Below are 144,179 nucleotides of genomic sequence, written 5' to 3'. Positions count from 1 at the left end.
AATTTAATGATACTAACTTATGGTCATGTTTTTACATACATAAGATATGTTTAATTGATGTTAGAATGAAATGAATAAGGTAATGGAATTGACGACATAAATTCATTTGTATGTTTGTTATATCATTGGTTTTATCAGGAATTGAATGAAATTTTTTTAAAAGACTTCTTTGACCTGGTTATTTTATAATTTATAACATAATTATAGGGTTCTGATGGAATTTGGATTCCGTTAAGATGAAAAGAAGAAAAAAATATAAAATCATTTATGTGGAATTATTTTAGTTTTGAAGGAATAAGATTTGTAAAATAATAAGTCATTTTATTACAATTTTACTAACCAAACACATTATTTCCATTCCAATTGAATATACAATTTTGCATTCCTGCTTTCATTTCTATAGTATTTTTTCAACAACCAAAATTTATTAGATACAAAAAGAGCTTTCAGCAAAGTGCTGAATGATTACAAGCAAATTAAAACAAAAAACTTTGACTAATAATTTAATTAGACCGCAAAAGGTTCAATTTCTTATAACGTTTAAGACAGATAACGATTGTGTAGACCACTAACAAAATCCTCTTTGTAAAATACCACAATAAAATTATATAATAAATTAATTATATATAAAAAAATATATTTATTTGTGATGATGTAGAATAAACAAAGAGAATTGTAAGGAAAAGAGGTGTACGTGATCCATAATAGATGGGGAAAACGGTGACGTCAAAGATGGTGACCAAGTGGTAGACCACTTTTTTCAGGCTTACCACATGTTTGCTTTCTTTCTTTATCTCATCATCATACAATACAATTCTTTAACTTTATTATCCTTTTTTTATGTACTAAAAAATCTAGCATGTAAATTTTTTATTTATTATTTGGGTACTTTATTATCCATCAAAAATAATAAATTATTCGAGTTTACGTACTCTAGTTTTTGTTGTTATTAAAGTTGGTTATTATTTATATTGGTCACACACTCACACCAACAACCCTTATTTAATAAAATAAATAAGTAAATTAGCTTTGCGACTTAATATGATGTTTGCAAACGTAAATATATAAAATATAAATAGTACATAGATAAATAAAAAATAGATAACTATCAATTTATTCAATTTGTCAAGAACTGCCTTTGTAGGCCCTTGAAGAAGATGATGGCTTTCGATGATTATCCAGCCGTCATTTAAAATATATTTTTCGTGTGAATATATATACTTTGTATATGTAACGAGATGCTATAAGTTGAAATTAGAGTGAATTATTTTGTATGTAACAAAGCATTGGATTTAGGTCGACGGTGAAAGAAATCTTGGTGAAGTTGAATTCTGTTTTATCAATTTTACAGTGTTTGGAATTGCATTTATATTAATTATATCATTATTACATTTGTTTAAAATAGGTAATTATAATTATAAAATTCATTATGTGTGTTTATCCAAACACATGTAAAATCTAATTTTTGAAACGAAATTCGAATTTCTATACATTTTATATTATGATATCAACCATTTTATAGTACTCTTTAAACTGAACGTACTTCTCGCCATGAATTTCATAAAAATAATAAATTACATAAACCATTTCTTGATGCATCTTTTATAACTCCGATGTACCTTTTTTCTTATAAGCGTAATATATAATTCGACAATATTACCAAACTCGTAAGCCGTAAAAAGTTACCTTTTCTTTGTACACCATTAAAATCACATCAAATAAGTTTAATAAGTGAAATAATATGTTATAGGGTTTTATGCAACAAACATAATATTATCATCTTTTCATATCAATACATTTAAATATAACTTGTATGCATATACAACTTATTTTCGATATAAAATTCGTGCATCATAGGTTAAAGAAAAGTGCATCATTTATGATTACCATTTCTTATGAAAGACAAGGATGGGATCAATTGGGTAACACCCTAAACCCAAAATCCCTAAACTCCTAAAACCCCTAAACCCTAAAACCCTAAACCTTAAACCGTAAACCAAAGTAATCTTTTATTATTACAAAGTGAATCTTGGGCTAACACTCTAGTCGGTCATTCATTGGCAAACGTCCTACTTTCCTTTTTGTGCAATTTCATGCTAATCGTCTGTGGAAAAAGTTTGGTTTAGAGGATGTAATTTTGAATGACCACGGATTTTTTTTGTTTAAGTTTAAGTCTGATCAGGGTCAGTTGCACGTCTTTGAGAATGGGTCATGGTTGTTTAATGATATCCCTATTATGCTTAGGAATTGGCAGCCTGAAATCTGGTTTGACAAACCAGTTCTCAATAAAGTTGCCCTTTGGGTTAATATTTATGATTTGCCAGCTATTATGTGGGATTATGATATTCTCAGCCACTTGGTTAGTTCTACTAGTCTTCCTATTGTTGATATATATACAGCTAAGATGTGTGAAAATAAGAAAGGTTGAGTAGTATTTACTAGAGTTTTGGTTGAGTTCTCTTCTGAGAAAAAGTTTCATTTGTTTGCTGACGCTGAGATTTTAGATTCTGTTAAACGGTTCAGGCTTGAGTATAATTGGTTACCTCCTAGGTGCTCACATTGCAAGATATATGGACACAAACTAGATGATTGTAGTGTGAGACCAAGGACACAGAAAGAGATGGATGCCCATATGGCATCTGCAACTCTAGCATCACAGGTTGGTCCATTAGGGACTAAGGATGGCCCATCAGGGGCCAAACAAGTTGACCCAGTAGAGGCCCAGGATCAAGATGGGTTTCAGAAGCCCAAGAGACGTAAGAGGAGACCCAAAAAGGCCACACCATTTACTATCCCTAAGCCTAAGGTCATGTATGTTCCTAAAAAGACACAAGATTCAAAGGGTATGGCTCTAGCAGCAACTACTTCTACTACAACCACTACAGATTCATCAGCTCCAGTCAGATTCCCTACTACTCCAGCTTGAGTCCCTCAGAGACCACTCCAGATTCACACAGCTACTACTACAGTTCCAGGCACACATATATATACAGGTACACGGGCCATCACAAATCATGATTCTATTCTTGCTCTCCCTACACCTTGTTGAGAATAGGAACCATTATGATGCACTTTAAAGAGGTAGGGAGTGAAACCCCTAACCTAATTTATAAGCCCTAAGTCGAGAGATGCTTGAAAGAAGGATGTCGAGAACTCACCTCCAGGAGAGAAGATCGAGAGTAAACAAAGAAAGCTATTTCAGTTGAGACCTGAAGGTGGGATCAACCGAGATCTCTCTTAAGTCGATACACTGTATATATACAAATATATATGTCGAGGGGTGTTGAGGAAAAAAAGAACATTCGAGAACTAAAAATATTTATGTATGTCGAGGGCTTCAACCATAGATCGAACTATATACATATATATGTGTGTCGAGAGATACCTAGGGAAGAAAGAGAAACAAGAGTGATCCTGGTGGGAGCTCACTTCAGGAAGAGAGAGAGACGAGAGTGAAGATGAGAAAAGTAAACCAAAAACTTAAAGAAGGGAGTAGATCGAGAGCTAGAGGGTGGGGTCCAGCCGAGAGCTCACTCGAGGAAAGAGAAACTAGAGTGAAAGATAAAGAGGATGTTTCCTTAACTCACTCCCGGAGTATATGTCGAGATATATATGTGTTTTACATTTGGCCTTGACCTAATTGAGTCCCGGGAATGGATCCATAAGAAGCGAATGGGTTCTAAGGCCCATCTACCTCACCCTCAACGAAAGCATGCTCGGGAAAGTGGGCTGAAGTATATAAGAAATCATACAAAAACAAATATGAAAGTAAATTGAATGATTGTTCACCAATACATATATATATGTATGTTCAATTTCACACACACACACACACACACACATACATATATATATTATATTTGTACTATGACATGAGTTGGTCGATATCACCTCCTGGCAAGGGCCAAGAAACATGTCATTTACAAGTCTATATATACAAGAATATATTCATGACCTCTGGAAGGTTCTATTACTCGTACTGACGTTTCGGATTCAAGAGCAAGGCTCATATCTGACTTGAAGAGGGAGTTCATAGCTCAGTTTGTCCAACAGAAGAAGTATCAGAGAAGTCACTTGGAAGCTCACTTGATTAGACAAAAAGAAAGCGAGTCACTGAGAGATTTCATCTCAAGGTATACTAAATAGTGTCAGAAAATACCGAGTCTCCCTGAAAGTCGACAAGTCTCAGGTTTTACTTTGGCATTACTCCCTGGTGATCTCCAAGACGATCTAAGCAAGATAATCCCATTGACATTCGGAGAAGCTAATGATAGGCCATTTGATTTCATTCGCTCCAGGGAAACTGCTCTCCTTGTGAAAGGAGCAATTAGGAAGGATAGGCCTGGAGGAGGTCTTGGGACGTCAAGAGGCTTGGGTGGTGGAAGGTATGATGTTAGAAGAAATGATAAAAGGTTTGATCATAGAGACGTCAAAAGGAGAGAAGAAAAGAGAGATGATAGGAGGGGTGATCGAAGGGAAAGGAGGAAACCTGATAAAATCTCCAAGAGAAATTCTTAAGACAGAAAGAATTGGTGAAACTTTTAAACATCCACGTCCCATGATACATAGGACTGGAAAGAAAGATATGTCTAAATATTGTGAATTCCATGAAGATCATGGTCATGAAACAAATGCGTGTAGGGAACTCCAAATAGAAATAAAGAGAGCTCTAGATGAAGGAAAGTTAGAACACTTGGTCCCTGGGGAAAAGCAAGGAAAAAGAGTTGTTCAAGCTAAGAAAACCTACACTTGGCAAAAGAAGGATGGGAGATATGACAGACCACCACCCCCTGATGGTCATGTATACATGATAAGAGGAAAACATAAGCACGAGAAAAGATAGGCAGAAGTTCTTGAACCATGGAGGATGGTTTCAATCTCCTTTGCACCGGTAAAAGTTGTTTCTTCTGATCCAGTGGTGATACAAGCCATCAAATTTTGAAGTCGAGAAAGTATACTTAGACAATGGAAGCTCATCAGATATAATGTATGACCATTGTTTCCAAAAGCTTCCCCAAAGAGTCAGAGATCTCAAGCGTCCATCAATGACACAACTTGTTACTTTGATGGGAGAATCCAATCGACCAGTGGGGGAGATCACTATGGAGGTCATGATAGGAGAATACCCCTTCCATAGAATTGAACTTATTGATTTCATGATAATAAGGGCCTCATCCGCGTATAATGTTATATTGGGCAGACCCTCAATGCAAAAATTTGGAGATTTTACCTCAACCATTCAAGGAATGGTAAAGTTTCCAACTCCCTCAGGTGTAGCCACCATTCGAGGACGTATGACTTGGCCAGAAAAATGTAAACAAGTGGAAAAAACTTTGCCAAAGAAGAAAGAGAAAATGCTAGAAGGCCAAAGGCAAGACGGCCCAAAAGAGAAAGTGATAATTAACAAAAAGTTTCCTGACCAACCCGTGATCATTGGGTCACAGCTCCCAAGAAAAACTAAAGAAGAACTGATAAACTTATTGAAAAGCAATTTAGATATTTTTTCTTAGCAAACATTTGACATGACCGGAGTCCCAAGAGAATTCGCGGAGCATGCATTAAATGTCAATCTCATTGAAGAGAGAAGAGGAGTCTCTCACATCAAATTGGCTGAAAATAAGCAAAAATGGCTAAGTATTATAACAAAAGAGTCCACCCTATTTTCAAGGTGGGGGACTATGTTTGGAGGGAAAATGAAGCAAGTAGGGTGGAAGACTTGGGAAAGCTTGGACCCAACAGGGAAGGACCATACTTGGTTAAGGAAGCAAATGGAGATGACTCGTATGTTTTGGCTGAACTTGATGGTTATCCCGTGCCTAAAACATGGAACGGAATGAATTTGAAAAAGTGTTATGCTTAATCAAAGTAACTTGATTATGGTGGATCTATATATATATCCCATTTATCTTTATCTGATCAATAAATCATACTTGTATTTATTTTTCAATGAAAAGAATATTTCATTTGTATCCATGAGATTATCAATGAAATTTTTCTTTATGGTCTGATCTATGTATCTCATAAATATCATATTTATTTTTACTACAAGTGAAAATATTTTACTTCTTTCATTAGTCACATTACGTATAACAAGTGATCTTCCTTAAAGAAGTTTAAAATTATTCAAAATTTTTGCAATTTGCACTCACAAGTTGAGAACAAAGTCTCGAACATGGAGTCGAGCATGAGAAAAGAAAAATGCTAGCTAAAAGTTTCCCATAGTCCCAAGGTATATCCTTGGATGAATTATCTTGTAAGATATAAAAGCCAACAACAAATAATAGGCTGAATACTTAGATAATTTTTTCGTCTTTTTATCTATTTGAGAAAAGGCAAGCATTTCCTATTGGGAAGTGATACTCGAGTAATAAATAAATAAGGTTAACCTAAAGAATTTCCATTCATACCAGGTTATGAAAAGCAAATCATGAAAATATGCATAAATAAGCAACCAAACACATCATCATTTGTCAACATACATTCCGCAAATATATAAGTCGATGAACTACACCAAAAGATAAAATATAAAGTCATAAAGGCACAAGCCTTACAAAGATCAAGTGACAAAATACATAAAGAAACTAATGAGGTACATCCTGAGGCGGTGAGGATGCTGAAGAAGTCAATGTTGGGACAAAGTTTGACAAAAATTTTGGAAAACCAGGTTTTTAAATGATGGGTGTTACATTATGTATATTTATTTATAAAACAAAACTAGATTTTAGACCCGTGTGCAATACTGGACACAGGGTTTACGATATAATCAATATTAGATCTTAATACATTTAAGTCATAAAAGCTTATAATTTTGAAGATATACGGTTCTAACTGTTATATTTTGTAACTTGTAGTACAATAATCATAGGTTCGTCACTATTATCATTAACCGTGACATATTGATGGAATTGTTTGTTGTAGTCATTTCGCAAAGCACATGCTATAATAATTTCTTTATTATAGAATCTTTTCAAATCAGTTGTACTCATAATGTGATATTATTACGAAAGATAATTAAAAACTAATATCTAAACCCTTGTGATTTTGTACTTGACATTCAAGTATATGTATTTGATTATGATGTGGGCCCATAACACACATATGTTTATTCTCAATCACCTCTCATATGAATTATGATAGTTAGAAAACTATTAGGATTGTTTTTATATTCTTTGATAACAATTAGGATTCTTGATTTGAATGACAACTGTAACTTTATACATTAATACACAAAACTAATATATAAAAAAAGAGAAAGTTATGTACCTTTTTTTTATTGAGATAGAATGAATCCTGAATGAAGTTCATATTGATTTGGATTTAGTATTCAAGTAACCTTCTGTTGTAAAACGTGTTTTGTTCTGTAATCGTACCATGTTTTGTGATTCATATTGTGTTTAGGATAACTATGTTGTATATCGTCATCTGTTATTATGTTTGAGATATGTATTTAGAGTTCAAATTGTGTTTATATTAAATATAAACTAAATATTAATATTTATAATTTATAAAAATCTAATTTAATATTTGTTAATAAGTCATCAGGTTTTGAAATAATTTTTTTAAGACAATATTTCATATGTTGAAATTTTTTTAATTAATTAAATGATTGTAATTTAAAAAATTCTCTCAAGTTAATGGCTAAAAATAAATATAAACCAAGTATTCAGGCTAAAAAATATAAATTATTAATGGAAAATAAAAAAATGTAAATTAATGAGACTTTTTCTATAAATTAATATGAATACTAATATAATAATACATTTGGATATAAAGTTAATGGATTCACTTGCTACTTGGGGAATAAGTGGTGATTATCTCTTTCAAGATGGTGATAGAAGTTCATCTGTTATAGCTATTATTTTTCTTTCCTATATATTTTCTAGTATAGGTTAGCTTAGACAACTCGATTGTATTTGGTTTTTGCCTAGTTTTTTTTGTTTACTTATATAGGGCATGTCTTATATATGAACTAGTATGAATGTATGATACTCGGTCATACTACTTGTTATGTAATGTTTTTGGGTATGGAATACAAAGTCGTCGGGATTTCAATTCCCCTTTACCCGAATAATAGATTTGGATAATAATTATTAGGTTTTTTAATTTGTAATTAATCTAAATGATGACATAAGTGAGAATCAATTCGATGAAATTGAACGATTTGATTGGTTAATAAGTCATTAGTTCAACTGTCTTATGGTATATATTAAAATAAGATATTAATGCAGTTAAATAACTATTTTACATAAAAAAAAAAAAGTTAATACAATGTAAATAGACTATTATAATTGAAAACTTAAACTTTATATTAACAAAACTTTAATAACTAGTTAACCGAAAATAAAACCGAAAGTAATGGTTCAAAATTTGTAAGTAACCGAACTGAACCAAAACCCGAAAAACAGTTCGAAATTTTAGCTAACCGAACCGAATCATTTATAGTCCTACCCATCAACATTCTACAACTGATTGAAGTATTAATATGATCATGCATATTACCTTTTCGAGTTTCTTCAAATACAGATCCATCTTCAAAAATAGCCAATTTGTCAACGAATTTGAAGCATAGATGCCCGCGAGCTTATCCCAAACACCTTGCGGTGTATTCTCTTTCAAAACGCTATGCTTAATCTTGGGAGCACGTGCCAACCTAATTATACTCGAAGCCTTCTTTTGCATTGTTTTCCAAACAATATCATTTGTTTTTTTCTTTTGTAAAACTTCATCAATACCTTGTTGTACCAACACATCTTCAATAGTCATCTCCCATACCGTGATATCCATCTTCCCATCGACTATCGGGATCGAAAAATTTGAACCATCACTATTCATCTTTACTCAACAAACAGCTCAAGAACAATAAAAACCAACAAAAAAATTGTTTTGATATTAACTGATAAAAAAAAAAATTTGGCAGAAACTTCGAAAATTATATCTCAAGCCTAAATCAAAAAACCCGACGGTGAACCTGCTGCTCTAATATCACAATGATGGTTAACAAAAAGGCACAATGCTCTTTTCCCACAGCTTCACAGAAAACCCAACAGATTTCTGCAGCCAATTTCGAAATTTAATATCACGACGCCACCACGACTACACGCCACCACCTCGTGCGAGCATTCGTCTAGTTCTAAGTCAATCTCTGCATTTTCATTCTGTTGGTTATCCACAATCCACATTGTATATATAACTATACATACTTGAATAAAAATAATGATTGATTTGATTTAGAGTAATGTCTACACATATGTCGTCCCTAATACAAGTTCTGTTCCTACCAATGCCGTCAAAAACCCTCAAAAACTCTGAAAGTGTTTTTTCCGTTTTAAAAATTATATATCAGTAATAGAAAAAACTGTATGCAAGTCAAAACTTCATTGAATTCTTTGATATGTGACAAAATCTATAGAACAAGGTGTAAACTATCATAGGTCCTTCATGTTGTCTAGAATGAAGTCAATATCCGGGGTAATAATGGCACGCTTCTTGAGTTCTCCAACATTGCAACAATGTTTATCTTCAGTATTGATGGCAACAACATCCTGTGCAAAAGTACAGTCTAGACCTCCAGAAACCTGCATCCAATTTAATTATTCATATTTGGGGAATAAATTGTGACAAACATCAAATATTGTGTAAGACTACGTGTTCATTACTCACATTGTAGAGATGATCACCTAATTTTAGCTTTACGGCACCGCTCTTATACACTAACATTTTACCCATAAAGCCTACAGGAAGTTCATTCAAATTGGAACCTTTTAAGGAGGATCCAGTATTATTCAATGGCTTGGAGCTCGAAGCACCCTCTACATGCATAGATTGCTTTGGCAGAGGCAACGTTGGTGGTAGCTGAATGAAAATCATTCTCTTTTCCAATTCTTCCTCCTGACAATGGACATCATCTTAGACATGTTAGCTTCATTGCAAGTTATATTTAATGCATCAATCATGATAAGACTTCTTTTGTTTATTAAATAGATCATTTGTGATCAATTACACAGATATATAGACACACTTGCACCCTCAAATGTTAGTATCCCTGTATTAAGAAACAATATTATCCCTATACTCTATCCTTGCAAGTTGCAACATAACGTTATAGGTATCAACCTCAGAATCTAAAGTAACGAACCATTAAACCAAGTTCTTCAGCGGGCTTCACCGAGGACTCATCATAAGCGTTAGCTTCCGGATCCTCCTTAAATTCTTGTTCATCAAGAAGCTCTACAAGTATTATAAGAATGACAATGAATTACAACTTAAATAGATGAGCAGAACTACTCAGTTTTGAGCATTAAACTTTATTAAATGCGGCACCGACATTTATTATATACCTGGATTTCCAGAGTATGGTGTTCTTAAGGGTAAAGTAACAGGATAGTACTTGTAATAATCCTGAAATATAGTAATGCACAGAGATAAAATGAAGAAAACAATTTTAAAATGCATAATAGTAATGCAAATCAGAAAGATGGGCTGCAATTCACCTACCCATGGCTCCTTGTATTCCTTTGCTCCAATGCTCGGGGCCGCAACATTAGTACCTGGATCAAAACATGTTCAACAAAAGAACTTAAAAATTGTGCCATCCATATACTAGGTTAAGCGTTAAGGTGCTATATAGAAAGAATAAATACTTACCTCCAGACTTGGGACCAAAATTAAATGATGAAACTCGTGTCTTTAAGGCTGTAAAAATGGTACATAAAGAGACTTAATTAGAACTCTAAAAGTCTAATCGTATGTAAAGAAACTTTTTTTTGTCAGAATGCAAAAGCTTCTATTTAACAAGTGAAGCCCAATACAACAATGCACTAACAATATCAAGACTTTAATTATATTGCGAAGTTTAGAAAATCAAAGATACTGTCTTTCTTTCTTAAATAATATTATTTCGTGATATGTACATAACTGTAGAAGATTCCTAGTGGTGATATTATAAGTCGTAAGAACTAAAAGAGGAGCTGACTTATCCCTTGGATTAATAAAGTGGTGGAATTTCTCATGTTCACAGTTTCAACAAGTATAGGCCATACTGGAACGAAGGTTACCCCATCGACCCATAGAAATACAAATGATAGAATCAAAGAGATGTCTTGTTAGAGTGCAGAAAAGTATAAGCTTAAATGAGCTGAACACAGAAATCAAGAGGCGGCTGGAGGAGAATAAAAGCGGGAAAGGAAATTACGCTTAGTTTCAGATTTAAACTTGGGCCTGTTAGAAGCTTCCTGAAATAGAACAAAAAACACAGATCTTATTATTCTTGCAGAAGTGAACTAAGGTATGGATATAAGCAATTTCAGGTATTTGAAGCAGAGCATAAGAGCGAAACAATATACAGAGCTATAAAAGAAGGAGCATGAGCTATACAGTAAAGCGCCTCATCAATTCTTGCGCCTTGACATTATCAGCTTCAGTCTCCTCAACCTTCTCACTATGCACAAAAACAACCAACTTGATCACACAACACTTGTGCATATACAATATATATATATATATATATATATATACATATCTTGGCAAATTAATCAATGAATAAATAAAATGAATATACACATGAAAAATAAAATTCAAAATAATGTATATACTTAATTCGAAAAATAAGGTAAACACAGTTATGGAATAAATGCAAGTTTTTAGGGGTTCGACAATATTACTACTTTATCCTTTTTTTGTTTAATTGAATGATAGACTTATAATTATTCTCACAGTTTGTTAAACTAAAACATTTGTACATTAACACGACTCTATCTCAATATTCTCAGTATCTATACTACGGAGTACGTCCCCTATAACCTCTTCAAGTGACAATTTTACCCTTCAACTTCATTCACTCCATTAAACATCTCCACCAAATATACATATCTTAATCTTAATATATATACTATAAAACAACTGACATAACCTCAAATAACCAATCACAACTCTCAATTTCTCTAACTTAATTATGGGATATTTACTTGTTTGGTCAAATTGAGACCAAAGGGTCATGCTTTGGACATTGTTTACAAAAAAGACCAATTTGGTCAATAAAGCCGTGGTGTACAGATTTTAATTATCCAATTAACACAAGATACCTGGCCACTCTCTCTCTCCTCTTCTTCCTCTACACGATACCATCTATATGAAACTTCCCATTTAACAACGAAGGTTAGGTTTCTGGTTCTAGTAGTTTACAGCTATATGTTTGTTTTAGCGGGAGGTTAAATTTTGTTGTTTTTTATTTATTCTGGTAATTTTGACATATGGATGAGAGCTAAATTTCACATATAGATAGGTTCTAGCAGGACTTTATATTTGGTTGTTTTGCATATACTCTCCCAATCGGCTAAAGTTGTTTGGTGTTTTGATTACCTTTTTATGATGGCAAATAAGCTTTTAGATCACAACTAACTAGAAACTTTTGGTTGGATAAATGACCATGACTAAGACGATATTTGTGTTGATATAATGGTTAAATGAATATTCATAAAGAAAGGTTCCAACTTTCATGACACCAAAGATCCATATAGTTACACTATTTGACGGACACCATTTGATGACAGATTTTGTTTTGGGGTCACAGCTAACTGCCCTCAAAAAACTTTACCCAGCTCCATTTTATATGGTTCTATTCTATCAGTGAATATTTCCCATGTACTTGATTGAACCTCCAAAATATTATGATGAAATCAGAGATGATTCATTCTGGGGTTTTGTTTGATAGGAAAAGAATGAGAAAAGGGGGAAAAATAGGAAAGAGGTTGGGAGGAAGAAAGAAAGGAAAGAGGATGATTCATTATGGGCCATGTGTCAATATTTCATTGGAGTATCGGAACTTGTGTGATTCTTCACTATGCATCACGGGATTTTTGACCAAATTGGTCATTTTTTTAAAAATAGTCCAAAGCAAGACCACCTTATTCCAATTTGACTATCCACGTAAATTTCCTTTTAATTATATTAGCATATGTCATTAATTAAAATTACACTTTTTGTTTTTTAACATCAATTTACAATTTCACACCTTTTTCTTAAAATAATTAAACTAGCAAATGCCATTAAATATAATTTACAGCTTTTTTGTTTCTCATCATCAATTTCCAATTTTATTATATACAAAATTTAATAAGAATACCACATTTACAAAATTTACAACTTTCAATCACAGGTTACCACTATTTTGATGACTCAAATATGCATGATGTAGCTTTAACAACCTTTCATATATTGTTCTACAATATACGTTATTATTTCAACTGCTGACAGTTACCGAATTGACATACCACTAAGAGAGATAGAAGACTTAGATGCACTCATGCACCAGATAATATATAACATTTAATGTATTTATAACTTCACTCATTATTTTTCAGTATCATTTATTGATTCTTAAAGAAATGTATATAAGTTGATATGTTGGACAAGACTTTCTATGGGTTTTCTTTGCATACAGAATAAAACAGTGACTACGAAAAGTTTCTTTAATTGTAATATTAAGAAAACTGTTACAACAAGAAACCTTGACATAATATTAATAGACGAACAGGTAAAACGTGTTCGTCAATGTTTTATATTTAAAAATACTGGTAAATTCTTAGATAGATTTTTTCGATTACATATATTTAATTTTATCTTAAATATGCCATAAACAATCCGTGTATTTAATACGAGTTTAAATCTAATAAATATATAATACTGTTAATGAAATAATTTACAACATGGATGCCTCAACCTTGAAAATAAATATACTACCTCATTTTACATCAATTACTTTTACATTAATAAACACATTGTCGACACCACCACCATTCGTCAACGTTGCCACCGCCACACTGTCCTCATGACCCACCGCAGCCGCCACACCGCCACTACCTATCATTGCCACCACCCCACCGCCACCGTTACCATCATCGTCGTTGTGCGGACATGCTCTAGTATATACTAAAACAACTAGAGAAACTTCTTTTCCTACCTCTATAACCTCCATAACTACATTCCCTATTTGGCTATTTTTGACATCTACCAATAAACTAAAACAGGATTAAGGTGTGTTTTAATCGACACTTGGCTCATTCTTTGAACAACACGTGTCCTTATATATTCCTAATTTGTAGTTACCTTATAATTATCAAATACTACTACTTAATAATTAATATATTATACATTATTATTGTCTAAATATTTAAAATATTAATAATAATAATAATAATAATAATAGAATACATATATTATTATTTAAATCGATTATTAATTAAACTTTTACTCTTAATTGACCTACAAATAAGGTAATATACTCATTTTTAATATTATAATAACATGTTTTTTTAACGGTTATAACATGATTCGCTTTATAACTAATTCAAGTTTTATTTTCAGGTTTTAAAAGAACAAATATGCAGTATAAGACTTTGGAGTTTGGCAAAAGATTTCTACTCAGCTTTGATATCAGTTATTTTATTCAACTAAAATAAAATAAAAAAATACTTGGGTGTTACCACCCGGCATCAGTCGGCAAACTCGGTTCACCGAGTCCCACTCCCCCCCTCTTAGGCTTTCTAAATTTTTTCGGGCAGAAGTAATGTTAGATGTATCGCAAATATCTACATGATATGTATCTCACTTTCAAGTTATAATTTTCAAAACTAAATGCATGCGATGAAACATATTTAAATTTCATTTGCACTATTAAGAATACAGTACTATATATATATAGTCAATCAGTACATCGTACGGGTAATAGCACTAGTTAATATGTTATACATTATACTCTATATATGATTTTTATATATCTAATATATATCTTTAACTTGATTAACATTGTAAAATGTTTTATAACTTGTCACAACAACACCACATATAGAAACGAAAGCTATATATATAGAGAGAGAGAGATATACTGACGGTTTGGGCAAAACTAGCTTTTGGTCCCTGCGAGGAGGGGCTTTCGGCATAAACTTCATCTGAAAATAAACCAATAGATGATGATCATACAGACACACATACATTCCAAAATAAGAATGTTGTAATAATAATAAATAATAATAGTTATATATAACCTTTCTCGGGGGTTTAGGATCCGGAGCACCGTTGATAGACTTCTCATCCATCACCATTTATTTGCATTCAGTCGATATATTTCTGCTAATATATTTATTTATTTATTATATTAATCAATAGAAATAAAAACAATTATTATAATAAATAAAAAACAATCAACTCTGGTCGAGAGAAAGAGATATTATGCACCGGGATCTGTAGGATTGCCAAACCTTTGCTAGATTTTAATGTTTCAAGCCAAAACCGTTGAAGATGAAAACAGAGGGGAATAAAGGAGGCGTGTTTTTGTTTGGGATGGGGTTAGGGCACCTGTTTAATATTTGTTTCCTATTTTTACAATTTTGGTCCTTTTACTTTGATTAGTGATTATTATTTCTCTTTTTTTTTTTCTTTTTTTTTTTTTTTTAACATTCGACATTTTATTAGAAAAGAATCTAGACCAAAGAGTAGAAAAAGGCAGAGAACCAGAAAAAAAAAAAAACCAACGGGCTAAAACCTGAAACTACACCATTGTGACCACTCTATATTCAGGGATTTCATTTTACTTTTTTTTTTTTTTTTTTTGAAATTTAAATCTCATTTACAACATTTCTACTCCGCAATAACGGAGTAGAACACATACATAACACTGGGATTAGATTACATTAAAACCATTTCAATCCTCACAAGTAATAGACCCTCTCTTTAATCTACTTTTATACCACAAAAAGCCTATCGTCTTAATATCAAAAAGAACCTTATTACTACAAAACTTCACCTCGTCAAAAAAAATTTCATTCCTCGCTTTTCATAAGCACCAACAAGAGACAAAAACAATATTCTTGAATATAGTTCTTGCATTTTTTCCCAAGCCAACATTCTTGTAACTCTCGATCATGTCACGAACAGAAGAAAAAATAAGAGTGTCAATTTTGCACCAATGGGCAATCTTGCTCCAAACCTGAAGCGCTAGACAACCAAAGAAAGCTACTGGACTTTCCTTTACTTATTACTCGTATTATTCAACCTCATTTGTTTAATGTACGTTAGCAAAATGCAAAAGGTGGAGAGATGCTTTTGAAACGAACTTATATGATACAGGTTTTATAATTGATTATTATGATTACACTATTAACTAGTATTATTTCATTAAAAAATAATTTCTTTGTTGTTTTTTTGTATTTAAATTATGTATAGTTAATTTTGTCTAATTATTTTGTTAATAAGTTATATAGATTTATAAAAATTATTACTTTTGTATGCTAAATTTGTTACGTTTTCTTTTGTTTATGTTTATAGTCATATATATAGTTTCATGATTTGTTCATTTATCTCAATCCAATTTTTTTCCGATCCAATTCAAAAAATCCTGACTCCCCTACTCACCAATCAGATTCCGAGTTCCGAGTTTCCCAACCTCACTTTAATTACCTTTTCCTTCTAGCCACTGAAATACCGATCGTCGGCGACCTCAATGACGCAACGGTAGGGAATAGTGCAGGTGGCGGCTTACATTGAGGGAGTGGGGAGGAAGGAAATACTTATAATGTAACTCCCCAACCAAGCCCATTCATCGGCGGATCAACCCCTTTAATATCTTTATTTAAAATATTATATAACACAAATCAAAATATTTAAGGTCAAGTTTTATAAAGTAAGACTTGAAAGTTCAAAATATGACACATTTAATGGGACGGTGGAGTAATAAAAATTTCATTAATGATTAGATTACACTATTAATCATTTATCTTCTATATTACCTTTACATCAATTATTTATACGACTCGACGCCGCTTTCACTACCAACAATCGCCCCACCACCATACCGTCGCCACCATGATTACCGTCACATTGCGCGGGTACCGTGCTAGTACCAATTTATCGTTATAGCCGGTAATAACTTGCAAAAAATGATATTACATGTTATCTAACTTTATGTATTACTTCTCCTGATAGAGTAACTATGACAATATTTGATATCGACCTATAAAGCTTTATATATTATGCAAATGCTAATGCATATATAATATACTAGTGCTTAGGTTTGTCCATTGGACAGGTAGTCTCAAGATATATATATATATAATAATAATAATTGTGAAACAAAACGTGTATGACCAATATCACAACTTAATGAATACGAAAGTTAAAGAAGAAACATATGAAAATTAACTCCATATAAATATTGATTTCATTTTACCCTTTTTTTTTCAACTTTAGTTAAATAAAAAGAGAAACAAAAAGTGTATGACCAATATCACAACTTAATCAATACGAAAGCTAAAGAAGAAACATATGAAAATTAACTCTATATAAATATTGATTCTAGTTTACCCTTTTTATTTTCAACTTTATTTAAATAAAAAGAGAAACAAAAAGTATATGACCAATATCACAACTTAATTAATACGAAATATAAAGAAGAAACATATGAAAATTAACTCTATATAAAGATGATGATGATGATGATGATAATAAAGATTTTTTTATAAGATTTTTTTTTATTATAGGTAGGTCAATTTTTTATTAAAAAAATAAAGAATTAATAAGGAGTGAGTTCTAAATTAATTGAGTATGTAATTGCATGTTATCATCTAGTTGATCTCCATCACAAGTTAAAGGTACTTTTAATTATTTTGATTGATTTAATTAGTGTTCTTAGAATTCAAATTGATTTGGGATTTTTCATCAAAGTAGGTTATTTTGATATATTTAAAATTAGGGTTCTTGATGTTAATGAAATTTGGGGGCTTTTTATATAAAATGAGATATTTTGATTTAATACAAGTTAGGGTTCATGGAAGTTAATCAAATTGAGGATTTTAGTGGTATGATCATATTGTTGTCAAGTTGCTTGAGTATTTTTGAGGGTCAAGTTGTTGATAACATAGTAAAGATATCAAAGTGATGATTTTGGTTAATAATTTGAAATGACATTGTTAATATAATCATAAGTAATATATAACTAGAATGAAAATTTTAAAGTGGATTAAGTCAACAAGAAAATAAGATTGGGGATGAGAATTAGGATGCTAATGATGTTAGTGACATATGGCATGATGGCCTAGTGTTTGAGGTAATTTATGGTTAGTTGACTCTATGCATATTGTGATTATTTCTAGGTTGAAAAAGCGATGATATGAGTTCATGTAGTCATCTTCGATTCGGTAGTTCAACATTGAGGTGAGTACTTTTATATATGATTAAATATGTGCTGGGTCAATTACATAATGGTGGTGAAATCTATATGTTTTAATTTAGTTAATGTGTTGAAGACCATACGTGATATGACATATTGTAGTAAGATGATATGGAATATGACATATTGTTCAAAGACCATATTGGATATGGCAATGCGACTTGATGGTGGATGACATGATTATAGTGGATTACTTGTTTGCATAGATATATCATATATGTATTTCGAAATTGTGTAAGTGGTAGGGTTTGTGATCCTTGGTATGATGATTGATATATAATAGAGATGTGTAAGACCATATGGGACATGACAATATGAATTGATTATTGAATGACACGTTTTATTTAGATGATTGATTTCATAGTTTCACTTACTACGTGTTGATAGGAAAGTGTATATAAATGAGATGTCATTGTGGTAATATAGGTTATCTCATCCTTATGAGTTGTTTCAATATGTGTATAATTATATGTAAACGTACTCACTAAGCGTAAGCTTATTCTTTAGTTGTTTACCTTTTTTATAGGTGGTTTTGAAATGTGGAACAAAGAGAAGGTATTTGAGTAATTGAAGTGAAATGTTGTTTGAGAGCATATGTTAGCTTTTAGCGGAAAAATGGTAATGGGGTTAGAACCCATAGTGGTCTCCTTTGAACTCTTGGCTCTTGGTATAAGTTGTGTCCTTTTGATGAACTTGTTAGTCAAGCATTTGAGTCATGGAGTCTTGAACTCTTGGCTCTTGGTATAAGTTGGGTAAAGGCAGGTAAACGACCCGTTTCGTTGTAAATTGTACACTTGATCAAATGAAAGCTTTTGGAATGTTGAATCATGTATCTTTAACTCATTTTCAAGTTTAGCAAATTGGTTTAAGGTTTGGAAATGATGGATAAAGTTTGCAAGTGTATGAAATGTCGAAATTGGTGTTTTTGCTATCAGGTATAAATATGCGGCGCATTTTTGGAAGTCTGGAATCTGGAAGCCTACTAAGAAAAAAATGTGGCGCATCTTTTGAAAAAAAAATCATATTTTTCGTAAAATGAGTTTGGATCGTTTCAACAAGTTCATAAAAAGCTACTTTGAAGGTTTCTTCAAAAAGAGTCTTCTACAACATTCATTTTTATATCATTTCACATGTGAATGAACAAAAAAAAACATGTAAACAAAAATATAATTTAAGAATTCTCATGACTCTTACCAAAAAAATTAGTTCTCAAAGTAAGGAAACTCTATTACATGCGAAGAATATATTAAAAGTTTTAAAGTAGGTATGCCATGTTCTTATTTGACCACTAACTCGGTTAGAGATTGTATTTACTTTTGGGCATGTGGGGTTACGAGTTAAAAGAGTTTGCAATCGTGCTCTTATTGACACTTATAAATCCACTCCGGTAATCATTGGGAAAGTGCTTGCTATTCATTATATTTTTGGGTCACTTTCCAACTCAGTCAAAAAGGACCTAACACATACTTCATTTTATTGCTTAATTTCTCTCCTATTTGGCCTAAGTTTAGGATGATTGTTTTAGTTGGAATGATTAGCCATAATTTGATTTTGGATGTGATTTTAGGTTTTGATCATTCGAGTGTAAAGCAACGACGATCTAGGATTCAAAACCACTTAGGTCCTATTTTAATTAGGCAACATTGTTAACAGATAAAAAGTTTCATATCCGGTAACTAGTCGGGTTGGGTCTTCACAAAACCCTGAAGATATACTTTTAAAATCCCAAGTTCTTGTTGTGGTTCACGACAAAACAATTAGTGAATAGTTGTTGATATAAATAAGGAAAATGATTTATCCTTCAAAAAAGTTAGCTTAAAAATACTCCTAATAACTTTAGAGGGTGGCATGTGGATACCATTAATTTTCTTTCATAATCTCACCCCTTAATTTTCCACATATCACAATCTTACTAATTAAAAGGATTTTTAGGCTAATAATTTAAGAGGATTGATCATTACCAATAAATAATCTATTCATTATTTATAAATGAAACAATTAATTAACGAAGAAGCAATCAGTTACAAAATAAATGGACGGGTACTTTTCACATGTGACATCCAGGACAGATGGATTACAACGAAGCCTCTTCAAAAATGTATCGACGCGGGTTCAATCCTTGGATTGGGCGCTAAATTCGCCAATGGATGTGCTAAACCGGTATATTCGCCAATGGATGTGCTAAACCGGCATGATACAGCTTGCAAGGATAGGGTCGTGTTACCAATGTGGACATGTGGTACACGGGACTAATGTAATCCCGGCCATTTACCTTTGAACTACCCTACTTTTTTATCACTGTACAAAATAAAGTTGTATTGTATATCATCATGGGCAGTTTTCGGTTTAGTTTTTGAATTAAATATGTTTAATGGACCAATGTCTATTAAATTAATCCATAGATATAACATGGGTCTAGATTTAAATGTAACATATAGGTCCAAAATCTTTAGCAACACGCGCAAGACTATATTTTTTTTTAAAAAAGATGGTGTCATGGACTTGTGTTTGGCCCATGTTAGATACCCCCTCCCCCTGGTGTAAGGATAGCCAACAAACGGGAAGAAACCAACACGATATGATATATTGTTAAAGGAAAAAAAAAAAAAAGAAGAAAATCTGATGATATTTGTTATCGCAAAGTGCGTGATACAGTTGAGTTGAGCCTACATCCAAATTGATGTCAAATTCACAAACAGGGAACCATTTGCTGATGTTTTTGTAATCATAATTTACACACACATCAAGCTAAATGTAACTTCTAAGGTATAAAAAATTAAAACTTCCATGATGTGTTAAGAATTTGATCCTTACACATACTGTAGTTGTTATCAAAAGAATGGTGTCCTTTTTACTTATAATATAGGAAGTAGTGATAAAGTTACTTAAAGCTAATAAACACTTTGATGATTATCTTAGATGATTCAATAACAAGAACACAATAAAACGAATAGCCATATGATAGATATTTGATAATAAGTTTAATACAAGAAAAATAGAAAATAGTTTTGTTATGAACAAACCCTAAATGCCAGAAGACGATTATCGATTACATCAAGAGAGAATGTTATGACACAACGGTCAGAAATCAGAAAATAACGACAGAGAATGTTGGTCAATCCCTAGAATGAATTGTTGTATATAAAGAGAACAACAAAGCTGCTTCAGTCCCTCTTCTTTCTTTCTTTTATGCTTACAATCCCTCTCTTCTATATCTTTAACATTTGTCATCTTAGGTCCCTGGAGTTCCAATGAGCAGCTAAGAAGGTCAAGTCCAAACAATTGATTCTGCATATCAATTTAAACCAAAATAAGAACATTTAACAATTAAGTTGATAAATTAACAGATAGTTCTATGTTAAGGAGGTTCACTTTGAATCCTAATGGAGAACTACAGTGTTAGGCGAACAACGTTGGATTGCAATAAGGACTAATGGGTTTCTGTAGTACTCCAATGTGATATTACCAGACCTTCAATGTTCTTGGTATATATCACAAGCTAGTCTCAAAGAATGTGAAGCAAAATATATGCTTGAAGAATTTGTATTCGCGTCGCTTATGCAAATGCAGACAACAGAGGTGAAGGAAGTGGATGTTTAATTTCATGTAAACGATCTTATGGACGTCAGAGTGTATTCCAATAACAGTCACGATCAGGATATTTTTTATAGCAGTGGCGGAGCCACTCTTGACATAGAATGGGCCACGGCCCATCCAAGAATACAGACAACACTAATATATCATACGTACTTCGCTTTGTACTATCAATTAATTTGGCCCATCCTATTTAAACATTTTCAAAAATCTAAGCAGCTCATATAATTGTGTATATTCGTACTATTTGTTAACAACTAGTGGATTTAGGCCCCGCGTTGCGGGGCTCAGTTTTTGTATTGATATGATTTTGTTATGTTAATATGTTTGCGTTGAGCCTACAATAGTCTAATTAATAAACATTTTGCCATGGACATAAAAAAAATAGATGTATTTTAAGAGCAATATCACAAACGCGTTGAAAAATTTAGATTATCGAATACATATATGTAAGAAAACCGAAAACGAAAAAAAAAAAATTGAATGAAAAATATTAATATTTATGTTGAAAAGGTGATACCACAACCGCTTTCGCAATATCGAGCACATACATTTAGTTTTTTTATGTGCAATAAAACCAAAAATCAAAAAAATAAAAAATAAAATGTTGAAAAAAAGTTTCCAATAAAAAAATAGATAACTACTCCATATTTAAGAACAGTTGAAAAGTTACATCATCCAATACATATATGCAAAAACCATGAAAAACCGAAAAGAAAAAACTCAAACGAAATCCGAAATGACAAAATTCAAAAAGTTACATCATCGAATACATATACGCGGTATAAAATGAACTAATAGAACTCATTAGTTATCCATTAGCAAACACTCCACATGTGAAAATAAAAATGCAATGGAAGAAAAAGCTTGACATGTGGTTCTTTGTTATTGGGCCACTTGGCAAAATTTTAGTGGCCACTATTCATAACGATGGCTATTAATTATATTGTATAATGGTCAAAATGTTGACCTCATCCATTTCCTAAAAAAAAAAGGTAAAAAATCCATACAACTTTCATTTTATGAATTTAACTCGTCCACTAAATATACTAATTAATATAATTAATAAAAATTTTATTATTATCCCAAATATATTGTATAGTTTTTGCCATAAAAAATTCACTATTTTATTGTATTTTTAATTTAGAGTTGTTTTGTAGTATTTCAATTTTGTATAGTTCTTAAAAAATGTATTATATGAATATAAATGTAACACCCCGAGCTAGGCTCGAAATACTACTGAAAAGATATAGCGTATGCATGGGATTATCGTAGAACATGAACTATATGAAATAGAGGGGATTCGATGAATCCAACAACAACAAACAAGTACATAATGCATAATGCAAAATACGGGCGAATGAATCCTAGATCCATGTAAGTCCAAGCCCCAAACTCTAGCACAAACATCAATCAACCGACAAATCTTGGATTCTCTTGAAATACCTGAAAAGTGTACTAAACAAAGTCAACACTAGGTTGGTGAGTTCGTAGGAGCAAATGACAAGGATCTAAATCCAAATCCATTCGCATTATGAACAAAGATAATGAACAAGGAACACACTTACAATAAGTCCTTAAAAAGCACAATTATTCAATTTGTGTTGGCTCGTAGCGCAACCTAGACCAACACGTATCCCTTTGCACAAATTTTACCAAAGCTAGAACACATGTAATGCACGAGAACACAAAATATGGACATCAACAAGTATCCATTAAGTTCTAAAATGTCAAACAAGTTCATCAATGTTCCTAAATTGTTCTCATGTCATTCAATTCTCATTAAGTACATAAAGTACCCGTTTATTGCACTTGCACACATTGCACCTCAATTGTCCACCCTATTGTCTCAAGTACATCCTGTCCATCAAACACAACCCAACACCATACACATACATTTCATACGACTTTACATTTAAGGAATCTTAGATGTTTGTATACAGGGTCACCCGCAGCCTTCCCACCACATCTGCAACTCATTAAATGTATCATCGTCTTCCATGTATGTACAACTATCCTAATCATAAATAAAACAATCATACTCAAACAATCCATAATCAATCAATGTCCATCAATGACCCTCACATATGTACTCACATAATGAACTACGCAAGGTATTTAGAATACACATAGTAAACAAGAACAAGTAATAATGATATCTATAAGTATCTAACAAGTTCTATAATGCCAAACATGTCTATCAATGTCCCTCAATTGAACTCAATTGCACGTAATGTACCTCATTGTACTCAATTGCACGTAATGTACCTCATTGTACTCAATTTCACGTAATGTACCTCATTGTACTCAATTGCACGTAATGTACTTCATTGTACTCAATTGCACGTAATGTACCTCAATGTACTCAATTGCATGTAATGTACCTCATTGTCCTCAATTGCACGTAATGTACCTCATTGTACTCAATTGCACGTAATGTACCTCATTGTACTCAATTGCACGTAATGTACCTCATTGTACACAATTGCACCATGACCATCAATGTCCACCCAGAAACAAACACCATGTGTATATACTTCATACGATACTACTTTTGAAAGGCCTTTGATGCTTATATATAGGGTCACCCGCAGCCTTCCCACCACATCTCCAACCTTTCGAAGGTAATACCGTCTTCCATATATACACAACTAACCTAATAATCAACCATAACAACCACGTATTTACACGCCAACGAATCCATCAATCAAACAATGTCATCACTCAAGACACTCAAACATATGCACAATCAAGTCATGTCATCATCAAGGAAATCAAATGTATGCACAATTGAACTATGTCATCAATCAAGGCAACACATAATTGCACAAACAAACAAGTTAACACACAAAGGTTGTACACTTTTCAGCCTGAATCTCAAACGAGTAGGGAGCTACGAACTCACCTTGGCTTCCAAGCAAAACGAAAAGTTTATATCAAGTTATAATTGTCCAAAATTCGCCACGCGTCCACAACCTATCAATATATAACATATCGTCATCAAAGACAACTCAAAACCTAGAACAAGACACTTTGACCCAACCTTTTTAGAAATGTACAAGGTTTCAGACCAAAAGGACTATACCATGAGAAAGTAGACTCTTTTGTGATTCCAACGATAGGTCATATGTCTCGATTGGACTTACGGATCAAAAGTTATGTACGTTTGAAAACTGACGCGCAAAGCAGGCAAAAACTCGCGGCGAGACCTCGCGACACGAGGTGTTGGCACGAGAACACTTCTGATTGAGGGACACCAAAACTCGCGGCACGAGTCTGGTTCCTAGCGGCGCGACTGGGTGAAATTTTGCAGCCAAACACGAACCAAAACTCTCCAAAACCTCATTTTTGACCCAAGGATCGATCTAGGAAGGTTCAAGACATGTTTTGAAGCACAAACCAACATAATTTGACATAAACAAACATAACCCATCTCATAAACTCGAATCATAACATCAAATTCATGCCCAAATCATTTGACCCATTTCTAAAACCCTAATTTAACCCTAATTGCGTTTTGACCCGATTCGTGACCCGAATTTACTTGAAGTCAACTAGAAACAAGTTAATAAACATAAAATGATGATTATGGGATGAGTTTCACTTACCAATCTTACACCAAAAGCTCAAACCCGAATTTGACCCGATTAGAAGTTTCCTTGCACTTTCAAGACTCAATCCTTTGATATGTTATTAAGATGATGATGATGGTAAAAACCCCCAACAAAGCTTGCTTAATCTTCCATTAAGAGGTAGAAATCTAGAGGAAGGGAGATATATGTGTTTGTGTATGTTTTTCTTGGAAGAGAAAAGAAAGAGAGGAAGATAAGAAATGAAATGGGTGGAGGAGTTGGAAGGGGCCGGCCTAGATTCCAAAAAGGGTAGGCTCCCGCTCCGCCAAATTCGACAAATAGCTAATCGTTAACCCTTTAAATGCCAAAACGAACCCACAACATAACTTAACTTAACGATCTCGACTAACACATGCGTCCCAAATTGCACGACAAATTGATCTATCTGTACACATTGCACTTAATGAACTTCAAATTGCACTTGAACTATATTGGCCAACTCGATAGTTAGTTAAATTGAATATATGGTCAAAAGGTCAGGAACCGCGATTGTTACAATAAAGTAGAATAAAAACATATTTAGTTTCATTACAAGTATTTTTGATTTATATTGATCTATACTAAGAGTGTAGGTTGTGCATATTTTTAGGTTGTTTTTATTTTTTCCGATGCTAATCATAGGTTCTATTTTATACAACAATGTGATTGACTTGCTTTGATATCTTTCTAAAGAGTGTAGCTAGTTGTTATAATAATGTTGTTTAACTATTGTAATGTTGTTGCCTTGGTGTAGTTTCACAATTATCTTATATTGTCATTATCTGTCAGATATATTCATGTTATGTCTGTCATTTTTCGACTAGGGTGGCTAAAATTTTTTTTGGCCCGTCCTAAATTACATTGCTGGCTTCGCCATTGTTTTATAGTATCAAGTAACTTCATTTGACCATGTAAAACCAGTTTTTGCATTGTCAGGTTGTCATTCCATGCTTGACCAACTTAATAGATGTTAGTTCTGTGTTTATTTCATAGTTGCTCCACCAATTTCGAAAGAAATGGGGGTAGCAAACATTAATATCATCTTACTTGTGATCATTTTGGGGTTTTTTTTATAGGATTCATCTCTTGAGTTAAACGAACAAAGTAAATATAATTAATATAAGTATTGGGAATAACATCGTATTATCATGGTGTTTGTATGCAAGGCAAAAAAGAAAGCATGTCAAATCAACAGGGGGAGGTAAAAAGAATGATCCACTTCACTAGTAATTAGTAAATTGTTAGAATCTGATCAACAGAAATAACAAACAAAGTAGAGTTGTTGGCACATAATAAGTCACATGAACAAATTATTGATTTTATTTATCATGAATTGAATCAGTAGTCTGCTTCATATAAGCACTTTGCCATGTGTAGTGTCCCCAGAGTATGCTCTAGATGGTCTTTTCTCAAATAAGTCAGATGAATTTAGCTTTGGCATTTTGGTGCTTGAGATTGTGAAATGGAACAGATATAGGGGATTCATCTAACCTGAAAACGACGATTATCTTATCGCTCACGTAAGTTCACTTGCTTACAAGTTATTCATGATCTTTTCAATCAGGCATGGAACTGATCAATGCAACTTTAGCTGAATCATGCTATCCACCCAAAGCTCTAAGAACAACTGAACTGGGTTCGTTGTGTACGTGTTCAACAAAATGCTATAGACGGGCCAAACATGTCAGATGTAATTCAGATGTTGGGTGGTAAACGTGCGGCTCCTCAACCTAAGCAGGCTGAGCTTACATGGAAAAGGAGTTGTGGCTTAAAGCTGAATTCTCTTCAAGACTAATCCAGGAAATTCAATCAATGTTTTAACTATAACGTAGTTATTTCCCAATATAAAACAAAATGTAATAAGTTCATAGCTCTTGTAGTCCTAAAATCAGTATCATTTCAAATTTACTAATATGGGTCACAGACTTGGTATTACATGTCACTGTCATAGTCAATCCTCAGGATATCCATAACCTTTATCACAGGGCATTATATATATATAGTAAATGAAATTCTAGTCCATCCCAAGTCACCATCTTTAATTAATTGTGTTGAGTGACAATCTAATTGGTACATTCATCATAAAATCACTAGCTGAACACTCAGTGATCAGAGACGAATGGTGGTGGGCGTGACCCGTTTCAGTATTACATACTTGTTTTCTTGCAATTTTGGAAAAAGATTAAATCCTTGAATTCTAAAAAGAAGCAAATTTGATAGGAAAAAATTAGTGAATATTGTAGATAACTGAGAATCCAGCTCAATTGAACTGAGTTCAATTTGTTCCAAAATCCAGCTCAGCTAATTCCATCTATCCGCGACTCTGCACTCTTTATTCCTTTCCAACACAATTAGCCTTTTGAAACGGTCGTGCAAGCAGAAGGCTTATAACCATACATCACACTAGTTAACCGTGTATCAAAACCCTTGCCCATTGCCTGTTGAGTTAGGGGTGCCAATATCATTATAATTTTGACTAGAGTAGTAGAGTCACCTCAAAAGAATGTGGACCGTAATGATTCAATTTGCTTACACTGTTAAATACAACAGTATCATTAGGGTTTACTTAAAAATTCGAATTTTGAAACACAGAAAAAAGTACAGACTATTATTGTGTTGTGTTAATGACTTACTGTGTAAGATATGAAACCATCTCTTATTAATTTACACAACTGCATACTATTTTAATTGTTGTATATATATCTTCTTTTTTTTAATTATTTGTTTTAAATCGAAAGTTTCATTTGACAAACATGTATAACTAACTACAAATTAAAAAACCCAATCAATTAATATGTTTGAATAACAAGATTAATCAAAACAATACACCAATCAAAATAGTACTCCATACTATTGAGTCACAAAAAGTAGCTAAAAAACATATAAAATATCTTTCTCTTCGACGGACTTCAACAACCGATCCGCAACCTTGGCTTTTGATGAATGAATCGTGACATAAGGAGGCCCGTTGTTATCACACAACATCATGGATTCGGCGTTTACTTTTTCGTAGCATCGTGCCATTGCTTCTTGCGTTCGAGTGGGGCGTAAAACCATCAGACGATCAACAAAACGATCATCACTCGGTGGTGCGTTCACCACGAAAAACTGTCGTTTTTCTGGAATGATAATCCCGTGAGAACACATATTGCTAATCGCCATTATATATACGTACGATTATTATTATTTTTTATATACAATAAGAATCAAGAAATATCTGGCTGATTCGACTAGAAAAAACTATTGATGATGATGATTAATAAACCTAAATAGTCGTAACCTTTTTTTTTAAAAAAAGAAACCTATATATTTCGACAAGAAAACGCTAATCGATGATTATTTTAGATTAGAGGGATGATGATAAGGAGAGGCTTACAACGTATATATATAAGTTTCGATTTCAAAGGTCGGTGCAATGATAAGAACGCGGTAACTAAAAACAATATACCGAGTAAAATTTAAATATTGATTACATAAAAGGAAACAAAAGTATTATTTGCTTAATTCATGAATTTTATTTCATATTTATTTATTTATAAGATAAAAATTTACTTATATGACTTGATTACTTGTGTGGCATTGTGGCAAGAATTTAAAAATGGTAAGTTTTGTTCGCTAATGATAATAACGATCAAATAGATATACAGCGCATGTGGGATTCCACTTAGGTAAATCCCAATTTAAAGAGGTATTTAGGTTATTACTTGCACAAAACAATGAATAAATTCTAAAATAGTTCGTCTAAAAATAGCTTAAAAATTCTCCTAAAACCATAAAATTGTAGCATGTGGATTTCACTAGCTCTCTTTTCTAATCTTATCTTTTAATTTTCCCACCTTATATCATCTTATTGTTAAGACTTAAAAGGATTTTTAGGTTATTTACTTAGAAAGATTAATTATTTTTCATAAAAGATAATGTGATAGATGTTTTTATTTAAAAAGTATAACAATCTTCCAATAAGTTACAAAATTGTATTAATAAATAAATTTGTTAACAAAATAATCATATAAATAACTTATATTGTATTTTATGTCGACGGCGCTTAGATGCGGAATGTAAGTGGCGTCGGACGTGAGTGGCCATTCATGGTGGTGGTAGTGGTGGTGATAGATGCAGCTACAGGTGTGTTTTCAATATTAGTCCAAATTATATGCAGGTAATAGACATTGGGGTATTTTAATAAAATATGAAAATTTTCTGTTAATTGACAAAATGCTGTTCTTTTCTGCTCATTCTCATAGATTCTTGAATGTGGATACATGGATTAGATAAGTTGGACCACTTTAAAGCTCTCAGTTGGTCATCATCTTTGGCAATCAGCAGCTTTTGTTTTTGATTAGTTATGTAATACTGGATTTAAAAGACGTGTATGGTGTATTGTTTACTTATCCCTTTCTATGAAAAAAGATTACCAAAGTAACAATCTCAAGCTATACTAAATATGCAATTCTCATTCAAACTGAAGACATCTTTATCCAAACACATTCATAATTAGACATAATAAGTAAACACATCCTTACACCACTTTCATATATATACAAAACAGATAGAGATATAAACTTCACTAGAGAATCAAATTGCATTAGGCAATAAGATAGCTTGTCTAACCCCTCATTAGTAACATAAACAAACCATCACTTTGATGCCGTACTTAACTCCCACAAGCCAAACATTCATCACGGTTTAACAAAGAACATGTCATTTGGGACATTTCAGCATTCAATTTTTCCTCCTCGCTTGCAGTCTTCTGGTTTTCCTGAATTGGAAATAAGGGTTTTAGTTTATAATACAAGAAAAAGCAGAACAGAAGAACAAAAAAACTCAAACTTTTATGGAAAGATAATAATATTAAAGAAGCATTACCTTGAGCATAGAAGTATCAACAGTGAACTTGATTGCATCAGCTGCAGCACGTGAACGCAAATAGTACATCCCTGTTTTGAGCCCCTGAAAACAAAATATCAAGTACATTTCATCATTAGGAGAACCGCTTAACAAATACATTAGCAAGTAACACAAGAAAGGTAGCAAAATAGGCGGGTTCGTTAACAGATAGTTTTTCGGTAGGTGTTGGATTTAGCAGAAACAATTAATCCAAAACTTTAGCCTTTCGTATATAACTTGTGTACCATTCATGTACATACTTGGGTTATTTCAATAATAATCTAACTCCTTGCAAGGAAAATAAATGTGTTGTAATTGCCACCTCAACATTACTAGGTTCAAATAGGAGTCAAGATATCAAATTACCTTTGACCATGTATGGAAATGCAAAGAAGTAAGCTTGCCAAAGTTTGGCTGATCCATATGTATGTTCAGACTTTGACTTTGGTCAATGTAGCATCCGCGATCAACAGCCATGTCTACCAGTGTCCTTTGCTTGATTTCCCAAACAGTTCTGAATCCACATTACCAATTAAGAATAATCAAATATAATTCAATCATATTTGGAAAAGACTACAAAAATAAAAACATTAAAACATACTTATAAATAGCCTTCAGATCTTCGGGAATTTCAGCAATCTTTTGAACAGAGCCATCTTCATAGATCATCTGATTTTTGAGGGTAGGAGACCAAAGGCCCATCTCAGTTAAGTCATGTAATAGATGCTTGTTGACCACCACAAATTCTCCACTGAAGATAAAATAATTGTCAAAATTAGCCAAGAATAGTATGCAATGCATGTATACAATAAAGAGTTCCAGAACAAAAATCAGTATGTCGTGTTGTCCCAAATAAGTGAATTCACTATGGCGGCAGAACATACCTCAAAACTCTGCGACTGTAGATATTGGAAGTATATGGCTCAAAACACTCGTTATTTCCAAGTATCTGGCTTGTTGAAGCAGTTGGCATTGGGGCAACAAGTAGTGAATTCCTCACCCCATTCTTGGATATCATTTCACGCAGAGCATTCCAGTCCCATAAATCTGAAGGTGTTACTCCCCACATGTCTGGTTGGAGAACTCCCTACAAGTAATTTAATGTAATGATGATTAATTTGTTAGGAAGTTATAAATACGGCTAAGCAACTAGTTGATGTATATCTCAAATAGTCGATGCATCAACTTGAAAGTTGAAACATTTCATGAGTAGAGCTGGGTTATGTTAATAAAAACATTCACTGCTATTAAAATATTATGATTTTAGTAATCGCAGACCATGAATTGCATCAAACATTTTCACATGTCAACTAGAAGCACATATCAAGAGACAGACCTTGCTAACAGGACTTCCAATATATGTTTCATATGTGCCTTCCTTTTCAGCCAGCTCAGATGAAGCTTTCAGAGCATGGTAGTATATTGTTTCAAATATGTCCTTGTTCAATTGTTGAGCCTGCAATTCAAGTAAGGTTAATAATGAGAATCAAAAAGGAAAGTATCAAATTATGTTAAGTGGCCAATTTTGACCCATTTAATTGAAAACTGGTCAATCTGAGTTATGATTTATCCCTAACAGATCAAATGAGCCAGCTAAAAAAGCTCAGCCAAAAGAGAAACCACCAGTCACATGGGTCAGAAGAATGACAGTCACTTAAAGTGTAGTTCTAATGCTGGTATCTTCCTAAATTACTTTATTTTGAACAAAGAATGTAGTACATGTGTAATAACATAATATTTTTAATCATGTTAAATTCATTATGTATATTTAAGGAGCATTAACAAAATGGACAAGGGTTTTTGACCTGTAACAAGACCCATCCATTTTCCAAGTGTATAATTAAAGCTTGCAACAAGAGAGAACGCATGTATTACCTCAGGGGAATCAAATGCCATACCAAGCAAGATGAAAGTATCTGCAAGACCTTGGACCCCAATACCAATAGGCCTGTGTCGAAGATTTGATGTTTTTGCAGTTTCAACAGGGTAATAATTCATATCAATGATTTTGTTCAGATTTGTTGTAACAGTTGATGTGACCTGCCCATCACAACAAACAAAGACATAATTTAAATCATGACAAACTAAACATCTAAAAGTATTTCTACACAGGTAATAGAATATGAAGAATAAAAATAAGAGCAAACAAGACCTCGGCTAATTTGTTAAAATCAAAGTAGCGATTGCTAGAACCTCTACTACCCACAAGCTTTGATGGTTGGGATTCTGCTGAAACTCCCTGGAAAAAACACCAAGAGGAATTAGTTTCACCTCTAGTACCAATTCTTGAGTAGATAGGTTGAAAGCTTGAAATATCTTACCTTTTCTCTGACATATCGTGGTAATGCAATTGATGCCAAATTACATACAGCAGTTTCTGTTGGACTTGTGTACTCAATAATCTCAGTGCACAGATTTGATGACTTGATGGTACCAAGATTCTGCTGGTTGCTTTTACGATTGCAAGAGTCCTAAGATGGTCAAAGTTTATTTTGCTTATAAGAAATTATTCAATAAGAAGTACCATTAAATAACTCCACACACCAGGCCAAACAAACTACCTTAAAAAGCATATAAGGGGTCCCAGTTTCAATCTGGGACTTCAAAATTTCAAACCAGAGATTTTGTGCCTGCACAACTTTTTTTGCTTTCCCCTGATAATACAAAACAATGCACTGTTAGCCAATCATATTAAGCTTCAGCACAGCCAAAAATGAATATGCTGATAAATATACTCAACCAATACCTGTTTTTCATATTGGGTGTACAGGTTCTCAAATTCTTTTCCCCAGCAATCAGCCAAACCTGGAGCTTCATTTGGACAGAACAAGGACCAATTGCCATTACTTTGGACTCTTTCCATAAAAAGGTCTGGTATCCAGAGAGCATAAAACAAATCCCTGGCCCGCTGCTCTTCCTGCAGAAATTAAAAAGGTTTCAACAAGATTTTAGCACAGCAAAAAACATACACTACAAAGGGACTGGAAACAATCAACATCAAGTCCAATTCTAATTCATTAAATTATGAACTTGTGTTTTAGAACAGATTATATGTAGTCAAAATAACTGGTTTTGACAACTGTTAAATAAACATTTTCCATGTAATTAAGTTCAAACAATCAGCTTTGGTTACTAAACAGAACAAATTATCAAATAGTACGAAACATATTTAACCACCCCTTCTTTTAGCCTAATATGAAAAAATGTTACTCCTGTCTCACAAGATGCCTCTCCTCTACAATGCCTTTCTCATCAGTCATGTATTAATTTCAAAAAAAAATTAGCATCTATGAAATTCCCTAACAGCTGAGTATCTGATTACTACAGTCTCAAAAGGGAAAACCAAAACTTTCCCCGGCAATCAGAAAATGTGGCCAAATACTTTTAAAAAAAAGTAAATAAATAGCAAAATCCACCAACTGTTACCTTTCCATGATTCTTCCTTAGATCTAGGAATTGAAATACATCAGCATGCCATGGCTCCAAATAAACAGCAAAGGCACCTAAATTAGATGAAATAACTAAATCATAGAGACACATGTAGCAAGAAAAAACAAACATGAACCTTAACATTATTACATACCCTTCCTCTTGCCACCTCCTTGATCAACATATCGGGCAGTATCATTAAACACACGCAGCATTGGCACAATGCCATTGGATGTTCCATTCGTTCCACGTATGTAGCTTCCAGTTGCACGGATATTATGAATAGAAACACCAATTCCTCCTGCTGATTTGCTAATAACAGCACATTCCTTTAACGTGTCATATATGCCTTCAATGCTATCTTCTTTCATGCATATCAGGAAACAGCTACTCAGCTACAAACCACAATTGGAATAATATGAGATGACAGAAGAATACTTACAACACTAGTAGCAAGTCAAAAATCAAATGTACAATCAAAATTGTACGTATAAGCAAAAACCAACAAACTAAATGCCAAACAATCTTCATACTTGAGGCCTTGGTGTTCCGGCATTGAAAAGGGTGGGAGATGCATGGGTGAACCATCTCTGTGACATCAAGTGGTATGTCTTGAGAACAGAATCAATATCATCCTTATGAATCCCAACAGCAACTCTCATTAACATGTGTTGAGGTCTTTCTACAACCTTCCCATTGATCTTCAAAAGATAAGATCTCTCAAGGGTTTTGAAACCAAAGAAATCATAGTCAAAGTCCCGGTCATATATAATCTCACTGTCTAGCCGAGCAGCATGCTGAAGCAAGAAAGTTATACACAGTTACTAACTTCAAAAGATACATCATCACATCACATTATAATGTGCTTATATAAACATAAGTTAACAAACACAAACGGTAGAGATTCTTAGCGCTTTTGAGCCTAGTTCTAATATTGTCAGCTGCTAATTCTGTTACAATAAGATAAAATTCAAAAAGTACCACTAATGTGTCAGTCTGTCATATTTTACCCTGTCCATATAGATTTGTGTTGCAATCAATAATTTTAAAATATGTTTAACCCTGCATGTACAGTCCCACCCTCATCTTTCCCCAAACAAAAAGAATTTACATTTGATTTCGCTACAATTTGCCACTAGTCCAAATGATATAAAAACTTCACTAATGTATCAAAAAGATCAAATTACAAAATAGTTATATACTCTGCTTATAAACATGAATCACCTTCATTATGATTTCATAAACATCATCAGCAATAAGAGCAGCCTTCTGCCCAGATCTCTCACTAACATGATTGTACATATCTTTTATCCTGCAATCACAACACAAGTTAACACTGGATCACAAGCCAATACAGAAAAATGTACATATCAAAACAAACAAAATAGGTGTAGATTCTAATATACAAGTAATCCAAATTCACTTACGTCTCAGAAAACGATTTCTTCGTGTTCTTATGCAGATTCGAAACCGCTATCCTCGCAGCCAACTGTATGAACAATATGACAAATTCAGTATTCCCCTCTTATTGAATCTAAAACAATATAGTTTCATCTACCCAAATTTGCCAATTTTCATTCAATCATGTCAGAATTTGGTTACATCGCCATAAATCGACTTATAAACGTCAAAACGACATAGTTTTGTGTAACGAAATTTAACAATATCTTATTCAATTACAAAACAGGTGCTTAACAACATCATTACTACAACTTCAAAAGCATCAAAACGACATAGTTTCATGCCTTTCATCTACCTAAACAGAATAGCCGCTATAAAAGCATCAAAACAAAATAGTTTCGTCTAACTGAATTTACAAAAATATCTTCCTAAATTACAAAACAGGTGATTAACAACAACACTATTTCAACTTCAAACACATCAAAACGACATAGTTTCATCTAACTAAAAATAAACTATAATAAACGAAATTAATTAACTAAAAATTGAAATCAAGTGCGTAATTAAAGGAGAAACGTACAGAAGCGTAATCAGGATGATTAGCGGTTAAGGCGGCGGCGGTTTCAGCGGCGAGTTCATCTAACTGACTGGTGGTAACGCCTTTATAAACACCAGCACATACTTTCTGTGAAACGAGAACTGGATCGCAGTGATCTATGCTTAATCCGTAACTTAATTTTTTTAACCGCGCTGTAATTTTGTCAAAGTGTACGGCTTCTTGACGTCCGTCTCTCTTAATTACATACATCTTTTCTTCTTCTAATTGTTATAGATACAGATAGATATAGATAGATAGATATAGATTATAGATATATATAGAGAGAAAGAGGGGAAACTGTGTGTGGTTGAGGAAATGGAAGTAGGGAGCGGGGAGGGGATAATAAGGAGAGGAAGTGTGCTGTGAAAGGAAGAAATAGGGGGGGTTTTGAAATTTGAGTGAATTAGGGTTTCCCACTCTAAATGGAAATTGGGTTTCCCGCCACTCGGATAGCGCGGGCTTTTGTTATTTTATTGGATTGGATGGATGGATGGATGGATGGATGGATGGATTGGAGTGGATTAGGTGGGGGAGACATCTATCGAATATGCCGACTTTATGTTAATATTTAACAGTAAATGATAATGACTTTTTCCGGGTGGAGGTGGAAAGAATAATGGAATAAATTCGATTGGAAAATGATTCGTACGGCAGACTTTATCTAAGCTTAGATACTGACACTTTAAAAAAAGTTATAAATTAAATTTTTTAATTTGATAAACATACATAGCCCCTGAATTTTACATAATCTCCATGTTTTACCTAAGATAAGTATTATATGGTTTACCTAACATTTTAACCCTATTACAAGTTTTACAATGGTATAGAGGGATTGTTTCCATGTTTGATCTCAAGAGATGAGGATAAAACTCTTATCTCTGTTTCTATACTCTAGAGGCAAGAGTGTTAACCATTTATATACCCTTAGAAAGAATATTATTTGCTAAAATGAAAATAAAAAGATAGTAATTAAAAAAACATGGTTAAAAAAATGTAAACGGTTAGAATGGGAGTTGGAATTAGCCTTTTGTTCGCTAGTTTGTTTGACGGGGACAAATTGAATATCGGTTGTCTTCTATTATATTGCTAGTTTGTAATAACAATTTGCTTGATCAAAACAAATTAAAGGCAATTTGAGTTTGTGGGATGAGTTTTAATTTTCTATTGATAAGACATAACGTAAACAAACTAAGTTTGGGTATGTTTGATTGAACGCAAAATAAATTGAATGTGTTATTTTAATGTACTAAAACCAATTTGCTCACTTATTTGTTAAGATGACTGGTGTTCTGAGACAAATTAAATTTAGAGAAAATGTCACAAATGGTCCCTATGATTTGTCACATTCGCATTTTGCCCCTTGTGTTTTTTTTTCGTCGCAACTGGTCCCTGCATTTTTCCTTTTCGTTGTTGGAAACCCCTGACACTAACTTCTGTTAAATTTGGCCGTTAAAACTCTCATGTGCATTGCACATGAGGACAGTTTAGTCTTTTTATATTGTAATGAGCCTTATCTTCTTTCTTCTTCTTCCCTTTTCTTTCTTTCTGCTTTTCTCATCTTCTTGTACATCATGTTTCTCTCTCTTTTTTTTTAATCAATTTTCTTAAGCATTTCTTTTTTCAATCCATCAATCATTCACAAAAAAATATCTAAACAAAAATTTCAAAAACCAAATATCTGATAAATGAATTATAACATCAATAAATTCATCCATTCCATATTACAAATAAATACATACCGGTAAACATAAAATTAAATAATATCTTTAATTTTGTTGTTGTTCGAAGTCAGCAAAGAGAGCCCAAAAACATGGGCATCAAGTTCACATATATAAATGAATGGGTATGTGTATATGTATCTATATCTATCTATTATGTGTGAAGGGGATCTTGATCCATAGCCCGTCAAAATCCCACCGCCGCTTTATAAACCATCGTATTTGTTTATAAATAATCTTAATAATATATACTATAAGACAGTTGAGTTAATGATTTATTAACCAATTAAATCACTTAATTTTATCAAATCGACTTTCGCTTATGTCATCATTGAATTTAATTATAAATTAAAAATTCTAATAATCATTATCCAAATATATTATTATATTAGTATTTATCAAAAAAGTCTCATTAATTTATACTTTTTGGTTTTCCATCAATAATTTACAATCTTTAACCCTTAATGCTTAATTTATATTTATTTTTAGCCATCAATTTGAATAAAGTTTTAAAAAAATTTTAATCATTTAATTAGTTAAAACAATTTAAACATATGAAATATTATATACAAAAAATTATTTCAAAAGATGAAATATAATATATGTGCTTAATGTTTTAGAAGTATATTCTTTTTAAATTTGTTTTTACTTACATTTTTACATTTAAATTTATATATTTAATAATTTATCTTATCTCAAAAATGCTATAAACAATCCGTGTAATCACATCTCTCGACTTTCTCAAGATTTCAATTTTAACTTTTCTCGACTTATTATTATATAAAAGTAAAATATAGATTTATACATATAAATATCAATGTCGACTATATGACTAAAGATAAATATTTCTTATAAGAAAATATTATAAATTGATACCTATAGGAATCACAGAACATGAGACGATCACTGAACAAAACATGATTTACAACAGAGGGTTAGTTGAAAGCTAAATCCAAATTAATATGAACTCCATTAAATATTCATTATATCTCTCAATCAAAATGGTACAAATCTTCTTTTTTTATATATATATATTAGTTTTGTGTATTAATGTTTAAAGTTACTATTATCACTCAAATCAAAAGTCATAATTGTTATCATAGAATATGAAAACAATCTTAATTGTTATCTAAGCTATCATGGGACGAGTGATTGAAATAAACTTCTATGTGTTATGGCCCCACATCATAATTAAAAACATCTACTTGAATGTCAAGTATGAGATCACAAATATGTTTATATTTTAATTCTTAATTATTTTTCATAATAATATTACATTATTGGTGCAACTGCTTTAAAAAAAAATCTATAATAGAGAATGAGTACGGCAAACAATTTCAACAATATGTATCAACTAATAATAACAGTGACGAACCTGTGATTATTGTACTATTACTTGAAAATATATTTTCAACATTATAAGCTTTTATGACTTAAATGTATGAAGAACTAATAATGATAATATCATATGCTTGTGTCCAGTGTTGGACACAAGTCTAAAATCTAGTATATCCTATATATCTACATCTATGATCTATCTAATAAACCATCATATATATAACAAAGTAACCCACCAGGCTACCACCAATCTCCCCGTCTTCATCAAAGGTATATATCTTGATTCGCCAAAAAAACTCATATCCAAAATCTGGCCAAAGCGATTCAAATCCAATCCGTAGATTTTGAAGCTAACTAGAGACGGTGACGATGAGCGACAGAAATTACAGGGATTGACGATGGTGAAAAACGAGGATACCGTCAACGGCGAGGATGATCGGAGATGATGCGAAAGGCATTACGGTAGAACCTCTATAAATTAATATTCGATAAAACTAATAATTTGTCCAGTCCCAACTTGGGACCAGTACAAAATTGGACACCAATCAATAAAATAATAAGATAATAACTTTTTTGAAACCCCAAGGTAAAAATATAGGTCCCATCAAAACTATAAATTAATAATTCATTAAATATTCCAAAATTTTAATATTGCTTAGTAAAAAATAATCTATATTCACTTGTTTTTTTTTTAAACTTTATATCGATGTTGAATATATATTTAAATTTCTACATTGCACTTAATAGTTGAGACATTGTCGCAACAAAAAGTTGTGAGGAGTTGTTAGCCGCTTATAATTTTTCTTTTCGAGTGATCGATTTCAAAAACTACTGTATCATACTCAACTTCATCATCAACTAGATTTTGAACAGTATCCATCACAAATTGTTCAATGCTTTGAATCTCAAAACATTAATTATTTTCACTAGGATAATCTCGCAACTCATTCACATCCGTTTTGTGCTAATAATACATACCCGTAATCAAGCTCACGAATGTCTTCTTCATAGTTTACATCGTTTAAATTACTTGAGCCAATTAAATTCATGGAACAAATTTTATCGTATTGAAAGCAATTTGCTTTGGACTTTTGTGTCATTTAATGTATAAATTTACATTGGATATGAAAATTTTAAAAGTGATACATGAACCTCTTTAAATTTATAATTTATTAATTTATCGATATAATAATATCTCGATAATTTAATAAAATATCACGGTCCCAACATTATTAATTTATAGAGGTTTTATTGTACATGGATTGACGGCGAATACTAGGTTGATGATCTCATCCTTTGAAAGTGGGTCGGTTGATCAAGTAAGTGTTATAGTGTTCAAAGAAAGTGAGTACCCTTTTGTAATGATAAAGTTATTTGCTTCTATAATCTTTTAAATGCACATATTGAACCATATTATAAATATATAACCTGCTGGATGAATTAGATATGACTCATGCCAAGATTCATTAGTGACTAGGTAAATGGCCCAAATGGACACGTTTGATTTTCCAACAAATCTGTACTAAAACATTCGTAACCATGTTCTTATATATTTTGATTATATTTTTGTTTGTTGATTTTAGTTAATTCATTTGGGTTAGGTTTTGATTATGTGTTAAGTGGTGATACTGATTTTAAATGTTTTTTTTTTTTTTTTCAGATTTGGGTTATGTATATTGACTTTTTTTTAATGAATTATTAGGTTAAATTTGATTGACTAAAAGTTAAAATGTGTTATGTAAACTGGGTTCATATGATGATCATGAAGATGATGAAGATTGATATGGATGAAGGAAATGATAGACTTGAAAAGACCAATATACCCTTATTTAACAGCTAAAATTAACAAAAGTTAATGTCAGAAGCTTCTGGCAACGAAAACGAAAAAGGCAGGGACCAGTTGCGACGGAAAAAAAGCACAGGAGGCAAAATGCAAATATGACAAACCACAGGGACCGCTTGTGACATTTTCTCTTAAATTTACTACTATCATAGAAAAGCCATGAGACTACAACATACATTCTGTGTGGAAAGCTTGGACGTTACATACCAAATGTAATGTCATTTTATTCGCTACCTTGATGAAATGGCGAGCAACACTTTGTATATGACAAAAAATCACTACAAGTGTCACTTATGCACATTATATTATCATTTGATTGTTTTGCTACTCGCTTCCAATTGTAATAGCAACTAAAATCAACTGTATTGGAATTCGGTATGCAGGTGCTGGAAATCGTCACATTTTAAGACACAGTTGAACCACCACTATCTGCAACAAACTGCATATAAAAAGTCCTAGCTGAATTGCTGAAATGTTCAAAACTCAAAAGTAGAAAATTACATTACAAAAAGGCCATAAAAAGAAGTGCTTGTAAAGCCAGTGCCAGGAAATTTACATAGACCCAAAATAAGCGATCTGCACATCAATAATCATTTACATAATATTTTCAAAAAATTAGCAAGAAGATGATGAGCCTTTCAAGCTTTTTGTTTCATGCGCTTTCTGTTAAACTAGATGGATCACTAATTCTGTTGATAATTAACAAAGTAACTACATCGTTGAATCCCTTTCTGAAACTCTTTCATAGAAAAGTAAGCTAGCCTTTGCAGCAAGAACATCTTCCTCCGAGACCCTGTAAACTTTGCTATCCGAAACTCCAACCCAATTCACATGACTAGATTCTGATGTCCCATCAAGTTCAGTGTTAATTACCCTTCTGTAGACCGTGTAATGACCACTTCCAGTATTCCCAAAGTGCTCCACAACAGAAACAAGTTTGTATGTATGATGCTCGTTCGGTGTCAAGTTCCAACTCTCAAGCACCTGAAACCGGAATAATGACAAGAAACTAGAGACTTAAACAAGAATGAACTGTTTATAATAGGCATATAATATATATAGTACATTCAGTATCTTTCCCGGTAAAATGGCAAAACCAATAAAAGTAAAATAATTAACCTCAAATTTGACATTAATGTATCTTGTGTACATAAATTCAATAAAGACAAAGAATTAAACTAAAAGATACATCAGGTATTAACAATTTGATGACAGAAAAGGCTAACAGAATTTGTGAGAATTTTTTCTGTAAAACCATAATAGAAGATAAACACCATTTTACCTAGGCTTTCCCAAGAGAAGTGTATCTACACAGGTAAAATATACAATAAAAAGGGCGTACTTAAGAAGAAAATAGATCACGTCCCGAGTCACCTGGAGTATATTGTTTTTCAGCATAAAACTTCCTATATTGCTTTGTTCAAAAAGTAAAATATTAATTTACACTAATCATATTCATATTCAGCACATCTTTAATCCTCTATTAACAGTCTAAACAAACTGTCGCAAAGTCTATATGGGTCAAACTAAACCTGAACCCCTTAAGACGCATACAAAAAATTTACTTCTCAACACTCGGAGCTATTTTCATTTTTCACCAACCTGACATTTTGCCACCCCTAGTTTAGTGCAGCATTATGATACACAAAAAACTGAAGTACCTCGTTATCTTGATGTGCAGTATTATATGTAGTATGTTCCTCTCGAATTTCCGTGTCACCAAGAACCTCTTCTAAAGGTTGCTTGTATTTGTGATCCAAAGGGTATCTGTTCATTTGTAATCTTGAAAGATCAGAATAACGAATCGGCTGCAGGTTTTGTTGTACAAGTTGATTAATTGGCAACTTCTGCTCAGAATGTTTAATGTCAACTCCTTGCTTTTTGAACGATGACATATTCAAAGTCACAGGAAAAGAGATATGACCCTAGGATTATAAGCATTGGTTATCAACAGTGAAGGAAAATGAAAATCCGATCAGAGATTCACAAAAGAAAACAAGTACCTTGAGTTTGATTAGCTCCCCAAACATATTAACAGAAGCACGTTGTAAGTTAAGGCACAAGATCTACGAAAACATATTCATTCAACGGCAAAGTAAATTACTGATAATAGTGGATGATATATAATGCATATTAGACCCATTTAATAAACGTACAAATAGGTGAACATATCCATCACGTGTTATGTCTGATAGTTATCTAATAGAGGTAAAACTACTAACTACAAAAGAAACAGATCAAACAGGTAGTTAGTACTTAGTAGGTAGACCAACGTACATTTTTTTGCATATAAGGTTAAAACCTGGTAAATCATGTTATTCCCTTTTCTAAAAATTTTTGAAATGCAAAGTATTCATGTACAAATTCTAAATTCTTGACAGAAGTTGTACACGTCAAACCGCCTTGTCCGTACCAAAGATACCTATTTTGACCTAAACTCGGTTTGACCCATTACCCAACCTGCACATTTTGCTGCCTCCATTGAAGAATGTACCATATCCTTGAATGAGGCAAACAGTTATGAAGTATGAACAAAGCCAATCCCATATAGCTAAAGTTATTACCTTTGGGCTACGTGCAATATGTAATTGCTTGAAAGTATGAGAATACTTGTTTGACCAAGGTAATGATCCAAGAGATGATATATTTCCGCAGTCACATGTATCTTGCTTGCTACAGCTTTGAAGTTTTTCAATACTTTTCTGGGACATATATACCATGTTAGTGCAACCCAGCCTTTAAAAAACAAAAGAACAGAAATATTTGTGGAAAGATGATAAAACTAGTCAAAATCAATGGTAAAAGGGCAACAATGATCAGCTAAAGAGTTTATTAACTTTGTGAAAAAGACTTTGAACTATTTTCATTGTAATAATGTGGGAAGTAGCACAGAAATTGCGTGAAAAAGCATGCCTTAAGTCATCAAATACATGATATGCCTAAAGGTAACTCACCTCATCCTTATTTAGCATAGATAGATATTTCAAGGCGGTAGTATGCCAGCAGTGAGTGCAAAAGTAGTTTTCAACCCGTTCTGCAGCAAAAAAATTCTTCAGGCAATCGCTTATGGAGCATCCTGGTATCTGATAGAACAAGACCACATAAAAAGTATTTTATCAACTTCACTTCACAACTTATAACATTATAACTGAGAAAATAAAATATGTGAGGAGTTTACAAACATACAATAGAGCTACCACCATCATATGTAGGTGGTGAAAGGTACAAGCAATTGAAGAACTGAAATTCCAGAGAAATCTGCAAGACAAATAAGGTAAACACTAAATGTGCACCATATCTGATTCTTGTATTACTTGAAGAATTGGGGTTTTCCTTTCATGCGGAATAACAAGGTAAAAAAGACCAATGAACTTTACACGGACTATTTATTAATGCAATTATGTTCCCTTGTCTGAACTAAGTCCTAATACAAACTCTATGTTATCAAATAAGAGTAATGTATTCAAGGTTCTATAAGCAGCTTCAACACCGTCAGAAAGTAGATACATCAAATAAGCAAGTCCTCTAGATATAACATATATATAAAAGAATTGGTAATTAAAGGTGACAAACTGGTATTTCGAGCCATTGACTTATGATGGGTCTATTAGAGTTATCCATCAGGCTTCATCCCTGATGAGTAAAACATAAATGAATAATTATCTTATTAATAAGAGGGACAAAAGCTGCCCAAAGAATATTTAAGCCATAAAATCTTCTAAAACATTTATTCAGAAAATCTTACCAATAATCAAAATCCTATAAATTTTTGTAAGAATATGTGGCCAACTATTTATACATACTCGTATTTTAATTTTTGGACCAGGTGTTTAAGGTCACGCTGACCCATTTCAGCATACACCTACAACTTCCCAACACATAACCAACCTTACCATTTTGCCACATCAACTGCTAATGCAGGAAGAGTTAAAAGAATACATCAAATACCAAAAATCAAAGAAAACAGGAGTACCATTCAACCTGAAACGAACAGCTTTGGCAAGTTAAAATGCTGCCAACGATTCCATTAAATGGCCCAAGAAAGATCTGGGTCCATCTGTCTAGCTCATTAAGCTTGACCCTCCTCTCTAGAGTAAGAATACGGCTACCCAAGTTAGTTGCAACAGCTAGCGAACTTTGGTATGAAGCAAAATATTCTGAGCATTCTTCTCTTAAAGAAGATAACATGTGAGCTAATGCTTCTTCCGCATCCTGAATAGAAGCTTATATATAAAACAAAAGACCATGCAACATGGAGATGGCAAAACCGACAGGATTGAGTAATGGGCCAAATGGATTATGGTCAAAATGGTTAATCATTTTATACGGGTCAAAATAGGCCAGGTTGGATTGACCTGAAATTTTGAAACACTTTTTTTCTAATTATTTATGGGATAACTGGAAAGCCAAATATGATTACATAAGTATACTACTTAAATAATTATCTTGTTTTTTGAGTAAAACAAAATTTAGAAGGTTTTATGGTTTAAAAATACACTTTGAACCACGTCCCATCTATTCGTCCCATTTGACCCGTTCCCTGTTAAGCTCTATTTTTCAGCCATTTAACCCATAAAGCTATAAGAAAGAAAAATAACCCAAACCCACTCATTCACAAACAAGTCAAAATTGATGTCTATAATAAAACATGCTCAGTGTTGATAGTAAAGCTGACTGTAATAATGTTGATAGTGAAGGTAGGTGCACCTGTTGACTCGTCAAATTGAAGTTTGGTGTATATTGAGACATTGCAAGCATCACTTTTCGTGGACTTAATACTTTGCCTTTATACCGAACGATAGAGAGTTCTACAGAAAACATCTGCCTCGTTAGTAGGTCATGTGTAAGGGAGCAATTTTTAATTGAAATACCCATTACACAGATGTCTTAATTCTTACAGAATTATCAGGCATAACCTTATTAACCAGTAAACACATGGTCCACATACACGCATAAAATATGGCTATAGAATTATGATCAAGATGCATGTACAACACATTTTATTCTAAACGAGTTTGCATGATCCAAATAAGCATTTCTTTAAAAACGTAACTAATGACTGATGTTAACATAACTTAGAACTGTGGATAAACTTAACAGTATAGACTGTTTTTAAGAAGAGCTCAGTACCTTGCAATAAAGCATTCAATGAAACTGCAAGTGGCATATCCCTAGTTTCTTCCCCCTCAGATGAAACTTCAAACTCCTCCACAATCTTTTGGAGAGAACTCAAAAAAGAAGAACAGCTAGCCAAAGCCTAACAAACAATCCAAATTCAAATCCAAAAAGACAAACACATAAATACTACAAAACTGACATAACTCTCAAACTTCCATTAAACTTCTTGCATACCTAAAGCATATACATCATATTAATATGGTTAAGGCACCAAAGCATATCCAACTTGTCGAGTTTTGCCTATTGTGTGTTGCGGACTACCATTTCTTTTATTAAGCATATCAAACTTTAATATGTCACTATTATATATATGACTCGCTATAACTTGTAAACTAGTGATTTGGCCCTTTTTTTGGGTGACATTGGCGAAAGACGTAACAACTTATATGGGATGTTCAGTCAACAAAAATAGATAACAATATACAATAGCAATGAGCTGAAATCTTGATACACGCAATAGACGGTTTGTAACTTGTTGGATATACACGATAACAACACGTGACAAGTTATATACACTTCAGTGCCCTTATCTCTATCTCTACTACATTATAAAGCATTTGTTCCCTCCAGATTTTTTTTCAACTTTTCAACAATGTACACCTACTAATGCATAATGTACAATACATCTGTATACATCCCAACCACTCATTTTTCTCTTTCTCAAATCTCAACCACTCATTTTTCTCTCTCCTCCATAAATCATATTATTCCTCTAATTCATTCAAAAATTTTTATCACAAAAATTATATGGGTGTTCTTAAAATTTCATGCTCTTTCATTAGAGATGTCATTCAATATACTTTCTACGAATTTTTAAATCCGAAGGCGGAGCACGTACGGCTAAGGCATTTGGCAATCGCACTTTATGACATATCACCTCCTATGACCTATCACACTTTATGACCTATCACCCCATCATCTTATCGCCGCAACGCGCGGGTACTTTGTCTTGTTCCGCACAAATATATACATATCAGTTCCAAGTCCAAACCCATGAAAGCATTAAATTGGAGGGTGTTTGTCCTAGTTTCTTTATAAAGTTTACGACTTATTTCGTTTATCTTATTTTCGATAAGCCAACTTTTTGTAGCTAATTTCTTCCTAATGACATTATTTTTAAATTTTTTTAAGTCTCATAAGCCATAAAAATAAGCTTTGGAAATAAGCTAAAACAAACACCCACTTAAAAGTATCAAAAATTAAAAAGTATGAACAATTCCAATACCTGCAAAACTACATTTAAGAAACAATTGTTACCAAGATTTTGCAAACCAGGGACCCACAACTTTTCCGGCAAAGATTCTCTCTCCGGCGGCGATTCCGACGACAAAGAGAGCATAAATTGATCGAAACGCGCTATTCCTCTGTCATCTTTATAGGCAACAATCAAACCAGCAACACCAATGATACCAGTTGCTAAATATGCTTGAAACCTAGGTGAAGAAATGATTTTAAAACCATGTTTCAATGGTTTAAGCAAACATTGAAGCTTCATTATGTCGCTTTTGTTTGATTTTGAGTGCTATATATTATGGGTATATTGTTGTCTGATATGAGTTATAGATTGGGGACATAGATAGTCACTTCATTGTCAAAACCTCACTTTTTGGTGTTTTGATACTAAACTTTCCAATTCTTTCGTATTGTTTTCTTAATAAAAACATATTTGATTTTAAATATTTTTAATTTTAATTTTAAATTAAACGAGATACGTTACCCGGACGTTGCCCCGTGAACATTATATTTATTATGTTTCGTACTATGTAAAAATTATTACATGCTTTTAGAAACATTATATAGCTCAGAACCTGAGTTGATATTAATTTTTTAATGATCGAGCAATTATAAATTAGAAAAAATCGACAGTATAATTTTATAACAGATTAATATATTATATAAATTATAAAAGATAATAAGTATGAAGGGGTTGGGTATTGTAAAACAAGTATTAATGTAAAACAAATAAGACAAGATTTTGACTCTTAGATCATAGTTAGATTGATGCACGAAGATTCACGAAACAATTGATACACGATGATTTTCATGATGCATGGTGATTTTCAGTAAAGAAAAACCTATTGTTTTATTTGTTTTACTTTAATACTTGTTTTATTTTACCTAAAACCTAAGTATGAAAGTAGAATATTTAAAATAAAAATACAAAATAATAATACAAACATAATTTAAGCTAATTTCCCAAATCATTGAAAATAGAAAGTGAAACAAAAATAATCCATAATAATAGAACATCAACCGAAATAACATTGAAACTAATAAATATTGCAAAAAAAATTTTCGGAGATGTTTAGGTGTATATATTCAAAACATACATCCTACTGTTATGTGTATATATACTATGTAATAGTTCACTTGTAATAAGATGAGATAATCTTAAAAATGTTACAAACTTAAAAAATAATAATATGCAATTAAAATAAGTAACATATTGTAAACAAATCGGAAGCAATTTAAAAGATCAAAACATAATTTGTCAAGCCTAAAATTAAGTATATAAAATGGGTCCAAAAGAAAATGAAGTGGCCCATTAAAAAAATAAAAAACGGGTCCAAAGAAATAAAATGACCCGTTACTATTCTTTGCACGTATTTTCGTACCTTTGTTTTTAATATATATATATATATATTAATTTAAGCAAATTACATTTACCGTATTGTTAAGTTTATTTAAGTGTAGAAAGGAAATGAGAGGATAAATAAAAGTATAAAATAATTCTTAAGATTTTTTTAAGTGTGGAAAGGAAATGAGTGGAGAGGATAAAATCTGTTCTTAAGATTTTTTAATGGTGCAAAGGAAATGAGTGGAGAGGAGAAGAGAGAAAAGTCTAGTTGTTTTTGCTTCAAGATTTTTCCTCTATCATTTTTTAGGTGATTATAAAAGAAAACTTCTTCTTCACTCTACTTTTCTTTCCACTATTGAATTAATATAAAACAATACAGTGTAATAGTTTTTCACTTTCATAGTTTTTAAACAAATAGTTTTAAGACATACTTGTTATCTGTAAATTACAGCAAGTGATGGTGGTAACGATAGTAACAGATGACTACGGTGACATAAGAGAAATGGTGTAATCATTTTAAATTAAATGATTGAGAAATGTATGTTATGAATGGATTTATTAGGGCTATTAGGTATTTTAAATGGATAAATTTAAGATGATTGATATCTTATAAAGTTGAACTTCATTCGTAAAATTGATGATTTTAACCTTTTTACTTGACTTTTAAATGAAACGTCAAGATAATTGCAACTTTCCTAATAACATTTGAAAACAATTTTAGAGGCCTTGTTCTTTTTAAGAAATATTGAGTGAATAAGTTGTTTACACTTTACAAGTGCTAGTAAGTGTTTATTACTCCACTCGTAATGTGTTTGTTAGGCACCAACTATGAGCACGCACTATTGTATGTGACTTGTGGTTGGTTTCTTATTGATCGATTATTCGTGGATGACATAATAAATTAGGGACGAGTATATGACCTAAAAACCCAGTGACCCGACCTTGACATGTACAAACCCTATCTAAACCGGTCAAAAGGGTAACGGGTCGGGTCACGAGTTTGATTTTGGTGCTTCGCCGGTTTCAATCAGGTCATCTAGGTTTTTACAAGTAAAGAACAAACAATCCTTTAAACCCGAGAACCAAACCGAATTCACCTAAATTTGATCCAAACGAAAGTTTGTACGGATGGGGTCGAGTTTAGCACGTGCCTAAAACAAATGGGTTTGGGCCTTTTGATCTTTAATTTAGGATGGAAAGGCATAGCCCAACACAAAACCCTAATATATCCCAAACCCTCCCCCATATATATTCCCATCTTTCACTTCCATATCTCTTCAACAACCCTTATCTTTCCCTCTTTTATGTTCCTGCAATCAAATTATTTTTATTTTATTTCTTTTATCATTAGTTAGTTCGTATATATATATATATATATAGTGAATGAGGAATGAAATCAGTTTGTTATGGATCAATGATGATAAATCTTAAGGCTTGTTTCTCAGAGACATTCGCAGTGGCCGCCTAAGTTCTTTCGCCTTTCGCCGGGCTTGAGAGATTATGCTGTTTTATTCCTTCCTTGGATGTCTGAGATCCTTCTTCATTCATTCATTATTATTATTATTATTAATTATTTTTTTTTAATAATTTCCAATATAAAGAACGGGGATAGTCTGCCCCTTTTGCAAAACTTCAATTGCTTTAGGGATGGAATAACATCCCCTAATATTTACCTTAACACCCTTTCACTTTGTCAGTAATTTCCTTTTTAGTTTTATTACTAATTTTTTACAAGTCACTGATCATTTATGGGTGTTACATTTTTTATAGTTATTTTTATACATATGATAAGTTTTTTAAAAATAATAAAAAGCTAGTGATGATAAAATCTAAGGCTTGTTTCTCAGAAACATTCGCAGTGGCCGCCTAAGAACTTTCGCCTTCGCCAGGCTTGAGAGTTTGTGCTGTTTTGCTCCTTCCTTGGATGTCTGAAGATTTTTATTATTTTTCTTTTTATATTTATTTTAAAAAATATTTATTTGAATAAAATTTTATTATAGGGAAAGTTTTTGGGGTATCTCAATGATGATTTCAAATAGATGACGAGTCTGAGAAATCCATTCAATTCATCATGAGGACTATTCGAGGCATTTGTCTGAGAGTTTACCCCCCTTTTTATGTTTGTTAATTGTTAACGCAAGTTTTTTTCTTTCTTGTTTGATGTGTTTTGGAACTTTTGTTTTTATCCAATTGTTTTAAAACCTAATCAAGTAATGTAACAATATACGATAATTAATGACCAGTAGATACATATATGAACGAAACACAAAATTTAATATTGTATTTATATAATTGAATGTATATGATATAAATAAATACATAATTAATTACGGAGTGATAATAATTTTCTAAAAGTTAAACAATTTAGAGCATTCACAGTCTTAAAAGAACTAGGCCCTGTCAGTAGTACCACGTTACCCTAAGGACTAATTTTCAAATTTTCAAAACACTCTAGTGGTACACATGACTAATCTTCAAAACACTCACAATGCAAGGAATAGTTTAGATCATCATTTATTTATTTTTAAACAATTAAAAATATCATATATATATAATATATATATATATATATAAACTTAGAAAAATCATTCAATTAGTCGCACCACATCAGTTACACATCAAGCTTAAGGACTAATCTTCAAAACACCCTAAGGACTAATCTTCAAAACACCCATAATGCAAGGACTAGTTTATGATCCACCATTTATTTATTTATTTTTAAATAATTAAAAATACAATATATATATATATATATATATATATAAACTTAGAAAAATCATTCAATTAATTGAAAAAACATACTTCATTCATAAAATTTAAATAAAATATATAAAAAACTTAGAGAAAAATTACAACACATATTAAAGTAGAAAATTAAAACGAAATTGTTCGGTACATAATAATAATAGTTAAAACCAAATATTAAACCAATTAAAAAACCATCTAAACACCGTGAGGACCTCGGACTAAAGGTGTATACTCTGCCATGAGCTTCTTCTTCGCGTCTTTGATGAACATCTTCTCCTCTTCGTCCAACTCGGTCGTTCCCATGAAAGAAAGTGCCGAATACATCGTCCTTTTTGTTTCTTCCTTGCGTATCCAAGCTAGTGACTCCTTCTGGGACTCCATAATCTCCTGTCGGGTGCTACAATGCCTCTCTAGTCGTGCTGCGATGTCTGATGCTGATGAGCGAGCTGAACCTGCATCGAAAGAGGCGGAAGTGTGGGGAGTTTTTGATTTAGCTGGACATGCATACGGGTCGGGCCCGAAGAGTTCGTTTTCGGTTCCAAGATCGACAGGTTCATAGGTAAGAACATCCTCTTCACTTTCACCATCCACCACTCCTGGTCTTCGGTTTTTCATGTTACGACCCAAAACATCTACGGCGGAAGGCGTGAGAATCAACGGCTTATCCTTCAAAAGTAACCAACAATCATACATGTTAAACGGGGCTCCAACTTCGTCTTTGTAGGCTTGTCACGCCTCTTCCATCACTTGGGCGTCGTTTTCTCCGCTAATTCGGTTATCATCGTACTTGGAATAAATGGCATTGAACTTGGCAACTTGGGCTCGAATCTTCCTCCATTTCGACGTCATTTGATTCTTGTTTCTTTGATATTCCACTTGTGCATTGTAGTTCTCAATCAATGTGTCCCAAAAAATATCACCCTTTCTATCGGTCCCAAAATCTAGATCTTCAGACGCATCGAGCCAACACTTGGTCAAAATCTTCATCTCCAACTCGGTCCAAGCTTTCGTCGTCTCGGGTGGGACGACTGCAGCTCCTTTTTTGCGACTCGCCATGCGTTTAACTTTCCTTTTTGGGATGGATGACTCTGGTATCGACTGGTGGTGGCTGTGGTGCGACTGGTGGTGGCTGTGGTGGTGGTTAGACCGCGACTTGCGGTGGAAGTTGGGTTGAGGGTTATTGTTGTTGGGATAACCATTGTTGATAGTGTAGCCATTGTTGGTATTGATAATCGTTTGGTGATGGTATGTAGGGTGGATATTGTGGTGTGGATGGTGAGTTGTGAGATACTTGAGATGGAGCGGAGGAGTTGATGGGCGAGAAGTTAAGCGCCGCGTTATAGAAGTCGTCACCCCTTTGGTTGCTAAAGTTTCTAGACATTTTGATGGGTGTTGTTTTGGAAAAATGGGTGTTGTTGGTTGCTAAATGATGGCCGGCATGTATGGTTTATATGTATATATATGTGTTTGGGGAAGACAATGTATATATGGCCGTTGTTGCATGCATGGGTCGGTCAACATGACCGTTGCTTTTCTAACGTTTAAATTTTTTGAATTTAGCCTTCAATTAAAAAAAAAACAACTAGAAATCCGTTCGTCTCTGTGGGAACGAACTGCTCTAGAACGAACCATGGACGAGTGACACCTAACGGTGTGCACTCATCCTAGTTGTTGGAACTAGGTGGAACGTATCCACTGTGAATGCTCTTATCACACATTTACATGAATCAAACTCGAGCAGAGAATACGTATGCTGTATTACAAGGCTTGAAAAAACTTAACTCGCTAACTAAAACTATCGAGGCCCCATCTTTAAAGCCTTTTAACCAAAGGAAATTTGATAGCAGATGTTCCCTATAATTAATGTTAGCAAGGAATTGTTTTGCTCTAACCTTTTTGAAGTGGACCAATTGTTACAATGTGTGACTTGATGGTTCGACCATGCCGGAAAATGTTCTGCGTTGGTCTCAATTGCCTTGGCAAATACTAATAAGCAAGGTTGTAAAACTTGTGTATCGGGATCAGATTGGCAAGGTGAGGGAGATAGGAGTTTTTGAAATACTGATATTAATTTTCAATATATTTTTATATAAGTATATATTGTATATAAAAATTAAAGAATGATGGTCGATCTATCTAAATCTATCTATATGACTATATACCGTATAAGAGTTTTTATATGGAAAGATTTAAGATAATTATATTCATATTCATTTTTAAGATACCATAGCTAATATCTTATATTAACTTTTAATTTACTACATATTAATGGTTTTATAAGAAATTAGGTATTCTTATATGTATTATGTACGATCAAAAGGTTTCTACAACTTACCTGTTTTACTAACATTAAGTAATGCATTTCATATTTATATCAGTATAAACTTTTTTTTCCAATTAATATATGAATACGAGTATAATTAAACTTTCTATAACTTACACGTACATTCGGCTATTATATTAAATTTTTTGTAATTTTTTATTTTATCTGTAATAACGTTTCATCGTAAACTTGATGTTATGATGTATCTATTATCAATTCGTATATAACATATATATATATATATATATAGTCAATCCGTACATCGTACGGACATTAAAACTAGTTTATATATAAAAATAATAAATTATGAAGTTATATGTATAAATTTCAAACTTATAGACACCTATTAAAAAAATTACCTATTAAAATATAGACACCTATTAAAAAAATTACTACAATGGTCAAATTTAATGATGTATGTTAAAATATCGACACCTATTAAAAAAATTACCACAATAGTTAAGAGTTCTTTACTATCTAACCATTTTAGTAAGGATTTCAACTAGTCAATGAAATGATACCAAGTGTATATTGTTGGGCTTCATATCTGTATTAATTTTTTCTTTTCTCTCAAAACAATTTGCCCTTTTTTTACTTTACTCATTTTCTTTTTTTTTTTTTCCAAAGTTTATTTCCTACATTCCTTCGGGTTTTCGATTGTCACATATTATACGTCATGTAGCAAAAAATTTATAAAGATAATTTTTCAATGCATTAAGATAAGAAAAACAATATAGGTTTTTTGTAATGATATAATTATATTTTTTATAAGAACTTGAGATACAACTATACAAACTCCATGTTATGCTTGTTTATATATGCAAATTTCAAATTGGAATTGGATGTTTTATATTTCTTTCAGAATCTATGTTTTCAACTCCTAACAGTTGATTTTTATACTGACTCAATATTGCTTGATTACAATATGTTGTTTTTTTGCGTCTTTGATCCCTTTTTTTATGGCCTTCATCATCTTAAAAGTTTGTGTATGACGAGTTAGCAAATTTGATTAATTTCAAAAAATAATTGATAAAAATAGTCTTTAAGTTTTAGACCTTCAACAATAATGATTTTTTTAGAAGGATTATTTTGCGAGTCCAAGAAAAAATAAAAAGATTATTTTGGAGAAGTGGAGCCCACAAAAAAACACTTAGTAACATTCGATTGGTTATAAATATTTCTTACTACGATGATTAGGTAGTAGGGAGAACTTGACTATTATGGTAAATTTTTAAGTAAGTGTCCATATTTGAACATAGACCCTCATATATGACCATTTTGGTAATTTTCCCTTAATATTAACTTTGGTTTTTATTAATTTTTTTGTACTAACAATGTGTTTGTTAGAGTTAATTAGTTAGTGGGTTCACTGTAAACTAAAAATTTAATGGGTTTTGTGGTAATATTAGATGGATATCCCATTTGTTGGTATTTACTATAACCTTTTTAATACACCAAGAAAAAAAAAACAAAAAAAAAGCGCCAGGGAGAACAGAAAAGAACATCACTTTTCTCTTTCTATCTCTTTAGGTTTTTGTGATTTTAATATGCCTCCACAGTTCCATCACTTTTCTCTTTCCATCACTTTAGTTTTTTGTGCTTTCAATATGCCTCTACAGTTGTAAACTCATCTATCAAATCAACATGTAAGCATCCTCTCTTATACTTCATCATCTTATCTCTACGTCTCCTCCTCCTTGATGTCTGGATTTCTTTATCTCCGGCCACAAAATCCGTTTTTCAGACCCATTTTGAGACAAATTCGGTCAGTTTTGACCGTTGACTATCATTGACCGATTTATGGTCCGATCCTGCTGGTTTTGTATCTTTGGGGTCGGATCGGGGTCGGATCCCGATTCTGAAAAGGAGATATCGACCGATCCTTGCGATATTTACAACACTGCTTATAGGCAACTATTGTTGGACCATTTTGATGGTCTCAATTGCCTTCGCAAACAACATGGTCACATCACACGATTTCACTCCACATTGTGAGAAAAAGGGTCGGTGATGGTCTCCTAGTGCGACTCAATGCAGACACTACACGGACACCAAAGGGGATGCCCACACCCTTAGAACTCAAACTTGTCAACCTTAAACTTGAGAATTCGGTTATGATTTCAAGGTATAGATGTTCTTTTCTACAAGGATTGTTTTAAAACATCAATGATAATGACTCATAATTTACTCGCAACCTTGTTATACACAATTTCATTGAATAAAACATACTTCAAAATTTATCTAAAGAATAGAAAGAAAAAAAAAGGTAGATCTTTTGCTCAAAATTCAATAATTTTTTTTGAATCATAATATTTAATTTTAATTCAATTGTCAAAATCTTACTAACTTTACTAGTTGCATTAATTTCAACTTTAAAGGGTTGTTATATTTTTTTTTTTCCATAAAGATACTTGTTAGTCTTCATTCACAAAACAACTTACCATATTATTCATACTAAAATTAGTTTCTCTCTTAAAACCTATCTAATCTAATCAAATCAAACTATTTTTAAAAAATTTATGTTTTATAATTAATATTATTCAAAATTAATTTGAATGTAATGTATTTTAGATTTTAAAAAATTAGATAAATAAAAAAAAAATATGTATTACATATATATAATTTAAAGGTTATATAAACTCTTTATTAAATAATATAAGAATGTGATTGCATCATCATTCTATCAAATATCTATTCTATCAAATATCTTTTGTGGCATCTTTAAAATATATTTTAAAAATTATTCCGTAACATTTAACTATATTATAAAATCTATTATATTTTTCAAATTCTTATCATATTAGTTAATACATATCTTTATGAATATTTTTAAATTATATATTTTTTTTTTATCGACCTGACAAAATTGGTTCAATTACTTTATATTTTATGGTTTCATGAATACATTATGATTATGCATACTTCTTTTTTATCTTCATTGTTATGTATATATTTATATGTATATCTATACTACTATATAAAAATTATACTATTATGTTGAAAGTTTAGAAAAAAATAAGACACACGGACCAAACTATCCTTAATGAATTAAATAACAACAAATCCTTCATATTAAATTACATTATTAGTCCCTTATATTATAAAATAATTCTACTATCCATTTTAAATCAAACATCTCTACATCAATTACATACACCATTTGATCCTGCCATCAGCCCATCACCATCACCATCTGTCACCACCATCACATCGTTGCCGCATTGCGCGACTATCATGCTCTTATATATACATGTATATATATTATACATGATCAAATTCTAAATTTGTTTTTTCGATTAACTCGAGTATACTTATATTAGATTAGTTTTTTTTATAAATTAAAAAAAAATCATGAAAGAAAACTACGAGTCTTTGTGTAAACATGTGTCATCAACTTTGGTTGGTGGAGCAACCAAGTCATTAGGCATTTAATTTATTTAATATTTTTCATTCATCTTTGTGACCAACTAAACAAACATATTGTTATCGATGTGGAATTATGTGGATGGTTGTAGAGGTAAATTTTACGAGTCTATAACTAGAAAAGTTTGATATGGGCCTTGAATCAGAAAAAAAGTAAATTTGGGTCTTATGACCCGAGGTTTTAGGTCTTAAATTTTTTTAATGTTACTTGATTATTATTTTTTGAATTATTATTTCAAATCTTTTTGTTTTAAGTTGACTAAATTATTTAACAAAAAAATTATAAAAAAGTAATCAAGGTGACGTTGGAAAAATTTTAGATCCAAAACTTTGGGTCATAAGTCCTAAGCAAGCCTTTACTTTTGTTTAAGGTTAAGTTAACTTATTCTACTTTAGCCTAAGTTAAAGTTTTCTCATTTTAAACTACCAAAATCTTGTTAGTTAATTATTTAGCTATTTATCGATCAATAATTGGTGTAAAGTGGCTATCAAGTATTCCATTGATGAAAAAAAAGTTCAGTTTTTCTTTCCGTTTTGTTCTCTTAAGATTCTATTGTTTTTGAGTGAAGTTAACTTTTTCGGTTAAAATTTAATTGAATGAGAAGTTTAAAACACTTTTGGTGACGACTTTAGCAACGACATTGTTGTTGTCGACTTTTGGTGACCAAGTTATTGTCGTAGCCAAATGTCTCATCGCCAGAAGCCTGATATGTCTATATATATATATTAAAGTGATTACGAGGCTGTTATGCACTCAACTTGGGTGAAAACCCCCTCACATACCAATATTTTAATATTTTGAATAAATGCTTGACCCCCATGATTTTTATGGTTTAAAAAAAAGTATGTGGTGGGTTTTTCACCCAACTTAGGTGCCTAACAGCCTCATATACCTTTCCCCATATATATATATATATATATATATATATATATTCCTATATCGTTTCTAAGTCGTTTTGAGCTTAATTATGTGTAATTGCATGTATATTCGATGCTTTGATGGTATTGTTAGTGATTTCAGGCTTAGAACAGTTATAATGGTTAGAAATCGCTTTTGGATGGCTAAAGGGTGCATTAGGATGGTCCGTGGACGAGTTCGTGTGAAGTCGAGATGAAAAATACAAAGTTGTACTGAAGGATCAAAATATGCGGCACATAGCTTATATGTGCGGCACATATTTCACACGAGATTAAGTCAGAAGGTTTGGTCGATCTGTACATGTGGCGTATGAGAAGGAGATGCGGCGCATAACGTGCAAGCAATTTTCAGATTTGAAGAATATGCGGCGCACAAGAGTTTGATGCGGCGCATAACGGGGAGTTTGATTTTTGGAAACAAGAAATATGTGGCGCATGAAATCTCTATGCGGCACATATTTGAGTCGGTGTAGAAACCCTTTTTGCAAACACTATATATAGAAGACTAAAACCCTTCTATTCGAGACACTTTCCCTTTCAGTCGATTTTAGGGTTTCTTGAGGCAATATTCTAACAACTTTTTCGTTCTCAAAGATCATTGGGTTGCTCGAGAGTTTCAAGGCATTCAAACGTTGATTTCTTCAGCTTTTCATTATCTTTCACACTTTGGTACATTATGTTTACTCGTACTTTCACTATTTGTGATTTATTTATGATTATGTCTAGTTAAATACTTCATCATCTACTGAGATGAAGTGACATAATGAATAATGATTGCATTATCTTTTGAGTTCAAGTTGGTAGTTAAATGTTTGTCGTGATCTTAATGTGTTGAGTTCTTGTTATTTATCTATTATTTTGTTGATGATGTATGAATGATTTAGAGGTATCTAAATTTAGGAGTACATTGCACTATTTGAGTTGGTACAGTCAATAGATGTTAACTTGTGGTAGCGAGTTGATAAACAACAATAGATAATACAATTCAACGTGTTAACGATTTGGTAAAGTCGATAGATGAAATTGTTTAACAATAACAAAACAAATTAGTCAATTAGATATATCTTGATAGAGAAGGTGGTAACCGGATCTTTAGTATTGAATCAATTGGGTAATGGGTTCGGATAGGGTAATAAGCTAGGAGCGCTACTAGTGAGTTCTTTGTCTAGACCTAGTTATTAAATCAACGTATTTGAATTGATTTTAACTTAAATGCAACCTAAATAAGTTCTGTCATGGAGTCAAAATAGATGATTTTTAATTAATCTTTATATTAAATCAATCTCTTTTCGTTTAATTCTCCCGAATTACTAATTTTCAGAACATAACTAACTATTTTCAAAACTAATATGACGGGAGTCTTTAAATTCCAACTTTTTTTAAACTATATTGAACTAACTTACTTTTAATCTGTCTCTGTGGTACAACCTGGACTTACTTTAAAGATATATTGCATACGATCGGGATCATTGCCCGATAGTGTGTAATTGTCAGTTCTAAAGTATTTCTTGTTTTTAATTTAACTCGATTTTTATACACCAAAGCCCAATTTTTTTTAGTTGCTTTCATATAATTCATCATTGATGAGTTAGTATAGTCTAAGGTTGTGTCTTTTTGGAACAAGCTAGTAAGATCTAGATTGTGAAAGAATACAAAATCATATAATGATGGTCCAGTACCATCCGATTAATATCCCAATGGTAAGAAAGTACCTTCACAAGACTTGATTTTGCGGTGATCTAAGTTTAAATCTTAAAAAATAATTAAGGTTTTTCTCTAATATATTATCGTGTCTTTGGGAGGATCATTAGGGGGCTTCCTCCTACTAGGTATTGGGTGAAGAGGCTCTCTAGTATCGACCCGGTTAAAAAACAACCGAGTTTTGACACTCCATTATGATATTTGATTCGTAACTATCAAAAATAAAATAAAATTAATGACGGTCCAAACATATTCATGATACTTATACTTCACATTATTTGGTTTCTTTGTTTTATCATATCTTTTTGTATCGGTTATTGTCCATTTGATAGCTAAAATTTTGAGTGATATCATAAAATTTTAAAAAAAGGCATTAGGTTTCTTGGTGACTTATTGAGTGCCTAACTATTACCCGAAATCAACACCAAAACTTCCTCACTATATGAACGAGTTATAATACTTGACCAGTCGATCGTGAAATGCTCATATAACTAAATCATTTTATAGATGGATTGTTTAAGTGTTGTGTTTAAGTGCATGCGCTATGAGTGTTAATGATGAAATAATCTATTTTAAGTGAAAGTGTTCAAGTGTACGTTTGAGAAATAAGATGAGATATAGACCAACGACACGTTGAACTAAATATATTATTATTATTCGTGATAGGCATGGTAGGTCTTCTTCAACACGTTGTAGACCGGGTTTGGTGAACGTTGAAGCTTGATTCTTCATGTGTGGATCGAGCGTAACTTGACTACGATATTACATCTTGATTGATCATACACTGTGTTGAACAAAAAAATAATAATTAATATAAAAAAATAAATTACAAACAAATATGAATAATATCAATAACTCAATAAGCATTGCCGTTAAAAAAAAAAAAAAACTCAATAAGCATATGCTTGAACAAAGTTTACATTATACATAACTAGATTAACTCTGTGCGATGCACATGTTAATTTAAAATTACAGCAATTAAACAATAACCTACCATAAGAAATATATATTAGTTATCAAGAATATCTAAAATTTTAAACTTTATTTTTTAAATAGATAAATGATTAAAATTGATGATTAAGATTAATGATGATAATATGACTATACAAATGACAACTTAAATAGAACAATTTAATGAAAAAATTGACAAATAATAAAAAAAATCTATGTGGCAAACTCTTATATATGTCAACTACAAAAAAAACTATCCTCTTTTGATTATATAGAAAATTGGTAAAAATAATTAAATTAAAATTTCAACAATAGATATAAGTGTTTGTAAAATGTATATAAATTATTTCTTTCAAACAAACGGCTAAGTTGTTAGAGCAAAAGTCCATGTTGTGAAAAACGGACCATTTAACTACCCGATTATCTAATATAGGGAAAAGAATATGTGCGTATATGTAATTTGTCTTGGCAACTATTGTTGGAAGAAACTTTATTTTGGTTCATTGTATGAAAGTTTGTCTCAAAACTGAACGAATTTTGTAAAAAATCGGTCGGATACTAATGTGACACCATCAAACATCTGATACGTGGCCTAATGAGAGACCACCACATCAACATTTAACAGATTATTTACACGATTCGTTCAGTTTAACATGTTACTTAACCGCACAAATTCTTTTCCATTTATTGTATTATACAATTAAAAATAGTCAATTTAGATGTAGGTACTTTTAATACAGCGGCTACCTTGCAGCTGTTGTTTTCAAACAAGGAATACAAGAGAAAATGTCAATACCGATGGCTATATTGTATATATAAATATTCTTACATTCATCCATCGTTAGAAAAGATTCACAGGTGATAAAAGAAGATGTGTTATGAGGTGAAGTGTTCCAAGTGTGGGAAAACCAGTTGGGGTGGTTGTGGTTTTCATGTTTCCTCTGTCTACAAAAGAATTCCTGATGGCCAACACTGTCAGTGCAAGAGCTGGCCCGGTGTTAAACTCCCCGGTGATACCTCGGCCGGTTCCGTAGATGAAGGTTCTTCCTCATGTCGAATTCTATGAAAGATGATGTTCAGTTTATGCAAGATACGCTGTGTAATTTTCTGTTATCTTACTTTTGTTGCTAATAAGTAATAAATCATCTCGATTTATTTTCAAATTGGATCAGTTGTTACTTTAATTTCTCGATTGTTTGGTCATTGAATTTGTAGAGAAATAGTAGGTGCGGTGATTGTTTTGTGGCATCAAATGAAAAAACAATCGGTTCAAGACATAGAGGTGGTTAGAGCTCAAAAATTGGTCAAAATTGTGACATGGAGAAACTTAATTGATTGTCATTTGATTCATGAGTTTTGAAATCCGGGAAGGATTTTTAATTCAATATGATTTCAAACCCCCAAATTGTGTTTACTTCATATTGTTCTGCTCAAGGATATGTAAATGATATTGTATGGCTTAATTTACATCGAAACTTTCACAAAGCTGAAATACTTGACCAATCTCAGAAACATTTATAACTACAGATGACAAACATTTATAAGAAATTAAAGAAGCTTGAGTCGAGAAATGTCTCAGAAAATTTGAAGAAAACCAGATTGAATTAGAGATCTCCGAGGCTTTAGATTTCATCGAGTTAGATATAATAATGACTTACCTTAATTTACGACTAGGGTCTTAATTAAATGATAAAGCTCGATCAACTCCTTTAAATTCTTTCAATTCCGGCCAGGTCATCAACAAAGACATAACTCCTAATTATTTTACAAGTTTTGATGATTTATTTCTTATATTATCATAATCATGAAGCTTGGTTTAAAAGAGTAACGAAAGAAAGGATAATGTTATTGATAGTTTATGTTTTGGATATTATTTCAGACACTATATTACAAAGTCGGTTTTAAGGGATGACTAATTAAGCAATGAGCAGTGGGGGAGACAAGGGGGGCTAGGGGTGCCAAGCCTCTGCCAATCACCGGAAATGTAACGGAATTTCTAATGGTCCGACGGAAGTTTTCTCAATGTTTATATAGTATAGCCCCCTCTAAGAGTAAAACAAAAGATGGAAATCGGAGACATTAATTAAAAGAAAGTGGTGAAAGTCGGTGTTGACCGGAAGTTAAGAAAAATGAAGGAAATCGGCGGAGTTATTGAAGACGGGGAAGACGAAGATAATTATTTGTAATTTTGTATAGGTGGGGTCTAGCAAGACCAAATCATGTAGGTTTTATTTTGATTTTTCGTTTACAACCCTATAATCTTTGTGTTTTATGTTTTTATATATTAAATAAAGTTTCAAATTTCCATATACAGTAACGAGCATAGATTGAGTTGAAAAAAAAAGGGTAAATGCCCTGGAACTCTTTAGTCCCGTAAAGTAATTTTTCCTCTCAAGTTAGCGACCTTGCAACGCTACCTGCAGGTGAGACTTTAAAAACCTAAACTGCTTGAATGTTGCAGCAATATCTCAATATCTCGTTCGTTACTCGGCCCCCGTCAATCGAAAATCCTGCCTCCGCCTTTGGCAATGAGGTTATGTTATAAAACGCCAAGTGTGTCCTACTTATTATCACTATCATATTATATTTTATGTTTATTCAAATATTTGGTTATACATTTTATTTAACATCTCAAGTCGAAATTCTTATATTACCTTAAAAAGTTTTCAATATGTTATAAGGAATTTTAGAATCAGGACCTAAGGAAGCATATAGTGGAAGATAATAAAGGTGAGGCCGGCTACGATTGTATAGTCGAGAAGGATGAGGTGGTTACATGTTACGGTCAATCAATGAAAGTCAAGGTGACAACGTACAAAACAAGCTAATAAGACCAAGACTTGGTAAAGATTAAGAAATAAAGGATGAGGTGATTGTTATGGTAGACGCAATTCATGTCCATGCAAGGAAAGAAATTAAGAATATATCTTCAGTTAATGACAAGTTGACAACGTGGGAATTAAGCAATGACCAATTAGTCACGAATCGAAATTTCTTCGGAGTGGGTCCATGTTTTGGTTCCGTCCCCATCAGTGCTGCTGCTGCTCCATATATAGCAATAATCGTATTTAGTATGACCTTATTAGTAATCTGAAATTCCAAAAACAAATGTGTCGAAAAGCAGAAACAAAGTATTTCATGGCATACCTTTCTTTTTTCTTGTGTGTAACGGCATTAATGCTGATATGGTATCCAACACTTTCATTGGCCACAAACCATACTGATCAACTTGCACTTCTGGCCATCAAGGCGAGCATCATTGACGACCCCCAACATGTTCTTGACTCGTGGAACACCTCCTTCCATTTCTGTCAATGGCAAGGTGTTACATGTGGTCGTCGGCATCGTAGAGTCACCAGATTAGACCTTAGATCTCGAGGCCTTGCAGGTTCCGTGTCCCATCATATTGGAAACTTAAGTTTTCTAAGAGTGATCGATCTAGCGAATAACACCTTCAAAGGTGTAATCCCACCTCAATTAGGAAATCTGTTTAGGTTGCAAAGACTAGTTCTCAGCAACAATTCTTTTGTAGGAGAAGTTCCAGCCAGTTTATCAAACTGTACAGAGCTAAACGCTCTTGGGTTGAGTTATAATAATCTAGTTGGCAAGCTTCCACAAGAGCTTAGTGCACTGGTGAACCTTTCTTTGTTAGTCATTCATTTTAATGGTTTTACCGGAGGGATACCATCTTTCTTTGGAAACTTCACTTCTCTTAAAACCATATCGGCCACCGGCAATCATCTAGGTGGAAGCATTCCAGACACTTTAGGACAATTGTACAACTTGCAAAGTATTAGTTTTAGTTATAACCTTTTATATGGTACGACCCCTCCATCCTTATACAATTTAACATCTTTAAAAGGTCTTGATGTAGCAGATAATTCAATTAGTGGAAGTTTACCAAAAGATATAGGCTTGCAGCTACCCAATCTTGAGATTTTTTACATATGGGGTAACAAATTTACCGGAAGCATACCCTTCTCATTGTCTAATTGTTCAAACTTGGTAAGCCTCGACTTGGGAAGCAATAATTTTACTGGGAAGGTTAACATAGATTTTAGACGTATGTCAAATCTTTCTTTTGTTGGGTTATTTTCTAACAGTTTGGGGAGTTTGGAACTTGATGAGATGAACTTCATTGATTCATTAGTCAATTGTAGCAAACTAGAAAGTATGTTTCTTGATAAGAACAAATTGACTGGAGTTCTTCCTAGTTCTATAGGAAATCTCTCATCTCAACTAACACATCTATCATTTAGTAATAACTTCATTTATGGGACTTTGCCTTCTGGGATTGGGAATCTTGTGAAGTTAGAGCGATTATTTATACGCTCTAATCATTTAACAGGGATAGTTCCACGTGAACTTGGTAATCTACAAAACCTTAAATCTTTATTCATGAATGACAACTTCTTCACCGGGAACATTCCAAAATTTATAGGAAACTTCCGGTCATTGCTAAAGTTGCAATTGCAAGAAAACAGATTAGAAGGATATATACCTCCTAATCTTGGCAACTGCCGGGGTTTGTTGCTATTGGACCTTTCTGTAAACAATCTTACTGGCCCTATACCCCCTGAACTTTTCCAGCTATCATCCCTGTTGATTTTAAATCTTTCTCACAACTATATAGTCAGACCCCTTCCCCAAGAGCTAGGAAAACTCAAAAGTTTGACGAAACTTGATCTGTCACACAATGATCTTGTTGGATTAATACCAAATGCCATTGCAAGCTGCATAAGCCTTGAGTACCTAAATCTGTGTGCCAATTCCTTTCAAGGCCCAATACCTCCCTCGATGAGTGCTTTAAGAGGTATCAACAACCTTAATCTTTCCGGTAACAACTTCTCTGGACAAATTCCGAAATTCTTAGAGCAACTAAACATTTCTTCATTGGATTTGTCTTTCAACAATCTTAATGGTGAGGTACCATTGAAAGGTATTTTCAAGAATGCAAGTTTGATCTTGATTCAGGGGAACAATGGGTTGTGTGGAGGCCTTCCAGAACTTCGCCTACCCAAATGTGCCATAGTATCAAGGTCAAAAATAGGCTCTAGAACATCACGTTTTATTCTAATTGTCATTTCAATTTGCTCGCTTTTAGTTGTCGCAATGGTTTTGTCGTATCTGTTTTATTGGAAAAGAAGGAAGGCACAAGCACAACCAGCAGAAGAAGCTTCATACATGCAACCGTTTTCAAGAGTTTCATATGGAAACATACTTAGAGCTACCAACGAGTTCTCTCAACAAAACTTGATTGGGACAGGGGCTTTTAGTGCTGTTTATAAGGGTATTCTTGAGCAAGCAGATGGAATGGTTGCCATCAAGGTTCTAAAGCTTGGAAATCATGGAGCGTTGAAGAGTTTCGTAATGGAGTGCGAAGCTTTAAAAAACATAAGGCACCGTAATCTTGTCAAAGTCATTACTTCCTGTTCATCCGTTGACTTTCAGGGTAATGATTTCAAAGCTCTTATTTACGAGTTCATGCCAAATGGGAATCTTGAAAGGTGGCTACATCCAAGTTCACAACAAGAGGTTGGTATCGAAGAAGCTCCACTACAAAGATTGACCCTTCGCCAAAGAGTAACGATTGCAAGAGATGTAGCTCATGCCATTCACTACCTCCACCAAGAGAGTGAGGTACCCATAATTCATTGTGATCTGAAGCCAAGCAATATCTTACTTGACAGTGACATGGTTGCTCACATTGGTGATTTCGGGCTGGCAAAGTTTCTGCCATTAAAACCACACGATAGCAGTGGAGTTGGATTAAGAGGGACTTTTGGCTATGCACCTCCAGGTCGTCGGTTTAAACAGAAATTTTGAAGAATTTTTAATTTTGTGATATCTTGTATAGTTGCTAACTAAATGTCGTGTGATTTTAGAGTATGGCTTTGGAGGTGAGATGTCAAAAGAAGGGGATATCTACAGCTTTGGGATATTGTTATTAGAGATGATAACAGGAAAGAAGCCAGTAGATGGCATTTTCGAAGAAGGATTGAACCTCCATGGCTATGTGAAGATGGCTTTGCCTGATCGTCTAATGGGGATAATTGAGCCAACACTATTGTCTATCGTTGAAGAAAGAGACCGAGGTGCCACTATCAACCATGAGGATGAAGCTAAAAAGTGGGAGATGTTGGAAAAAAACATGATTTTATTGGCAAGAATTGGGTTGGCATGCTCCTTAGAATCTCCCAAAGAGAGAATGAGCTCAAGCAAAATCATCCAAGACTTGCATCACATCCAAAACTTTACCTCAGACAACTCTTTTGAAGTTGTCTAAAATATGATTGTAAGATTGAACACAAAGGGGTGGTAGTGCAATTAGCTAGCGCGTATAGCTTATCCTGAGGTCGAGAATTCGAGCCTTTTCATATATCCTTTCGTGTTCTTTAATGTTTTTAAAGTGTCTTATATAATAATACCACCACTATTGGTGTTGTCTTTCTTTTTTTATGCTCAAATGAGTCAAATATATATTACCTTTTCCATTTTAGTTAAGATTATCGGCAGAGGTTGTCAGTAGTGGTCATGAGAGAGCGAACCATTGTTGGACGTAAAACATAATATATAAATCACGATCAAAATTTTATAGAAGGTTTATGGAAATGCAAATGGGGAATGCAATAACTCTAATTAATAGAAGACATATATAATGTTTTCTGGGGGTTGTAGCCTATGGTTATGAGAGAACCAATTTATGATTCTTGAATAGGGATAACACCTTCGGGTAACGGATGTGAATATCCTTTTCCCATTATCATCCACGCTTTTTTGTTTTATCCGTCAATTCACGGGTAGCCGTATACGGATTACATATTTAATCCATGTCCATCGTACGCAGGTATACATGCTCCCGGATAGATCCACGGTTTTTTCTATCTTCTTTGAAGTACGTTGTAGACTTCGAGAGCTTGAAAAGGAGTAATGGACTAATGATAGAATGTTAAAGCCACAAATTGATTGTGATAATGATAACGTTATGTAGATTTGAATTAGAATTTGGAAACATATCCTTAACATAATAATCGGAATTCAGAACAAACTTTTGAAAGTGGAACACATTTGATTTAAATAAATCTAATATTTATCATATATAAGTAATAGTATGCGGTTTTGACGGGTTATATTATGAATATATTCACTGGCGTTACTTATGGGTATGACGTGTTTGCTAGACGGATATGATATATACATTATTCATCCGCGACCCACAAACGGGTACATATTTATATCCGTTATATATCCATGGTAAAAAATTTCTAAAATTACCCATCCATGACGGATGGATATCTGCGGGTTACGGTTTTTTTCTCGTCCGTTGCCATCCCTATTCTTGAAACAATATATATAAAGGGTTCATTGCTACAATGCTACATATATAGCCGAAGTTTCTAAATTATGCAAACGCGATTCTAAAGAACAAAGATACAGTTCATTGCTACATATAATTAATGCATATAAAGATGAAAGATAGATTATATTCAATTCCCATACTTAGCCGGAACCATTTTTATTAAGGGGTAGTCATAGATAATTTTAAAAAAAAATGATGTATTACATATTAGTGCTACAGATCAAAATAACATGAGATATTGGTTAATATAACTAAGAGTTAATTATTGAAATGAAACCTAACGTTTGTACTATATTGCTGGTTTCATACATTTCCTTTCGAAATTACACTGATCATACCCAACGTATGCAAATCTCCACTCGGACCATACTGGAGGCCAACGCCGTCAGATGACCGTTAAAACCTCCCCCACGTGACTTGCACGTGAGGGGTAAATATGTAATATTGTGTTTTTTAATTACTTAAATGGTACCTAACGTTTGCACGATATTGTTGGTTTCATACCTAATGTTTCTTAATTACTTAAATGGTACCTAATGTTTAGTTATTACTTCCTCCGTCCCATATTAAGTGTCATAGTTTGACTTTTTGAGTCTTTTTCTTTCAACTTTGACCGTCAATATCTTTGTTTGTGTTATATAACACTTGATATAACATATATGAATTGATTGAGTTTTAAACGTATTTTTCATTGATATAACTTTCATCAACTAATATATAACACAAACAAAGATATTTACGGTCAAAGTCGAAAGAAAAAGACTTGACCAGTCAAAAATAGGACAATTAAAATGGGACAGAGGGAGTAATTTTTTTAATTTTTTATTTTGAAAAGTGAATACCGCTTTAAGCCAATGTTTAAAAATTTGTATTTTAGTGTGGAAACATTTTTGCTTGCATTTTTGGTACCTCAAGTTGGCAGTTTTTGCAATTTTAGTCTTTAACTCAAAAAATTGCAGCTTTCATACCTAAAGTTTTGTGTTTTTTCAGTTTTGGTACCACGTTCATACGGCGTTAATTTTTGCCGTTAACGCTCTCACGTGACAAACACGTGAGGGGTGTTTTAGTCTTTTGGCTCCCCTCTTTTTGAGAGAATTACACTTTTGATACCTCAAGTTGTCAATTTTTTTTCACTTTTGGTACCTCAAGATGTCAATTTTTTCACTTTTGACAAAAATATTTTTATTACACTCTCCAATTTCCATCTCACATATTAGCATCTATCAAACAACACACTCAAAAATCAACACACATGATTTTCTTTTTTTACGGCTCTTAAAAAAACACCCAATGGTGTATATCCATTCTTGAAATATTATATGTTGTTGGTGTAACTACGGGTGACGGTGGAGGAACTGAATGCATTGGTGGATCGATGGCCGGAAAAAACTCATGTCACCGGAATACGCACCCACCATCGACCTCTTTTCTTCATTTTATTGGAAACCCTCTCACCCCTAGATTACCCTATTCTTCGATCAGAATATGCTACAAACGAAACTTGATTGAAATATGCTACAAATGAGATCGGAACAGAATCTGTTACAGATGAATATATATTTGCTACAAACGAGATTAAATCGGAATCTCTAGCTAAGGTGGAGGTCGTAGTGCCTGGTGGGGAGGGAGATAATCGACAACCCTTTCTAGTGGTGTATGATTCATATAAAAGATTTGAATTTATTTACGCATGTTTATGTATTGGATTTTGTATGGTATAGTGATATAGGTATACATGGATATATGGATGATCCCAATGTGTTGATTTTTGAGTGTGTGTTGTTTGATACATGCTAATGTGTGAGATGAAAATTGAAGAGTGTAATAAAAATATGTTGTCTACTTGAGGTACCAAAAGTGAAAAAATTGACAACTTGAGGTATCAAAAGTGTAATTCTCTCAAAAAGAGAGAAGCCAAAAGACTTAAATACCCCTCACGTGTTTGTCACGTGAGGGCGTTGACGGAAAAAATTAACGCCGTATGAACGTGGTACCATAACTGAAAAAAACACAAAACTTTAGGTATGAAAGCTGCAATTTTTTTAGTTTGAGACTAAAAGTGCAAAAGTTGTCAACTTGAGGTACCAAAAATGTAATTTTCTCTTTCTCTTATGAAAATTTTCTAAATCTTGTTACAATTTAACGAAAATAGTCAAACTGCATTTATAATCCACTAAAAAATGATACTAAATAGGTCTTTCATAACAAAATATAAGTTTAAAATTCACAAATAAACAAAAATAGCAATATAGTATCATAAAAATAATTTTTAAAAAAATTCAGATTTTCTTTTTTGAAAATATTGGGAATACTGCAACGGTAATACCAGAAATATCTAAGAATACCAGAAATATCGGCCGGTATTTATCGGTATCTAAAACATTGCTTATAAGTGGATTATAAGTGCATATTAAACTTTAAACTTATATTTTAGTATGAAAAACCTATTTAATATTATTTTTGAGTGGATTATAAGTGCATTTTGACTATTTTTGTTAAATTGTAACAAGTTTTGAAAAAAAAAATTATGAATAGAACAAATTAAAAATAGTCGTACCGACCGGTATTTCCGGTAATACCGATAATACCATAAATTTTTCCACACTAGTATGATTAAAATACCAGTTTTTAAGACATTGGCTTAAAGCAGAATTCACCTTTCAAAAAAAAAATAAAAGTAAAAAAAAAAATTAATAACTAAACATTAGGTACCTTTTAAGTAATTAAGAAACATTAGGTATGAAACCAACAATATCGTGCAAACGTTAGGTACCATTGAAGTAATTAAGAAACGCGATATTACATATTTATCCCTCACGTGCAAGTCACGTGGAGGGGTTTTTAAAGGCTACGTGACGGCGTTAGCCTCCAGTCTGGTCTGAGTAGAGATTCACATACGTTGGGTATGATCAGCGTAATTTCGAATGGAAAGATATGAAACCAGTAATATGGCGCAAACGTTAGGTACTATTTCAGTAATTAACTCTATAACTAACTCTAAACTTTAAAAAAAATTCTTAGCAATAAAACTTGGGATAAGTATCCTCAATGTAACAAACTTTGGACGAATGTTTATAGTAGGAAATAACTAAAGTTTTGTGTATGGTATGTAAACAACTTTTAAAAATGTTTATTATATGTAAGAAAACATACGTGGCAACCATATAGAGGTGCCATTTGTCTGATTTTAATTGGTTGAATACATTTTCTTACATACAATAAACATTATTTTCGAGTTGTTTACATACAATACACACAACTTTAGTTATTTCCTACTATAGACATTCGTTCAAAGTTTGTTGCATTACAAGATACTTATCCCATACAACTTATGTACACCTACTTGTGCAACTAAATGAAAAATAGGAACTACTAAGATGTCGAAAAACTCTTAAAAACCGCTAAAAGCAGCAAAAAAAACTTAAAAATGCTAGATTTCATAATAATCTAGTCGATATCGTTAATTTAAGACGATACAAGGCTAGTGGTAAAATAATTGTAATACGGGTCACTTTAAATCCAGGTTCCGCCAATGTTCCTTAAAAGTTTAAATATAAAAATAAATAAATAAGAGATGATAGAAAGACCATTAACAAACTAGGCAACAACCACCGCCTCTAGTCCTCAATAGATGGATGGATGCTAAGGCCTCAATAGCCTTGACATCCTTGACGAGAATGTTATATAACATCCCGCAATTTGAAGGTATTGTTATAATATAATATAACATCTCATAATGTTACATGTGTACCAAGAAACTTAAAATTGTTGTGGTTACGGGCTCAAGATACCCATCAATCATACAACATTTTCCATGACCGCGATGTAACCGAGCTAAGATGTAGAAAAGTTAATGGAGGGCTGTCTCAAGCAATGAAGAATAGAATGCCAGAGAAAGTTATTCAACGTCTCAAGGATGCTGGGTTTTAACAAATATATCTGTCAGTGGTTCACAAACTCGATAATCCTTTGATAGACGCGTTGGTGGAAAGATGACGTCCAAAGACCAACACGTTTCATTTTCCTATTGGTGAAACAACTGTCACCTTGCAAGATTTGTAGGTGATATGGGGTTTACCTATAAATGGACCAGCCGTGACTGGAGAGTGAATAGCAGAAACACAAAATGTTGATTACTGGAACAATTTGTATTTGGAATATCTGGGTTTTTATCCTACAAATAAGGGTGATTTTGATAATTTGAGAAACGGTAGGATCAAATTTGCATCTTTATCAAGGTACATAGACCGCGACTTTGATGAGCAAGATGATCTATAGTGTCTACGGCAAGCTAGAATGATTATTATAGCTATTATTGGTTCGGAGTTGTTTCTTGATGCAAACACCTATGATGTAAGCTTGAATTTTTTGCGGAACCTAGACGACCTCAACAAAACAGGTTGAAAGAGTTGGGATTCTGCAACTACAGATGGCAAAAATACCCGTACCCGATGGAGAATCTGATACCCGAACCCGGTTTGACCGGGGAATCCCCGGTTCGACCGGGGATGTGGATGTAATTCTATTCTCAGATGGGGATGGGGACGGGGATGGGAAACCGTAAATCCCCGATCCCCATCCCCATCCCCGACCCCAAAATTACTATATATATTTATTAGAATTAATTTAAGTTTTTTCTAAGATTATATTAGGTTTAAGTTCAATCATGTATGCATGCGTTAAAGCTGCTTGAGACTATTTACGGAGTAGAAGGAAAGACTTTTTCGCTCGAGTGCCTGCGTGCCTGCCATAGTTGGAACAGCTTAGCGTGATCCGTAGTTAGCAGGCCTTTACGCTACTACTACTGTGATGTGAGCGGTTCAAATTGGTTTGATCTTTCCCAATCATCCTGGCCGGAACTTGTACGCAGCACTTGTACGGAGGTGCATGCATAAAGGTTTGGAACTTTTTTATTATCTGAATCTTAAGAACAGGACCCTACTTCAAGTTGCTGGATTTTTTTTCTCAATTTTTTCTTGAAGAAGGTTGAAAGAAGGATCCCTCTGGCAATAATCTAACAAAAGTTGAGTAGTAAATCTTGCATAATTTCAGAGGTAACGCAATTAAAAGCCGGCGGTTTCTTTGTGTTAAGAATGGATACTTCTTGGTGGCTTTAGTTCCTTTTCTATATCCTTTTCTCAGAATATGCATTTTGTTCTTCTTCTTGTGAGACAAAAGTGCTTCTAGTGCATAAGCTTGAGGAAGTTCAAGGCCAGACCGACTACTCCAAGACCTTATAAGGTACAAGCTTAGAGCCTTGCGTCACTCTGGTATGCTAATTACTTCGTTGTACGACTCTGGAACGGTTTGCTAAATCGACATACAAGAAGATTGATTGCATCATGCATGGGTTCGAATCCCATTTCTTCTTTTGTGTTATATTTTATTTATCGTGTAATTAACATAGATATTAGTTTATCTATATAAAAAAAAACGTGGAACTACATATTCTACTACTTATATTATGCTATAATAAATTTATGTTTACACAAAATGGGTATACCCGATACCTGCTGGGGATCCCCGATACCCGACGGGGACGGGTATGGGGATATAATTTATATCCCCAACGAGGATGGGGACGGGGATGGGGATTACAAGTGGAAACCGGGGATGGGGATGGAGATCAAGATATCCGACAATACCCGCCCCGTTGCCATCCCTATCTGCAACTCTTGCTTGTTTGTATAGAAACATATCTAAGGGGACTATGCCATCAAGAGAGGGCATTGATTGGCCTTTGTTGTTGCTGCAATATTGGGTGTGGGAAAGAATGCCATGGATTCCCCCCATGCGTCACCCCACATAAAAACGAGGCGTCATATAATTATCGCTCCAACTTAGAAAACAGGTGGAATGGGAGCTTCTCTCGTGTTAAGACACCGACTCATGTTCAAACTATGTACCAGTCTTTTTTTAATGCGCTAACGAAAGTACATATTTTTTAGGTGCCTCCAAATTAGGATTTTATAGACTTTTTAAGTTATACTAATTTTCCAATTTTTATAATTCAATTTAAGTGGACCCCGTATCAAGATTTCATCCACCGACTACCTAAAATTGTAGGCTTGGTCAGCGCCTATGGACATATATTGGCCTTGTGCTACATTGGGATGAGGTGGAATCACATATAACACAGAGAGTTGCTAGACAGTTTAGAATGATACAAACCATTCCATCTAATGATGGTTTGTTGGAACCACAACATTGGCATGCCCTTTGTAAACTGTTGAAAGGGATAAGACATGTGGTCGATTGGGGTGATAAAAATAGTGAGTATGTCGACCAATGGAACGGCTGACAACGCTGACTCTACCGAGGAGATGCAGGGACCACTGGTGCGGACGACTATATGCGATGGTATCATAACCATACCGTGTTAATTGTTGGTAGAACATGTCAGGCCCAACGTGAAGGCGAATACCTTGTTGGGAGGTATAATCAACAATTGTTCGTAAGTATTTTTTTAAAAAATAATACTTGCTACTGATATTTTTAAAATTGTTACTAATATTTTAAGGTGCGCAGCAAGAAGGCTTGTTGCAGGTTGACGAGCGAGCTTGTCATTTTCAAGAATCACATCTGGCCCAGATGTTTGGGGAGTTTAGAACCATACCAAGGGAGGTATTTTCATACGGTCATCGATGAATGTATGAATTATAGTTCATAAAATTTCCAGTTTCCTGAGTCGCAGAATTTTCAAATGCCTCCCTTCTAAAATGAACAGGGTACTTCATGGGATGTTGGTCCTTCTTGTTTTGGTACCCAACATGTGTTGAGGCCGTCACCCAACTCGGGTTTTCGGAATTACCAACCGGGTAATTCATGGGTTGTGCCTCTAGCACCCAACATATGTTTGCGAGTACCTCCCAAAACACGGGTCATTTTACCCCGAATATACCCTACAATCTGTTCAATGTCTCCCCTAATATATTTGCACCTAATTACCCATATCCTGATGCACCGGCACGAAACTTCTCTCATGTTCTAGTGCAAAATTTTGACATTCCAAGTTCTTCTCAATACCAGCTACAAATATGGGAAATGACAAAGAAGAAGACGAAGAGGTGCCTCCACAAAGAATTGACAGGGTTCGTCGTAGCTGATCATGATGTGGAACGAGTGGTGCTAGATAGATTTTATTATGTATTTTGTTTTATGTTTTTATTGATAAATATTCAATAAGATGTTTTTATCATGTTCTTTTATATATATTTTTATAAATAACAATATAAACCTTACATAATACCGATATAAATCTTACAAATAATACATATTAAAAATACTACATAATATTATTAACGGAAACCGTCTTTAGTTAGCAATTTATAAGTTGTCGCATAGTCGATCTATCTGTCAATCAACTTTAGCAGTTTGTTAAATTCAAAAGTTATTTCGTCAATACTTGGTAATGTAGACTCAAGATATTCACTATGCATTTCTGTCACTTGGGATGATTTCGGTACCAATTTTGGTGATTTCTTTTATTCTCTTCCCATGTTCGAGCTTCCTTTGTTCCAAGAAGATTACAATTCTGATTGAAAATAGCAAGCCACTCCACTACCGGTTTTGTTGGTTGTATAAATTTATTTTTGTCAATACTTATTTGACAAAACACCCGTCAAATACATGCGTTTCATTTTATTTATTTTTTACTATGTCCAGCTATGAAAAACTATAAAATTTGTTTTTATTGACATTTGTTGAGCTTTTCCTTTTTATCAAGAAACTTACAATGAATGAAAGAAGGGAGTTTCCCTATAGGTATTTGACCAAACAAGATTATCTTGTTCCCATCTAAGGCTGTTTGGAATGGAGCAACTCCACCCGGCGATCCACCGGATTTCGCCCCCAAGTCGCCGCCCACACCACCCCGCCCCGGCGATCCGTGGTTTGAGCAAGGAGTGTACTTTTGGTGGAGGAAAAGAGGCTAGTCAACCCTTGGCATCGAATAAATTAAAAAAAATTAATTTTTATTTTTCTTTAAATTTCCCCTATATATATAAGATATAGTTATATATATACTGTGTGGAGGAAAAAAAAAACTTACCGCCGTTGCTGAAGGGTGAAGGCTGCCATGGAGAGGATGAAAACAAAACTCATCCACACATTGTTGAATGTTGATGGTATTTATATTAAGATAATTTTTTACTTTTAACCCTACATTTTTGTATATTGTAAAAGTTACCTTATAATTTTTATAAAAAAAAATTGGACGGCCCCTCTAATCTTAATTTCTATTATTATTATTAGAGTTTAATTTCAAAAATGGTTCTTGTGGTTTTACCGAAAAATCACGTTTCATCCTTTAAACTTTAAATTGACACTGGTATTCCTTTATACGTGGATAGTGGTCACGTTTCATCATTTAGTCGATCGTATAAAGGACGAAACATGACCATCATCCATTAGATTAAAGGACGAAACGTGATCATTATCCGCGTATAAAGGACTACCAGTGTCACTTGGAAGTTTAAAGGATGAAACGTGATTTTTTGTTGAAACCACAACGACGATTTGCGAAATTAACTATTATTATTATTATTATTATTAAAAATAAAGAATACAAAAACAATCATTATTCTACCCCAGACAACTTCACTCCTTTTTTTTCAGGCAACCCCCAACAACCCAGACTGCTACATGGCGCGACGTGGTAAAAATAGCCCAAACCTGGCCGTTTAGCCTAATCTATCACAAAAATATCCACAAAGAGGTCCAAAATTATTTTTTTAAAGGTCAATATTATCATCCTTTTGCTGTTAAGAAAAATATTACCATCCCAAAAGACGTAGATTGACAGAAACACCCTTTGACTCCGGGTGCATTATACATTTATACCTACTTATCTTCCAAAGGTTCCTCATAAGGCATATATGTTTTGTAAGTGTGAATACCACTTGAGATACACCCCCGTTGGTAAAAGTCATTAATAAATTCTGCTAAGATGTTAGTATTTAGAATGACACACACATGACCTGAATATCAAACTTCATATAAATCCTCAAAAAAACCATGCCAACCTAAAGGCTACGCCAACACCCGCTAAAATGACACATATCCGACGCGGATGAGATTATGCATATGTGAGGTTTGACAATTAAAAGTGATACACTCATCATCCAACCCGCCAAACCATAACATAACCAAAGATAAAACACACAGTTGAAGCAAATTGATCAAAACAAGAGTTATATGGACCATAGCACCTCTAATTCTATCTACATTACATCATGCAAAAGTCGAAGAATCACACAAAATGTTCATTACAAATTACATGTATTAACACAGCATTGCAAAAGAACAAACAGCACAACACGTACCCAGGAATTGTCAATTAAAGACAGTGTAAAGCTTTACTTCACAAAACTATCATGCCTTCACACAGCAATTGAAGCAACTTAACAAGCTTCTCCTGTTCTGCAGCCAAAATCAACAATGAAACCAAAGTGAACAAAGAATGATGGAAACCAGTAATATAAACTTGAGAGCCTGCATCTTTTGATTATTGTTGACCATAACACAAATTGTAGTAAAATGAAACAATAATGTTTGCACCAGCCATAAGACCGTATTCATTGAATAAACGAGCTATTTGTCTCACGAAAACTACAACATGTGTAGAAGAGTACAGAATAGTACAATTAAGTTTTTATTGCAACCCTTAAGTATAACGACTTACTAGTTGTTGAAGACATAATTACTTAGCAAGTGTTACTATTGCGTTTTGAAAAAAGCAGTTTGGATAATTAGAAAATCAGCTCCATCAAACACCCAAAATTGATATAATCAGTTCTAAGTTACCCGTCATTCAACAGAGACTTCAACTTTTAGGTTGTTTCAATATACAGTATGAGTTTCTGATGATTTAGTGCAATTGCAATATATCGTATGAGGATTCTAGTTCTTACATTTGGGGACTGTTGGTTCTGGCTGTAATGATGCAGAGGAGCGCTTGGTTGGGCTGTAGCGAGTTTAGCTTTGTTGGAAGCAACGAGCTCTTCTTCATTACCAATGCTAGTTCTAGACAACTCTCTCTTATTCTGTTTCCTGTTCTCTCGGATCTTTGAGAAATCCAAAGAATAGTCTGGCAATGGTCCCTTCTGATCCCAATCCCCAAATTGTGGCACCGATAACCATGGTGCATTTTTCTAAAGACACACGATTCAAAATATAAATATAATAAATTGATATTTGATAAGGATTAACATGCACAACAATCACCCATGTTTTTAGTTTAGTAAAAATTAACATCTAGAAAGTGATAAAGAAACAATTTTTGGCCATTTATTTGTGTTCAGATTGTCCTTTTACTACAAAGTATAGGATTACAATACCAATAATAATATATGGGGAAATGATGTAAATACCAGCGAGTATATATATATATATATACACACACACACACAATGTCATCTAAAGACGATATGCAAATACATCAAGCATCAAGGTATAACTTATTCAAAGCATGTACAGCTGGAGCTTAAAGTATTCAAACTTTGACAAATAAGCCATTCTTTAAACACAAACAGAAAAATGTCAATGGCCAAGAGATAAAAGTGGAACATGAAAGCAAGTCACGCAATCATGGCAGCAATTAATTCCTAAAGCCCTACCAGCGGTCGAAAGTTCTCATAATCCAAAATCCAAACACACAAAAAACACTAATCAGAGTAAATTCATAATTTTTCAGGGCCATGGTACAAGATTATCTGATTATCAAAGTCAGTCCTAAAAATAAAGATGACAACTTCAGAATCATGATTTTCATATAGTTTTAGTTATGAACCAGCTCAATGTGTATACAAACATTACTAGGTTTAGTTATCAAATTTTCTGGCTCTGTGCCTCTGTCCTTGATTAAGTTGATAGTAAAACATGTCCTAGTTTCCTATAATTTTAGTTTAAAAAAAAAAAAAAGCACAATTTTCTTAAAATATTTATGTAAGTGAATAAATAATTTTGGGACTAACAAAATTAGTAGTAGTTGTAACTATAAATTCTGAGGCCCTAGAAGCTTTTTGAACACATATCATCTCAGATCAACAATTTTATGCCAAAAACCAAAATGAGTTACTATTTGTTTAAGGAAAGGGAAAATCCTTAAACATCAACCTTAAACATACACAATTATTAATTTTAACCTTATTATAAGTACAAAAAAAAAAAAAAAAGTCCATCATCATTAATAATAAATTCTAAAGCAAAATTTTATATATATTAAAAAAAGAAGAAGAAGTTAGAACTATTGAAAATAGACAATGAAGAAATTAATTACCTCATCCTTGTTATCCATGCAATCCGGATTTTTGATTATTTGATATTTGTTGATTTATACAAACTGTATGTATATATAATAAAAACAGAGAATTGTGAGTTTATATAGATATAGATATATATATATATATATACAAAGTAAAGTAAAAAAGTTGTGTGTTTGTGTGTGTGTGAGAGAGAGAGATAAAGAAAAGAAAAAGAAAGACATACAAAGGAGGGGAGGACAGGACAGGAAGCACCGCAGAAGAGGAAAGATTTTCGTGTCGTGACAATTTTACATAGAATTTATCTTCTTTAATTAACTCCCTCATATCTGCCTATCAATCAAATTTATAATAATAGATAATACGAGTAGTATAATATTATATTAAATAATAAAAATGCTGAAGAGTAGTTAATTTACGAGTGTTGCCACTGAGTTCACGCGCTTAAGACACTGAAAGTGGAGGAGGTGTGTGAGCTCTGTGATGGTTTACTGTCCAATTGGTCGACTCTTCCCACCTCATCATATTAAAATAGCAGGACCCATTGGTACAATAGACTCGACTCAGCGTTAGATTTTTCATTTCTTATTTTCAGAAAATGATTAATACTTCTAAATATTACCCTACGAATCCTTATAACATCATAAAAAGGAAGTGATCTATACACCACTAAATTTTAACCGTACACCACCAAACATGCTATATAATGTTGTACCGTACAACACTCTAAAACACATTTGGTGGTGTACGGTCAAAAACAGGTGGTGTACAGATCATCTCTCATCATAAAAATATAACAAGTGAATTCTACTTAATCTCTTTCCTAATATTACCCTTTGAATTTTCACATGTCATCATCCTATAAATTATGATGATTTTTAAGCTAATGAATTATAATGATTGACCATTCTCTCTCTCTTTTTGTTTTTTTTCTCTTTGATGGCAAATTGAAATACGAACTTAAATATCTCTTAAAAATCCTTTTAAAACATTCAAATTATGATATATATGTGTATAACATTAATCTTTTTTTTTTTTAATTTCTAACTCTTGATTTTGTCACATGTCATAATTTTATAATTAAAAAGATTTTTAAAAGATTTATCTAAAAGGATTAACCATTTCCTATTTAAATATACATATCTTCACGAGAGAATTGAAAAAAAAACCCATATCCAAAATTATTACCTTTTAATTGTTGAAACCATCACTTGACGATATCATCATTGTTTCCACTCACGTTAGTTAATATTTTCTCTTCATTTTCAGTTTTTATGTACCAAAAAAATAAAATCCGTACAAATTTTTTGACATGATGATTACCAAGGGTGTATATACATCAGCTATTCATTTTACATACACTACTTGAAATCTAACTAGAAATCATGATGATTTCATCTCCACGACGGTAATTGAGTGGAATGGTGCATGACATACTGTATAAATCTAAAAGTCGGGGTTTTAGATCCCATCCTATGTCTCTTTCATCATAATTCTATATGATTTACGTCTCATCATGTTAGCTATAAGACGAGTCGACGAGAAACCAATAATAAGTCAGTTTTTTTTTTTCATCTTACATTGTCTTTTTATTAAGGTGATAAATACATAAATTAAATTACGAGATTCTTGAGAATGACCAATTACCATAATGAAGTGCTTTTAATGAAATTTCAATGGAAGACTCCGCTATCCTCTAGTGTAAAAGTGTTAAAAGGGTGTTTTATGTTGTGTTTTCAAAATAGATCTTACATTTTCAAATTTACGTTTCAAAAAAACATTGTTTTTCATAGTAGATAATCATTTTTTCATCCAAATATTTTTATTTGTTATATAAATATATATATACGGTAAAGTTATTTTGAGAACCCTTTTTTTGCGAGAATCTTTGAGAACTTTTCAAATCAAGCCCAACCGATGATTGTTCTTTACATGAAAATTGTTTTTTGATTGTTTTCTGAATAACTTATGTATAATTTTAAAGTTTATAATTGTGTGGAGGCATGGATTATCATCCGTTATATAATTATACGGAGATTTGGATTCTAGATCACATGTGCACGGATATTGCTATGATCACATGTAATCATAGCAATATTCGGGCACATATGATCAAGAATCCAAATCTCCATATAATTGTATAACGGATGATAATCCATGTCTCCACACAATTATAAACTTTAAAATTACACATAAGTTATTCAGAAAACAATCAAAAAACAATTTTCATGTAAAGAATAATAATCGGTTGGGATTAATTTGAAAAGTTATCAAAGATTCTCGCAAAAAAAAAGTTCTCAAAATAACTTTTCACTATATATATATATATATTAATTATATAATGACTATTATACACTTAGCTTATTATCTAAGCTTTATGTATCTATATAAGGGTGAAACCCTATTGTATCAAGACACACAAAAAAAACTTACTGACTTTCTCTCCAACCTTTGTCTTTCCCATCTATATTTTACCATCTTGTAATACTATTATATTGGTGTGATTGTGATAACATTGTTGATCCAAGATTAAGATATTAATTACAACACTATTAGATTATTTCTGTTTTTTATTAAATAATCATAAACGCTTTAAAACTTAGTCCTAAACCCCATCTTAATCATTATCTTGATCTCTTCTAAAATGAGTAAATGACAAGACATTGCCAATTTGACATCGTCCGCTACCTTCAATTAAAGAACTAGAAATGATAGCGTGGGGAGGAAAATAGAGCAACAGGATGAAATTTTGAGCTATGGTATATTAGTATAGAGACAGCCATATCATTAAACTCTATTGATAGGGAAATAACACCGGATAAATCATATCAAGTATACCAACTCGTTTAACTATACATAACCTAGAGACATAATCAAAATATAAAATTTATAGAATTTAGATCCGTACGTATTTCTATACAATTATGAAACTCTTCTTTTTGTTCTATAATACACATAATTGTATTGGCTTAAAATATTAGTCGATAGATAAACTACATTAATTGGGTATATTAAATAGGGTAAGCTTATGAGAATTTTTTATATTCAGATTACTTAAAAATAACAAGTTTTTTATTTAGTAGACATGACATAACCGTGTTATCGTTTGAGCCTTGTTGAACAGGATTTGGTCCGACCCTAAAATGTTAGTGAAATTCAAACTTGGAGGACAAAAAAAATTTATGACCATTGAGCAACCTTAGTAATAGTTGATAATTGGTAGATGATTAAATGATAGTATTAGATAGATATATACGTTATATGTATTCATTAACCTTAAAGGAAAACATCAAAAGAAAAATGGAAAAAATATCTGTGTGTATGTAACTTGTGACCATCTACTATAGTATGAAAGAAACTTTAGTCGGGTTAATTGTATATAAGTAACCTGCTAAAACTGAATGAATCGTGTAAACAAGCTGATGTGGAGGTCTCTCATTGGGACATGTATCAGATGTCTGGTGGTACCACGTCGATTTCTTACACGATTCGTTCAGTTTTAGTAGGTTACTTACATACAATGAACCTAACTAAAGTTTTTTTTAATAAATAATAACTGTTGATAAGTTACATATACACACAAATATTTTTCCCCAAACCTAAATTGATATATGTTTTGTCTACAAAATCTTATGTCTTTTAATTTATGTGCCAACTTCTAATTAATGCACCCTATGAAAATGGCCTCACCAAGTCATCATGTCTATCAACATTGGGCCACCGCTTCTTCGTCCTTGCCACTTGGTTTCCCTCGTGACCATCATTTTCTTGGTTATTGCAGTCCTTTATACTTGCAATAATCGAGTGCGAGAGCATACTTTTTTCACCTTTCTATGTGTTGATAATAATAATGCTATTTTTGAACATATAAAAACGTATGTGATTTCCTTAACCAACAAACGAGAAATATATATTTTTAGAATGTTTTATTTATGTTTTCTTTATAATGCAAATGAGAGTTAGAACTTTGTAAAATCTGAAGACATTTATTCCTCCACATAATTTTGTTATGATGGTAAGAAATGGTAAGTACACGATGTAAATTTATTATGCAAAAATTTCAACCTCCTTGTTTATATTGAGGGTAGTTTACGAAAACAAAATAAAAAGTAACATAATTGTCAGTGTATTCATTTTCTTTTTATATCAATTCATGGTTTTCAAAATGTATCAACGTCCAAATAAAAAGAAAAAGTCTAGGGTCTCGCATAAAGATGAACTATATGAAAAAGACGTTGAAGTTAATTGAAAACCGATGCATTTCGGATGGAAACTGTTTCCATATCATGGTCGTAATCAGGCTTTGTTTCCATGTCTTGGTCGTAATCAGGCTATGGGAGACGGTGACAATTTTAGGCTAGGTGAAGCTTTCGATAATTCAAGAAATAACGTCGGGATATAACTATTAAAATGACTCGAACTATCAAAGTTTGGTCCAATATATGAACCGATGTTAAAGACGAAGGTCATTAAATAAATTTGTAAGAGATATGCTATACGTATATCACGTAATTAGTAATGAAAAGCATGTTGTGTGTCATATACCGAACTGAAAAGTCAAGGAGTAGGACAGTAGGGTAGAAAGCTGGCTCAAGCAAGTGCCTAATCGGCTAATCTATCATTACCAAAAAGTTTTAACGAACTTGATAATGGAATGACATTGAGTCTACGACTTAGGGTATGTTTGGCAAAACTAGCTGGTAGCTGGTAGTTGCTAGCTATTAGCTGGTAGTTGGTGGTTGTTAACTGGAAGTTGTAACTAGAAGCTAATAGCTGAAGCTTGTTAGATATATTTAAATGTTTGGCAGAGTAGCCAGAAGATGTTAATAAAAGTCTAAATGACAATAATGAACATGAATAAAATACACTTAAACCACTTTATAGATGTTTAGTAATATAAATTAAAAATAATGATATATATAAATACTCTTTTATAGTTTTATCTGTATTCGATCTGTTTATGACATTAGATAACTTATAAATAAACATTTGGCTTTAAATTACACAACATTAAGTTTCAAGGGGTTTTTTTATAAAAAGATTACCCAATGGCTTTTAAAATCACCACACATCCTTTTGTACTTTACCAGAAACCACTTATAAAAAGTCAAAAATCATGTGAGTGGTCTGCATGCTTGTTGAAGACCCATTAGATAAAGACATGGATTTTTAATATTTAGGAAAGAAAACCCCAAGCTTGCTTAAATCCCGTCTTCTATATACAAGTAAGTCAAACTAAGCATTGATTTTTCCACTTTCATCTTCTCTACAAACAAACAAAACCTTCCACCAAATCAACGATCGTGACAAGCTGTGAGACCAGCAGGCATGAAGCTGCGATGTTTCCGGTCAAATCAACGACGGTGACATAACTGTGGTGACATAACTGGGACGGTCCTTTGACGGTGAATTGATTGTGTGTATATATGTATAGTTTTATAACGTGGAAGAAAGTGATTTTGGAAATTGGAAAGTTATTTATGTATTTTTGTATGTAAAAGCTTGCAGCCTTTCGTAAACGCTTGTGAAAGTAGCGTTCAAATAAGGAGCTTTTTCTCCCGTTTTAAAAGCTTGTAGCTCTTCTGACCAAACGAAGCTTTTCGTCATTAAAAGCTCCTAAAAGCTGTGTGCCGAACATACCCTTAAAAAGATTAGTTAGAATGACTTTTCGATTTAGATTGTGTTTTTAACACTGCACTTACAAATAACTGCCTTTACCCACATTTTAAAAAAAAAAAAACTATTTTATAACACACAAAAAATCACTTTTATAACCAAACACTGGCAAATGTAATGTAATTACTAATTAGATAGTCGATTCTATACACAATTCCAAAAATACCTTTAATAGAATGCCATTAATCAAAATAACCCCACCAGCAAAATATATACAGTCATTGCCACCTGTGTGAAGAATCCCACCAATATATTTACAGTCATTGCCACCTGTGTGAAGGGTCAAAAAGGAATCAAATACTTCAGGCCATAATCAGCTCATTCTCGGCAGCATGGAGCATGCAAACCCAAAACCAGCCTATACCACAACTCCGAGCTGGCACCCACAAAATCGGATGCAGTGAGGCCAAGCAAGAATGATAAAAAGAGCACCAAAGTAGATCAAAATATAGAAACTCGCAAAAGCAAAAACAGAAAAATTTAAACGGGTGATCAAGCACGATGGCTTAGGAATGGTTCAACCTCTAACAGGAGCCTTGAAATTTAAAACCTTAGATATACAAGTTTGTTCAATATTGGGGAAAAAAAACAAAACAATTACAAGAATACCAGTTTGTTTGAGGTTCAAACTGTTTCGAACCAAGAACTGAGAAAAAAAAAAAACAATTATTGGAAAGAAAAAAAACACTTAGCACAACATATATAGCCAATGCTGTTTTATTAAACAGTTTAACACTTGTAGTCCAGGCTGGTCAGTGGTCATCATACCAGAATCAACAGTTTCATCACAACTGTCTGACACTCTAACTTAAGATAGACAAAGAACAACTTGAAAAAAAGACCAGAACAAAGAAAAAAAAAACAGAACAAAGAAAAAAAAAAAAAGCCAGTTCCAACCACTCGACCGGGATTATTATTTTACCCTTGAAGCCACCGACAATGACTAAAAACCACTTGACCAGGTCTGAACAAGGAACCTGTTCCTATATGTATAAAGTTGGTTAGGTTTTTGAATCCCAAAAAGTGTGAAGAAAAAAAAAAAAATACAGTTTAGACCATCACAAAAAACTTCAAAATGGGACACGAAAAAGGACCTAACAATCGAGTTGGCCATATTCAATCCCTGGTATATGATACTTTACCACAAACATTAATTGAAAATTTAGTTTATAGAAATACGAAACAGCCATAAACTAAAATATTGGAACGACCATACATATTTTGCTTAGTATCCTCGCTTTCTTTGTCCTAATGTTTAGACACACATCGACATCCATTACAAAATCAAGCTAAGAAAACCACCACATGAATCTGATAGAACCTAACATGCTACTTAACCAACTCAGTAGGGTGGTGCCGTGGATGATACACTCACAAAAATGAAGCAGGAGATTTGGCAGTTCCAACTTTCAAATTTTCTTGATGATCTGCACAACATCTTCATCTTCAAGCTCATGTTCCTGCCATTTGGAATTATTTTATGAAACCAGCAGCGAAAGAATTTTTAAAGTTTAAAAGATATATGTAACATAGCCCATTCTTTAAATGATAGTAAAAACACAAAAGACAATGTACCTTGCCGACTCTTTGTGGCTTGTGTTTTGCACTAGAACCCCATACCAATGCGCTGCAGTTAAGGATGAAATCAATGACCCAAATTAAGTGAAACAGGAAAGCGAGCCAAATATATCACCATATGAATGTATTCTGTTTGTCCCAATAAGTTAATACATTTGGTTTGACAACTAAGCTAATGGAAATGTTTGATATACCCCTTAATAAGGACAATTTAAATAAACACATCAAAATCAAGTAATCAATATATGATCACTAATTAAAAGCAGAACAGGCGTTACATCAATTACCAAAATATTGTGAAATCATGCATGCTGAAAGTAGTTGTAAAAGTTGATGGATTCCTACCAACAATGGTTTACTTATTTTTTGTTTTACAAGAATTATTTTAGAAACTGAAAGCTCAACAGGCTGGGTAGGGGGGGCACTTACTACTTAAATTGCTTGAGCATGTCCTTGTGAATTCGAAAACAGAAATCCTCAACAGTCTTTTTTTTGGACGAAAGGATTACAGGGTCCTCATAGTCTGGATTCATCCCTTTGGGTTTTGTGTAAATGCGAGTCAAACTGAGATATTCCCATACCATCTCCAGCAGACCATCAAGATTCCATTCCAAGTGAGCACTGTAACAAATCAAAGATAATTCAAAAAGATGCCACTGTAAGGAAACCAGAGTCAAGAGTAAAATCAAACAGGTTAAAGATTTAAAGACTTAAATTATGATTAAAACTATACAAACTTCGTAATCATATTTGACTCTACCAATTTACACAGCGATTAAAAACTTTCGACAAAAAGGGTTTCCAGCCTACCCAATCCCACCAGCAACTACTTGTTAGGACCCAAACTCATGATCCATTTCCCAAACCATTCTTCCATTTTGCATCTCCAACAGATACCCTTATCCACCGGTAGATAAAAAAGAATAGTTCACGTCAAGTCATTTATCAACCTCCTCAGCTGTACTCTGGTTGTACCACATCATTACAACTAAAAAAGTTTGAACTTTTTTTAGTATCACATAATGAAAAAAGAAAGCAAATAATTTGTCCGAGAGTTTACCATCATCATCTTACTTTTGGCAAAACCAACTATGCTTTAAGATCATTTAAAAATTAAACGACTCTTTCTTTTTTCATCCAAAAAATAACTTTATAATATCGCCAAACCTCACAGTTTAAACCCCTCTGTCATGAAAAATATATTCAGAAACAATCTTGGAAATATCTAGCTTTAATTGGAATCACTACATATTTGGACGGGGAATGTTGGGACTGGGAATGTATTGGATAACGTTTGAAGTGAGCTTATTAGCTTTTTGAGGTGTAAATTGGAGATGAACTTTTTGCAAACACTAAATCTTCATTTAAAAACCCAACTGTAATAACCCCTCATTTAGTATAATTAAAGTTTCAGAACATTTTAGCAGCACGATTAGTCAATAACAATTATTATAGTATCAAATAAGTACCTCACAGGGCAATAGTGAGGAAGTTTATCCAATATCTCCAGCTCTTCAAGTGTAATCTGATCAATTTTGTTGACAACATAGATGCAAGGAGTGTATATCCTACTTCCTTCGATAACATCTATGAGATCATCTGCAGTCGCATCAAACCTAAGGGTGACATCAGCATTATGTATTTTGTATTCGCTGCATATTGCCTTCACCGTGTCAAGATCAAGATGTGTATTCGCAACCGTTGATGTAAAATTAATCCCACCCTTTTCTTTTTTCCTGAACGTCAGATTTGGGGGCTCCTTGTTTAACCTGTAATCATATGAAATTTTAGAGAAAACAAGATTGAAAATAAAATAAGGTTGGAGGAGCATATAAATTGATATATCATATAAGCATTTTCTTGATATAATTTGCAACTTTAAAATTATACAAAGGGAGTTCCGTATTACCATTTAGTCCAAGATACCATAAAAATGAAGTTATCAAATTTATGAAATTATGAAGTAAAATATGATTATTATGAAAGGGAAATATCAAATATGATTATATGAAGAAGAAGCTACTAGGTTATCAACTTACCTAATACCAAACCCTTATGAAAGGGAAATATGATTATATGAAGAAGTTACTAGGTTATCAACTTACCTAATACCAAATCCTTCAAGCTCTTTTTCAATGAGACGTTTGTGGGTGATTGGCTTGATTGCATCCAACACAATCAAGATACAGTTGCATGTCCTAGCAGTACTGATAACCTAGAAAACAAGAACAGTCCATCTTTAATTAATTGAAATGACGGTCTAAACTACAAATTAGAATATTCACAACATAAAAAACTTCCAGAAATTATAGATATCAAAGGATTGAAAAACTATTTATAAACAATGATTTTGACTTTGAAACGAGGCAAGAATCAAGCATAAAACATAATTAATGAATAAAGCATAAGCCATGAAGAGGCTACAAGATATACACAGTCCTGTTTTACCTGAAAGAAATGTGCTAGTTATCAAAAGCTATTTCATCACCGGGTAACCAAGAAAGATAGAAGAAAACAAACATGGTTCAGCAAATAATTGCAACCTAAAGAGAATGGCTATTTAAGGTTTACCTGCCTTCCTCTTCCCTTTCCATCCTTGGCACCCTCGATAATACCAGGAAGATCCAACAGCTGCAAACAAAAGAGGCAACAGATAAGTAACATAAAACAATATAAGCTTGCAATAGCCCACAAACACGGAATTACAAGAAGAGTTATGTCATTTACGGGCCTTATGGATTTCATTGGGAGACATACTTAACAAAATCTCCATCAAATGAATTTTGCTTTCAGTAAAAAACAGTTACTCGTATAAGATACACTACAGATACACAGGGGATTTTAAGGTTGATTAATACAAACTAATCTTCATGAATTAATAGTTAGGGATAAGTATTATCTTACTTTAGATATAGTTAGGAATTTATTATTAAGTTTCCTTTTATTATTAATACCTTGCTAACCAACCTATATGATTGATATTTTACAGAACATTAGGGTTATAATTCTTTATAGGATGAATTGAATTCGAGTCAGTCAAACTTTTAGGAGATCCTGCTTCTTGAATTGCAAGAACCTTTTTGTTGTTTTCTTTGTTTTACTTATTTATCTATATGAATCCAACCAGCTTATTGATGTCAAACACATTATATCTCCTGTCTAAAACCACCTGGAAAAGAAAAAAGAAAAACAGAAACAGTATTACCTGAATCTTAGCTCCGCGATATGTAATAACACCTGGAATGCAGGTGAGAGTTGTAAATTCATATGAAGCAACCTGGAAAACAACATGATACAACCCTTCAGAATGCAAAACAAATCTTTAACAATAACCAAGTTCTCAAAAAGTCAATGATGTCATTACGCTTAAATCATTACTTTAAATTTTATGTTTTTAACTTCATGTTAGCTAACAAACATTCGTTACAGACCAATGGATAAATGAACGAAACAGAACTTAAGGATAAAGAAAAAATGCTTAGAATTGCATCACCCATTTCTGGTAATTATGGTAATATTCTAGTGAAAAGGAAACATCTTCCATCACTGTGTCCAAATAACTTCAAAACAAGAAACACATAAGACATAAATAAACGCAAGTTACTCTGCTTACACATACTGAGAAGATTTGGGTGAGCAAACAATAATTTTTATAGCATATTGATATTTGTTACCCCAACGATGAATAAAACACATACTTCAGCAATCAAAGATTTTACCCTGAAGATAAGTTTGTATAGAGTGATTGAAAGTCATTGTTGCATGCATATATATGTACCGCAATATGTCAGATATCATAAAATATCAACAACAAAAAAAAGAATGATCTACCTCTGAAAATGTGCCCGTTAACTTATTTAGAAGTGTTGATTTCCCAACAGAAGGGAAACCCACAAGACCAACCCTTGCATCTCCACTTTTAGTAACATCAAATCCTTCTCCAGCCCCACCACCTCCCTTCGTAGTCGGTGTGAGAAGTTCCCTTCGCAATTTTGCAAGCTTAGCCTGATATTACAAAATACATCAAACTATTTCGGATTTCTGCCATATGAATTAACATGGGCCCAAAGCAGCCTACTCCAAGTACATAGCTTATATTTACCTTCAGCAATCCCAAGTGATGTGCTGTTGCTTTATTCTTTTGGGTCTTTGCCATCTAAAAGAACAAAAAAAAAGAGCACCCATTTATATCCAACACTTAAAAACCAAAATACCAAACTTGTTTAAAAGTGCAGTTGTACCAAAGATGCCCTGATGCAAAAGAATCTATTTGCAAACTGAAAAACAAAAAACTCCTTATAGGTTGTTAACACTCCCGCTAACAAAACAAAAGTATTCGGAGTAATTTATAGCTCCTACATCATTGTGATAAGAGACTAGATTTTTGATGAACTATATAATTTATACCATCTAGTCAATGACTAAAAACATAGATACCCCAAAATTCTATTCCGTCATCTTGTTTCAGATTCATATACAGATTTGACCCGTTTGCTATCATATTACAATGACTTTCAAGCACACATAGCTTCCAAAATTATAACAGTCTTATATATCAAAAGAAGCTGCTCTCCATCTGATCTTCAACGCGTTTGAAACTGATTTTGAGGTAATATCTAGCATGAAGCTGCTCTCATGAACTGCTGAATCTAGTAATTACTTGATATATGAAGCAATACAACTTTTCTAAAAAATACACACATGAAAAAAAAAACAGGGCAAGTATGACTTAGTAGTTAATATAAAATTTTAACTTCCAGGCTTCAGGTTGCATTATGCATATGCCACAAGTTACCAGAACGAATGTCCTATGTTGCACCAAATCGTAAATTATCACTTTTTAAACCAACTAGGAATTCTACTTGGCATAGCATTTAAAGATATCTATTTAGGATCTCCCAATGAAACGCTTGCAATTTTTCCATCTCAATTGTCCACCAAAAAACATAAATATAATCCGCAATGGCCAAAAATTATTTTGATATCTGCTGTAGGGCAACAAACAGGTTGATATCTACTGTCGAGACCAAGCCAAAGTAAGTTTTTAATAAGCATGGGCCACAAGAGTTTCGATAATATGTCAACTTCTACTACCAACGTACCAATTAGTCTCATTGAGAAACATACACGAGGAAAAAGAAAATGCAAGTTAAATGAAGTGTTAGTATGATTATAGAATGTATATAGCTAGCAAATCTACTCATACTATGTTCCAAAAAAAAAAAAAATCTACTCATACTAAAAAAAATAACATAACTCCGACACTACAACACAAATAATCAAAACTCGCTAATTGCATTCCTAAGAGATCAGAAGAAAACTGTACTTACGACATACATGATTCTGGGGTGACATGTCTGATGCACCTTTTTTACACCTTGAAGCACCAATATATTTTGGTGCACCAGGGTGTAAAAAAAGGTGCATTGATATGCAAAAATAGTGCATCACGTACATTTCACCTCAAGTCCTACACTTTCCAACATAGAGAACAATTTTATCTCAAACCTCATATTACATTCCTATTACATACTTTCCAACATAGAGAACAATTTTATCCCAAACCTCATATTACATTCCTATTACATATACAAGAGCTAGATCCCAAAGGTTCTGTCAAACAGTTTCACATCCATTGGTTGCAGGACTTCAAGGTACATAATTCAGATATCTGAACAAATAAATAAGAGCTACATCCTCATTATCACCATGTACACAAACCAAGAAATGCATGTACTTGGACTGAAAGAGCTGCATTTCCTACAAGACTAATTACTCAATAACTGAACCATAGAGTTCAGTGTCATACTATCCAAATGAAACCATGATGTACATCTTATGTAGATTCCCTTTCAAGGTCAAGCAACACCAATCAAGAAGTATCACATCACCAAAAAATTTCCCGCCCACGCTAAATATACGCATCACCCCTATTCCCCGCCCCATAAAAATGTGACAAATCACCCTATCTCTTCCCCTCTCTCACACCATCAAAATAGCATGCGGCTGGCTTTCGACACCCTGCCGCCTACTACAGCATCCACACCCCCAATCCCCTCAAAATTTGAAATTTACTCTTTATAAGAAAAAAACTATCCAAATACTACCCAAATGTGTCCATTACCACATCGCACGGGACAGTATGCTAATTCAATACGCATATAACGCTCAAATAGTTATCATATATCCTCCCGAAAGGCCAAAACTGTTCGAAATAATATCATACTGAACTTGTACATTAATAACAATTTTGCCACGCGCGCAACGATTCCCTGCCACGCGCGCAAACATACACACACTCATTAATCCTAAAAACAAAAAAAAATATGATAAATTATAAGTTCATCATATAACTATATTGGAGCTAAGGCTAACAACATAGGCGGTAATCATCACAAATTAAACGCAATTAGATCATATCGCTTAACAGATAAAGAATTGGAATATTTTTTTTACTAGGGCTTGCCAACTATTATTGAGTGTAGGAAATAAGAAAATAAATATAGATATATACCTCATCTTCGATATCTTTGATTTTCTGCATAACGGTCGCCATTTTGTCAGATAAACTTTTTGATTTTGATTTGATTTGATTTGATGGTGGTTTTGAAGTTATGAGTAATACTATGAAGAAGAGGGTTCTACACAAAATGGATGTTTACCCAGGTCTTCTAATAGAAAAACCCTATTTTAGCTTTTTTATTTATTATTATTTTTTTTTTTCCTGCATGTTTTATACTTTCGTTGTTTAAACTCAGCATCGAATGTTTTGACAAAGGTAAGTGATATTAGTACCAAAACAATTAAATGATCGATGTATTTACCACATATGTGTTTTACTGACTTGTACAATATGCTATAAACATTATACATTATGGTAAATTAATTAGATTAATTGTGGTATTAATATCACTTCCTTTTGATAAAAGCATGTAACTTTTTACCAAAATTTCTAATAATGAAAATCTATTTAGGTTTTGATTACTAAAAGAATTTTATTTCTAAAAAAAAGTTTTCGATAAAAATAATATGTTACTTTTCATCATTAGTTACCCGTTTAATGTTGTATCATCATGCTACATCATTAAAAAAGCTATACACACGTACATGTATGAATTCGAAATATCTTTTGTAACTTCCAAAGAATAGAAATTAAACTAATTAGATAAACTTGATAGCAAGATAATACTATTATAATTAGAGGCAGTGACGAATCTATAAATAATTGTTAATGGGGGCAAAAAAAAATTTCACAAACAAAATTTTTTTGGCAGGCTAGAGTTGGTTGTGGTATACAGTCCCCTACCCTATAATATCCGCCAATAAATTTATAATCGAGTATATACCGATTTCTTTAAAAATTGGCAATACAAAAGAATATCAATACAAACGTTAAAACAAATAGTAGAAAACTAAAAATTACATATCCTAGAACCTAACTATTCGCGAGATTTGAGTATTTATTTAAATGTTGTCACACATCATTTTAGTTCGTATTTTTCCAAATGCAAATTGTAAATGGGAATGAGAAATAAAATATAACACAATTTTAATCTTAAATCAAAGTTGCTATAGTTTAGATCAATATTTGATTTGATTACTTTATTTGTTTTGCATGTGTAATCTAAACATAACCAAGTGTGTAGTTTGGAAGTTTCTTAAAATCCCATAGTGAATAATGAAAAAAATGGTAGGTAGATATGAGATTATAAAAGAAGCCCAATAGGATATATTTGTTTATTGTTGGCTTAGCAAAGTTTTGATTAGATGAGGGCATGACTAATTTGGGCTAGGGGGCATTTATGGTTTTTGGTCCAATATACCATAAGAAACTATAATATTTGCAATAAACATTTCAAAAGTATAGGAAAGTTATAGGGGGCAGTATCCCTCGTTCCTTTTAAAATAGATCCGCCCCTGATTAAGAGGACATATTGAGAATGTTTTTTTCATTATATCAAAATTGCTCACATGCTTAAAGAGAATTGTTTGCATTCCGACACTTTTTAATATCTCTTTTCACTCCCACACAAAACCATTACAGAACGAAGAAACATAAACAATTAAACATATTTTACATTTATATGTTTCTAAGCTATATAACGGAGCAGATTAATGAAAATGAACAAGCAATCCAATATTTCCACGGGAACATCAAGGCACCATATGTGTATCTGAAAATAAAAAATTACAATCACAACATCGATAACGCAACACAGTTTAATTGTGTTGAATTGATACAAAATCGATTACCGTTTATAATAAAACAATAGCATGTAAACAGTAAAAGTTTTTCCTTATATGAATTTTATAATATATTTGATTTGCGATTCAAAAACATATGAATCTTTAGAAAAATTGGTTTACACAAGTTTGGGAGGTCATGGTTTCAAAGTCTTTCTTTCTCTACCCTTATTATTATTATTATTATTATTATTATTATTATTATTATTATTATTATTTTTACATATTTTAAAATTTACATTTTACATCCCTGTTATTTTACTCTTGAACATACATCCCTTCTTTTTATTTTTATTTTTCTTCAGATTGAAAGAAGTGCATTTTGTCAATTATTTCTTGTTTCTTTATTTTAATTTAGTCTTATATTTCTATAGTTTGTTTTACTTTTTGTATGCCTTATTTTTTAAGTTTTTTTTTTTTCTTAAAAAAAATTTGTATTGTATTTTGTATTCACATGGTATTTTGGTTTATACTTTGTAACATTTTGTTTTTTAAACATTATTTTGTAACTTTTTGTGTTATTTGTTTGTCTATTTTATAGTAATGATATATATTAACATTTTTTTTTCCATTTTCAATTTTTGCTATAGTTTAGTTTATTATACTTTTCACTTTAACATTTATATATTTCTTAGTTAATTTGTAGTGTTCGTAACTTTTTTGTTTTTCAAACAAATTCGTTTTATTAATAATTTTTTGACTTATTTTTTAATGCTCTTTCATTTATTTTTTGCTTTATTTGGGTTCTTTTTTTACCATTTTATTTTTTTTCTACTTTTATTTTGAGTAAAAATAGTTATTATATCACGGTTGTGGTATTATTTTTTAAAAAAGAAGCCACCTAGTTTATAATATTTCGTTATGTCTCTTGTAATAAGCCTCGATGTCACACATAGGGTTGTTTGAAATTTAAATGAAAATTTAAAGAAAATGGAAATGTGGTGGTTCTTAATCCAATAATTTTCCTTTCAACTATGAAGAGATTTAGATGGAAAAACAATATATTTACTAATCTATCCTTTTAACTTAATAAATATTAATGAGATAAATGTAAATTTATATGGTTTTAATCATTTCATTTTTCATACCTTGTATTTTTTAGTTTAATTTAAAACAAAACTCGAGTTTAAATTAAGAGGAAAAGAAAAGTCGGAAACATGAACATCTCTGGTAAGGGTTCTCCTAACTTGACTAGTCAAGTTGGTAAGATCATGACCTTTAAATGAAAATCAAAGCTCAAAATTTAAAACTTATCTTTAAATCTTGACCCTTGATTTTCATCCAAAGGGTCTAGATATTCCCAACTTCTAGTCAAGTTGGTAGAATTTTAGTGAATCCCCTTCCTTTTCTCTTATGTATATGTATAAAGAATACGTCTTTTACAAATGTGAATAACAATCTCTTAAACCAAAAACATGAACATAGAAGAAATAAATTTTTTTGCCTATCTATTATTATTCATTACCATTTCCCTCCTTCCATAATAATCTCTTTATACACCAAAACATTAAACATAACTAAGAGATCGATATCATTAAAAGTGTCATCTAACAAAGCGGTAGTTATGAGTTATTTGGTATCTTAAACAAAAACTTTAACTCCTTTATGGACGATATAAGCTTTCTTAGGATGCAAACCACGTGGAAGTCTCCACTCATAGCATAGTATGAGTGATGTCTGTTTTGACCATTGATCAAAAGGGTTGTGACAAGTTGTTTTCAAAAATACCCGAAACCAACATTTACACTGTATTCTTGAATATTTTTTTTTAAATGAAAAAAAGATAAGTGATGATAGAAGAGATTGAATCATTACAAATTATTCCATATATGAAAGGAAGATTTTATATACAAAAACAATAACAAAAAAATTTCAAAGCCTATCAATTCATTTCCTTTTTATTGTTAAAAAAACCTCAAAAAGACAAACGTATAGAATCATTTGGATTCTTTTCCTTTCCACCCTAACAAAACCCATGAACATAGTGTTAAGAATTTTTTTGGTTCTTCCGATGTTTTCTAAACTTTTCATTAGTTTTAGTTATTCATTTTGTATCTAATCTAATATATCATTTGTCCTTTATCCATGCAGGTTTTTTACTTATCCGATTATTAGATTTTTGAATATGTTTGATCAAGTTTACACATTTTGTTGGTATTTAATTGTTTTTCATTATAAACTTTATTGAATAATAAACCACTGTATCTGGATAGAGGTGACACTAGTCGAGAGGAGAAAGTGGGTGTTCAAAAAGCCTCTAGCTAACAGACGTATTTTGAAGGAGCTGTTACTCAGAAGAAAAAGAACATGATTTTGGCTCTTTGTTTTGATGTAACCTGACGGTTTCAGAATGTAATGGCATGTTTTTCGTACAAATGGAGTTATAGTTCGTTTCTCCTTCCAGTGTAGTACAATCGCAAGAGAAATCTCAAATGAACCGACTAAACTATGTGTCAAAGGATAGGTAAAATATTTCATCTGCTTACTGAAAAAACAATAGCTTTCATTTCAATAAGATGGGCACGTAAGCATATTTGGGCTCTGAGTGCAGTTTAATTCCTTCCTATATCACCAGAAGCTCATGAATCATGATCATCGCCATATGACTAAATTTTACCCAATTTGAATACCGCAAGAAATATCTACCAAAAGGATAAAACCAACAAAAGTCATAGAAGAATGAGTTTTCATTACACTTAAGGTACATTAAACTTGAAAGTCGTTCAGAATATATACAAACCAGCTATTAGTTCATGATATATACAAACCATATAGAGTACAAGAGCTTTTGCAGCATACCAGCCTTTTATTCGCAGTCATGACTAAAATCCGCAATCATGACTAAAATGAAACATATGATATGAACACAAGGTTTAGAAATTCAATAGGCTGACTATGCTCCAAGTTTGCGATTGTTTTGTATGCTCAAGGATGAATAGCATATCTAAATCATTCAAATTGCAAGCGGTAAAGTTCAATATCCTGCAAAAAAAAAGGAGAAGCTTTTCAGATTCATGGAAAGCAGACAATAAGATGATCAATTTCATAGAAAGCGAAAAAGAAATATTCACCCCATCACTTCGTTTCCTGTAGAAAACTTGACAAAATATGAATGCTGTCAATTTTACCCAATCTAGGGAGTGTCATCCAAAACGAGCTGTTTACCGAACATATACAGCTCACACTGTTTTCTATGACATTAGCCAGCGACTAGTATCTTAGATGCATCATGACAAAACGAATCTCAATCGTCACAAATATATATATATATACACACACACACACACACACACACAATGAGGGATGAGAACATGTGACTGTCATGTACTTATCTTAGGTATAAAACCTTTTACATGCTAATTTTTTAATCCATAAAAAACATGGGGGGTCAATCATTTATTTATTATACAATAAATATTAAAAATATTAGTATGTGAGAAAGTTCTATACCTAGCTCAGGTACATGACCAACCACACCCTCACTTTTCCCTATATATAGGAGTAAATCATTAGTGAACATATGACTTGTATCAGCAATTCAGCAGTGATATCTGTCACTAGTATCCATTTATAAGTTTTGCACGATCATTGTGTAAAATGAAAAAGTAATGAAGCTAAAAGTAAAACTATCCTCTTCTTGAAAATAAAAAAGAACGATAACAAGATATACATTTATAGAGTCGTAAACATACAAGACCCTGATAACAGCTCTCAAGCCACAAATAAAGAATACTATACATCTCCGGCAAGGGTTTCTATTAAATACTTACAAGTTGGTACTTCATGCAAAAACAAACTGGTGCAACCACAAACATCTAGAAGTTTCACTGGACTTCGCTACCACTCAGATCTATCTTATTACACCTGTAACAGTTTGATCGAAATCTATGCAAGCCGTCAGTGAACTCATTACCCCTATAATAGTTTAATCGTAATCTATACAAAGCTGTAGGTGAAATTACAGGCTGTCCTTTAGAAGCTTAGAGCAACGGTGCCATGTGCCTTTGAAGCTTGAATTCTCTTGCTTCTGCCACTTTTCCAGTTTTCAGATTTTACATTCCCAATCGACCCATCAAGTTACACCTCAACTTCAGTAACGTCCCTTTAGTCCAAACTAAATTGGAAACACAGACTCCTTTTCATAAAATCTTCATTTCAATAATCTATATCTATATCTATCTATACTTGGAGCATCTCCAATGGAGAGTTTTTTCCAAAAGCTTTTTACTATTCTATCAAGCTTTTGATTCAAACTAAAAGCTTTTTTCCCATTGAAAGTAAAAGCTTTTTGTTAGCGACTTCTTTTTCCTCAAGTCATTACACACTCTCTCTAATCTAATTTAATGTTTTTTAAAAAATTTTAAGCTTTTTAAAGACTTGATCCATTGGAATAAAAGCTTTTTATGAATTAGTCTTTCATAAAAAGCTTTTGAAAAAACTCTCAGGGCGCGTTTGGTTCGCGGAATGTTTTTGGAAGGAATGAAATCTTTCAAAGGAATTGGAATCTGAAGGAATGGAATTTGACGGATTGTTTTTGATTTTTTGAAGATTCAAGTGAAGGACGGAATGAGATTCCTTTCCCCATCCCCAAGGAATGGAGATTCCATCAAATGAGGGAATTTTAACATTCCAACGGAATGTGATTCCTCCATCTTTAACCAACCAAACACACTAAGGAATGGAATTCAATTCCAATTCCATCAGATTCCATCAAATTCTGTGAACCAAACGCGACCTCATTGTGGATGCCCTTACTTATAAAGAAAATAGCTTTTTTTATTTTTAGAAATGTTGAATGTTACATCATCCAATTTTACATAAATACCCCTTTCTTTTCTTCCAAATCACCCTATTTTTCATTCATTAATTTAGTTATCACCATTAATATACCTTAAATACCCTTAATTAGATAAATTACACTATCAGTCCCTTAACTCTTAAAATAACTACACTAATCATTATATCAGTTACACATACTTCAATTGTGTAACTTCAATAGCCTGCACTACTCGTCACCATCGCCACCACTACATTACCGCTGCCGCAAGTAACATGCTAGTACTACTTATAAAGCATCAACCCCTCCCCTTTTCTCAAATTACAACTTTGATGTACCTAAAATGCCCCAACCATTCATTACCTACCACTTAACATATATGGCCTACCAAATACACCCCTAATAAAATAAGTTACAACATCTATCCTGCAACTCCTAAAATAACTAAACTACTCCTGTTACATCAATAACTTAACTACTCACCGGTGCCACCACTAGTCACCGCCGCCGCTATCACCATCCTCGCGGCTTCGTGCGGGAATAAGACTAGTTATATCCTTCCATAGTTGATTGATCATCTAATTGCAAACAATTAAATTACTTATTCTATGTCTAAATGATAACCACAGATGACTGCCGCAAAAGAACAGAAAGATCGTCTAACTCTCTTTAACTACGATAATAATTTTGAATATGTTGATATAATTACGTAATAGAACATGAGACAGCTATAATGTCTCGATTTTGCCTTATAATCCATCTAAAATGACTACTTTCATCCATCAAGAGCAATGTTTATCTAATGCTAATCGACTACAACTCAAGTACATACATATTAAACAAAAAACACATTAAAAAAATTAACGAGACCATACCCTTTAGAATTATCACAGGTCACAATTCACAAAGCAATAGCCATACAATGTAAAATCGAAGAACCAGCAGGAACAGAAAGAATCCCATCAACCCACAAAATGTTCCCACTTAATCCCCCATCCTCATCTTTCCGAACCTCAATCAACGCACACATAACATCCATCGTTTTCCCACCGCTTAACTTAGACTCCCACAACACACACAACCATCCATCCAAATCCACCATGGTCGCGCCACACAAAAAATTTGGCAAACCTTTATCAACCCCTCTCAAATCTTTCCAAACGTCTTTCGCCACATCATACCCTCGTATTTTCCCTAAATAATCATAACAATACAAAACGCTATCAATAACCGCCCCTCGTCCCCTCCACCCTAAATCTAACCTTTTGGGTACTTTCCCCCACTCATTCTTTTCCACATCATAAACCACCCCACCTCTATCCGCCATCGCATAAACCTTACCGTTTATAACCGCACTAGCATGCATCCACTTATCCTTCCCATCAACCGACCCGCTTTCAACCGAACCCCAAACCCCGACCCCCGGGTCCAAAACCTCAGCCCAATTTACCGCCCTAGTCCGATTATCAACCAAACACCCACCCAACACAAAAACCTTCCCATTCACAACCGCCCCGGCCGCAAACTCTCTCCCGACTCGCATTTTCGGCCCGGTTTCCCATTTATTAACCCTACAATCAAAAACCCAGACAGAATTACAAGGTACATCATTAATAGACCCACCAATTAAATATATCTTAGGACCTAGTACAACAACAGCAGGACCGACAGGCTGTTTGTTTGTCGGGATACAGGGGACAGGGTGGATCATTATGGGTTTGGGAAGTTTAAGGTTGTTGTTGTGGTTGGGATGAAAATGGTACCATTTGAAAGAGGATTTGTGTCGGATGTTAAGATACAAAGAGTGTTGGGTGGAATTAAGGTTGGATCTTGTGATGAAAAAGTGCTTGGATCGAATGATTGAGTGAAATGATTTGGAGACTAAGGATAAAGTGGGGTGATGGTGACGTGGAACTCTTGCTATGCATTGTATTGCCACGTCGTTTGGGAGGTTTGGGATTAGGATGGTGGTTTGTGATGGTGGTGGATGATCGGAGGTGGTGGTGGTGTTTTCCTCGGTCATCGGTGGATGAGACATCGATTTTGGAAGACAAAAAGAGTGTTGCCTTTAGCTTTTTTGTTAGGTAATGAATTGAAAGGCATCTTTTTATTTTTTGTTTTCCTTTCGAGTAGACTACACGGATCATCCATGTTAAACTCTTTAATTTATCGAACTTAAATTTTATAAAATTCGTTGTTAACTTGTCTGTTTAGTTTTGGCTGTTTCGATGGTCTATAATTCGATTCGTATTATATCATTATCATAAAATATAATGTATTTTTCTTTATTTGAATTATCATCTTAAAACATTTTAATTTCTTATTTTTTTACTCTAACACCGTGTTCTTGACTTGTTTGAAAGAAAAAAAAGAAAAGAACACAAAAAATTGCAAAATAAGTTGTGTTCTTGAGTTTAACATAAAGATGAAAATGAAATGTAAGGGAAGGAGTTGGAAGGATTTTTTAGTTCATTTTGTTTAAAAAAGTTTCTCCTCATTTTTAGAGTGATTTGGAAAGAAGATATGATGACTTCTAAAGCCACTCCTTATAATACCCATTTCTTCCCTACTTCTTACCCACTTCTTCCACTATTAATCAGCTTTCTCTCTCCAAGAACACCCCCCTCTTTATAACCCCACTTCTTCACTATTCATTCGCTATTTTATTATTTCATTTTCTTTACACAAAATTAAATAAAAAAACACATTTTATTAACAATTAAAAACACATTACATTATTAAAAAAAACACAAAACAATACATAAAAATTAAAATTACATCTTAAAAACACATATTAAACCTAACAATTAAAACACATTTAATCGGAAAAACAAACTATATTTAGATATCCTTAAAATATGGCTCGTACTTATCGATGAGGTTTTTGCCCATACTCTTGATCTGCTTCAACTCGTCTTCGTCTATGCTGGTCGGAATTGGTTGCAGAAGCTTAAACGCCGCCCTCACCTGCTTTCGGAAGCGATCATCCTGTCTCATCTTACGCTCCTCATCTATCCTCCTCAAATATTAACATCTGCTCTTGTTGCATCAAGAGCATTTGATCAAGCTTGCTCAAGGCCTGACCCACTCGAACCACCACTACTAGAAGTGGCATCTAAGCCACTAGACATTTTCCGGCTAATATTACGTCCAGGTGGTTTCCTAATTGGGTCGTCTCCAAACAACTGGTTCAAAGGCGCATCCGGTTCCACACTCGGACCACCCTGAACGTGTCCCTCATCCTCACCAAAATCAACTGCAGTTCTTTTGGCAATACTATGGTCTTGCCAAAATGCGGGACAATCTTTCAGCACCCGAGCTATTAGATTGCAACAACTGCGTATATGATTGGTTCATAGCACCCGAGCTACTAGATGCCCCCATCATATTAGATGACGACATGGACGGGGGAGAGCTGTAACACCCCAAAGATTTTTAAGGTAAAAGAAATTAACCCCTTTTTTATAGTTTTGGCATTAAATTAATTTCCTAGTATTTTATTTTTGATTTTGGGGTTAATTTAGTTGAAACTTTAGCGGATAGCGGGTATTTTAATACCAAGAAACTAGATGGGACGTGGCATCTCCAAAGAGTGCCAGCCCTCATTTTCTTTTGAGTCAACTTCCATTACACTCTTTTCTTCTTCTCCTTCATTTTCATGCATTCTTCTTAACTCTTCTAAAATCAAGCCTCATCCTTTCTAATTCAAGAATAAACATCCATAATAATCATCATCATCAAGTAATCTCCAATTAAGAATTCAAAAGCTAGGGTTTGTAGATTGGTGGTAGTGGCCGAAATTTGAGAGAAAAAGGGGAAAAAATTGTGGCTTGAAAACCCTAATCTATTATCTTCCATTGTTGAGGTATTGATTTCCCCTAAATTTAGTTTCTTCTTTCTTTTGAATTTAGGGTTCATGAATGAACCAAATTGGGGGTTTTTACTAGGAGATGAGTTATGGTTAATTTCCCCAATTCCTTAATTAACCTAGTTGTCATTGAGTTATATGATGTGTTTGATTATGAAATTGATAAGTTCTTGTGATAAATTGAATTTGTAAGAAAAGATGAATATTACTAGTTATTGATATGTGAGTGAAAATGGTAGGTTGAACTACCTAATGTCATAGTTAAAGATGAAAGTAACTCACTGACAAATGGGTTGGGTTTTGGGACTAGAAAAGGCTAGTGATTGAGTGTGACTAGGTTGAGCTAGTCAAGTGTGAATATAAGCTTATGCATTTTTATGATATGATTATAGGTTGAAGCTTACTTGTGCTTATTCGTTTTTAGCATTATTGTCCTTTTTGCGGAGGAGGTGAGTATATTTGCATACCCTTATGTATACGTTGGGTCAATTACCATGAGATGTGAATGTTCCAAGCATGGTAATTGATTTGGCGTCAAGCCCATGTGGGACATTGTTTATGAGGCCTAAGAACCTCCGGGGCCTAAGAATCCCGAAAGTTGATATGATATGAGGCCTAAGAACCTCCGGGGCCTAAGAATCCCGATAGATGTGATTGTTTAGCTTATATGGATCCATATATGTATTGTTTGTTTGCAAGGTGAATATGTAAATGTGACATGACGATGCCATAGGTTACATGTGAAAGTCCTTGTACTATGCGCTCCTTCGTATTCGTAAATGTATGCAAGTATATTCACTAAGCCTTTGCTTATATTTTAGTTGTTTACATTTTATAGGTAGTTCTGGAAGAAGGAACTAGTGTTGTTGAATTGAAGAAAGTTGAATTAGAGCTTGAAGTAATCTTGGAAGTTCTTGAAGGTATTTAGGTCATCCTTGGACGGATGCCGATCTTTTGGTGTAGATACTTAGTTGTCCCTCTCCTTTGGCTCTTGGTACATTTTGTTTTGATGGTCTTGTCTTTGTTAAAATTGTACAATGGTTAAGTGTAAGTCTTTTGGAAAAGTTGTGAATTGAACTTTGGGCGAAAAGTATGTCGATTTCGGTAAATGACCCACTTGATGGTCTCCTTGGAATTTGGAACAAGTTATGTTGTAAATTGGTTCAAAATGTGTCTATATTGTTCTTGTTCAGTTTTGAAATGTGTTTTATAAAGTTCATGTTGAATTGTGAAGGTTGCAAGTTTGTTTAAGTGTTGGAATGGTTTAGGTTTGCTGATCAGGTGGTTCACTGCGGCGCAGTGGGGTGGTCTTGCCCACTGCGGCGCAGTGGATTCCAACGGAAATAGTTCTGGTTTCTCCCACTGCGGCGCAGTGAGAGATGTAGCGAACCCACTGCGGCGCAGTGGGGCAGGTTCATGTTTTGGCCGAGAATTTTCACTGCAGCGTAGTGGGAAATAAAATAAAAAAATATTCTTATGTTTTCGGTTTATCAAGTTGGGTCCTTTCAAGATCCCACCAGCAACGCGTCAAATTCATTGATAGTGTTTTGGTATTGGTATTGGACTGGGTTTTGATTAATGTTTTGGTTTGTGTTTTGATTTTGGTTTTGATTTTTGTTGATTCTTTCAGGCATAGTGGATGAATTGATTTTGCTTTTTGCTAATATGAATTTAGAGAAATATGTGAGTATGTGAAATGGTGAAGAAAGGAATGTGAAGAAGTTTGGAGATGGTGGTGGTTTAAATAGGAAAAAAAAATTAAAGGGGGAGCGGGCCACTTTCAAAAACTAACGGCTAGAAAAAAAATTGTTTTTTTTTGTTTTCGTTAGTTAAAGAGCAACGGACCCCACCTAAAGCAAGAAAACGCACGTTTGGAATTGGGATAAACCACCGAGACGCAACCGTGCTTATAGCGTCTCCCCTCGGCCACGCGTCGGAAGCCGGGAGACGCAACTATAAGCACCAACCTAATCATTTCATTTCTTTCTAATTTAAACTCAAAACATAGTGTAAGACTTTCCCCATCGATTAAATTTGGTGCATTCGGTGGGTCAAAAAGTAGAAATACAATTATTAAAATATTAAACATCCAACCGACTCAGTTGTTCTATCAATTAATGTATGGGGTATATTTTATAAATGAATATAATATTTTGCATATGCGTTTTCATATTCCATTATTTTATTTGTTTTCCTTTTTATTTTTTATTTTATAATATAACTTATGTAAAATGCATAATAAGTGATTTATTTATTTAATAGAAAAAATATTTTTGACTTAATTAATTTATTATGGAGTATTAGATATGATAATAAAGTAGCTATTACCCAAAAAACTTTTTAATATATGAAAATGATCGACATCTAAATAAAAAAACTTTTGAACCATAATTACAATACTATATGTTTATTGTCAAGTAAAAATGCTAACACATAATGTTTATAACCATAAAACTAAAATATATACATGAAGTACATATATTATAGTAAGTGTAGTTTATCAATATGTTAGGTATAAAGTATTAAAATAGATATCTTTATTAACACTAACTTTATAACTATATAATTTTTACTCATAAGAAAAAATCTAAGGTGTTATATATATATATATATATATATATATATATATATTGAACAGCAATCAAGCAATAAAACTATTGAGAACGAAAGGAAAATGTAATTGAAACTTCTCGTAATAATATCACACTTTTAATGTTTTATTATGAATAAACATTAAAAAATAATGAAAAATACTACAATTAAGATTCTTTGCCAAAAGAAAATTAGTGAAATAGATGGTGTAGATTATCAACAACTAAATAAAATTTATCAATCAATTTTAAATGAAAATTTTGTCAAAAGATCTTACCATTTACACTAAATTAGAAATAAAAATTTATATGTAAAAAACTTTATATACATGAAAACATAATAATATAATATACTATATAAATGATTTTATTTATTTATAAGTTATAACATTAAAAAACACAGAGTACTATTATTATAAAAATGTAATTAACAAAGTTATTGAGTAGTATTCAATTAAACTAAAAGGACTAAAGTGTTATTAATCAATTTTTTGATCATTGATGATGTCATTAATATGATCTAATGGTGGAAAATAAGTTATCAAGTTCAATAAATGGTCCATACTTTTTAGAATTAAAGTTTCTGTTTTAATATATATTAAAGATAACTTCTTTATACAAAAAATTAGTTCTAACTTTTTTAATTAATTATAAATAAAAGAATCATTAGATATAAAATATTTTATCTTTTAAAGAAAATTTGTTTGGTTGGACAGTTGATAAGAGTGTAAGATTTGAGTTTAGTTGGGTTGGATAAAAGTAAGAAAGAGAAATTCATTTTTTAATAAATAGTACAGTTGGGTTGGTTTAGATTGTCAATGGAGATGACCTAATAGATGATGAACAAAACAATAAAACTTGTTAGCAAAAGCTAAAATGACATCATAATTCACGAACCTTTTTTTCTCGGATGTGGATATTTGTTAAATAAAAGAAACCAAAAAATCTCCTAATAAAAATGATAGGAAAAAGTTTTAGATATATTTGGTTGTTTATATATTTTTAAGAAAAACCAAAAAAGCAAGTCTAGAGTTTTGTAGTAGAAAGAAAAAGAATATATCGTATATATGTTTGCAAGTTGAAAAATAAGTTTAAATTATTTGAGAGAAAAAAGGTAAATGGTTAATATTTTTTGTGTGCATGACATGTGACCCAACTTGACGAAGCCATATAGGGCGACGTTAAAAGTTGCATCATCAATACAACCTAAACGAATGGTATGACCAACGAGATAATTTTTAAAAAATCAGGGACGATTAATGAAATTTCAACAAACCACTGAAATCATCCGTATAACTTTTTATTTCTTTAGGTAAACAGATAAATAAAAAAAGGTGTTTTTATTTTTATATTTCTCTATACTTTTTCATCTTAATAATATATATAAACCACTAATACTATTCAATAAAGTTATACTAAAGTAATTAGTAATATACTAGTGAGCTATCATATTGCAAACAATCAATAACTTTTAATCGTCAAAACATGGTAATAATTTTGATTTTGGTCTCATATGAACCGTTACCCGTTCATCCCGAAACTTTCAATATATTCTCGGTTTTAAGTTAAATTCGATACTTTCGATATATTCTCGGTTTTAAGTTAAATTCGATACCATTTTTTGAAATCGGGAACGAGTTTATACCAAAATGGTAGCAAGATTCAACTATTCAAGAAAAATGATTCATTCCTAGACACAACCTTGTTGTAAAAACGGTTGATAACATACGTTTTTATTACTTAAACAAAGGGAAGGGATAATTATACTACATTTTTTGATGCATTTATCACACCGTATATATTTTATAGTTTACCTAAGTGGTAAATTAATCCATTTCTGTCACTTCCCTTTTAACAAAAGCCCCTCCCGCCAAACCTTATCTGTTTATCTCTCTCTTTATATCTTCCTTTGTGCGTGTTTGTTGGTGTGTGTGGTTACAAAACAAAAAAGAATGTCTTGCATATCTGTTTCACTCTCAAATTCTGTTACTCGATCCACGCACAAACACACATGTTCTAAAACCTGGGTCATCAGATCGTCTTCAGCTGCTCCTCCCAACGTCGATTTCACTTCTCTCGAATCCGCCATTGCCAAGGTATTCATTCATTCATTCTAGTTTTTCACAAGTTTCTTGATAGATTGATCCCACTGTAATAAGTTCTTATATGTAACAATCTGCTTTTATTCAACTTTTTATAGTAGACCTATATCATGATATTCTTTGTATTTGTATATGTACTATGTATGAGAATTACCATATATCCCGTAGATGTTTGTATGGTTGGAGGTAAAATTAAAAGATTATATGGATTTGTAAGGATTTTTAAGGATATGATATAGCAGCTGACTAGGCAATTAAGGGCGCCTAAGGGCAGCATTACTATTTATCAGTGGCTAAGAAATTATGTTTCATTTGGTCATCTTGAATTTGCTCAAAGATAATCGTAGTTATTTGCTTTTGTTGTAGAAGGATAGTGATGCTGTTAAAGAAGCACTTACTCAGCTGTCGGAAACTGGTTGGGCCAAAAAGTGGAATTCTCAACCTTATGTTTCCCGTCGCACGGTCAGTCTTCACCTCTTTACTGCATGTATGGACTTGTCATTGGTATGGTAGTGCTATGCTACTGCCACATCTAGAACTATATCAAATGAAAAATATATAATACCTTTCAACACAACGGCATGAGTGTTCTGTATATAACCACCTGAAGTGTCTGTTACAGACGACTCTCCGTGAGTTGACCACTCTTGGAATGAAAAATGCCGAGAACCTGGCAATACCTAGTGTTAGAAATGATGTAAGTTCTCATGGACATGTACAATGCTTTCGGACTAAAAGAATTCAATTGTATGTTATGTTTCACGAAATTAATTTCATGACAGTGATGCAGGCAGCTTTTCTTTTCACTGTGGTGGGAACTACAGGGTTTCTGGGAACTATTGCTGGTCAGCTTCCAGGGGTGAGCTATTCGATCAAATTTTTCATTATTTCTACGTTACACATCTTATTAATGCACTCACATAAAGTGATATAGAAGTTCATAATCCGGCATCACATTCCAGTTCACAATAAAAAGATGGCTATTATTTTGTTGTGACAAATGTTGCTGCTGTTATTTTTTCAGTGGATGTTGTAGATTGTATATAGTTAAAGTGTTTTGATCTTCGTAACTCTGTTCCAAACTCATGCAGGATTGGGGTTTCTTTGTGCCATATCTGATTGGGAGCATTTCTTTGGTAGTTCTGGCTGTAGGGAGTATTTCACCTGGGTAAGTGTAACCTATATATTTGATATTTTTGCACAACAATAACCTCACCTGTAATCACTGTCTCTTGGAAACTCTGGCATGGATAATGAGGAACAATTTTAAATTCATCTAATTAGCTCACTGTCAATGTAGGCTTCTTCAGGCTGCAATAGGTGGATTCTCAACCTTTTTCCCTGATTATCAAGATAGAATTGCCCGACATGAAGCTGCTCATTTTTTGGGTAATTTCTTCTATAGCTCTATGTACCAATTGCTGAAATGTACAAACAAAACATAAATACAATGGTCTTACAAACTTCTATAGTAGTCTGTAGGCAAACCTGGTTTGGTAATGTTTTCTTTTTTCAAGTGTCATGTACAACTGATAACTGTTCAAGGCAAGAACTCGATGAAAAATATCAAATGGCCTTAGTATTACTTAAACTACATATGCCCGACCCGTATTATAACTCCTTTTTCTTTGAATTGCAGTTGCCTACTTACTAGGCCTTCCTATCCTAGGGTACTCTCTTGATATTGGGAAAGAGAATGTCAATCTCATAGATGAAAGATTGGAAAAACTCATATACAGTGGGCAACTTGATTCAAAGGAACTTGACAGGTATAATGTTCTGTTCTGCTAATTATTCGGCTATGTTCTCCACGTTAATTTAATACGTGGGTGCAAACAGCCACAAGTATATTTCATTATTCGTGTGCGGTTTTGGCCAGGATGCCAGTGTTCTATCACATTGCTTACACTGTATGTTGATAATCAACGTGACCATGATCTGTTAATTATAGTACCTTGAAAACGTTTTTTAGTATCTTTTGAGTTAGAAAGATGAAAAATAAATATATTTGTTCTTTTAATGTTATCCCCAGAAAATTTTTTAATAAATAAATCCGCATACATGTTAACATGGGAAGTTTTGTAAAGAAGAAAGTTTCCCCACCGGCCCACCGTTGTCTGTTGAACGTCTCCTACTCCCTTAACTAAATAGTTCATGATCACTTAACTAACAGTTACTGTATGTTACTTAACATGCATGTAAGTTTGCATAAGTAAACCTTCACAATTAAACCTCCCTCCCAGGTTGGCAGTTGTAGCAATGGCTGGACTAGCAGCAGAAGGTCTGAAATACGATAAAGTGGTGGGCCAATCTGCTGACCTCTTTACTCTACAGGTATGTCAATAAAGATGGAATTTTGACCCGTCTTTGAGGATTTATTTCTAGACATTCTCCTAAAGGATCAAACAGGTAAAGTCAAAGCAAATAGTTTTGAAGGGGTTAAGAGCACCCGGATACTGTCCAATGCGGAAAACTACCTAGATACTTTTATTCAAGAAGTTATATTATTGCTGCAATAAATAGTATCGCTGTTTTTAATCATATGTGTAATGTCATGTAATACTACATATACACAAGACATGTTTTGAGTCACCCAATTCATCCCGGCCCGTTTAGACATGTAGACTAATCTCGTGAAATTCTTTACCCCTTTGCAGAGATTTATAAACAGAAGTAAGCCTCAGCTTAGGACACAGGAACAACAAAATCTAACTAGATGGGCAGTAAGTAATCCAATTACGCAATCCCATTGCATGACTGTCCTGGTACATATGATTGATTTCTAACCTTTTAAGTTAACCCAAACGTTTTGTGTGGAAAAAAAAACACACGTAGGTTTTGTTTGCAGGGTCATTGCTGAAAAACAACCAGGCACTTCATGAAGCAGTAATGTCCGCAATGTCAAAGAAGGCAAGTGTGCTAGAATGCATTGAAGCAATTGAGAAGGCGACTACATGATTCCATAGCTGGAATTCATTTGACAGATTCATTATTTGTAAAAGTTAAATGGAAATTGATCTGTTGTATATGTTCGATTAAACTTGAAGGCTGAATACCTGAAAGCAGAACAACCTGAACTCCCAAATCACTAATACAAAAAGTTGATATATATTGATGAACTAAAACATTAACCTGTTGATTTGACCGATATTCATTCCAAAAGGATAACTCATCATGCGACATAATAATATAGCATGATAGTAGATGTCATTGTGTCATTACTCAGACATCAAATGATATGTTTAATGGTATAGTTAGAGGGGAAATTTCTTGGATGATCATGTTGCATAAAATAAACAAAAAATTTATTTTCTAAAATGGTCAAAGATGGGAGATCCCAAGCGAAAAGTATGTGTGTATCGCGAGTGTACATGTGGAAGAATTTCAAGGAGAAAATTTTCTTGCATGATCATGTTGAACTCATCTTTCTTTGAGGCCGCTATTTTCTTTCTATAAAGAAAAATTACTGAATTTAAAAGATCATTAGTCACGGAAAGTATTTGAAAGTGAAAAAGACATTAATGGTGGATGAGGGAAGATGTGAAAAATGATTTGAAGAATGAAAACATTGTATTGTAACTTAAATTAAGATAAAAACTAATAAAAAAAATTTCAGGAAGAGATTTATTTATTCCAAAAATAGATGAAAAAATATATGACATTCACATACATACCTCTTTAGTGAAACATGGAAAAGAAAGACAAAATCAACTATTGTATAATTATAAAGATGGACTAGACTCTGATCCTACACTCACGTTAGCTTTTACCCCACACTCAATACAATCTCACGCTTAGACCATCTCCAATGGACTTGGCTCTTTTCCTACATTAATGTTGAAACCATGTTATCTTAAATCAGACAAAAAATAACTAATAATAATTTTTTAAAATGGTTAAAAGTCCCAGGTAAAAGTATGTGTGTATCGCGAGTGTACAACAAATCATGACACGTGTATGTTAAGAAATAATTGAGCGTGGACCACAATGGTCAATGCGTAGACCACGTTGGACAATATGCGGATCGCACACCATCAAGTCAACTAGATGATGACTTGAAGTAACATATTCAGGCTGGAATACACACAGAAAAGCAGAATCACATACATTTCAACTCCTCATTTTACCAGCATTATAACAAATTCTCTCCTCACCGTAACATATACATCCACAGTTCCACGTTAACTTTCAAACAATTTTCTTCTAAGATTATAAATTTTGTTTCAAGAAAAACAGTCAAAGTAATTCTTATCAGTGCTTTTTCAAAGATGGAGTATACGTTTACCTATAAATATAATATACGCAAATTTAATGCAATATTTAGAAAAGACATTCAATTTATATATGAATAGTGCTTTAGATTACATTCCATGATAGGTTTGCTATTAAACTTATAACACATTCCCGCCAAAAAGTATCACTTTAAGTAGTCATCTTGTTGACTTCATAGTCTATGCATTGACAATCGTGGTCGCGGTCCATGTATTTACCATCACGGTCTGCACATGATTATTTCTTAATATACACGTCATCTTTTGTTGATTCTACATATAGACACGCGGTTCGCACATACTTTTAAGCAAGATCTTAGCGAATTACAATTATAAGGAAGAGTTTGTCCATCTAATGATACATGGAATGTAAAAGCTCTCCTGATTCCTAAATACCTTCAGCTGAAGAGATTTTCCCATATCTAAAAGCTCTCCTGATTCTTAAATACCTTCATCTATATTATCTTATAAAAGAGGAGTTTTTTTTTTTTTTTAAGAAAAGATGATTTAAACTGACAAAAATACCCCTCTTCTTTATTCATTAATTTAAACATTTCTACCTAATATACCTATAATACCCTTAAATCTCAATCACTCATTTTTCTCTCTCTTCGCAAATCTCAACTACTCATTTTTTTTTCTCTTCTCCATAAATCATTTTATTCCTCTAATTCATTCAAAATCTTTTATCTCAAAAACCGTATATCGATAAATTATAAAAATTGTATGCGTGTTCTTAAAATTCCATGCTCTTTCATTAGAAATGTCATTCGATATACTTTCGACGCATTTTTAAATCCGAGGGCGGAGCCCGTACGGCTAAGGCATTTGGCTATCACACTCTATGACTTATCACCTCCTATGAACTATCAGGCTATCACCCCCACCATCTCACCGCCGCAACGCACGGACACTTTCTCTCGTCTACCAAAATAAGAAACACAAAAGAATCTATTTTCTCCTCTATCATGTATTGTTCTACATATAGCAAAGAAATTCCGGTATTATCCTTCTCCGACTTACAGTTATTAAGACCATTACATTTCTGCTAATTCATCAATGCTAGTTCTCTAACAAGAATTGAAGGTCATGAATGGCATGCACAAAGCTTTATTATTTCTAAACTAAACAACTTACAGATAAAACGTGAAAAGCAATCATGGTCTCCCATACATGGTGAGCATATCAGCCATATCTCTTAGCTTCTTTGCTTCGCCATCCATGCTTGAAAAGCTCATGGAATCTGGTATCCTCCGACCCTAGTTTCCAGACTGTATTCATAAAAGAGAAAAGTCATATCAACACACTTTAGCAAAAAATGTTAAATAACGAAGAATATTAGATTACTTTTTAAAAAGTATCCATGTTTCCATGAAGCAGTTTGATCGCAATTTATTTTGTCAAATAGGCTCTCATTCAGCTAACCATGAGCTACCCACAGTAGTCTGCTCCAGGCCCAACGTGTGAGAAGTAAATCGAGCTGCATGAGCAGTCAAGGTAATACAGGAATGTCAACCACAAGAATTGAACACCACACCTTTATCATTTTGTCAGGAGGTCTCACATTGGGTATGCACCTTCAACCAACTCATCTACACACCCAGGGGCAGTTTGGTAGCAATTTATATATGTTCCAACTAATATTGTTGTTATAAGTTACTCCAGCAGTTTGTAGTTCTTTTCATCTGTGTTTATTGGTAACTTCATCTATTTTTTCAATTAAGTTCATAATAAGAAGAAAATTATACATTTTTGTTTTTTTCTAATCAAATTACCACTAAAACTACTAGAACTATAATCCAATATACATAAAGTCGTATCACTATCATTCAAATGCTCTATATGTTAAACAATTAAAAGAAGATACCAGAAAAAAGTAATAGAAAATGGTAGAAATGGTAGAACTGTACATTTCACTCATTCCATTAAACCAAAGGGAAACGTGGCATAAAAGATGTATACTTGATAAAATGTAGTGCCAAGTCAATTGATGTTAGATTCTTAGCATTCTGTTACATTTATGTTAGGATTCTTTAGACGTCTCAGTATTTAGCCCACAAACCTATCTTGTACAATTTTTATGCTGGGTTCCTTGAATCTCTACACTTAAAGATATGTAAGGTATTCTGTAGTTATATTTGTATATCATACCAAGTCTTCTGCTATGATATTGATCTTCCCAGCAGCTCTAAAAATGGCACTTAAAGAGCAATACATGTGAGGTTCAAAGAAATGTTACATATCTGAAGAGATCTGACCTTCCATCTACCCAACGTGGCAATCTTTGCTTCTGTAAAAGAAAAAATTTAGTATCTAAACACAAATCAAATGAAGCATTACGATAGAGACCCAATTGGGTTATTGGATCCAGCTGTTGGCTGTTCCGATCCATCTACTGCTGAGCTATACAATTTAGTCAGCAACAAAGAGAATAATAAAGTGCTCCGCCCATAATTAGCAAGAAAATGAGAGGATGAAGAGCTGTTTGTATGCCTACTTTCTGAAGCAGTTTCTAAATGTCATTGGTTATAACAAGCACACCTTTTACTTTCATATTCCTCATTCTAGTTTTTGGATTATCAAAGTATTGTATAAGTTGAGACCTTGCCCCTGTTGAATAGGGCCGTTTATAAGAAATTAATGCAAAAGTTTCCCACTTATATCATTGATCTTATCACATGATTCCTTCATTTCACATCATTTTCCCCTTAAAAATGGGGTATAGGCAAATTTACATTCAGCCAATGCAATAGGCAGTCTTTTTCCCCCCTTCATATACACTAATCAAATTCTTGATCCATAAATGTTCTTACTTTTGCAGAACCCAGCCATTGCAATATGTGGGGTAGTAGTTTAGGTTTAAGGGAAATGTGTGTTCATAATCAGAAATTCGTGTTAGCTATTTATATTGTATTATAATTTCTATTGGATTTTAATGTAGCTTCACCCTGATTTAGCTAGCATAAAGAAAAATGGATTTCTCTTGCTATCATATACATAACTCACCAGAAGGAACAGCCCAAAAGCCAGCACATCCCCTGAAGTATCCTGAAGACCTGAACTCATCACATAGATCCCCTGCACGACGTAACCGGCATACCTGATCTTCCTCCATTGCCATCAAGTATTTTTCCATCTTTGGAAAACACAAATGAACATATTAAACTAAGTCATTGACACCTTATTAAGTACTTTTAGGATTTCACGGAGGTCTTTAACTCGAGGATGACACTGACCATCAGCAAAGAACTTCTGAACAATCCCATTGACCTCAATGAAACTCCAACCGGGAGCAGTGACAACTTTTCTTCTTTTCATCATATTTCTCAAATTAGCCACACCTTCCCAGCTTCCCATATCTCCATACATATTAGCGAGAAGAACGTACCGTCCACTGTGTTGAGGTTCTAATTCTAACATATGTTTTCCTGCTTTCTCCCCTAGACGTGTTTCATTATATGTTAAACACCCATGCATAAAAGATCCCCATATAGCTCCATCAGGAGCCATTGGCATCAACTTAATGAGTATCTGTGCTCTTTTCAGCTGACCAGACCTAGCCAATAGGTCAACCATGCATCCATAATGCTCAATCGTTGGTCGCACATTGTACACTTTACTCATTTTTCCAAGCAACCACCATGCTTCTTTCACTAAAGTTTCGTGATTACAAGCAACAAGAACAGCAACAAATGTAATATCATTTGGAACCGGTCCTTTCTCCTCCATCTCCTTAAAAAGCTTGAGTGCCATTTCATTTTTCCCGTTTGTAGCCAACCCCAAAACCATCGCACTCCATGTCACTACATCTTTAAAACGCAACTTACTAAACACGTCCTCAGCTTTCTCTATTTCCCCACACTTAGCATAGAAATCTATCAACGCAGTACCAAGCTCAAGATCAATCCCAACCGATTTATCAACTAGCCGACAATGCACCCTTCTCCCTACATCAAAAGCACCAACTACACCACAAGCATTAAGCACACTCACCAAAACCAACCTATTCATTTTCAAAACCCCAATTCCCTCCATCTCCTTAAACAACTCAATCGCCTCATCAAACCGCTCATTCCTAACAAGACCAGAAATCATCGCACTATACGTCACATCATTTCTCTCACGCATTTCCTCAAACACCTTACGCGCATTTTCCACAAGCCCATTACCAAAACACCCAGTTATAAAACTAGTACAGCAAACCACATTCTTATACTCACATTCTTCAAACACTCTTTTCGCAAAGTTCACAACTTTATAACCCGAATACATACATATCAACGAACTCGACACATAAACATCACTCACATTCCCATACTTGAAAACCTGCCCATGAACTTGACACACAGAAACAAAACAAGCACATGTTTTTATCAATATAGGAAATGTATATTCATCCGGGTCAACCTCATTTTTACACATTTGCGTGTAAAGAAAAAGACCCATGTTTTTTCTTGGAGTGTTAGAGTAAGATAACATCATTGTATTGTAATCAAAGATTGTATGTATAGTTTTTTGTGCAAAGATTTTGTGGGTGTGATTAATGTCAAATTTAGATGAACATGCCAAGAGTTTGCTGGCTATGTAAGTGAACCGGGCTAGCCCTGTGGTTATGGTCTGGGCGTGGATTTGTTTGAGTTGGTCCATTGTTGAACATTTTTGAAGAAGATTAAGATATTGTGGATTTGAAATTGTTTTCAAAATGGTCATTTTTGTTTCCAAGCTAATAACAGTCCTTTACAACTTAATTTCAAATATTTAAGAGTAACTATCTGAAAAAAAAAAAGTTACCCAGTAAGCCTCTACTTTGAACTTTAGGCTTAGGGGAAAAAGGCGATAAACTCAATTTGATAATCCTAATTTGGAAAAGAAGCATTATATAACGGAAGTTGTATTCTTACCATATTTGTTAATTTTTTGAAAAGAGAATTTCGCGTAAAATTTCGTGTCGTGATTTGACAGCAAGAGTTCTAAGATACGTTGTGTTAACCGGGTTTTCTCGAAGTATAAATGCTTATCTCAAATACCCAAAGGACGGCTTGAACCTAGGTATACCCAAATCAAGCCCTCAGAGTATATCTCAAAAAGCCTAAATGAGAATTTAAAGAGATGACTCCAAACCACTACACCAACTCATTATTGATATTTATTTATATCACTCTAAAAGTTATACCATAATATATGTGGTTATGATATCATTTCTCTTTCCATAAAATAGTTATAATTAGTTTGTAATTTTTTTTTAACAACAAATAGGCGTAATGCCAATTGTTGACAAGTAAGTGTATTTGCTCAATCTTAGCTTTGGTTTTTTTAAAGATTAAAGATGAAGATAGTATGGTATTTGAAGGACCGAAGTGTGCTTCTTCTGAAGGGTCAAAGTTGTATGGATTATAACTTCAATATACCCGTTACTATTGGATCTTCTACAACGAGTATATTTCTTCCAATATATCAATAACACAGCAGTAGACAATAAAAAAATTATCTCCTCTCCTACTCTCCAAGAAATTAACTCATTTTGTATTCAAGAATAATTAATAGCAATGTAGATCGTTTATGTACTTCGTGTTCACAATCTGATAGATTGTTCTCAGATTTGTGTTTCTTGTATTAAAACCTTTATTATTCAATCATTCAATTTTCTTCATTATCTACTTTCATTATTACAGCTTCATATTATAATCTCCTCGTAATATCAAGCAGCTATTGTTTTGTTATTTTCATCACCAATACACCAATTCAGGAGGAAACTCATTATATATGAGATACCTCCTATGTGAGATTCGAACCCATGACCTTGTAGTCTCTAGGCCTTATCTCACCACCAAAATGTCACTAAGCTTGTAATGATGAGAAAATTAGGTTTAGTAGTTTAAAATATTGATGTTTAGAACCATAGACACGAGTAGTATAGGATTTCTGGCCATTGTGCTTTCTTTTCATTACAACTAGCACCGTAAGAATGCTTTATAATGTCATTTTGAGCATGCTATTTCTATAATGTGGTTTGGTTATTGTTTGGATGAATTAATTTACGCAATTACGGGAAGCTGAATGTGAATTTTTGATGTATGGTAGAATGGTGATTTTATTAATTACTAGCATAAAACATGTAATTTGATCGGTAGCTTGAACAGGGAAGACCCAATCCGATTTACAAGAAAATATAACAAAAATGTCATATAGCCAATAGTTTAGCAAAAAGCTACAAGTTCCAACTATATAAGATCATCTTCGTATAAAAACCATCTTTATGTCTTCCAAACAAGTGAATTTAATTATTGAACAACATCATAAAAACATTCAACAAACTTAGGAATCTTTGACCATGGATTCTATATTGAAAAAACACCACAAAAAGTTAAGAGCAAAAACCATTCAAGGGGCAGTAGGTTTCTGAATAACAAAAGACATGCATTGAGCCTGCCTCACATTGTCAAATGCCAAACACCTTATATATGCATTTGGGTATGCTGTCTTGCATTCCTGGATTTCATTCAAAACTTGTGAGGCATCAGTGCAACCAAACATGGGTAGCTTCCACAATGTCCAATACCTTCCATCGTAGTAATTCGGTATTCGGCTGTTCTCTCTGTATACATATCCCACCTAAATGCACAAACCGAATATATAAAAACTCCCATTTTAGATTACACTCGGATCACACTTAAATATTACAAAGCGAAATCTATACTATCGGTCTGACGGTCTACATCCAACCTCCCCCAAATTATCATTTAGTTATCTGTTTATTTATTTTTTTTGTAGCTAATGAAAATGTGTTAAAGGTTGAATCTTGTTTGATCGTTGATGATCTTACCGAGTCAAATTCAAGACACGGTATCCATCCTTTCCTTATCATGTAATCAATCTCCTTTGCAATGGATTCATCTGTGAGAGGTGGGAGATACGAAAGAGTCTCAAACTTCTTGTTATTGATTGGATTCCAAACCTATAGACGTTCATCGAGTTAAGAGTGTAAGATATTTTAGTCAATATCCAAATATTTTAAAACAACAAAGTCGTCCATATTCACCAAGACTTATCATAATACCTTCATGCAGTTAACCCTAGAGCCGTTTGAGACCGTTTTCTTGCTCCAAGGCAGTGAGTTTGTAGTCTGGAAAAGCTTGGACCCATTTGGGCTCAAACCCATGTAAATAGGTCCAGTGACTGCAGCTGTGAATGTTGTTGCAGACATTTTACAGATGTTTTGGATTCCAATAAATTAAAGGGAGTGAACAATGACAATAGAAGTGGCAGCAAACATGTATATATTAGTATGCGAAAATGGGCACATAAAAGAACAAATATGTATGATTTGATAGGGAAGGTGAAGACTACAATGTGTATGGAGAGTTTTGTTAGGCATTTAACCATAGATTTCATCACCATTTTCTAAACCTAGTTTTCAATTTGTGGTCTTACTGTCCATATGGCACACGGAGAATGGTCCTCGACTAGCCAATGAATGATGGCGCCATCAAGTATTATTCCTCTTTGGAAATGTTATCACAAATTAACATATTAGACTAAGTCATTGACACCTTAAGTACGTCTCAAATGAATTTCTCCCACGCCCTTAACTAAATAGTACGTGGTCAGTTAATCAATAATTACTGTGTGGTATTTAGTTATTAAACCTATCTCTTAGGTTGGCAGTTGTGGCAATGGCTGAACCAGTAGCAGAAGATCTGAAATATACTATAAAGTCATGGGCCAATCTGCTGACCTCTTTACTTAAAGGGTCAAACAGTTCATGTCAAAGCAAATAATTCAAAAAAGGGAGTCGAGAGCACCCAGATATTGTCCAATGCGGAGAACCATCAACTTATATCGATGAACTAAACCATTAACCTGTTGATTTGACCGAGATTCATTGCAAGGATAACCCATAATAATAATAGATAGATCTTAATATGACCATCTTTAACTGAATCTAAAAAACCATCATGATCATAGAAAGAATTTGAAGGAGAAATAGACATTGGTGGCTGGTGGATGAAGAAAAATGTAAAAAAAGATTTGACGAATAAAAAATTTATATTGTAGTTTAAATTAAGACAAAAACTAATAGAAATTTCAACAAAAGATCCATTTATTTCAGAATTAGATGAAAAAATATATGACATTGACAGATATATCGTTTTAGTGAAACATGGAAAACGAACACAAAAAGCATACATTGTATAACTATAAAGATGGAGTAGCTCATCCTACACTCATGTTACGTTTGGCCACACAATACAATCACACACTTATACATGTAAAAGTTTTAGAAGGAAAAGAAAAAGAAACTAAAGTTATACTCGTTCTTACTCTCTAATTTTCCATCATGAACTATGAAAGATTCAACATAGGAATTAGCATGAGATTAAATCCAAAACTTTCTAAACATTTAAAGATTAGTCTATCATGATCCAAAATTAACCTATAAATATTACGAACGTTGATTTAATGCAACATGATGCATTGACCATCACGGTCAGCACATGATTATTTCTTAATATACACGCCTATCATTTGTTGATTTGATCCTCAATCATGCATTCTTTTATGTATAGCAAAGAAATTCGTTACAATTATTCAGACGATTTGTAACCCTTCGATGAGAAACATATGATATCATATAAGACCATTTACAGTTCTACTAATCCGTCAATGCTAGTTCTCCAACAAGGATAGAAGGTCATGAATGAAATTTACAAAATTTTATTTATTCTCAAGTAAACATGAAAACCAATCATAGCCGTCCATACATGGTGAGCATATCTCTTAGCTTCTTTGCTTCAGCATCCATGCTTGAAAAGCTCATAGAATTTGGTATCCTCCAACCCCAATTTCCAGACTGTATTCATAAAAGGGAAGAGTCATATCAACCGAAAAACATGTGCATTCTAACAAAAACTGTTATATAAACGAAGAATAATAGACAAGGATATACAAAATACACAAATAGTTCTTTGGAGCAAACATTAACTAACTATCATGACCTGATTATAACCAAAAGTTTTCATACTCGAGAAAGTCTCTATAGTTATCGGGGTTTCCCATGGTTGGTTAGATTTTGATATGATCCCACATCGGCCAAGTATGAGATTGGTTGGTGGTTTATAAGCCTAGGTGCCCCCTCCTCCTTTGAGCTAGCTTTTGGGAGTGAGTTCTACACTTAGCTTATGCCATGATGCGAGCCTATTATGGGATGAGTTCGTATCAATTGGTATCAGAGCCAGTCCTACCTTTCAAGGTTCCAACGCTCGGAGTGGTGGCCTATGGAGTGGTGGCTTGGACCCAAGGAGAAGGGTGCCGACCATGACCAACATAGTCGTGACCAACGAGGACGTTGGCTCTTCAAAGGGTGGGGTATTGATATGATCCCACATCGGCCAAGTATGGGATTGGTTGGTGGTTTATAAGCCTAGGTGTCCCCTCCTCCTTTGAGCTAACTTTTGGGAGTGGAGACCTACACTTAGCTTATGGCATGATGCGAGCCTATTATGGGATGGGTTCGTATCAGATTTCAGTTCAAATTTGACCATGTAAGGGTTCCTCATACTGTATCAGTCTGATGCAATTTTTGTTGGAAAATAACTTAACTGTCTAAAAACAAAGTAATAACACCACGCTTAGAGCAAACACATTTGGGATTCTATTGTGGAAATGTGTACAAAGCTGATTACCTGTGTTGCTGGAATATTCATTCTAGCAGAACTCCCCAACCCAAGAATATCCTGCATAGGTATGATTGAAGTTTGGGCTACTGAGGCGAGAGCAGCTTGGATCAGAGCCCATGATATATCATCATCGGTGGAAATTGATAGATAGTTAAGCACCTGAAATACACAAGTCATGTGAACCATATGCATTCAGATATGAAGAAGATGATGATTGCAACACAAAGAAACACTCACATTGCATTTTTCTTCTTGCGGCAGGACATCCCACCAACCTCGTATCTGTAACAGCAAAATGCAATCTGTTAACATTTAAATAATCATGAATTTTCAACTGATAAATCAAGCTTGTAATTATTTAATGAAGATATGAAGTTCTTTTGGTCTTTGACGCTATACATGTAAATTGGAAGCATAAAAAACCAATTGACAAAGATAATTGAGGGAATATTGTCACTGTTGGAATACACGTGGAGTATGGTCAATACTGTGCTTTATCAGTATCAATTTTGTATTTAATCCCTGATTTGAGCACAAATTGACCAGGATACATGATTAAAGAACTTAAGCAGGAACTCAGAATCATTTCTGCACTTATTTTGAAGGAGGATCAGACAAACTTCATGTGTTTGAGCAAAATTGGATGGATTGAGATAATGATATGTAAGCTTTTGTTTTATTTGTCATATGGGTGAACAAAAAAATCAACACTAAGTATAAATAGAGAATAAAGAGATCACCGTATCGTTATCATGAGTTCCAGTATATACAACTTGATTGTGCTCATGATTATGAGGTAAATGTGGATTTTCTGAATCACTTCCAAAACCTAATCATACATTTATTAACATAGTTAGCTTATGAGAACTTTGACGTTTGCCTGGTTATACAACAGAAATAACAGAATTATAAGCAATTTGTACCAAACTGAAGAACAGCCATTCCAGGTGCCCCAATGGATTTCCGAAGTTCGACAACATCCTCCGTTATAACTCCCTGTTATGCAGATGGGTCAAAGTCCGAAGTGCAAGATAGGAGAATGTGATCAAACAGAAAATGACTCAAATTGTATTGCTTTTTACTAATACTCCTATTAGATTATAATTTATAAAGTATCCATGTTTCCATCAAGTAGTTTGATGGCAATTTATTGTGTCAAAAAGGTTATCATTCGGCTAACCTTGGGTTACCCACACCAGACCGCCCAGGGCAAAACATGTGAGAGGTAAATCGAGCTGAATAAGCAGTCAAGGCCATATACGGATGTCAACCACAAGGATTGAACACCACACTTTTATAATTTGTCAGGAGGTCCCACATTGGGGCTGCACCTTCAACCAACTCATCTACATGCCTGGGAGCAGTTTAATAGCAATTTAACTTAAATGTTCTAATTGATAACTCCAGCAGTTTGTAGTTCTTTTTAAAATGTGTTCATAAAAGTTCATAATAAGAAGAAAATTTTCGTTTTTTCTAATCAAATTACCACTAAAGCTGCTGAAATTGTAATCCAATATACATAAAGTCGTATCACTGTCATTAAACGCTATATTCTTAAACAATTAAAACAAGACAGCAGAAGAAAAAGTAGAAGACGGTAGAAATAGTAGAAATGGTAGAACTGTACTCTATGACATTTCACTAATATCAAATCAAAGGGAAGCGTGGCATAAAGTTGTATACTTTATATAATGTAGTGCCAAGTCAGTTGATGTTAGATTCTTAGCAATTACTTCTAGAATTTCTTTAGAAGTTTCAGTTTTTGACCCACAAACCTATCTTGTACAATTTATATGCTGGATTCCTTAAATCTCTACACTTGAAGGATATGTCTATTTTAGAAGTAAAATAACAGATTAAACAATAGATAGGGGTATAGGGCTCTGATAGTAAAAAGGTTGCAATAAAAGTTTTCATAATGCATATCCAAGGTATACTGTAGTTGTATTTGTACTCCGTATATCATACCAAGTCTTCTGCTATGATATTGATCCTCCCAACAGCTCTAAAGATGGCATCAAATAAAGAGCTTCCAGGTCCCACCTACTATCATCAAAATTAACCACTTGAAGAGCAATACATGTGGGTTCAAAGAAATGTTACATATCTGAAGAGATCTGACCTTCCATCTACCCAACGTGGCAATCTTTGCTTCTGAGAAAGAAAATTTTGGTATCATAACACATATCAAATGAAGCATGATTACATACTTTTACATAACTTTTCCCTAATAAACGGGTTAAAAACAAAATACAGTCAGCCAAAATTACTCTGCCATGAGTCTATTACAAGGCATTCAAGCATTTCATTATCAATGCACATAGACAGTCTTTTTTTCCCCTTCTTATACACTAATCAAATTCCCGATCCATAGATGTTTGTACCTTTTCAGAACCCAGCAATTGTCATACTAGTAGTAGTTTAAAGATTAGAAAATTGTGTGTTCGTAATCAGAAACTTGTGTTTAGCTCTCTATCTTATATATTCTATTGGATTTCAATGTAGCTTTGCCCAGATTTAGCTAGCATGAAGAAAAATGGCAATCTCTTGCTATCATATACATAACTCACCAGAAGGGACAGCCCAAAAGCCAGCGAATCCCCTGAAGTGATCTATCCTGAACTCATCAAATAGATCCCCTGCACGTCGTAACCGGCGTACCCACCAGGAAAAATGATCCTCCTCCATTGCTTTCCAATCATACAATGGGCTTCATGTGAAAGAAAATGTTATTCAAAATGAAATAGTCAATAGGAATCATATTGAAGTTTAATGCAGTATAGCATACAAGTAAACAGTATATTGGTAAAAGCAAAAAATACACAATATTTTTCGGTATAGATGTACAGAACTTCTAGCAAAAGCTATCATGTAGCCATCACAGTGAGATCAAGTTTTAGGACGAAACTCACAAGGTGTGAATACAACAAAGTATGAATGTTCTATGTTCTTATGCTTTGGGAAAGCAAATTTCGAAGTAAAGTCTTATTTAAGAGAAAAGTAGGACGCATTTTGAGCTCCTGTTAACCATTCACACCTGATTAAATTATGGTAGAAACTCATTTTAGTTTTTACACTTTTTTGCAAGGGACAATTACTGTTATGAGACAATGTTAAACTTAGCTGTAGTATCAACCTGTCCCATAGTTGACCAGTTTCACTAAATGCATCAGGGGGGACACCGCTAACCAAAAGTGGAAACCCTTTCCTGTTCTGCCAGATAAATAATAGTCAGAAACTGAGACTGACACGAATAATGCAAATCAAGCTCAGATAGATTTACTCACAAGCAAAAAGTATTTCTTGTTTGCCCAAACATCTGCACTGTGATAACCAACATAGATGGGCATGTCCCCCATTATGCTTATCCCCTTCATCTGTGCATATTGACAAACTTTTTTCCATTGCCTCTGAAATAAGAACTGCTGTGCAACAAAGTTGTCGATCTGGGTATGAAAAGGACAAAATGTCATAAAATCAAGAATCCGTGATCTGCCTAAAATTGAGTATGTGGACTGGAAGTAAATGCACAGAAAAGGAATTATTGAAAGACAGGCATCTTACAAAATCCTTTTTACTTTGATATATGTCTTCTAATGCAGCAAGATGACGATTCTTTAGGGGTTCAGGCCAATCATACCAATTATATGTATTGTAACAATCATCAATAGCAGCAAAATATGCTGCATCTTCAAGCCAACCTATGCAATCATGAAAGAACACAGAAGCACTTTCAATCAACAAAAGCAAGTTTCCTCAAAGCCTCAGAACGGACAACAATAAGATATTAACTATATGTATACGTTATTAAAAAGACCTTTTTAACCATACTTCATTAGAAGTTTGTTACGTTCTGTAGTTCCAACCACATAAAATAGATGCTTGGTATAACAACTGTAATCAAATCTTAACAAGGATCTCATCCATTCAGAAAAGATGGGCCCTTTTGACAAACTGAAGAAAGCGTACATTACAAAAAAAACTCACCAAATAGTTCTTATGAATTACATATTACATGTCAGAATATATAAGGTGAAACAAGTCTTCCATAGATTCCCACAAACCAAAAACATCTATAGTAACAACATAATTCGATTGCACTGTTATGAAGCCTTTAATTTCCGTTTTCATGTTCAATCATTCGTATTTTATAAATTGATTATATATTCGATCACATTTCAATAATTGGAAATGGCATGAGCAATTTCCGTAGCACCAAAGAAAAATAAAAGTTAAGAGCAGTGACTTCTAGTTATTTTGGTAAATTAGACTAGTGTTGGAAGAGAAATAAGGGGAGAAGAGCACATGGATCAAAAACTAAGTTAATGCTTATATGATTGAGCTACCATAATAGTTATAGAAAGGATGTATTACTTGCAACATCAGGATCTTTGCGGAAAACTTCAAGCTGACATTTGAGGTCCCCCTTACTTAAAATGAGCCTCTTTGCAGCCTAATTGGAAACAAAGGATATCAGTTTTAGTTCAGCTATACTGAGTTACAGCTGAAGTCGCAAATATAAAATTAAAAAAGAAGAGAAGAAGAAGCTATATTGAGTTACAGCTGTAGACAAATGCTCAGACCCAAATTTGCCTAATATGATTAAAGCATACATCTGGGTGTGACTTAAGTTGGATTTATAACCTCCTAGATCCTTGCCAACTAAATTCCGTCCATGTTCTTTTAAAAAATGATCTTGGGAAAGATATTAACTAGTCCAAGGTGCAACCGGAAAAGCCAAAATGTGAGATGATGAAGCACTTCCATAAAAATCATATTAAGAATCTACAGTTCCTTTCACATCCTTTGAGCTTGTTTATGGTGCATTGGCATTACGAAACTGAGGATCTGGATTGATGTCGTAAACAGAATGACCAGATGAAGAGACTTAGACATGACGTGCAACTGTGCAAGACCTCTAATTTTCTTGTTCCACATGAACGTCAAAAAACCAATTACTATAGTTCAAAAATATCCACAAACTTTTAGCCAAGTCCAAACGACACGTAAAAACAATTTCATCTTTCTTAACAGTTTACCTTGGCTATCAGAGAATCCTTTATGTCTGCAACAGTTTCATAATTTACGCGATCTGTATCCCTGCACAGATGCTGCATTAAGGAAGAAATATAGACCAAGACAATGAAATATAACTATTGCCTTTGCTTCATATAATCAATGATTCTCACAATGGTCCAGGAAGCTCCTCTTTCATCAATAACCCATCTTTCACAAGCTCATCTAGGGATATCAAAAGCGTGTTACCACAATTTGCATCCTGGAAGTGAGTATTTGCAACATATTTCACTATGTTATGTTAAATAAGAGATAAACTTATTGTAGGAAGTAGATCCATATGGACAATCTGATATCAGTTTTAACCAATGAATAAAGCACGGCATCAGTTTTTATACCTCAAGTCCTCAAAACCTTTGCGTTAGTTTTAATTTTTCAAATTTTCAATTAGTTCATATACATCTTGTTCTTAGCTTTTGTTAGGTGATATTTGTTGTCGGATCTTTCATATCTTGATACAACTTTCATGCATTACAGTGAACTTTATTACCTGTCCAGAGTATGGAGACCCTTCCTCGTTAGCCTTCCTACCTGGTGGAACAAGTGGGAGAACCTGCATACAGTCATACACAAAGTAATGTTTAGAATCATATAACCTAAACAGAATTAATTATAATTATGACTCAGAACTCAGAAGACAACATTCATATTTCTAATAATAAAAAAAAATTGATAGGATTCCAGAACCGAACATCTGTTGTAGAAAGCTGTTAATATTCATCAATTTAACTTTAAGGGAATCGACCCGAGACAAGTTTGTCGCAGGTACACTGCTTTTATATCATACACCACATTTCTACATCACATCTTAATAATGCTTCCGATAACTTTCTCTCAGGGACGTCATTTAATACTTCTGGTAATTCAGTTTCTTTTACTTTTATCCTTCAGTGGAGTCTCACTTACATTCATACACATTTTCTTAATCAGATGCAACAAACTTCAATCCTATAAACTTACCTTCATTTCTCAATTCTCACACAAAGTGGATAGTATATCATAATATACAAGTATACAACAAGCTCTACATTTCGGGTTTGACCGTCAAACCTGATTCCATAAACTTCAAATCACTTTACATATTTGTATATATAAAAAAGTCACTATAACACCTACGTCATTGTACATCTTCCGGGACAGACAACTTGAAATGGCCAGGGAAGAGTCCAGAAACACAACGAAATAGTGGTCAGGCCTGGTACATCAGAGCAAAAAGCTCAACTCTAATACCGGTTTAGGCCGTGTAGACCTAAATTCGGACCATTCTGCATTTTACTTACATTATTGTACATATTTCTGATACTAGTCTAATAAAAGTCAATATACATAACAATTTCTTCTAGAATCATATTATACAAGTTTTACATCCAAAATTGAAATCATCAAATTAAAAGCTACAAAATAACAATAAACAATGCAGTATAATATAATAAATATATACATATATGTGTGTGTATAATATCTATATATATATTTTTTAAAAATGAAGGCAAAAGTATATGGATAGACCTGCCAGAGTGAACAACCAGCTTGATGAAGCCAATCAATAAACTGAAAAGCCTGATCACCTAAATCACCAATACCGTACGGACCAGGAAACGACGTCGGATGAAGAAGCACACCAGCTCTTCTCTTAGCACCAGAATCAGGTACCGGAAGCCAGTCCGCATAATCCGCCGGAAAATCCTCACCGACGGCGTAGGAATCACGTGACTTAACCGCCGTTACGGCGTGATTATGATTGTGTATGCGCGTTGTTTTAGGTAGGGATTGAAGTGAAGTAGAGGTGACGGAAGGTGATTTTTTTGGATGAATGTGGAGGAGGAGAGGGAGTGATGAGAGAAAATTAACCGCCATTTGTGATATTAGATTTTAATTAGAGTTTGGGAATGAAGAATTTGAATGGTGGTGATTGAGGAGTTTTTGTTACATTGGAGAGTGGTTTTAGGCAGGTGAAACTGGAAAAGAGCATGTGGACTGTGGACTTCACATGATGATGATGATGATGAGCCTAAATTGAATGTACCGCAACCTGATTTTAAAAAATGATACTCTTATTTTTGGTTCATTTGCGTCTCTTTCAAAAAGTTTATCAATGATAAAATGGTAAAGATGATATAAAGATTAAAAATTGATTTTTATTTTGAGACTTTGAGTTAACCTAAAGTAGAAATGTAATACCTAAACACACCGGTCATTTTAATGACACGTTAATAGACTGTTTCATATTATCAATCTTGCATTAATACATTACGCACCTTAAATTATGAGGAATCCATCTTTCATCATCATATTCATACCTTTTTTTAATGTTAAAAAAAGAAGAAATAAAATAAAAGTAACAAAATATATGCAAGTTGAAATGTCGAAATTCGATCTGAGATATAGTTTTGCGATACTAAACATGGAGTATGGTGCATTGAGCTACTTTTAAGTTGTTTATGTCAAGCTCCTTCGAGTTGAACCAATAAAAATGCTATAAATATGATTAAGGGTCTTTTAAACATGATTAATGAAGTCATATTCAATGTAAAAATTTGACAAAATTTTGAGAGAGTAAAAACTTGAGAAGATCCCCTCTCTCCAATCCCGTGATGACTACCTCCACAGGTCCACATAAGGGAGTATATTAAAGTGTTCGGTTATTTGGTTTCAAAGTGGAAATTATGTCCGTAGCGGGATCCACGGGATCGATCAATATAGCCTTGAACCGAGATGGGAATGAATTTCTAAACCCAGCCCCTTCGATGGGTTTTAAGTTTGCTCATTTTCTTGGGTTTGATACCCATATATGTTTTCCAATAGCATGAACCAATCCATAAGGTCATTTATCCGTATATATAACTTTTAGTCCAGGAATATATTAGTTCAAACTTCCATTGATACATGAACATTGATCGGTAAATGTTCTTGTAAACCAAGAACAATGTACCACAAATAACATGTTTTAAGTGCAAAGGTTGTAAAACACACATGACTCGGTGTAAATCAACATCGCACATGTACAAAGATTTAGATTAACGACAAGATCCGGTCAAGTGGTTTAAATTTCGTTTTAGTGTCGAAGATGGGCTATAAGCTCTCAAGGCAATATCGGTCTTTTCAAGTGGAATAGCCTTCATTTTCCTAATCTAATCTAATGATTGTATAAATATCTTTAGGTGATGAGGTCAGTCACTAGTTTTCCCCTCTAAAGTCACCAATAGCTCATTTTGAGTGCACACATTCAGCTTTGGTCATCTAACTCAAGTCACGTACGTGTGACTTATGTGAATATCAAGTTTTCATATATCATAATGGAAATACAATAAATTTCAATCAAACGAAGTCTTTTACAAATAAAACACCCCTTTAAAAACATACATATAGCATTTTTAGAAGATAAAATAGTATATAAAGTAGTAGTATATGTCAATATCTATATAATAAAGTATAAATTACAGTCATCTATATTTCTCCTTTTGAATCTACATTTAATGGTTTATCAAGTTCATCTTAACGTACATAAACCATCTTAATTAATGACCTATACAAATTTTCTTATACACAATTAATACACATACTAGATGATAACTCAATCATCCAAATACCTCATTTCTTCGTCTTCCATTCTCGATTTTTGCGTTTCAAAGATCGTCCGACCAATCACTAGGGTCGATATCATAGAACATCCCGTCAACAACTTGATCAATAAGATTATCGATAAAGGTGTTGCAACGAACGGAGAAGATCCCATCAACTCTATTACGAGCACTAGAGAACCAAGCAAAAGTTGCAGCACAAGCTACAGCACCCAAACACACCCCAACAGCCTCTGCAATCCCTTGTAAATCCGTCTTACGGAATAATGAGTTACCTGTCACAACTTCCATTGTAACTGTCCCTGCAAATACCATCTGTAGCAACGTATTATTAGAAACATTACATAGAGTATAATTTATGATTATTTCTTTGTTTTTCTATAGCTTATATATTTGCGTATTTCAAAAATATTTACATCAAAAATAACCACCTCCAAAAAGACGAATAAGCACTAAGTTACACTACTTTTATCAAAAAATTATACGAGTATTGTTTTATTGCAAAGTTGAATTTTATTTTATAGCAAAAAGTTTAGATCGACGGAGAAATTTTGACCCCGTGGTCTATTGGAACCAACTGACCCTTCTTCAAGGACCAAACCCACGTGACGAGCACATGTGGAGTTGGGAACAGATTCGAACCCGATCCATATTTCTAGAAATCTAGCAAAAGTCCTCTATAGTGACCCACAAATTCTTTTGCAAAAGTCAAGAATTTTGCTAATTACAGATCAAGCATTGGTCAATCTACCTAAAGATCATGATGGTTACAAGGCCCTTTTCTAAGAAAACTAGTGAATTATCAATAATACATGAATAAAGTACATATTGCAAAAGTTCCATAATTTATAAGTTAAATAACCATCTAATATTTTAAAATTAAAGAGAGAGAAAAAAAATACCATGGCTAGACGACCGGATATGATTTCAAAATCTTGGCTTTTTTTGGAGCTCTCAATGTACTCAGAAAGCATTCCAAAGAATCGAGACACATCGTCACCATCGCCTTCGTCTCCGTCCACGTAATTCCGTGTTTTCACCACTCCAAAAGGATCCGAACCATATGATCTAAGTGTGCACACTCTTGGCTGCAACATAATCTTTCCACTATCCGTGGTTATCCCAGACGTATTCGTCAACCTCGTCTTCTGAACCGGGAGCGAAGGGACCGTTTCGTCTCTTTGGCCAACCACTGGTTTGTTTGACTTAACTTGGCAAATAATTAGCCGAGCAGCCAAAGCCATTGTATGCCCGAAATGTGCTATGTGATCGTGGACTAACAATAAGGAGTAGTAGTAATAGTACGTGTACATATTTTATATTTGGGACCTTGTTTTATGAGTAAACTATTTTAAGTCCTTTTTATGATAAAGTTTACACATACGACTTCGTTGACTTATTAGTACTCCGTATTAGGATTTTCATGAATTGCACGTTTGAAAAATGCCAAAAGTTTTAACTATTCGACAAAGTTCAATAAAAATTTTGTATTTATCAAAGTAAAATTTTATTTCTATCAAAACCTTATAATATGATGATTGATATAATTTACTGTATTGTCATCCAAAATGCATAAAGGTGTAAAAAGAACTAATATTTATACTCTCTTATAAAGAGTATTGGATTTCTTAAAATACCCTTATTTAAACATAAAACCCTTATATACCTTCTTTTCCCTAATTCTTTTTAATCATTACACACTCTCATCAACCTCTATCACCCTCCGTCACCGCCTTCCTTCTCCACCGCCTCCCTCAATCTCCACCACCGTCTCCCTTTTATATTGTCATCACCTTCTAACCGCCGCAACGCGCGGGCACTATGCTCGTAATTATAAAAGATGTCGGCACATTGCACGAGTAAACTATCAATTTTCAGTTAACTAATATATCCAGCGTCGTCTCATGGATTTTAGAGACTATGCATTTACATATAAGGACCTTTAATCATAAAAAGTCTTTCTATATTAGAATAACAAAAGACATTACAAAAGCTTATCGATATCATTTGCATATAACCTTGTTATAGAAAAACAAAATTCTTTTTCATAACGGGTAGTTTCAAATAGAACACAATATCCAATTGTAATTGTTGGATATTATAATATGAATATTCAATATTAGCAAACAAATAATTGAATATTTAAGCCCTTAAACAAAACTAGACCTTGTTCGTTTACGCATGTTGAACACCTTTAAATCCGGCCCTTAATCTATCGATATTTGCAAAACTTACTTAAAGGTTTAAGTAGTACAATATCAATTTTATATTATTTGCAATTCTAAATTAGTTAGGTTTTACATGACTTAAAGTGATTATTAGATTTCGTCTAGTTTTAGATAGAATAAGTTATAAATAAACAAACTAATTTTACAATTTTATAGTTTTATAACAATTATTATATTATATTACTATACTATATGTCTTATGTTGGTCGTTTGTGTATGGATTCCCCCTCTCTGGTTTACAACAAAGTTTGTATCGAAACCCACTAAGACAAAGTCATTACAATTACTTGATTACTAAATTAAATCATGAAATGAAGTCTTTCTGTTTCTAATTCAACTCCCTCGGCTTGAGTGAATCATAACTTAAGCACTTAACTACATAGTGTTTATATTTTAGAAAGACTAATAATTAAGGGTGTATTTGAACTTTAACAAGAAGATGGAGGGTAGAAATATTTTCATTTATCAAGGATGAATGATTGGGTGTGACCTAGTCCACGTTGTCAGGAGAAAGGAATTTTAGGTTGTGTGGGTCAAAAGAAGTTACGTGGAACTTTGTATTGTTGTCGACGTAATTTTTGTCGCAGCCCATGATGGACCTTTACTTTTTTGTACGGTCAATAAAAATGGTGCAATTACTCATGGAGGGCCATAAGAAAGAAGATTATTTCACTAACAATGACATCGATATGACAGAGCTTGGTACAAGGGGCTGGTCTGGTCTAGTCTTATCGGGCTTGACACCGACCCATCACTAAACATCTTTCTTTCTTTTTTTTTCTTTTCTTTTTTTTTTTCTTTTTTGTTAATTTACGAGTTAGATGCATTGTATCATTAAATAATCATAAGTTAGAATCTTGCAAAGTAATCATGGTAGTTATAAAAATGTTCGAAAATGGTCACCGAATATCCTAGTAATACAATATACGTTTGGGGTTAAAAACTCGTCATCCACAGATAACTACAATAAATAAAAGTTGCTTTTGTTAATCTAGTACTAGGATGATTAAGCTTTCTTTTAACAACTTTTATCGAGAGTTTTCTGTGATGTGTGGAGAGCATTTTATGTATACGTAAATCAAAAGCTTACATTATTATTGGATTTATACTACTTCCTATAAAGGTTCTCACCATTTCATATATTTGCAGAACTGATGTACCAAATTTATTACTGTATTTTATTAAATGAGATAAAATGAAGTCAATTGATATTTTGTTAAAAAAATTTGTGGCCTAAGTTATAAAATAAATATATATTTTTAAGAAGATAATATTATTTGTGTAAGTTATGTTTTCTCATATAAGGATTTTTTTAATTACCTATTTCAACAAATTAAAAAATTTGTAATAAATATTTCTTTAAGATTAGTCAGCATATATAATACTTTGGTTATGTACTTATATGAGTTATATCATCTTCATTATGCAATAGGCTTAGGCGCTTAGCCCATTCAAAGGCTTCCAAGTAGTACTCCGTAGTAGAGGTGCACGGAAAAACTGGTTAACCGAACCGATTCGAAAATTAACCTATAACCGTAACCGGTTAGTAACCGATATTATACTAATCGATTATAGGTTTTTAAAAACCGCCAGTTACAAGTCGATTAGGATTTTCGAAATCATTAACCGATTAATAATCGGTTAACCACAAACCGATTAAATTTTTGGGATTAAACCGGTTAACCGGTTATGGGGTACACAATATAATTTATATTTCGAAATCAATAACCAGGCTCCCTGCTCCCAGTCCCACACTCCCACCGATCGATCAGTATACCCTAACAAATCGAATCCCCAATCGATCGAATCCCCAAACATATAAAAAACCAATCGATCACTTCATATAAAAAGTTCTGTTCAGTCGATAATCATATAAAAAACAAATCATCACTTCATCATCAATCGATCGATTAAAAGTTCTGTTCACTTGTTCAGTCGATAATCATATAAAAAACCAATCAACCGATCGAGCAATCCCCAATTCTTGGTTTCTTTCAATAATCAGTCGATCAAATAATTAAACCTAACAAACAAACCCACAAATTATAAACTCTTATTTTACAATACATATGGCTACCTCTAGTGCTCACGATTCTAGTGATGTTGGTGCTTCCACAACAAGTGAATTAAGTGTGGTGAATATCCTAGCAACCACAAGGAAACAAGAAACATGGGTAAATTTTGATTTATGCGAGATGTCGAATGGAAAGCAGAAGGCCAGATGCAAACATTGTAAAACTTTTTTGGCTGCAGGTGCCAATTCTACTTTAAATACCCATATTAAGGACCATTGCAAGGTATTAAAAGGCACTGCAAAACCCGGTCAATCACAGATGTCGAAAGAGGGGGGTATTTTTAGTTATAGTGTGGAAAAGGTTCGTAAGAGGATGGCTCAGTTTGTTATTCAACAGGGTTTGCCATTCAATCACTTTGACAACCAACGGTTGACTTCGTTGATTCGTGACACGCTTCAACCTTCTTATACTCATGTAAGTCGTAATACCCTTAGAAAGCATTGTATAAACATGTGGAAAGAAGCTAAGGAACAGTTAATTTTGTGTTTTGAAAACTTACAAACCGGTGTTAATTTAACCACTGATGTTTGGTCTGCCCCCCATGGTTTACCGGAATCGTACCTTTGTGTTACAGCACATTGGGTCGATCCAAAGACTTGGCAATTGATGAAAAGCACAATTGCGTTTGAGATGTTTGGATATCCACATACGGGAGATGCGTTATTTGAAATTTTAGATGAGGTGATACAAACTTATAAGTTGGAAAAAAAGATTTTGTCAATTTCTTTTGATAATGCTTCAAATAATACTAGTGCGGTTCAAAAGTTGAAGATAAAGTATGAACCTATCTGTAAGGGTGTGTTTTTCATAGTAGATGTGTTGCACACATCATTAATTTGGTTGTGCAACATGGACTAGAAGTTCCCGCGATTAAGAAGGTAAAAGATGTTTTAAAGAAATGTTATAAGATGTTTTTTCAAGTTCTAAAAGAAGAAGTAAGGAGTATGAGAAATTATGCAAAGACTTAAATAAACCGTGTCTTGGTCCTAATTGGGATGTACCGACTAGGTGGAATTCTACTTGGAAAATGTTTGATAGTGCTATCCAACAAAGACCTACTTTAGAATTGTTCCATGACGGTCTTGTTTCAAAAGATTTGGCACCTCAATTTCCTACTGTGGGTTGGGATAGTATTGTAAAATTAACCGAGTTACTTGAAGTTTTTAAAACTTCAACCACTATTTTGTCCGGAGTTTATTATCCCACTAGTAGTTTGGTACTAAACAACTATATTTGATGTGTGGAAAGATAAATGACTTTCAATTTGGGGGTAACGTTTATGAAACAATGATAGCTCCAATGAAAGCGAAATTTAAAAAATATTTTGAAGAACTGCCGCCCGTAATTACTTGTGCCGCCGCATTAAACCCGTGTTTAAATGTTGCGGGTGTGGAGTTGTTAATAGAAAACATATGTTTCGATTTGGATTTGAACGATAATGACCCCAATTTCTCGGATAATGCAATTAAACATTTTAAAAAATGTTTAGAAGATATGTTTGATGTGTATTTGGTTAAATATGGTTCGACATCAAACATACGCCAACAAATGGCTTCGGAGTCGTCAAGCTCATGGGCGAACCCCGAGCTAAATTTGTATAACACTTTGAGAAATGTTAGTAGTAAGCGGTCTCGGGGTAGCACCCCAAGTAGTGAGCTCGGAAGATATATAGGAACCGACTTTTTGGCAACAATGCTTCCTGAAGAATTTTCAAACTTTGATATTTTGGCTTGGTGGAAAGAAAAAGGAAGCCCACTTTTCCGTTCTAGCTGCCATGGCACGTGATTTATTAAGTGTCCAAGCTTCCACGGTAGCTTCGAAGTCGGTTTTTTCTCTTAGTGGAAGGGTTTTATCAGTTAGAAGAACAAGGCTCATTCCAACTTGCCATAGAAGAACCCATACATCTCTATGAAGTATCACAAGGAAAGGCCACCCCACTTTCTGACGATGAACTTGACGAGTAAGTTTTGTTTTGCTATTTAGTTTATACTTTAGATGTTTTCTGTTTTTTGTTTCTCTTTTGGATATTACGCATCTGTTTTCTGTTTCTGTTTTGAGTTGGTTTTCGTTTGTGATGCAGCTGATGCTACTCCTGTTGCTGTTTGTGTTGATGCTAAAACTGATGCTACTAAAACTAAACTGTTCTGTTCTGTTCCAGTTCTGTTCAGTCCTGTTTTCTATTCTGTTCAGTTCTGTTGATGCTACTAAAACTGTTCTTTTCTGTTCTGTTTTCTGATGCTACTAAAACTTATGTTCAGTTCTGTTCTGTTCTTTTCGGTTCTGCTTAATGTTTCGGTTTCTGTTCTGTTTTCTGGTTCTATACTTCTGTTCTGTTCTGTTTTGCTTAATTAGTTTTGGAATATGCTAGTTTTATGTGTGGTTTAACATAGCCAAAAAGCTACTGCAACTCTGCAAGTTTATGTTTCTGTTTAACATAGCCAAAAGCTACTGTTTCTGTTTCTGTTTAACCTGCAGAAACGTGGAAGGATTTAGCATAGTTTTATTAGTTTCTCTTGAATATGCCATAGTAATCTGCAGGTTTAACATAGCCAAAAATCTGCAGGTTTAACATACAAAAATCTGCAAGTTTCTGTTTGTTCAAGAATATCGGTTAACTGGAATAGGTTAACCATTTCGGTTAACCGGTTCTTATAAACCGAAATCGGTTCCATCAGTTTCATATTTTTTATGGATTAACTGGTTATTAACCGGTACCTGTTAACCGGGACCGGTTAATTTTTTAAAAAAAAAAAACCGATTACGGTTATTAAATTAACTAACTGAAACCGGTTAACTAGTTTTGACACCACTACTCCGTAGTACTTTTTGGTTAGTTGGAATAATAACCCAATTCTCTCATCATTTGATCCATATGAGTAAATGCGAACAAAATTCGATATGGATACAATTTGCTACAACCAGTGTTGTAAAACTAGGCCGACTCGGCCAGGAACTCGGGATCAGAATCGAAATCAGGGGTTAAACGGGTCGAGTTGGCTAGAATCGGGTGAAAACTCGGTCAATGATGTGCAAAATCGAGTTTTAAATTTATAAATACGAAATACCCTAAAACTGACTACTACACACTCTCAGGCAGTGGATCCGTTCGTATATAGTATAGCTAAAAAGTAAGTCCGAGGTCGTTCGCAGGGATTGGTTTTGAAGTAATTGTTGCTAAAGTAGTTTTAGAAACAGGATGGAACCGTAGCCGAATTGCTATCGAATGTTGACAGTTTGCAATTAAAGAAATTTAAATGACAAGAGGATTAAAAGTAAAGAAATTTCAGACAATAAAAATAAAGATCATCCACTTCGAATTCACTTGACTTCAGTTATGATTGCACACATTTAAGGACAAATTCTTTAGAGTTGACAAGATAATCATGAAAGGATAACAATGCTCACGTGATACCACCAACCGCTCGCATATCACCCAAACACCTAAATTGCTAGTTTAATTACCCAAGTTGGTACCACTAATGCCCAGAAAATTTCCCCAACAATTAGTTTGCTTGATTATCCAATTATCAATTATGCCTATGTGAAAGAAAACGTGGTACCACCAACCGTTCCTAAACACATTTACCGATTAACTCCTATTATAGATTTGACATTCACCATCATACCATGAACTGGTGACAACCGACCATAGACAATCGAGTTGAAATGATAAACAAATTCACCTAGTACCACTAACGATGAACACATAAACCATTAACATCAGAGAATAAATCACAAGGAATTAATTGATAAAGATCACGACACGACGATAATTGAGTCAACTCATGAATTAAAATATTGTAATCATATCATTCGTCAAGTTTCATCAAAGTGGATGATTAGAAATCTAGCCACTCATGCTAAATTGAAAGTAAATAACGAAATAGAAATTGTACATATTGTACCGGTGATTTTTGAATAAAAATTGCAAGACAAAAAAGTAGATACGATCTAGATGGGTGTTCTTGAATCTTCAATGAATCCAATGATGAAATTAGAGATGATCCTTGAAAGAATTCCTATAAAACAGCTCCTAGAAATAAAGTTTCATATATGAAAATCAGTTTTTTGTCTTCTATTTATACCTTCTCAAATTCTGATGCAAAAGAAACTGGAAAACCTCAGTTCCCGTGCCCTCACTGCGGCGCAGTGAGCCGCAGTGAGGTGTCTTTCTCTTGCCCGTCCAATGACTGCGGCGCAGTGGGCATGTGCACCCTCCACTGTGTCGCAGTGAAATATCACGACATTTGGTTTGTTCTTCTGATGACTGCGGCGCAGTGGGCTTATGCACCCTCCACTGCGACGCAGTGAATAAGCCCAGAATGTTTTTTCCATCTATCATGTGACTGCAGCGTAGTAGGGTATCATCCCTCCCACTGTGGCGTAGTGAATAACTGCTGAAATCATCGATCCTTCTTTATTAACCGCTCTCGAACACTCAGATCAACATCTTAGCCTAAAATCGTTAGAAAATGCACCAAATGGACGCACAACCTGCTAAGAACCTGAAAGCACTAACAAACACTATAAACACGCCAAATGCATACAAAATTGACTAGAAACTCATACGAGAAAAGGCCAATAATGATGTGGGCGATCTATATAAATTGGTCACATCAGTCATCGACTTGATCATTTGTAAAACTCGGTCAAACTTGTCTGGATCGGTTAAGAATTGGCCGGATTGGTCAAAAATCGGTCGGATCGGGTCAAAACTCGGGTCAGTTTTGGTCAATTTTTTTTCTTTTTTTTTTGAAATATCCCAAATTGGTTAAGTTTATGTTTTTAATGTATGAAGTTTGAACTTTGAAGTACTATATTAAAGTTTTTAAACAATTATGTTTTAAGTTTGAAGTTTATTCCATATAATTTCAAAACTATAAATTTTCTATACAAAAATCTGATCCGGGTTCTCCCTGATTTCGATCTGAGTTTTTAAAAACTCGTGACTCCCCCCTTCGCCGATCCAATTCTGAGTCACGAGTTTCCCAACCTTGGCTAAAACACCACCATCATATATGTGTTTCTTAAATTACTCGAACATTTGAAATAAAATTCCAACACTTCCAAAAATACCCCAATTAATCCATTTCATATATATAATAAGTGAAACCCGATTCCAGATGGATACTACCAAAATCAATATCTTACAGACACCAACCATTGGAAATGAAAACTTTCATAGTAGTGTAGTTTGATGATGAATAACCAAGAATTATAAGGTCTAACCAACACCAAGTATGATTGAATATAAAATGTAGATATACATAAAATGACAATTATGGATTGTCGTTTTCTTAGTAAGTTGATATGTTATTTCTATTATTAGTGTGATTATGTATAAAGTTTGATTTGTTATATTGCGCAAAGTATCTAGAATAAAATTGATTTTTCAGTTATATTTTTTACTATAAATTCAATTCTATAAAAGTTACACAATTTTATTTCACACTACATGTATCATTATTGTGTTGTACAAGGATTAGACTTATCACCTTTCATCTCCAAAATTCATGGCTATAAGTGAAATATAAAGTGCAATCACAAACGAGTCGAAAGTTAAAAAAAGAATCCAAAGAACTAAGTAAGATTGTCTTAATGTTCACAAATGTATTTTTAATAAATTGAAAATTACTTGATCATTAAAAAAGTTGAAAGAAAAACAATTCCAAATGAATATAAGTATAATAAATTCTCTAAATAACGTTTCAAGAGTATGAACACTCAACATATGTTATGTTATGATAAGTTAAGTTGACCGTCATGTGTTACGTTGTTAATTATCCAATAATGATGAGACTTATTTCATAGCATAAACATATTGCACATGAGCCATCAAATCTTCAACCACCACCATCAAGAATAACTACCATCAATCGCCACCTTTCAACAGTTACCACCTTTCCATTCCATTTTTTTGAAAAACTGAATCAAATGATATATAATATTAGTATAATAAAATGTAACGGGGGAACTCTAACATCGGTACCATAATTGAATACCCACCAACTCACCAGTATGAGCCATATGATGCTGGTAGAATACCTCTATCTTAAACTTCACATGATAGGCAGTGGCAGATCTAGAATTTTAAGTCATGGGGGTCATTGAGATTATTACAATCACTTAGATAAGACGGGATCATAGAAAAACAAAATCAAATACGGGTCAGGTCAATCGACCGGGTCTCAAATACAAACACATAAACATATAACAATAACACTCAACTTGTTCAAATAAATTTTATCATTCATAAATGGATCATTTGTTTTGTTGGGCAAATTAGTTTTGCTCAACTTCATTAGTGAAAATACACATTGAACAATGGATTTAGCTATACGCAAAATAGATGTAACTATACGCACTATGTAATAATAATTCAACAAAAAAAATGTTACTACAAGATAAACACAAATTTTGCCAACTTGAATAGTAAGAGTGTATGACTCACTAATGTATGTAATTGTATATATATATATATATATATACACTGATATACACATTACACAATGTGTTGACTTATCATTCACAAAGATAAAGGCATTATTGCAGCCTTTAAATAAATATACACACTATTTGGCCACCATTTTCACCCTTTACTGGTTTACGTATGCCACGGTTAATTACACTCATAAACCCAAACTCTTATATAACTACTTGACTATCTACGGTTCCAATTTAAGAGTGTGTGTAAGGAGTTTTTTCCCTTCTTATCACTATCAATATTCATCACTCATAAACCCAATTATTTATCCGAATCAACATAAACAACAAAAGCTTAATACCATAATACCCTTCCCAATTTATCAAGAATCAAAAAGAAAAGTTGAAAAGGGAAGCACGTCAAACAACTAACAGTTATGTTATGTGCCTGAGAAAAGGAAGTGGAGTGACTCCAATCACCAATTGTTACATAGTTGTTCCTTTCTTTTTATTTTATGGAACTTATTAAGCTTTTTCTCCTTTCTTTCTTTCTAAAGAGGGCCACTCAAAACTTCTAAGGAGGTTCCATCCAATTTTTCTATATAGGCTCTCTGAAAAAAATATTTTTGTAAGGGTGGTCCAATGACCCCTCTACGCTCAATATGAATCAGCCCCTGATGATAGGGCACCCCGAAAGATCAAAACCCACGTCTTTAGAACTTCACATGTGGACATAGGCTTCATTGGTAATTAGTACTTTAATGAAATTATTTTTGGTGTTAAATGGATATCGAACTTGAGACATTAAGGTTACCAGGTGTTTCCCTTACCACTAGATCAACTCCTTTGTTGGTAATATGATATTACTATATATACTAAAATGCCTACAACGTTTTGCGTGCAGTGGCATATTTGTAATTACTATTTAACCACATGGGCCAATATAAAAAATTCTACTGTGTCCAGTATTTTTTTTTTCCCACTTGACTTTTTTTTCTCATTAACTCCGTTGTTTTATTCCTTGGTCCCACGTGACTCTTTGTGTTTACAGTTTAGTACGAGTAGTTTACTACAACAATTTTCTCTACACAAGAAACCTATCCCACGTGACTTCCCCCCCCCCCCCCCCCTTTTTTTTTCAATTTTAGTTTTTGATTTATTAATTGTACTATTTATATCTTTTTAAATATTTGGTACCCGATTTATTATAAAATTTATTTTCATTTTCGACGACACTTAAATGGACAATATTTGTTTCGTATGACCTGACCTTATTTTTCCGTTGTACCCATATTTATTCTTTTTTTAATTTTAATGTTTTGATATTACGCGTTAAAAAGTATGTTATTTTAATGTGATTTTATGTTATGATTTGGTTAACACTGTTTATCCGTTTTGCTTATCTTCATCTTTACGGTAAACTTTTTGAGTTGTAATTTTAGAATGATTGTCAATTATATTCATGATAAGTTAAAGAGGTCAATGTTGAATTCTACATGTATTGAAATGTAATATTTCCCGGGGCGAATCCCGGGTGACATATCTCGTTAATATCTAAAAAGTAAATAAATAAATAAACAAAATGAATAGAAATATACTAATTATAGATATAGATGTTACAAATCGAGAAAAATAAATCTACCATATATATATAACAAAGTCCTAAATTCATTTATAAAAAAAGAAGGACCGTTGGATGATCTCTAACTTTGATTTATGACCACTAGATCAAAATAATTGTTATATTACCAAATTTATTATTAAGTAAACACGATATTAGTCCTTCTATTTTAAATAATTAGTCAATTATAACAACATATATTAATTAGAATTAGGTTATTATAATAATAATAATAAATATATATAAAATTAAGATACGTAATACTAAATTCAAAATATGTATCACCACCTAGAACCAAAAAATTTGAAGATTCCAAATATACATTTAGATTATATTATAATATATTTATTTATCTTATAAAACCTAAAAGTATGACTATTTAAATGAATATATTAATATTTTAATTTTGAGATACATAACGATATAACGATATGTAACGTAATCATTGATCGACACGTGTCCCTTTAATTTATTTATTTTATTAAACAGATAAGGACCATTAGATTATTTCCAACTTTGATTTTATGGCCACTAGATCGCATTTTTTTAATTTCTTTATTGGTCAACGACAATATGAATCCTCACATTTTAAATGATTGATCAAAATATATCTATTCTTAATTAAATATTAGTGATGAAAATTTTAAATTAGTGATAAAAGAAATGTAAATTAATGTTTCCATAGTTACAAATTATTAGTGATTGAAAAGTTTAAATTAATGATGAAAAACAAACAGTATAAGTTATTAATGAAAAACAAAAATATACAAATTAATATTTCTATAATTATTAATAATCAAAGTTCTTTAATTGTATTTATATTTTTATAAAACATAATTTAGTCACAAGTTTAATAAGTTAATTTAAAGAAACTAAGAGTTGTGATTAGTCAACTGAAATTAGGTTAATTGTCTCAAATGTATACGAAATTTATGGTTGTGTCAAATACACGGGTTGTTTATGACATTTTCAAAGTAAGATAAACTGTTAAATAGATAAAACTTTAGATGCAAAAAATATAGGTAAAATAAAATTAAAAGAATATAAACATACAAATTAGGTTGATTTATCATTATCTAATTCTAAAACATTGAACATATATATTGTATTTTAGATTTTGTAATTTTTTTTATAGACAATATTTGTTTATATTTTTTTAATCCGGTTTTTATTGTTTATCATTTCACATGATACTTTTCAATTTAACTCGAGATATCGCAACGTATAGTTGTCCGTACTTAAAACAGGACGTTGTAACTATAAACCAACTTTTGATAAAAATAGTTCATAACAATTACATTAGCATTGTCT

General features: G+C 33.1%; 12 protein-coding genes, 1 long non-coding RNA gene and 4 other non-coding genes across 19 annotated transcripts; 6 read left to right on the top strand and 11 right to left on the bottom strand.

The window, feature by feature from the left end:
* Positions 1-9,200: 9,200 nt before the first annotated feature.
* Positions 9,201-15,316, bottom strand: LOC122603828 (DNA-directed RNA polymerase III subunit RPC4-like). 3 transcript variants are annotated; one of them, XM_043776648.1, is made up of 11 exons: positions 15,232-15,316; positions 15,042-15,123; positions 14,887-14,945; positions 11,374-11,437; positions 11,192-11,231; positions 10,645-10,692; positions 10,495-10,547; positions 10,338-10,398; positions 10,136-10,227; positions 9,661-9,888; positions 9,201-9,575 (listed from the first exon to the last, which is right to left on the bottom strand). In XM_043776648.1, the coding sequence occupies exons 2-11, from the start codon at positions 15,096-15,098 to the stop codon at positions 9,426-9,428; spliced, it is 852 nt and encodes a 283-aa protein (XP_043632583.1). In that variant the 5' UTR covers positions 15,099-15,123; positions 15,232-15,316; the 3' UTR covers positions 9,201-9,425. The 3 variants fall into 3 exon arrangements, with proteins under 3 accessions (XP_043632583.1, XP_043632584.1, XP_043632585.1); XM_043776649.1 differs by having other exon boundaries at positions 15,042-15,126; positions 15,232-15,309; XM_043776650.1 differs by having other exon boundaries at positions 15,255-15,305.
* A 14,582-nt stretch (positions 15,317-29,898) lies between these two features.
* LOC122605868 (ribonucleoside-diphosphate reductase large subunit) lies at positions 29,899-36,202 on the bottom strand. Its single transcript, XM_043778828.1, has 17 exons — positions 35,723-36,202; positions 35,169-35,230; positions 34,966-35,053; positions 34,275-34,538; positions 33,896-34,136; positions 33,739-33,815; positions 33,059-33,229; positions 32,874-32,966; positions 32,634-32,783; positions 32,465-32,551; positions 32,188-32,352; positions 31,649-31,768; positions 31,197-31,399; positions 30,914-31,063; positions 30,679-30,826; positions 30,292-30,375; positions 29,899-30,184 (listed from the first exon to the last, which is right to left on the bottom strand). The coding sequence occupies exons 1-17, from the start codon at positions 35,948-35,950 to the stop codon at positions 30,080-30,082; spliced, it is 2,436 nt and encodes an 811-aa protein (XP_043634763.1). The 5' UTR covers positions 35,951-36,202; the 3' UTR covers positions 29,899-30,079.
* Positions 36,203-41,112: 4,910 nt separating this feature from the next.
* LOC122605426 (ubiquitin carboxyl-terminal hydrolase 27) lies at positions 41,113-47,427 on the bottom strand. Its single transcript, XM_043778377.1, has 10 exons — positions 47,043-47,427; positions 45,770-45,896; positions 45,347-45,447; positions 44,621-44,851; positions 43,826-43,897; positions 43,594-43,722; positions 43,204-43,341; positions 42,643-42,705; positions 42,301-42,564; positions 41,113-41,623 (listed from the first exon to the last, which is right to left on the bottom strand). The coding sequence occupies exons 1-10, from the start codon at positions 47,310-47,312 to the stop codon at positions 41,351-41,353; spliced, it is 1,668 nt and encodes a 555-aa protein (XP_043634312.1). The 5' UTR covers positions 47,313-47,427; the 3' UTR covers positions 41,113-41,350.
* A 2,377-nt stretch (positions 47,428-49,804) lies between these two features.
* Positions 49,805-49,930, top strand: LOC122606356. Its single transcript, XR_006324870.1, has one exon. It is a non-coding gene; the product is annotated as a small nucleolar RNA SNORD14 (small nucleolar RNA).
* Positions 49,931-50,031: 101 nt separating this feature from the next.
* LOC122606376 lies at positions 50,032-50,158 on the top strand. The gene has a single exon (XR_006324888.1). It is a non-coding gene; the product is annotated as a small nucleolar RNA snoR99 (small nucleolar RNA).
* A 48-nt stretch (positions 50,159-50,206) lies between these two features.
* On the top strand, positions 50,207-50,331 carry LOC122606354. Its single transcript, XR_006324869.1, has one exon. It is a non-coding gene; the product is annotated as a small nucleolar RNA SNORD14 (small nucleolar RNA).
* Positions 50,332-50,412: 81 nt separating this feature from the next.
* On the top strand, positions 50,413-50,499 carry LOC122606386. The gene has a single exon (XR_006324897.1). It is a non-coding gene; the product is annotated as a small nucleolar RNA SNOR75 (small nucleolar RNA).
* Positions 50,500-63,567: 13,068 nt separating this feature from the next.
* Positions 63,568-66,868, top strand: LOC122604526 (putative receptor-like protein kinase At3g47110). Its single transcript, XM_043777413.1, has 2 exons — positions 63,568-66,259; positions 66,345-66,868. The coding sequence occupies exons 1-2, from the start codon at positions 63,568-63,570 to the stop codon at positions 66,743-66,745; spliced, it is 3,093 nt and encodes a 1,030-aa protein (XP_043633348.1). The 3' UTR covers positions 66,746-66,868.
* A 10,094-nt stretch (positions 66,869-76,962) lies between these two features.
* On the bottom strand, positions 76,963-79,413 carry LOC122602903. The gene is made up of 4 exons (XM_043775515.1): positions 79,307-79,413; positions 79,098-79,160; positions 77,731-77,970; positions 76,963-77,239 (listed from the first exon to the last, which is right to left on the bottom strand). The coding sequence occupies exons 2-4, from the start codon at positions 79,113-79,115 to the stop codon at positions 77,192-77,194; spliced, it is 306 nt and encodes a 101-aa protein (XP_043631450.1). The 5' UTR covers positions 79,116-79,160; positions 79,307-79,413; the 3' UTR covers positions 76,963-77,191.
* A 6,493-nt stretch (positions 79,414-85,906) lies between these two features.
* Positions 85,907-93,020, bottom strand: LOC122602902 (developmentally-regulated G-protein 3). Its single transcript, XM_043775514.1, has 10 exons — positions 92,849-93,020; positions 90,437-90,490; positions 90,166-90,339; positions 89,540-89,611; positions 88,906-88,965; positions 88,440-88,549; positions 87,804-88,103; positions 86,764-86,955; positions 86,332-86,383; positions 85,907-86,216 (listed from the first exon to the last, which is right to left on the bottom strand). Exons 1-10 carry the CDS (start codon positions 92,888-92,890, stop codon positions 86,166-86,168), a joined length of 1,107 nt encoding a protein of 368 aa, XP_043631449.1. The 5' UTR covers positions 92,891-93,020; the 3' UTR covers positions 85,907-86,165.
* A 4,230-nt stretch (positions 93,021-97,250) lies between these two features.
* Positions 97,251-101,484, bottom strand: LOC122604513 (F-box/kelch-repeat protein SKIP6). The gene is made up of 2 exons (XM_043777399.1): positions 100,231-101,484; positions 97,251-97,560 (listed from the first exon to the last, which is right to left on the bottom strand). Exon 1 carries the CDS (start codon positions 101,391-101,393, stop codon positions 100,257-100,259), a length of 1,137 nt encoding a protein of 378 aa, XP_043633334.1. The 5' UTR covers positions 101,394-101,484; the 3' UTR covers positions 97,251-97,560; positions 100,231-100,256.
* A 6,228-nt stretch (positions 101,485-107,712) lies between these two features.
* Positions 107,713-111,041, top strand: LOC122604548. Its single transcript, XM_043777433.1, has 10 exons — positions 107,713-107,910; positions 108,283-108,378; positions 108,539-108,613; positions 108,707-108,775; positions 109,008-109,084; positions 109,217-109,305; positions 109,556-109,685; positions 110,160-110,250; positions 110,574-110,639; positions 110,752-111,041. Exons 1-10 carry the CDS (start codon positions 107,767-107,769, stop codon positions 110,872-110,874), a joined length of 960 nt encoding a protein of 319 aa, XP_043633368.1. The 5' UTR covers positions 107,713-107,766; the 3' UTR covers positions 110,875-111,041.
* A 544-nt stretch (positions 111,042-111,585) lies between these two features.
* Positions 111,586-113,906, bottom strand: LOC122604551. The gene is made up of 3 exons (XR_006324536.1): positions 113,535-113,906; positions 113,325-113,458; positions 111,586-111,742 (listed from the first exon to the last, which is right to left on the bottom strand). It is a non-coding gene; the product is annotated as an uncharacterized LOC122604551 (long non-coding RNA).
* A 1,293-nt stretch (positions 113,907-115,199) lies between these two features.
* Positions 115,200-116,897, bottom strand: LOC122604546 (pentatricopeptide repeat-containing protein At5g06540-like). The gene has a single exon (XM_043777431.1). It carries the CDS (start codon positions 116,895-116,897, stop codon positions 115,353-115,355), a length of 1,545 nt encoding a protein of 514 aa, XP_043633366.1. The 3' UTR covers positions 115,200-115,352.
* A 1,671-nt stretch (positions 116,898-118,568) lies between these two features.
* Positions 118,569-119,391, bottom strand: LOC122604550 (ribulose bisphosphate carboxylase small subunit, chloroplastic 3-like). Its single transcript, XM_043777434.1, has 3 exons — positions 119,245-119,391; positions 119,011-119,142; positions 118,569-118,799 (listed from the first exon to the last, which is right to left on the bottom strand). Exons 1-3 carry the CDS (start codon positions 119,389-119,391, stop codon positions 118,569-118,571), a joined length of 510 nt encoding a protein of 169 aa, XP_043633369.1.
* A 1,329-nt stretch (positions 119,392-120,720) lies between these two features.
* Positions 120,721-128,960, bottom strand: LOC122604545 (4-alpha-glucanotransferase, chloroplastic/amyloplastic). The gene is made up of 16 exons (XM_043777430.1): positions 128,450-128,960; positions 127,431-127,493; positions 127,054-127,142; positions 126,904-126,964; positions 126,239-126,317; positions 125,429-125,565; positions 125,152-125,310; positions 125,001-125,077; positions 124,435-124,574; positions 123,987-124,018; positions 123,833-123,907; positions 122,788-122,860; positions 122,605-122,693; positions 122,102-122,146; positions 121,871-122,023; positions 120,721-121,038 (listed from the first exon to the last, which is right to left on the bottom strand). Exons 1-16 carry the CDS (start codon positions 128,795-128,797, stop codon positions 120,934-120,936), a joined length of 1,725 nt encoding a protein of 574 aa, XP_043633365.1. The 5' UTR covers positions 128,798-128,960; the 3' UTR covers positions 120,721-120,933.
* Positions 128,961-130,330: 1,370 nt separating this feature from the next.
* LOC122603849 (stress enhanced protein 2, chloroplastic) lies at positions 130,331-131,827 on the bottom strand. Its single transcript, XM_043776676.1, has 2 exons — positions 131,424-131,827; positions 130,331-130,836 (listed from the first exon to the last, which is right to left on the bottom strand). The coding sequence occupies exons 1-2, from the start codon at positions 131,763-131,765 to the stop codon at positions 130,567-130,569; spliced, it is 612 nt and encodes a 203-aa protein (XP_043632611.1). The 5' UTR covers positions 131,766-131,827; the 3' UTR covers positions 130,331-130,566.
* Between the last annotated feature and the right edge of the window lie 12,352 nt (positions 131,828-144,179).

Source organism: Erigeron canadensis, chromosome 6 (assembly GCF_010389155.1).
Source record: "Erigeron canadensis isolate Cc75 chromosome 6, C_canadensis_v1, whole genome shotgun sequence".
Lineage (NCBI taxonomy): Eukaryota > Viridiplantae > Streptophyta > Magnoliopsida > Asterales > Asteraceae > Erigeron > Erigeron canadensis.
This window is presented reverse-complemented; position numbering and strand designations above follow the sequence as displayed.

What these genes read in the sequence shown, in the direction of transcription:
- LOC122603828 (XM_043776648.1), bottom strand. Translation starts at nt 15,098, where the DNA reads ATGGTGATGGATGAGAAGTCTATCAACGGTGCTCCGGATCCTAAACCC. An exon ending in CTGAAGAACTTGGTTTAATG is followed by an intron (nt 9,889 to 10,135) that starts GTTCGTTACTTT and finishes GTCCATTGTCAG; the next exon opens with GAGGAAGAATTGGAAAAGAG. An exon ending in TAGGTGATCATCTCTACAAT is followed by an intron (nt 9,576 to 9,660) that starts GTGAGTAATGAA and finishes AATTGGATGCAG; the next exon opens with GTTTCTGGAGGTCTAGACTG.
- LOC122605868 (XM_043778828.1), bottom strand. Translation starts at nt 35,950, where the DNA reads ATGTATGTAATTAAGAGAGACGGACGTCAAGAAGCCGTACACTTTGAC. An exon ending in CCGGAACACCAAGGCCTCAA is followed by an intron (nt 34,137 to 34,274) that starts GTATGAAGATTG and finishes TGTGGTTTGTAG; the next exon opens with CTGAGTAGCTGTTTCCTGAT. An exon ending in TACAGTCGCAGAGTTTTGAG is followed by an intron (nt 31,064 to 31,196) that starts GTATGTTCTGCC and finishes TTTTATCTTCAG; the next exon opens with TGGAGAATTTGTGGTGGTCA.
- LOC122605426 (XM_043778377.1), bottom strand. Translation starts at nt 47,312, where the DNA reads ATGAAGCTTCAATGTTTGCTTAAACCATTGAAACATGGTTTTAAAATC. An exon ending in ATTGAATGCTTTATTGCAAG is followed by an intron (nt 45,448 to 45,769) that starts GTACTGAGCTCT and finishes TGTTTTCTGTAG; the next exon opens with AACTCTCTATCGTTCGGTAT. An exon ending in TCAATTTGACGAGTCAACAG is followed by an intron (nt 44,852 to 45,346) that starts GTGCACCTACCT and finishes GCTTCTATTCAG; the next exon opens with GATGCGGAAGAAGCATTAGC.
- LOC122604526 (XM_043777413.1), top strand. Translation starts at nt 63,568, where the DNA reads ATGTGTCGAAAAGCAGAAACAAAGTATTTCATGGCATACCTTTCTTTT. An exon ending in TTTTGGCTATGCACCTCCAG is followed by an intron (nt 66,260 to 66,344) that starts GTCGTCGGTTTA and finishes GTGTGATTTTAG; the next exon opens with AGTATGGCTTTGGAGGTGAG.
- LOC122602903 (XM_043775515.1), bottom strand. An exon ending in AGAACCAACAGTCCCCAAAT is followed by an intron (nt 77,240 to 77,730) that starts GTAAGAACTAGA and finishes TTTTGGCTGCAG; the next exon opens with AACAGGAGAAGCTTGTTAAG.
- LOC122602902 (XM_043775514.1), bottom strand. Translation starts at nt 92,890, where the DNA reads ATGGCGACCGTTATGCAGAAAATCAAAGATATCGAAGATGAG. An exon ending in ATCACTTGGGATTGCTGAAG is followed by an intron (nt 90,340 to 90,436) that starts GTAAATATAAGC and finishes TTGTAATATCAG; the next exon opens with GCTAAGCTTGCAAAATTGCG. An exon ending in GAAAGGGAAGAGGAAGGCAG is followed by an intron (nt 88,550 to 88,905) that starts GTAAACCTTAAA and finishes CTTGTTTTCTAG; the next exon opens with GTTATCAGTACTGCTAGGAC.
- LOC122604513 (XM_043777399.1), bottom strand. Translation starts at nt 101,393, where the DNA reads ATGTCTCATCCACCGATGACCGAGGAAAACACCACCACCACCTCCGAT.
- LOC122604548 (XM_043777433.1), top strand. Translation starts at nt 107,767, where the DNA reads ATGTCTTGCATATCTGTTTCACTCTCAAATTCTGTTACTCGATCCACG. An exon ending in TACCTAGTGTTAGAAATGAT is followed by an intron (nt 108,614 to 108,706) that starts GTAAGTTCTCAT and finishes ACAGTGATGCAG; the next exon opens with GCAGCTTTTCTTTTCACTGT. An exon ending in AAAATCTAACTAGATGGGCA is followed by an intron (nt 110,640 to 110,751) that starts GTAAGTAATCCA and finishes AAACACACGTAG; the next exon opens with GTTTTGTTTGCAGGGTCATT.
- LOC122604546 (XM_043777431.1), bottom strand. Translation starts at nt 116,897, where the DNA reads ATGACCATTTTGAAAACAATTTCAAATCCACAATATCTTAATCTTCTT.
- LOC122604550 (XM_043777434.1), bottom strand. Translation starts at nt 119,391, where the DNA reads ATGTCTGCAACAACATTCACAGCTGCAGTCACTGGACCTATTTACATG. An exon ending in CTAGGGTTAACTGCATGAAG is followed by an intron (nt 119,143 to 119,244) that starts GTATTATGATAA and finishes GAACGTCTATAG; the next exon opens with GTTTGGAATCCAATCAATAA. An exon ending in CGTGTCTTGAATTTGACTCG is followed by an intron (nt 118,800 to 119,010) that starts GTAAGATCATCA and finishes TTGTGCATTTAG; the next exon opens with GTGGGATATGTATACAGAGA.
- LOC122604545 (XM_043777430.1), bottom strand. Translation starts at nt 128,797, where the DNA reads ATGGCGGTTAATTTTCTCTCATCACTCCCTCTCCTCCTCCACATTCAT. An exon ending in ACAAGAAATACTTTTTGCTT is followed by an intron (nt 125,078 to 125,151) that starts GTGAGTAAATCT and finishes TTTATCTGGCAG; the next exon opens with AACAGGAAAGGGTTTCCACT. An exon ending in AATGGCTGTTCTTCAGTTTG is followed by an intron (nt 122,694 to 122,787) that starts GTACAAATTGCT and finishes ATGTATGATTAG; the next exon opens with GTTTTGGAAGTGATTCAGAA.
- LOC122603849 (XM_043776676.1), bottom strand. Translation starts at nt 131,765, where the DNA reads ATGGCTTTGGCTGCTCGGCTAATTATTTGCCAAGTTAAGTCAAACAAA. An exon ending in TATCCGGTCGTCTAGCCATG is followed by an intron (nt 130,837 to 131,423) that starts GTATTTTTTTTC and finishes ACGTTGCTACAG; the next exon opens with ATGGTATTTGCAGGGACAGT.